General features: G+C 42.1%; 14 protein-coding genes across 37 annotated transcripts; 3 read left to right on the forward strand and 11 right to left on the reverse strand.

Annotated features, from left to right (window-relative positions):
• Positions 1-2,021: 2,021 nt before the first annotated feature.
• On the reverse strand, positions 2,022-11,073 carry ubash3ba (ubiquitin associated and SH3 domain containing Ba). Of its 4 annotated transcripts, none has more exons than XM_049742353.1 (14): positions 10,421-11,072; positions 6,529-6,582; positions 6,129-6,315; positions 5,803-6,001; positions 5,537-5,724; positions 5,235-5,443; positions 4,899-5,043; positions 4,411-4,531; positions 4,216-4,338; positions 4,027-4,119; positions 3,784-3,928; positions 3,266-3,372; positions 2,976-3,085; positions 2,022-2,881 (listed from the first exon to the last, which is right to left on the reverse strand). In XM_049742353.1, the coding sequence occupies exons 1-14, from the start codon at positions 10,549-10,551 to the stop codon at positions 2,744-2,746; spliced, it is 1,950 nt and encodes a 649-aa protein (XP_049598310.1). In that variant the 5' UTR covers positions 10,552-11,072; the 3' UTR covers positions 2,022-2,743. The 4 variants fall into 4 exon arrangements, with proteins under 4 accessions (XP_049598310.1, XP_049598311.1, XP_049598308.1 ...); XM_049742354.2 differs by having other exon boundaries at positions 5,537-5,706; positions 10,421-11,071; XM_049742351.1 differs by having other exon boundaries at positions 2,976-3,372; positions 10,421-11,073.
• A 282-nt stretch (positions 11,074-11,355) lies between these two features.
• On the reverse strand, positions 11,356-15,172 carry f11r.1 (F11 receptor, tandem duplicate 1). Its single transcript, XM_049742387.2, has 10 exons — positions 14,944-15,172; positions 13,947-14,006; positions 13,694-13,810; positions 13,326-13,469; positions 13,004-13,206; positions 12,821-12,923; positions 12,615-12,722; positions 12,471-12,483; positions 12,263-12,323; positions 11,356-12,115 (listed from the first exon to the last, which is right to left on the reverse strand). Exons 1-10 carry the CDS (start codon positions 14,987-14,989, stop codon positions 12,080-12,082), a joined length of 891 nt encoding a protein of 296 aa, XP_049598344.1. The 5' UTR covers positions 14,990-15,172; the 3' UTR covers positions 11,356-12,079.
• A 350-nt stretch (positions 15,173-15,522) lies between these two features.
• thy1 (Thy-1 cell surface antigen) lies at positions 15,523-17,304 on the reverse strand. 2 transcript variants are annotated; one of them, XM_068653188.1, is made up of 4 exons: positions 17,187-17,304; positions 16,644-16,687; positions 16,227-16,550; positions 15,523-16,157 (listed from the first exon to the last, which is right to left on the reverse strand). In XM_068653188.1, exons 2-4 carry the CDS (start codon positions 16,672-16,674, stop codon positions 16,051-16,053), a joined length of 462 nt encoding a protein of 153 aa, XP_068509289.1. In that variant the 5' UTR covers positions 16,675-16,687; positions 17,187-17,304; the 3' UTR covers positions 15,523-16,050. The 2 variants fall into 2 exon arrangements, with proteins under 2 accessions (XP_068509289.1, XP_068509290.1); XM_068653189.1 differs by having other exon boundaries at positions 16,644-16,682; positions 17,187-17,292.
• A 1,508-nt stretch (positions 17,305-18,812) lies between these two features.
• Positions 18,813-21,515, forward strand: si:ch211-215c18.3 (uncharacterized). The gene is made up of 4 exons (XM_068653231.1): positions 18,813-18,950; positions 19,292-19,419; positions 19,815-20,162; positions 20,237-21,515. The coding sequence occupies exons 2-4, from the start codon at positions 19,347-19,349 to the stop codon at positions 20,341-20,343; spliced, it is 528 nt and encodes a 175-aa protein (XP_068509332.1). The 5' UTR covers positions 18,813-18,950; positions 19,292-19,346; the 3' UTR covers positions 20,344-21,515.
• A 991-nt stretch (positions 21,516-22,506) lies between these two features.
• On the reverse strand, positions 22,507-33,777 carry LOC125982119 (forkhead box protein O1-A). The gene is made up of 3 exons (XM_049742365.1): positions 32,709-33,777; positions 25,480-25,671; positions 22,507-25,258 (listed from the first exon to the last, which is right to left on the reverse strand). The coding sequence occupies exons 1-3, from the start codon at positions 33,228-33,230 to the stop codon at positions 24,143-24,145; spliced, it is 1,830 nt and encodes a 609-aa protein (XP_049598322.1). The 5' UTR covers positions 33,231-33,777; the 3' UTR covers positions 22,507-24,142.
• Positions 33,778-33,990: 213 nt separating this feature from the next.
• On the reverse strand, positions 33,991-38,205 carry atf5a (activating transcription factor 5a). The gene is made up of 4 exons (XM_049742369.2): positions 37,946-38,205; positions 37,098-37,349; positions 35,752-36,913; positions 33,991-35,692 (listed from the first exon to the last, which is right to left on the reverse strand). The coding sequence occupies exons 2-4, from the start codon at positions 37,249-37,251 to the stop codon at positions 35,506-35,508; spliced, it is 1,503 nt and encodes a 500-aa protein (XP_049598326.1). The 5' UTR covers positions 37,252-37,349; positions 37,946-38,205; the 3' UTR covers positions 33,991-35,505.
• A 5,506-nt stretch (positions 38,206-43,711) lies between these two features.
• On the reverse strand, positions 43,712-61,066 carry phldb1a (pleckstrin homology-like domain, family B, member 1a). Of its 14 annotated transcripts, XM_049742293.2 has the most exons (26): positions 60,917-61,066; positions 60,508-60,717; positions 57,522-57,623; positions 57,245-57,368; positions 56,585-56,755; positions 55,856-55,981; positions 54,135-55,072; positions 52,027-52,227; positions 51,819-51,950; positions 51,608-51,745; positions 50,600-50,728; positions 49,890-50,045; positions 49,710-49,820; positions 49,550-49,639; positions 49,278-49,397; positions 48,844-48,951; positions 48,550-48,702; positions 48,250-48,390; positions 47,722-47,832; positions 47,575-47,641; positions 47,268-47,412; positions 47,110-47,200; positions 46,476-46,622; positions 46,065-46,284; positions 44,843-44,928; positions 43,712-44,418 (listed from the first exon to the last, which is right to left on the reverse strand). In XM_049742293.2, exons 3-26 carry the CDS (start codon positions 57,579-57,581, stop codon positions 44,278-44,280), a joined length of 3,906 nt encoding a protein of 1,301 aa, XP_049598250.1. In that variant the 5' UTR covers positions 57,582-57,623; positions 60,508-60,717; positions 60,917-61,066; the 3' UTR covers positions 43,712-44,277. The 14 variants fall into 14 exon arrangements, with proteins under 14 accessions (XP_049598250.1, XP_049598249.1, XP_049598254.1 ...); XM_049742292.2 differs by lacking the exons at positions 60,508-60,717; positions 60,917-61,066 and adding an exon at positions 59,176-59,332; XM_049742297.2 differs by lacking the exons at positions 50,600-50,728; positions 60,508-60,717; positions 60,917-61,066 and adding an exon at positions 59,176-59,332.
• Positions 61,067-62,718: 1,652 nt separating this feature from the next.
• h2ax (H2A.X variant histone) lies at positions 62,719-63,351 on the reverse strand. The gene has a single exon (XM_049742406.2). It carries the CDS (start codon positions 63,260-63,262, stop codon positions 62,837-62,839), a length of 426 nt encoding a protein of 141 aa, XP_049598363.1. The 5' UTR covers positions 63,263-63,351; the 3' UTR covers positions 62,719-62,836.
• Positions 63,352-64,156: 805 nt separating this feature from the next.
• Positions 64,157-76,210, reverse strand: c2cd2l (c2cd2 like). Of its 6 annotated transcripts, XM_049742357.2 has the most exons (16): positions 75,907-76,210; positions 75,251-75,679; positions 71,149-71,244; positions 70,891-71,010; positions 70,571-70,681; positions 70,335-70,448; positions 70,033-70,132; positions 69,808-69,940; positions 69,593-69,657; positions 68,995-69,113; positions 68,541-68,697; positions 68,374-68,475; positions 67,972-68,105; positions 66,522-66,735; positions 65,068-65,295; positions 64,157-64,988 (listed from the first exon to the last, which is right to left on the reverse strand). In XM_049742357.2, exons 2-16 carry the CDS (start codon positions 75,605-75,607, stop codon positions 64,984-64,986), a joined length of 2,055 nt encoding a protein of 684 aa, XP_049598314.1. In that variant the 5' UTR covers positions 75,608-75,679; positions 75,907-76,210; the 3' UTR covers positions 64,157-64,983. The 6 variants fall into 6 exon arrangements, with proteins under 6 accessions (XP_049598314.1, XP_068509271.1, XP_049598317.1 ...); XM_068653170.1 differs by having other exon boundaries at positions 64,157-65,295; positions 75,251-75,626; XM_049742360.2 differs by having other exon boundaries at positions 64,157-65,295; positions 67,972-68,066; positions 68,374-68,442.
• A 484-nt stretch (positions 76,211-76,694) lies between these two features.
• dpagt1 (dolichyl-phosphate (UDP-N-acetylglucosamine) N-acetylglucosaminephosphotransferase 1 (GlcNAc-1-P transferase)) lies at positions 76,695-79,771 on the forward strand. The gene is made up of 9 exons (XM_049742374.1): positions 76,695-77,151; positions 77,227-77,347; positions 77,428-77,641; positions 77,720-77,866; positions 77,950-78,034; positions 78,101-78,289; positions 78,396-78,483; positions 78,659-78,814; positions 78,890-79,771. Exons 1-9 carry the CDS (start codon positions 76,997-76,999, stop codon positions 78,953-78,955), a joined length of 1,221 nt encoding a protein of 406 aa, XP_049598331.1. The 5' UTR covers positions 76,695-76,996; the 3' UTR covers positions 78,956-79,771.
• Positions 79,772-80,081: 310 nt separating this feature from the next.
• On the forward strand, positions 80,082-82,966 carry hinfp (histone H4 transcription factor). The gene is made up of 9 exons (XM_049742370.2): positions 80,082-80,485; positions 80,772-80,998; positions 81,113-81,224; positions 81,317-81,469; positions 81,577-81,654; positions 81,789-81,909; positions 82,003-82,141; positions 82,314-82,438; positions 82,522-82,966. Exons 1-9 carry the CDS (start codon positions 80,329-80,331, stop codon positions 82,874-82,876), a joined length of 1,467 nt encoding a protein of 488 aa, XP_049598327.1. The 5' UTR covers positions 80,082-80,328; the 3' UTR covers positions 82,877-82,966.
• Positions 82,967-84,517: 1,551 nt separating this feature from the next.
• LOC125982131 (mitochondrial ornithine transporter 1) lies at positions 84,518-88,598 on the reverse strand. 2 transcript variants are annotated; one of them, XM_049742383.2, is made up of 7 exons: positions 88,116-88,598; positions 87,468-87,566; positions 86,776-87,034; positions 86,551-86,688; positions 85,784-85,959; positions 85,538-85,696; positions 84,518-85,451 (listed from the first exon to the last, which is right to left on the reverse strand). In XM_049742383.2, exons 2-7 carry the CDS (start codon positions 87,520-87,522, stop codon positions 85,330-85,332), a joined length of 909 nt encoding a protein of 302 aa, XP_049598340.1. In that variant the 5' UTR covers positions 87,523-87,566; positions 88,116-88,598; the 3' UTR covers positions 84,518-85,329. The 2 variants fall into 2 exon arrangements, with proteins under 2 accessions (XP_049598340.1, XP_049598341.1); XM_049742384.2 differs by having other exon boundaries at positions 87,346-87,566.
• Positions 88,599-91,301: 2,703 nt separating this feature from the next.
• si:ch211-284e13.4 (insulin receptor substrate 1-B) lies at positions 91,302-102,375 on the reverse strand. The gene is made up of 3 exons (XM_049742315.1): positions 101,709-102,375; positions 97,478-100,498; positions 91,302-95,109 (listed from the first exon to the last, which is right to left on the reverse strand). The coding sequence occupies exons 1-3, from the start codon at positions 102,055-102,057 to the stop codon at positions 95,102-95,104; spliced, it is 3,378 nt and encodes a 1,125-aa protein (XP_049598272.1). The 5' UTR covers positions 102,058-102,375; the 3' UTR covers positions 91,302-95,101.
• A 692-nt stretch (positions 102,376-103,067) lies between these two features.
• Positions 103,068-112,240, reverse strand: gucy2d (guanylate cyclase 2D, retinal). Its single transcript, XM_049742314.2, has 19 exons — positions 111,819-112,240; positions 110,167-111,115; positions 109,793-110,094; positions 109,329-109,701; positions 109,178-109,259; positions 108,996-109,101; positions 108,754-108,873; positions 108,598-108,678; positions 108,345-108,521; positions 108,108-108,264; positions 107,862-108,011; positions 107,409-107,557; positions 107,176-107,339; positions 106,722-106,914; positions 106,476-106,650; positions 105,657-105,755; positions 104,494-104,588; positions 104,338-104,420; positions 103,068-104,217 (listed from the first exon to the last, which is right to left on the reverse strand). Exons 2-19 carry the CDS (start codon positions 111,014-111,016, stop codon positions 104,133-104,135), a joined length of 3,441 nt encoding a protein of 1,146 aa, XP_049598271.1. The 5' UTR covers positions 111,017-111,115; positions 111,819-112,240; the 3' UTR covers positions 103,068-104,132.
• Positions 112,241-114,058: the final 1,818 nt, after the last annotated feature.

Here is a 114,058-nt window from a genome sequence, read left to right on the forward strand (position 1 = left end):
GAACCAAGTAACAGTCAAATAGCCATGCCTTGCCTTTCAGAAGCTAGTTTTAGTTTGATTTTTGTTTATTGTTTTGATGTCAATAGTGGAAAAGGTTTATTGTCTAAAATACCAGGGACATTTTTAAACTAAAAATGGAGTAAATGACAATGTTTTTAAATACTTATAATGTGCGGACATTGCATTATTTTACTCACGAATGGCAAATTCAAAAAGACCAGTCTTGTTAACAATATTTGTTAACAATAAAGCTGGTCTTTTGGGGTTTAATGTAAACTGATTCAAATGCAAATAAAATGAACAGCCTAGATTATTCACAAATTCAACATGGGCATTTTAGTTAATGAAGAATTTTGAAGGCATTGCTGTTATTGAAGTCGACAAGCTCGAGAGCCATGTGTGTGTGTGTGTTTGCCCCACACAGTTGGACTCAGATGTGCGCCTCTCGAGAGGGAATGAGTCAAACTCCGTTCACAAAGACGACTGGCCCTGATTTGTCCAGCAAAGTACAACATTTCAAAAAAAATTAGAGTGCTAAATATGACTTATTTCTTTAAGAACACACAGGGCCAAAATGGTTAAATAAAGGTCACTATGACCCGCAAGTATCATTTCAGTTTGTTTGTTTTTCAGAAAAAAAATACATAAAACCTGGAGAATTCACTCCTTTGACACTATCTCTATAGAAAGCAGACTTTTAGTTCCCCCAAATGTCCTGGCTGATGTCATTTGCTGCAAGAAGCCCAGTCCGACTTGCAAGATGGTCACTGCACAAACTATGTCTCACCTGAGATGAAAGGTTTTCAAAGACCATTCTGAGCCCTGACAACAGGACCGTAAGAACCACACGCCAATTTAAGGATGGGGTTCGACAGATGTCAAAGTGTAGAAATCATTCAAATTGGGTTGGGAAAATGTGTAGGCTTATCACATGAAGTTTCCTAAAAAGAACTTTAACATTAATAATACAATAATAAAAAAAAGAGTGTAAAGGCACATTATTATGTCGGCACAGTGTGATGCAATTTTGAAAGTAGCACATGATGAAACTTCTTTTAGCTTCAAACTAAAAATCCTACCTTGCCCATTCCTGAATACGAGATGCTGCCGCTGTCCTCTGCTGGTCAAAGCCTGAACATCAAAGCAGGTAGTATAAGGAAACATATGTCAGAAAAGCAACAAGAAAAACACCGAATATTCAGTAAAAAAAGGGCATGGAAAAGCTATGAAAAGCAATATCTGCCTCATTTTTTACATTGATAAACATTTCGGCCCATTATATCACTTAATGTTAATGTTGAGCATTACGTTGGTACTTTTTGACTTGATTTATATTTAAAGTAAAGTCTGACATTTAACATTTAAAACATAACGTGGGAAGTTTATAGAATGATAGTACTGTATTACTGACTGACTTCTTGGTCCACGTCTCGGGAAAGCCTGTCCACTTGGGAACACTAGAATTGAGCGACATCTAGTGCCCAAACTACCCACTCCTCCCTTAGCTTTATGCTTAATATTTTAATGACTTCATGATTGTTTTCGACTGCTTTACAAGAGCAATACATATATGAATGTATTATTTCATGTCGGTCTTACCTGAGCTGGTAAGCACCTTGATGATGTCCAATTTGATGTCGCATGACCATCCAGTGTGCTTACCCAAACAAGTTTGCGTCCAAAACTAAACAAAAAATACTGTCAACTGACAACTGTCAAAAAATAAATTGTGTTGCAAGTGTCGACGGTTGCAAAGTTAACATGGAATGCGTCTTGTTTGTCAACAACGCATGACGACTAAGTCTGTTTCAGCAATCCTCGGTTTCTAAATACCAACAAGCTAGTAGCATCACCTGCAGACGCTGTCAAAACAAAGACAGTTTAACGTAAAAGTACGAAAATAAAAGTTGCAAAGTTAAACTCAAAGTTTACAATTGCAATGTTGTTCAATTGGCGTGGCAAAACTGCAGGCGCGGTGACTTGACTGCTAAAACTTCGTCACTTACAGAAATAGTTGCAAATAGTTGCTCCACCCATCTTTATTCCGTTTTAAGCGCATGAATGGGATATTTGGATTTATAAAAGTCTTTCTAAATGTACGGCTAAGTAAAATGTGACTAAAGTGGATGAATGAACAACATTTTTAAAAGCATTATAATAGTATCACATTGCAGCAAGAGCTAAAGAAGAAAAAAAACATGAATTACTTCATTAGGTTCCAGTGAGGTTATCAAAACTGCATTGGGTTCATACAATAATAATAATAATAATAATAATAATAATAACAATAATTCATCAGAAAACAAGGACTAATGATATTACTGGAATAAAATCAGGTACAAAAAACCCAAAACGTTTCCACCATGAAATCAATGATAATTTCGTTCATGTTAACACTCCTTTTGTGCTTCTTCCTCAGTAGAGCTGTAGCCACAAGTCAAATAATAGTTTCTGAAATGTTTTTCTGTAGTCTCTCTCATATAATTCTTGTCACAGTGTATATACGGGTGGGAGAATACAAAGACATGAGTCCAGCTACTGTTTGCTGTTATCATCACATTCCTGAGCTGTGCATCTCAATACATTTGCTCCCCCAAAAAATGCACGTTTTTGACAAGATGCAGTTCATGGAAGCCAGACGTGGTTTTTTTTTTTTTTTTTTTTTTTTTTTTGGTAGCGGTGTGGTTAAAAAATAAATACTGATTCTGCATGTCACAACGTTGAAAGAAATGTGTGTCATTCTTCAGTCCGGCATGAGCATTTCCCTCCAGTTGAAGCTGTGATTGGGTCCATGTGTCAAAGGCAGGATGGGGGGGTCAACCAGTTGCCACACCCCCGTCTCGCCCATTTCTTCACAAGCACAAAATCCCAAGTAGGGAATCTGTCAAAATGCACAGAGCAGATGCACCGCTGTGTTATTGAGGGAAAACAATGAGACATCTTATTCCATGTGATGTAATCGGCATCTGTCCGACCTTTCGCACAACTTGCACAAAGTCCTTGGAGTTTTGTGGGCTGAGTCCTTGTATCTGGCGAGTGCAGGCCTCCAGGGAGGACGCATGGGCCACAATCAGAACCTTGTTTCCTGTATGAAAGAGGTAGAAGAAGAACCAAAGTCCACTGACACCATTGTTCAATTGCTGGTGAATGACACTCAGCAATTCATCATACATTTGCAAAATGAATGCTGACAAAGCACAGTGGCCACATTTATAGTGGCTGTCGGAAAAATTATATTTAGTGTGAGAGCAAGAGTCCACTGTACCCAGATTTTTGCACTCTGATAGGATTTCTCGAGTCACTTGGAAGCTCCGGCTGATGTAGGTGTCATAGGACTCAGAAACCACTAGCTTGTTTACGGGTACATGAGGTCTAAGGAAGAGGAACATAAAAAATATGGGAAGGGAATATGTTAATATGCTCAAGTTCCAGCATAGTCTCTGTGTCAGGGTTTTCCAGATTATCTTTATCGTATGATTATGTTGGAATGCAACCTGTGATAAATAACCTAGCTTGTCCCATCCTACACAAAGTCGTAAAACACCCCATGCTATGTTTTGACAAGAGGTCAAGGGCTTTCTCTATTCAGTCCACTCTTACCCCCACTCTGTTTTTCTTAATAAATATGCTCTTGCAGGAGGGAGAGTCAGACTTCATTCGATCATCGCTGTACTTACAGCGACGAATGGACTCTCCACCTGCAGGTGTCTAAAAGGACTTATTTGTCTCCCGTGTGGTTCTAGCAAAATAAGTTGGAGTGAGCACAACTCTAACACTCTGTACCTGTATGTTGTGTCCACACTCAAATTGGCAGCAGCCAGCTCTGTTGGAGGAATCCAGGTGGGTAAACAGGTGCCTGAAACCCACTTGGTCCATTCAAAAAGTCCAGGCTCCACACGGATTTTTGTCTTCCCCTCCTGTTGGAGACCTGAAACATAAAATCCCACAAAGAAACTTTCAGAGAAGACTTCCCAGAGAATCGAGGTCACGTTCAAATGTAGTATGTTAGTATTGGAGGAGTCCTACCCTGCAGAATGTGCTGAGCGGTCTGGACGCACCGAAGTGAAGGAGAGCAATACACAAAGTCTATTGTGGTATGGCTTTCCAACAAGGCTTCACCTGAGATAGGGCAACAATATTCTAATTATATCTGCAAGAACTCCCAATGCCTGTATGTGACTTTTTTTTTTTTTTTTTTTTCAAAACAGAACTAACCTACAAGACGGGCCTGGGATGAGCCAAACACAGTAATTGGACAATCTTTATCATAGTCTCTGTGTCCGTTGCTTCTGGTTGGCAGGCTGGATGGCATGTTGAGATTTGAGCGAACATATCTGCCTACACTCAAAAGAATCAAAGTTAGTGGCTACCATATACAAACTTCCCTCTGTTCCCTCTGCGTACATATACCTTTGGCATCAAAGCACTGAGTGACCCAGTGTTTCCCAAATACAACATCCATCCTCTCCCCGTGTCGGCACACAAACAATCTCATCTTGGACAGAGAAGACTGACCAGCTCCCCGTGTTACCTGGAAAGAAAATGGAAGGTTGAATGATTACTTCAGTAATCAAGAGGGGTATTCCAAACCCTTTGTCTATCTAGTCAGGAGGTAATATGTGTGAAATTTCTACAAGACCGACAATCTCTTCTCTGGTCTCTTCTCAAGGTTTCTCATTTCCCCTAGTAGGAGTTCTGAGTTTTTCCTTGCCATCCTGGGAGTTTAAGATCAGGGAATGTTTGAGAATAATTGTCAACTTTTGCACATGTTGTCCTGAATGTTGTTAGCTACCTAAATGTTGTACAGAGGGCGAGATGTATCGGAGTCAAATTCCTTGTTTGGCATGCTCAAACATGGCAAATAAAGATTGATTTGATTTGATAAAGGAATACCATACCTGCATGGGAGGACAGAGGCCACCGAGGCTTGGGGGATCCACCAGACTGTCAAGAAGACTATCAGTGTGCTGTTCATCAAACAGTAAGCCACCTAGGGTGCTGCCAGCATTAGACGGGGAGGTGTAATTGAGAATGGAATGAGACCTGAGGATTGGACAAAAATATCTTTCAACATTATGTCGAGAGGCGTCACGGACGAGTAGGACGTATCTAACAATTAATTGTGTTATACGTAGTCTTTATTAGAGCACAGGTTATGCTATGCATTGGCACAGGCCGTAAGGTTCTTATCATGAAAGAGAAAGCAAACACTTGTGTGAGGTGCTCATTCTTACCCATGAACAACCCAAGTGTCAGACTCATCAGCGCGGCTGACGTAATTTTCAGGCAGCAGGCCGGACAGCCCCGTGCCCAGGGACGTGCCGTAAACCCAGCCCTCACTGGCACTGCTTTGCTCCATAGGTGACATGAAGATGAAGTCTCCAGGCACCAGTTCGAGCTCGTCATCATTTTGAGGCACATAGGGATACATGACCTGCAGTGTCTACATGAGAAAATCAGTCGTAAATAATTCAGATATAGTGGACTAAATGCAGACATTTGAAAGGCCACAGTGAACCATCGGACACATTCCTACCTCATGATTGGCAAAGCGAATATCCCGGGAGAAGAGCACAGCTAGCCAGTCGCAGCCTGACGACACATCTACGTTTTTGGCCAGCTTTTCTAAAACTGGAAGATGGCTGCCTTGGAAGTGGTACGCCAAGGTGACATGCAGTTGCTTCTTATGGTGCTCAACATGCACATCTGGACAGAGAAAATGTGCTGACAGGTGACATCTATGCAATTTTCCGTTTTTACTTACAGTGCATTAAAAAATAAATCCATAAAAAAAAAATCTACCTGCTTTAGTTTCTGCTTCATTTGCAAAATCGGCTGCAAAACTCTTCAGCACCTCCGCCACCTGCTCCTCCACAAAGAGCCCAATGAAGGTGGTGGACGTGTACAACTCCAGGGGAAGGGGCATGGGTATACGACCTTTCCACTTAGCAACAGAGGTCTGGAGGGCATCTGACAGAGCCTCTACTTTCCCGTCGGCACACTGTATAGTAGAATTGACAACAACAAAAGCCGTCAAATCCGGGATGAAGAATTACAAGGGGATGAGTTAATCCAAAGTCTTGACGCTTCGATAAGCCTTCACAATTTGACATGAGATTGAGACTGACCATGAAAAACTGGCAGAGGGTGATGTGGGGGAAGATGTTGTGTGCCTTATTTTTGCCACATGAGAGGCGAGATTGCTGCCAGAAGAGCGAGAGCTGCTGCAGCAGAGGACCACTGGGTCGCAGATACAACACATATTCCCGAGGCAGAGGGTCATCCAGGAAAGGGTCATCCACATGCGAAAAGAGCCTGCACACATACAAAATGGCAACAAGAGTTAAAAATAGAAAAATGGCCCAAAAGACTATTTAAAATCAAGGACCGTACGACTATGACTATGAGAGCAGTGTCACTTCCGCAATTTGCTTACCATTGTTGAACTTTAGTCACATTCCAGTGGTGAATTAGTAATGGGTAAACCGGCAACGTGTGTGTGCGTAAGTGTGTGTGCGTGAGTCTCACCAGTCACAAGCTGCCTGGACGTTTTTCCCTCCTGTCGAAACCAAAGCTTTCAATCTGCAAAGACACAAAGATCAAGAGAAAACTCAGTCACAAAATCAATAGAGCCTCTTCCGGCCAAAGTTTATTAGAGGGAGATTGAAAAAAAAAAAAAGAAGAACACAAATCCCAAGAGAGAAGTCAAATGACAAGATGTAGTCTCAATAATTCATACCAGGAGGGCCAAAAACAATAGTGACGGTGAAAACATAGAAAACATTGATTTGGATGGAACACAGAAAATTTTAGGGCTAGGTTGCAATATTGAAAATGTTTTTCAAACACACTGCCAGCCAACATGTCGAGATAATCTTACTTATTCTTTCGTTCTCTTGGGGGGAAAACACAAGTATGCAATTAAACGTTTTTCATGGAATGTCTTCTTTTTAAAACTTGGTTTTTAATGACTGAAAATCCCCAAAATGAAATTTGTTTCTTAACTGGTGCACATGTGTCCAGTGTCGATTGTGTTTTGGCCCCCTTGTGAATCACATCTGCCATTTAATCCTTTAAATCTTTTTTTCCGAGATGAATGCTTTAGTTGTATGTGCTCCACATAGTAAAAGCAGCCATGCACCAACTGTCCTTAATAGATACACACACCAAAGTCTTTTCCCTTGCCCTTAGCAAAAATGAGCATGTTATTTATAAACTGCATTTCCTGTTCACAGCTAGACAAAGATGAGTTGAGGGGGGAAAAAATACCTCTGGATTATGTTTGACTTCCACCTAGAAGTGACCATGATTAGATCAAACAAGAGTTGAAAGTGTCATTCATTCCACCAACATGTGGTAACATTTCAGTTACACATTTAACATAAAAGACCTGTTTAAGTTCTCTGCCTATCCTTTTGTCAGCTGTCTTAGCAGAATATGACAGTGTCAACTTAGACTGTGCATTTGTTTCTGTTTTTTTTTTTTTTAGTCACAATACAGAGGGTCATAAGAACTCAGGGCATCAAAACAGCTTGATACTTCCATCGCCTACGCATGAATGTGTTAAGCAACAACTTGAGGGCCGCTCCATGACTCAGCTCTCAAGACAAATGGTCATGATTGTCAGATTTAGCTATTAGTTTAACTATCAACTTCAGGACATGCCTGTATGTAACAACCAAGGAAGATGACTTTTCTCGCTTCATTATTTCTGGAGCACACATTCAAAGTCACATGTTATAACGGAGCGCGTCTGAGACACCATAAAGGAAGTGAGTGGGACATTGTGTGGGTGAAGTGTGTTGTTTTATGTTCCCACTTTTTATTTGACAAACGTGACTTGACATTATCTTAAGCTCAACACGAATAAGAAGCATTTTGGAGGAAAGCTGCAAAATGTATCACTTCAATCTAGAAATAGAATAATCATTAAACAAATGCAAATTCATCATGTTGATGATTGTCTTTCTTATGTAATTGTTTAAACAATCTGGATCTTCAAACTGTTCAGCACCTGTGTCATTTTGTCTTGTTTGAAAGTGTGAGACATTGCAGCGTCTGCCTCAGTTGCCCTCAAACCACCGTCGCAACAGAGAAGGTCACAAGCCACTTCAGGAAATGGGCAACTTCCGCTTCGACGCCTTGAATCCAAGCTCAGAGTTTGCCTGCAGTGGAATGTACCTCATGCATGCAGAACTTTTGTATCGGGAATAGTATCGTGGTACTATTTGTACATATTTGTGCTCGTAAGTGGCCCTAAAGAAAGCTTATGGTTTCGGGGCGTCCCTCGTACATTAGAAACTAGTTTGTGTAATTTTCCATCCACTTACCAATCTTTTCAGTGATCCAACCGAATACCAGCTACATTGTTGATTTATTAATGTGAATTAAAAAATAACACCAACACTCAAGAAGCAAAACAGTGATGAAATATAAATGGGAACAGTTTTCTTCCGGACATTGGTCATGACCAGTGAACAGAGTTGCTTGCAGCTCCTATCAGATTGCACCGGTCAATTCTTGAATGACTCAGCAACGATATCACTCGATTTAACAGAAGGGTTGATTCTCGTACACGCGGGTATTTATGCGTCTGTGTGTGTATTTGCGTTTCATACTCCCACCCTCCAATACAATAAAGGCCTTGTTCCCTGAAGCTAGGCCCTGATGATAGATTTTTCTGTTATTGCCTCGCAAACTGCCATTTTGGAAATAACCTGGTCACAAAAAGGGAAATTTTACCACTTTTCACTGTAAGATTTATTTACGCAAAATGGCAGTCAGTTTCAGCTTGTGCATGACAACACAAACTCTCTTTAATTCACAAATAATAATTCATTTAACAATTTTCTCTCTTCCAAACTGGCCATGGCAACTGGCTTCTTGAAGGTCACCACACTGAGTGGCCCACTTGATTCGTTCATTCAAAAAATTTTTTTTAAACTTTTTGTAATTCTTTACACATCACTGGTAATAGTATACTGTAAGCATTCCACAAAAAATGACAAAAATCTTGGGGAAAAACATGAAAAATCCAAAATGTGAAAACAGGGGGGGAAAAAGAAAGTACAGTAATCCCTCGTTTTTGACTGGGGTTACGTTCCGAAAAGAACCCATGATAGGTGAAATCCGTGAAGAAGAAACCTTTATTTTTTTTCCACCATTATTATACAGCTATACCATTGAAACCAAGGAATAAAACTTGATTTCAGGTCCAAGCATTTGTTTAACAAAGTGAAGTAAACACTTTCTTACAAATAACTACAGTAAAATAATAATTTTAATCATCAATACGAAGTACATACTGTATAGTAGGACAAATTGTGACTCACGCCTATTTCACTGCACCTCTCTGACTGTGCCGCTACGACATGACTCCGCTCTGTAGTGTCTTTTTCTTCTATAGCCATAACACAGTGCACTGCGAAAAAAAAATCCGTGAAGCAGCGAGGCCGTGAAAGGTCAACCGTGATATAACGAGGGATTACTGTATACAGGGGTCGACTTTTTTAGTTTGTAATGTCAACAACCACCACTAGATGGCATAACATGTCTTAGTTACTTGCAAGATGAGTAGGCCTAACAGTTTTTGCAGATATGATATGCAGGAGAAATATATAAAAAATAGTATATATTATATAATTATATACTATACATGTAAAATTTTCAGAGAGTTCACCAATTTGAAAAAATGCAAGAGCAAAAGTTGGTTTGGTGTTCAGCGGTTTTGTGCCATGCTTGGAGTCATTTTTATGTAAAAGAGCCCTTATGCAATGGGGGAAAGGTGAGCTAGTCTATTCCAGGAGCGTTTGAGTCAAAGGTGGGGTACACTACACTGGACTGGTCACTAATCACAGGGCACATACATACAAACAACCATTCTTTCATTCACACACATGGACAATTTAAGTCCTCAATTAGCCAAACATGTGTGTTCTGGGGATGTTGGAGGAAGTCAAGAAAACATGCCTATGACTTCATCCGATTTCAAAAAAGATCGAGCCTTTGTTGTTTGGAGTACATACTGAGAAATCAAACCACTGTACAGATGCTCAACCTCAATTTTCAATGACCTAGAAACAAACCACAGCTGCATTCAGAGGAAAACACTTTACTCATTTATGGGATTTTTAACACCATTACATAACCTCCATATTTCATTCAAACAGGGCTTGTTTCTTGGCAACCCAACCCTCTCAAAGATGAATGGAGTGGAAAATAAATATTTGAGCAGGAGCCACTGAATCCAAGAGAGACTGGCAAGTGCAACATCTGGGTCACACAATACAGCATCATCTTTCTGCAGGAGTGCAGCCAAAGTCCTAAACGCCACATTAAAAACGTAGTACATATAGAACAGTAGTTCTGAGGATTAGTGTTTGTGTGCGTGTGTGTGTGTGTAGTGGTGCAGTGTACTCACGCCCTGGTCTTTGGGAAGCCCATGGACAGCAGCACGTCCAGAGTTGACCCATGTTTGACGGTGCCTACACGAGTCTGGCGCTGTCTCCGCGGGGTCACTTTGGCGTAGAGTTCCTCTTTAGCTGCCATCATTTACTGCTCCAACGGTATGCACGATTCTCTGACGTATTTCATTTCATTTAATTCAAAAACGGTCTATTTTACGCCCAAAAAAGATGGGAAGTCTCATGGGTCTTAAGTTAGGTGCAACCACGGAGATCGCAGCTCGGGTCAGCCATGCCGAGTCACCTGGACTGTTTGGGCCAGCGGTGGTCGCGAGCTACCGTACCCGGCCGCGGAGAGGAACATATCGGGGTCGAACTCGCCTCTCGCATCCGGTCCGCCGGATGACAAATCAAATGCAACTAAAATGCTAGCTTCGTTCCTTCCACCGCGGACTTGTCCCCGGGAGGGAGGCAGATCCTGTGCCTGGAAGACAAAAATCGGCGACCCGTCGAGTCAGATAGCCAGTGAGGCGCTGTAGGACGCCCATGAGCTCGCTCGTGGAAATGACAGCATCGTGATAAAGAACTACAACGCTATTATTCAGATGGGTTTGAGGCGGTGTGATGCAGATCCGATCTGGGGGCGGATGGTGGAAAGAGTGGTTCACACTTCCTGTCTTAGGGGGCGTCAATGCGCATGCGTAAACGAGACCACAGCAAATACAAAAACATTATCGGTTGCCATAGTAAAGAAGCAATTTTTTGGTAATTTGGTCACCCTTTTCTTGTCTCAGTAACCTGTTTATATTGTAAAGTGTTTAAAACATTACATGTTTGATTAGACAATTTATTCAAAACATCTGGCATGTACTGTATTTACCATCATACTGCGTCATGATGCTGGAAACGAATATTTAGTTGAAATTACAGATCACTACTGTTGAGACATCAGCAGACTAACACATATGAAAACATTTTATTTACTTTTACCGAAAAGTTACATAGTTAGGTAAATCCATCACTCCAAACGCAGCAAAAATGTGGAAAACTTGCAAGATTTCCCAATAAATATTCAATAAAACAGATATTGCATTAATTGATACTCTATCATCTGTCTATATCAATGCTGCAAGCGCATGATTGTTGGAGGATAAATTACCAGAAAGTACAACCAATCTTCAAGAAGAGTTCATAGCTGTGATAAGACTAAAAGTCAATATCAAGATTAAAAACAAAAAAGTAAAAATATAACAATGCGCATCTCTCAAACACTAGTACTGTGCTTTTCACAGGAAATACAATCACAGTTCGGGACAAATACAGTACATTACCCTGTTTTCATTATTTTAACGAATGTATTTCTCAAACTGGAGTCATAGACAAACAGAATTTGAGAACAAATGTAACAAGTTAATTTCTGGAAGAATTTTTACAGTATTTTCGATGGAATGTTAAACTAACAAATTACAAAATGTCAGTCACACCAAAGGCCAGTAAGAATGATTTCGGCACAAATAAAAAATAACATATTTACAGAAGGTTGCAAAAAAAAAAAAAAAAAAAACAGTTTGAGAGAGCTTTAGATCATATAATATAAAAATTGCCAGGATGACATGTAAAAACCACAAAAGGTCACACTAAAACAGTTAAAACCAGCCATGACTGTTGCTTGCAGACTATACAACAAATGATGACTTCTGCTTGAACTCACCCTATGAACACAAACAAATAATTTATATGATATACAGTATTTAAATTTTCCCGTTTGGATCTAAAACTGATTAAATAAAAGCAAAATCAACATTTGCAGGCATTTACAGAAAACAGTTTTGGAATTTGCCAGGCAGTGTCATACTTACATCATCATCCTCACCGCCATACATAGAAGGTGGCTGGTAGACCACGTTGGTTTTTGGCTTGCTGCAAGACACATTTGAGAAACAGAACCATTTCAAACCAATTGTGGTGGTGTGTGTGTGTGTGTGTGTGGGGGGGGGGGGGGGGGGGGGGGGGGGGATAAATTGATGTAATCAACTGTGCCTAATAAAAATAAGAAAATACTCTTACCTTTCAGTCATTTCTGTAATCAGAAGGAAGAATACCAAGTCATCAAGCTATACAAACTACAATGCTCTCTTCTGCTCATGATCTCACAATTATCACAAACATTGATACAGGATAACAATCCAAAGAAGGCAGCTGTGTACTCACGGGGCAGGTATCCTTTCTTGTGAGCATACCAAATTCCCACAATGAGCAGGGCGAGAAACAGGAGACCCACGATTACCCCAGCAACAATGCCCCCGGTGTTAATGTCACCTTAAAGAATAAAATTGTGGTAAAACGTCATCTGGAGGTTCTTTTACAACATTAACATTAAGCATTGTCCGGCACCAAACTGCATAAGGTGCACTTACTGACTTCCATATTCACAGCTCTACAGCGCTGTGGAGGACCAGCGTTGTTGAAAGCCTCACAGAAGTACTCTGCTGTATCTGTCTTTCTGACAGCGGGGAACTCCTGTGAAAATATAAGAAAACTGGTTTTCGAGAGAGTGCTCGAGGTTGAAATGGTGAAGACAGCAGAGCGTCGTAGCTTACCAGGTTTCCATTGGCCGAGTTCAGCACATAGGTGCTATTCTGGAAGCCGGACATCTTGCGAGGCTCAGGTGGCAGAAGAACATTGTTTCGGTACCACCTGTATTGGGGAGGGGGTGAGCCATCTCTATCGTGGCAGGAAAGAGTGGTACTCTTGCCGGTCGTTATGGAGGAGGGAATCCTACACAAGGGTGGCGAGGGAGGCACTGTGGGGAAATAATGCTGTTTTCTTTAGCATCACTCACCCAATGCATTGAAATTATATTGCAAAACAATTTTACTCCATTATCTGCAAAACAGCTAAAATGCCCATGGAAATATTTACCAAGAACTGTGAGCTTCACCCGGGCCTCCCCAAATTGGCTGTTAACACCAGACACCTCACAGTCATACACGCCGTTATCCAAACGGGTCACTTTACTGAATCTTAGATTGCTGCCATATATTGTCACCCGGTTGCCATACGATGCTGTGGGAAAAGTTGCACATTAACCGCCACGCACAATGCACGTCACTGCCAGCTTGCCATGTAGCATGCTTCTTTGTTATTGATTAACAGCGGTGGGTTCCTGATGGCATCGGGGAGTAGTGGGGAAAGTTGGAGATGAAAAATGACCGTTTGGTACTGCTAAACATGTATCAAGTATATTTGGCCAAGCAACATTGGAAATATTTAGTGTCAAAACAACTTACATGTGGTTTTGCCGTTATAATAGATATATTTCTGTGACCCTGTAAGGTCTTTGAACTTCCACTCCACCCTGGCACTTTGACCAAAGTCCGCAGAATATGAGCATGTCAGATCAACCCCTGAAATAGTAGTAACCACAATAAATAAAAACACTGAGAAGTTTCAACAAACAAACACCTAAATGTGCAACCACTTGTTGACTGATAGAGCTCATGTGGCAATATTAAAACTGCCCTCAAATATGTTAAAACTTACCTTCATTTTCTTTCACTTCCACGTTTGCATTGGATGTCGTAACTGAGAAGCTACTTACACCTGTTGACACAAATACAAAACATGGGTTCATGTTGTTATGACGTCACTGCTCTTACATGGAGGGAAGGTCAGCTGTTACTTAGAAGAATATGAAATATTGGACTGATTACAAGATCAAATCACAATCACCCGCCACTGATGAGAAAAGTTTGAAGGCCGCTTGTCAGACTATGGGCCGACAGGTGACTGACTGTGGCAACAAGCCTACAGGGCGTAGGCACGGAAAAATGTTCCACTTGCTCCAAGTTGCTGAAGCAGCATCGAAACTGTAACAATCTAAATGAAACTATGTTTTAATGGGGAATGCCAAACTAAAACTTACCAAAAAAACCTCCAATAACAGTGTGAAAAAGTATTTCTTTATTGTGTAATGTAGGAAGGGAATCAGTTTTAAAGAAATATGAACATGTTTTAATTTAATGGTTTTGGTATGGGTGTAGAAGCGGCGTAGAACTGCACTGCATCATAGGGAGAACAGTTTCTAATCATTTGGTTAACTTGTCTAGCTACATGTCAAGAAAATTACCACTTTTGTAAATTAGTAAAATACCTGATATCATTCAACACCGAGAACATTTAATTCTTCGCACAGAGGTTCCTATTGTTGTGACCAGAAAAGCGTGACGACATCATGCATATCGCATTGTTGGGATTCAGAACCGGTTTCAAGTTTGAGTTGACGAAATAATTTAGTTCCACAAAGATTGTGCGAGTCCGAGATGTAGACTCTAAAAAGTAGATATACGGGAGTGTGAATTGTTTTTGACTTCCTCAACAGAAGAGAAATATGCAGGGCCGCATTTTGAAGATCAGTTTAACGCTTTAAAATTCTTAACGTAGTCTTTAATTCGCGATTGTATGTCAGGCTAACAACCACATAAATGTTTTAAACATTAAAAGAAAAAAAGTCGCGAAAACAAATTAGTAAGTAACTTACCTGTCGTCGCAAAGAAGAGCGTCGAAACCAAGCAAGCAAAAAACATATTTGCGCTTATCTTTGCAGTTTGTTTTACTGCGTTCCTCCGTCTGGTTGAAAAGGAGATCCAAAAAACAGAACTACTTAAACTAACTCAGACAAGAATTCCTAATCGTGTGTCGTGTAGTTTCGGCTGAGATGGACGACAGAGGCCTCCTCAAATAGACTCCACCTGCTTGGTCGGGTTCAGGTGACAAGCGCGCACCTCACTTCCGGTGGGGGGGGGGAGGGGGGGAAGTCGCTCAGGTGCAAAGACGGTGCAAGTCATGCCGTACAACAGGTTTGACAACGACTCAGCACCTGTGGAATTGCTGGAAAAAGAAAACGTGTGGGTTGCAAGTTTTCATCAGCCTTAACTGATTACATGTCAAGATTCTGAATGATTATTCATTTATTATTATGGTAAACGATGGACACAAAACAAACATTGTAATATACTTTGGATGATAAAAAAAATATAATAATCCATAAACACCGCCATGACTGATACAATACTAAACTTCCTGTATAAACAACTAGCTTATTAACTGTCAGACAACCATCTGTGCTTTGCTTTATTGATGAACCATTATTTGTAATCCCAACTGTAGTTGGCATGTCTTCTCTTCACCGTACACATATTATAAATCCAAACATGGCAGGTTTCATGCAATAGCACTTTTCGTCATGTGCTCGTAACAGCAGCTATAGGATCATGTAAACATTCTTGATTTATCTACATACCTTATGCATGCATTTGAAGCCTATATAACTTTTAGACTAATTATTGTTTGGCTGAGTTGGGCGGATGTCTTGCATCACTTGGTTAGGGCAAGCTGATTATATCACTCCTGAGCTAAGATTCTCTCATGATGCAGAACAGAATCACTATACTGATTCATTTAATTCTACAGAATATATCACATTTCACATCTATATTCCTGAGATCGTGCTTGAACTCAGCTGAGGCTACAGTAAATGCAATTGTATTTTTGCACACTAAGCTTAGATATGACTTGATGCTGCATGTGCAGTCAGAGTCCAGTGACAGCCACCTAATGATCGGGCAGAGCAGCTTGGGTATGGCGTTCACAGCCAGTCAAATTCGAGCACCATCGGAAGTGTCATCAAGGTCAAGAGTAGGCCACTGCAGCTTTGTAACAGGACACTCCAGGCAGAACAGGGGAGGAGGAGCTCTGCAATAAGAATGGAGAAAATTTTTTGAATGGGATGTTAACGATATGTTAACGGCTATGGAAACTTACTTTTCTCCACCACCGAGGTTTTGGATGCAGTTGCTGAGTCGGCCAGTTTGATGTTGCAGGTGAAGTTGGACTTGCCATTTGGCAGGTTTTTAAACAGCAGCCGGCAGATGTTGCCAGGGAAGATGCGGGCTTTGGCTCTGTGCTTGTAGGGGGCATGCTGCTCCTCCTCCGGGTTGGTCGTGTCCAGGAGTCTTTCCCCTTGTGTGTACTTGCAAAATACTTCGGGTGACTCAGCGGGAAGCGAATATTTGCAATCCAGCCTGACGTGGTTCTCATTTATCGAGCAGTAGGATACTTGAATCACCTTCTGAGCTGTCGCAAAGCCTGCAATGCAAAGACATGCAATGACAAATTCAGAAAAAGATAACTATCACAGAAACACACTCAGTTTAGAAAAGATGTCATGTATGACCTTACCAAATAAAAGAATTGCGGTAAGGAAGAACATTTTTGCAACTATCCTGGAAAAAAAAACACTGAAATTAATGTACACATGCATAGCTTCAAACGTATCATTTGATAATATTTTCGTTCCAATAATGCTGAGTGAATTCCGGGAAGATGAGCTGGGCTTTATTTTCAAAACAAATGTGTGACACTATTTGGAAGAAGTAGGTGCATTGTAGCCTTACTTCTCATGCTGTGCAGTGAAGAGCTAGAAAGTTCACTGGACACATGCCAACAGTGATGCATTCCTTTTCATAACCACACCTACAAATTCTGATTATTGGCCAACTTCAAACTCATCAGCGAGCCTTACAAATGAACAATCAGTGTGTAGATAAATTCGACTGATATTTTTTTCTGAATGTAGTTTTAAATAGCATTGCAAACTCATTCAGATCATAATTTGCATTCAAAAGTCCATGCAGAATCATTTATGCCATAAAAGTCCGTTCTTTACCCAAAATAAGATTCTGCCAAACAAAAAAAAAAAAATAGCGTATGAATTATCCTCACCTTGTCTGATGCAGTTTTATTGCTCTCCTCAGCGCTCTGCAGTGATGCCAGGGGTTGTTACAGTAGAGGTCGGCTCCGAGAAGAAACACAGGCGAGAAAAAGGGAGGGGGACAGTGAGGGAGGGGGAGAAAGGGCTGCTCCACTCCAGTTAAGGGACATTTATCAACATTACATAGGCATTTATTGATTTTTTTTTCTCACACCGTCTTTTATCAGAGGACAGAAGTTGATCAGCTGACACGCTTCATTGGCTGTACTGTAGATCCTCATTTCATGCTGGGAAATGTACAGCAGGTTCTTGTGGCCATTTAATCATAATTTAATGCACACTTCATCATAATTTTCCCGCAATTCAGCTCTACCTGTTCAACATAGACACAAAATGACATGGCAAAAAAAATATTTACCCTATTGTCTCCCTACTGCCGTAAATGTGCTGTACCTCACTATACTTTTGTAGTGTGAGTTTTTTTTATGATCCACTTGTTCTGCTGTGCTGTTATTTGTCTCTTGGGCAATTCATTGCCTTTTTTTAAAGCAACTGATGTGTGACACTAATAAAAGAAAGGTGCAGCTAGAAATTATTCAGCACAGTGACATTGACTGCCATAAAAATCTCTAATGAGGGCGGTGTGCACACCCCACGCCCCGACCATCGGCAATTTTTGCAAATTGCATATTTTATGTGCAAAATTTGCATTAAAACCAGTGTGGACATTGTTTTTAAATATCAAGGACATTAACGCTAAACACATTACATCCTCTGTGGCACATTCTGTGCACACTGCTCATCCATCTCTTCAAGGACATTTGCTGAACACCTCCCTTGCCAAAGTAGTCTCAAAGGACATTGGCAGCGGTGTTGCAGACCTCTCAAAGACACAAACCCCAGCAGCTAATTAAAGCAGTTCTGCAATGTACTGTATGATGCAATTTAGATTGTGTTAATTCATGTCACTACTCACAAAAATCTTGTCCATTGAGTTAGTAAAGGGACTAATCATAAAAAAGGACTAAAAGTAATGGTGGAAAAAATCATTTACAATCACAGATCGAACTGTCAACCAATATTTGGTTTGCTAAGTTGCCTTCAATTTCCTTCTTGTTCTTGGAGCATTTTACCTTCAATTTTGCCTGGATGAGTTTGGTGTGGAATAACCTCATCAAACACCTTAGTGATAAACATTCATGCACACACATTGCATAGTTGTTATTGCAGTCAAGAGGGACGCAACTTCATATTTTTTGAATGGATATAATCATTTGTTTCCATTCTATAAGCTTCTGACAATACAACTTCTAAATAATGTTAAAATATTGTCATTGATAGAACTAAAAAATAGTCGAAATACAAAAAACATTTCACTGCCGGGTCACATAACTTTTTTTTCCAGAGCTGTAATTTTTTCCTTATTAATCTTAACTATTTGCACATTGTCTTTAGCAAAAACAGTCTTCACACTCTTTTAGACTGCATTACAATATTTATCCAGCAGAGAGCGCTCGTGTCAAACTGCGGCATTACGCCACTGAAAATGGAATGTTTAGTAATACAGTATTTCTTTTAATTTCATTTTTGTGGTGTGGGCAGATACATTTATGCAAATACCTTCAAATAAAAGCACTATAAATACAAAGTATTGCATCAATCATTGTCAGTAGGTAGAAAGAGGGTCAATAAGATAAAGACAATTGTGCGTGTGCGCGTTTGTGTGCGCGTACGGATCCATCCAACTCGGAAGCAGCGCCCGTCCCTCGAAGCAGGTAGGACACTCAAGTTGTGCAATCCTGTTTTGAGATCCTGCGAAATATCCTGGCATTGTTTTTTGGGGGAAGTGCACGCACGGGGTTGGAGGAGGGGGGGGGGAGGTTTTAAGCCTGCACTGTAGTATGTGAGTATGCAGCTGGGTACTTTGCTGCAGTGCAAAGTCACTGCATGGGCGTCGTCACATCTGCAGCCTGCGCTGAGCCGCTATTTTTGGTGCTAGCGGATTCTTCCAAGGCCAAGATGATGCTGCATGTTGTTTTTCCTGCTGCTGTCACTGTTGTATTCAGGCAATTGTAGAACTAGTCTCATGAGGTCCCATGTTGGACTCTGTCTGCAGGTCCTGTGAAGGTTATTGATGTGATCTGGAATTCAGTGCACTATACTGAACACAAATGGCGCCTTACCTGCTCACCACAACATGCCTTCTCTTCACCAGGATCATAATAACACATCAGCAAACTCACAGTAAGTCCTATAATTTAATTTTCTCTGCTACGTGGGTGTGAATTTCAATGAATTGTTAAGGCAACAAGATTTAAAGACTGAATCCCAACATGTATGCTGTGAAAGAACAGAACGTTTAATCAACTTGCATGATGTTGTCATGACTAGATGTGAGTCCAAAGATGTTGGCGTTAAGATAAATTTGTGCCATTTGTTTGATTATGTTCCTGCCAAATGCAGTCTTAGCTGATTGGATGTTTGCAAAGGAGTGAAATCAGTAGCTAATGATGATGACATCATTCCCAAGAGCCTGCTTTCCAATGAAAACATTATTTCCACCTTATTCAATCGGACAATCAATCCCAACTGCATAACTGTGACTGAACCACATTCTTCTTCCGTCTGTGTCTCTCTAGTGAGTTCCTTGTACACGTTTCTTTTCCCTCCGCGTGGGCCGCAGATGTTTCCATGCCTGACTTATTTGGAGAGGAACATCAGGGTGGACTGTGAGTTTCCCGACGCCAACGAGATCCCGGGCCCCTACTGCGAGTATCGTCAGGATAGCAGGCTGGTGGGCAGCACCTACCCCAACGCCGTTATCTACGTGTCCATTGAGGACCGCAGGAGAAGCAACGTCAGCCTGTTTGCCCCAAACCTCTGCCGCCTCACCTGGGCGCCAATGGCCGACGAGAAACCTTACACATACACGTGCAGGGTTTACCAAGGCACCGGTTGGAAGGAGAACAGCATGGCTGTGCATCACCGTGAGTCAACTTCTTGCCAATTCCCCTCTTTCAAATAGAACTAAATGTCATATCACATTTTGCTCTGCTTGCAGGGTTTCTACCAATCTGCTCAGCAATCAGCGTGATGTTTGAATCTGCGCCGTGGCTTTTGTCAATAGTGATGTCACTTCCTGTGGCAATGGGGCTTTTGAATCCTTGAACTTTTCCTGACGGCACAATCGACCTGGTTTGTGGCTCACTTTAATGTTGAATCGATTTGAGATGATCATAATGTAGAATATTTCACAACAAAATACATCGCCGGAGCCTTATAGACGCAACATGATTTTTTTTTTCGATCTTACTTTCATTCCAGAAACATCATTATTTTTTTTATTTTTTGCCCCAGTGAACATGACAATTATCCTATACGAAGGTTATCTTAAAACCACATTCATTTTGTTTGTGGTCAGGATTTGCTTTGTTTTTATAAGCATGTCACAATCATCGATTAGGATATGAACTCATTATGTTTAGTAACACAAACATTGCATGTATTATGGATTGGAATGGATTGAAATGGATTAACCTTCAGCATATACACTTACTGGCCACATTATTCGACATGCCTGTATCAAAAATCTATAGAACGTTACAAACAGTATACACTTTTGCAAACTAAAACCAACATAATTAACAAATACATAAATACATCTCAGTGAGTGCCAATAGCTTTTGATCTATCATTTTAAAATTAGATATTTTGATAAAGCACATTTGATTTTAAGGTGTACCCAATCATGTGTCCAGTGAGTGTATCTGCACACTTACAAATTTGAGTTAGGGCTTAATACAGTTTAAAGTAAGTTATGAGCTTTCCTTTCATTTTAAATGCTGTTTCAAATGTATACTGGAGACATTTTAGCTTTGTCGTATTATAGTCATATCAGTAACACAACTATGTAACAACAAAGTAGTAACAACAACTTGCATTAGGATGCAAATTTTACAATGGAATTTTTCTTCAGAACATGTCAGTTTTAATATGTTACATTTCAGTTAACAGTCAGAAATTGACTGAAAATGTTGCCGTGTAAATGTAAACAGTAGTACCCATACGCTCTTCTTCTTGCACAAAAAAAATAGATAATGGTACACAAAATTACTTGAAAGTTTGGAAGATGATTGAATATTTCTTAATTTCATCCATTTGTGACTTCTTTTTAAACGTGTTTGCTATAATTCTTCAGGTTTGATGCTATATTATTTTCACATAAGCACTTTTAATCAAGATAGTATTTTTTTTTAAACACAGCTTTAACTATGTATTACCAAATACAGTATGTACTAAATGCTATAACAAAGTTAAAGCAATAAAGGTGTAAATCCACACATAGTGTTGTTTTTCTTTTTCCATATTTTGATATGGCACTCACTGTATGAGAGCAAAATTTCTCTTTTTTTTTTTTTTTGCACTTTGCTAATCTTGTTACGTGATTGATTACATGTTACATGATCCACTTCAAATTGGAAGCAATAGCATTTCGGGAAATAATTTAAAAAAATTAAACCCAAACAGCAACTGTGAAAAATATTTGCTGTCCATTTTATTTAGACAGCAATAATTTAATCGCATCTCCTAATCGGATAGCTGGATCTGCAGTTTTGTTTTAGATTCGTGTTGTACCTCTATCATTTGCCCTGAAGAGAGCGCTGTTTGCTAATGGTTTGAATTCAGTCATGTTATTGAGGTCATATTGTAAATACTTAAAAGGCTTCAGGCCACACAAATTCATCATTTTCGTTATTGGCCTGGAGTTGATTAACCAAAGTACCACTTGTAAGTGGTACTTTAAAATAAATTTGCGCAGTCAATACAGCTTTTATAATGGTGACCATTTCAATTTCTTTCAAAATTTAGACAAATCAGCAATTGTTCTTGGCCTCAGAGGTTCCACTGAATTTCGTCATCCTACAACATGTTTTGGTTCAAAGTACAACAAACAAGCGAGAGTGCCTTGAACTCACTTGACCACCCACTTTGAGTCAACTCATAGTCTTAATTAACCAGTCAAGCAAGAGAGATGACCTGACGTCCAGTTGAAAACAACTCCCACTAAGGAAACATGCTGGGGCTCTGCCTCTTTGCAGTTACATGGCTAGTTACACATACATACATATACATACATATATATTATATATATATATATATATATATATATATATATATATATATATATATATATATATATATATATATATATATATATATATATATATATGTGTGTGTGTGTGTGTGTGTGTGTATGTGTGTGTGTTTGTATGCCTCTTTGCAGTTAGTACACATATATAAATATATATGTATAAAAAAACAGACAAGTCATTTTACAAAACAATATATTTTAGTTTATTGTTTTTATTGTGCAGGAAAATATTTACTATAGAAACTAACAGCTAAAAAACACATGCAATGCAACAGGTAGAGAGACAATATACTGGATAGGTCCTTAAGAAAATGATTTTAGATATATTTAGCTGCAAACAAAACTATATGTAAGAAAAAAAAGTCAATAACATTACAGCAATAGCTAAATAATCCCTTCAAAGTTTAAGAGGTAAAAATATTTTGAGGTATTGAATGTTTACATACTTACTGCTATAGTTTGAATTGATAAAAAAAAAAAAAAACACAAAATCATACATACATTATGTGGATATATTCCTGAAACAGATTAGAGATGAACTACTTAAGAACTGAATATGTACAACGGTTTTACAGCACCTGTGTGAAGGCACAGTGAATTGGCTTTTTTTTTTCAATACGATAAAAACAAACATTGCATAACAGCTATGTGTGTATATATATATATATATATATATATATATATATATACACATATACACACACACACACACACACACATATATATATATATATACATACACACACATACACACACACACACACACACCTACTACACAAATCCAGTGCAGTGCTAGCTCAACTCCAATGAGAAGCACCCATCTAATTTTACATAAAACATATTCCAGAAAAAAACAATGGCAGAAGAATTCCTGAAATGTATTTGTAAACCCTGCAGGTTGTTGTCTTCACATAAATACAAGGAAAACCCCACAAAGTTGTGGAGGGATTTGGTCCAGCTATGTACTGTCAGGTCATATTTACACATCATTTTAAACGACAAATGCATGGTTGTAAATGAACGCGCTGTATCCTGCCTTCACTTTAATCATTAATAAGACTGCATGGACAACATATAGCCATGGACAAAAGTTTTGGCAACCTTTAGTACTTTCAAACTTACAAAAATAATATTTAACATTAACACATGAAGACGGAACATTGCTTTCCAGTTGTGCTCTAACAGAATAATTTCATAAGAATCATTGAAAATTGAGACCACCAAAACTTTTGCCCATGTGTGTATGTACTGTATCATAAAAGCTCTTCGTCAAAATGGATTTCCTTTCAACTTATACATATATATAGACTGACTGGCCACCTTCACTATCACCTTCACTATATGATCACACATCAAAAAATACAATGATGATAATAGTCTCAATTTTGTAGAGGTATGCAGTGCTGTGTATGTAATGTTTATTATCGTGATTGTAGTTTGCAGAGGCGTAGAACTAACTGCAATGTGCTGAGAGCTGGATATAGGATTTGGACAATCTCATGTAGCTTAATTAGATAAGAGGAAGACCTCGCAAAATGATGCAGTGTAGCGCAACAATGCACAGTACAGCAGCCCACAGCTCAAATGAAGAAAAAATAAAACTGTCTGGGAGCAGAAAACATGACAAAACGTCATCAAATGTTGTCAAATAAAGCGTGTTTTACCTGTACATTGCATTGGCAGACATCAAATGGCAAGTGAAGACATGCAATTTAGCTTTTGAGGAGTATCACAAAATATTTTTGTCTCAGAGTGAGAGTAACAATTCTGGATGAGGAGAAACATTTTCAACGATTGGGAGAGCTACCCTGACTTTCAGCTGTGTGAGGTTGTCTTGACCCTCTGGGGGAAAACTTGAGACCCGGCCGCAGGGTCAAAATTAAAGTCCAGCCCCCCGCCATCCATGAGGGTGTCATGGAGGACAGACTCCATGTCACATTCAAACGTCTCAATGGACATATTGTCCAAGTCGCTGGGCAAGTGCTCCTGGTAATGAGTATTAGGGTGAAGCTCCCTGTAGCTGCTGCGGTAGGGCGCTGTGACATCATGAGTGCAGGCAGGGTGCCCGCGAGATAGTTGCATGTGTGTCTTCAGGGTTGTCATTTGAGGAGGGCGCCCTGAGAGACCGCTCAAACAGGTCAAAGGCATCAAGTTGCCGCTATTCAAGTCTCGTGAGGTTGGAGGACCCTGATTATGAATAGAATGCGTATTTACGTGACGGGCGGGATGGACCATTTTGGTGCCATTATGGGCCACCAATTGGCTCTGATTGTCATAGGTGGGCACTGGACAACGGCCCCTCCCAACGTGAGAAATTGGTGAATCCTTAAAGGGAATCATGTTTCTTCTAGTGACTGCTTCTGAAGACATCAGCTCTTTAAGGAGGTTGGCGGGGCAGATATATTGGTTCTCATAAACCAAATAGTCCTGCTTGGTCTCTTGCAGCGGATTCAGCGCGACAGGGGACATGGAATCGATCCTGGCCTGAGGGTACATGCACTTTCGGAAGTCCTGTTGCAGTCGGGGGGCGTTATAGGGACCACCCTGAAGCATGGCGACATTAGAGGAGTCAGAACCCATTTGGGGGTTCTTTGGGAACATCAGGTTCATGTTATCCGTCAAGTTCTCCATGACCATCTCTGAGCCACCCATGGGTCCAGACACTTCAGAAAGGCTGGGGAGGGGTGGGGCAATCTTACTCCCCCCTGGATACATAAGGTGACCCTCAGGTTCCCCGAGGTCGTCCTGCTCGGAGGGGAAAGGCGAACGCCGGCCACTCAGTGTGCTGGCGTCTGAGCTGGCGCGGGTTCTGAAGGAACCCCAGGACTCAAAGTCCTCGTTGTTGTGGGAGCTTGGACTTCCCAGCCAGTTGGAGTACTGGGAACCAGGACTGCTTGCTCCTGCTTCCGCCCCGCCATCCTGGAGAGCCATCTGGATTTATGGAGGGACACAAACAACTCACAAATACACATTCTATCTGGCCTTCTTAAACTTATATCAGGCAGGGCTTCTTGAATTTTTGAGGTCCAAACTGTGGCAGCGAGTTTACTTTCTGAATCGGGATTTGCCAGCTTTGTTTCATACAAAACATCTTATTGTACCTACTTAAGCGCAAAATAAAGTACGTACATGGTTCATAAACTGTGCTGTACCTTTTTCTTTGTGGCTCTTCCTCGGCTTTTGGTGAACTTGCTGTTGTTGTCCATGGAGGCAGCTCTGCGTCGAGGTGACTTGCCATTCTTCCCCCCCTCGGGGTTCAGCATCCACCAAGAGCTTTTGCCTGTGCCCTCGTTCTGAATGCGCACAAAGCGACTATGCAGTGATAGGTTGTGTCTGATGGAGTTCTGGAATGGTCAGAGGGCGAATCATTTGAGTGATAGCTCCCATGTGTGCCTATGCTGCTTACGGCGATTTGGGAACATAATTTGTCTTAACAAGCTGTAAAGACCTTCAATAATACATTTTTTTCTGGGATTTGGTTTAGCAACAATTAACAGCATTCACACACAGTCTCTGAGGGCTTTGCAGTATCTCGTTATTTATTATGGTTGCCATTCTCCTCCCTCTTCATGGGAGGTGATGATCATATGTTTCCCGTGATGTCAGTGGAGTTTTATCAGGACATCTCAATCCCACCCATCTGCTCGGGGCAGAAAGTACTCTACCAAAGTGGAAAAGCACGCAGAGAAAAAAAAAAAAAAAAAAAGTGGGAGTCATTTACTCACAGGTCAACATCAGTAAGGGAATGAGTTAAAATCGCCACAGAGAGGGCAGTCTTGCAAATAAGAGACAGACAAATTATTTTTGGTTCCCCCCAAATTGCTAATTTTTTGTATGCAGCCATTTTTAGTTACCCTTGTGTACACCTAAAGACTCATATAGTTTCTGAACTTCTCTCTAATGATACCATACAGGTCTAAAAAGGGAGCCAGCGGCGCCTCCTGTCATAATCTTCAAAATGAGTGGGGAAAAAAAAAGGAGTTAAAAAACACTACCATGCAACTCACATGTATTGTACAGTCGAGGCCTCTCGGGACATAAATACGACAATACGTGTCTGCTGAACGAAACAGACGAGTGGGGAAGTTCCCCTACGTGGCCACAATGAGACTAAAGCAGCTCATTACAGTTATGGTGGTGCCAGATGTCCTCAACCACAGAATTTATCAGGGCTGAACAAGCAAGGAAGTTATGATACGTACAATCAAAACAATAGCTGGACTCTGTATTTTATTGATTTGTTTTTTAATAACTGCATTAAAGTTGCTTAATGCTTTATTAGTCAGTTTGAAGTGGACGTCTGTGTTAAAAATGCCTGCATGCCTCCAAGTAAAAAAAAAAAAAAAAAAAAAATTTACTGTACAACTACTCGGTCTATTAATTTAGATAATTGTCGCCACTCAACACTTAGCTACAGCTACTTTCCTGCCAGGATGAGAGAACATTTTAGCGGAAAAATGAGAGCAGGGTGGAGGTTACAGGGTTTGCATGATGAGAGGGGAGGAGGGTGCGGGGGTGAGATGTTGTTGCTATGTGGCCTGGGTCAATGAGTTCACACGAGGCTCCTCGGCCCTCGCTGACGGAGACATGCAAACAGGTCGGATGGAGGTTCAGATGTTACCAACTACTTTCTGACTCAACTTCCCTTCTCGGCCTGACTTTTGTGTAAAAAGTCGTCCGGTGAAGGACATCCTGCAAATGTGGAATGGAGAGAGTGAGCTGGCATGAAAACAAGATTCAATCTGTCTGTGTTTATTTGGATTAAGACTTTTTCCTTGCTCAATATGGGTGCAAACAGGAAATAAGCCATTAAAGCTGAGTGGCGTGGCCTCACTCACAAACCTGAAACGAAAAGCAAGCAACAAGTAGAAGCACAACCAAGATAGCTGGCAATATGCAAATGGTTGCACCCTCTGATTAGTTTGAACAAAAGATCACAAATGCATGACTGGTCCTTGAGAAGAAGCATTCCCTCCTCAGTCTGGGATAATCCTCGTCTGAGACAGACCTCACCTCAACCTAAAGAGAACAAAAGGCAACCCCAGCCTCGCTAATTCAGAAGGTGCCCCTGTCACACACATTAGCCCGCTAAAAGCCCGACCTAAGGTGGCCTGGATGTTTCATTGTCACAGCTCGTCTTTTTAAAATCACTCAGCTATGGCCCACACCCTGAAGCCATGCATTTAAATACCTGAGGCTGCGTGACAACGTCATCTGAATGCGAGCCATTCATAAATTGATTAACTTGATTTGACCTCTTTATAGGCACCAAGGTAAATTCCCAGGGCCAGATTAGGGAGGCTTGAACGTGAGAAATGCTGAGTGACAACCCCTACTGAGCAATTTGAGCCGTGATCCGTATATTAGTAGTAGTCATATCATACTATTGCTGTGTAAAAAAAAAAAAAAAAACTCATTTTGTTATTACTTCCACCGAGCACAAAACAGCTGTTTTGAAATGTATTTGTTAGTGCGTTAATATATATCCAAAAAAGCTTCAGGTCCCTCCCACTGGACGTGAAAACAATCTCATTGAAGCAGCTGCTGCTCCTTGTGCAGTCAAGCATGAAGCTTGCAGTAACCGTTACAGGATGAGCAAACAAACAGGGCCTGGTCTGCGGGGTCAGGTGCAGCCAGAGTGAAATTGGACCCGCGTGCAGTCTGTACAGGTGCTGCACATAGAGACCCAATTACAGATGGTCGTAATTATAATTTTCATTCTTGCCCTTGTGACCAGTCTCGAGTGGCCCTCTTGCGTAAATTCAACTGTGATAGGTTTCAACTGACCTGCAATTTTGATATGGATAAAAAAAAAAAAAAAAGATAGATGCTGAATGATTTATTTAATCTATGTATCTATTTATTTATTCAAAGAATGCAACCTGCAGATGAAAATGAAGAACATCTCATCTGTTAAGGACCGCGTGCATACACAAAGCATTGACATAAAGCATCACGCTCCAGGGCTGCTCACTTCATCCACCACATCAAAGTAATACTAAGAAGAGAAAGAGGTGCAATAACACATGGGCCAATTGAGGCAAAGTACATTTACATGGCAACAGAGCAAAAAATTGATTATAAAAAGGAGTACTCAAGTCAAAAAGCACACCAAGTGTTTACACTTTGTTCAAAAGGTTTTGCAGAATTCATAATTTTGCGAAACAAATGCTTGGGTTCCTTCCTAACTTTTCTAAACAGCCCCTTCATTCATTTAGATTTCACTTACTCTTTACGAGCACCTCATGTGGTGGCTTCTTTTTTGCATAATGGTTTTAAGCAAAGTTCTTTATGTGAATATAAGATGCAAGGTGGGAGGGGATATTATTGTTCAGTCCAGGCTGGCGGACAATGCGGTGGCGCACATGCCAAGGATTCCACAGACGCACACATGGGTAGACAGCAGACTGTATGCAGGCCTCTGAGTCAGCTGAGTGGTTCCCTCAAGCCAGAATCATTCTTAGAAAAAAAAAAAAAAAAAGGCCCCTGCCCTGAGCCTCCCTTTCTTCATGGGGTTACTTTAAACTCTTCGGGCCTCTTAAATTCCCAGGCGGGCCTCTCCTCTTTTAACCTTGTGAGTCCCAAGACAATTGGCTGACAGTTACTCAATGTGTCACTTTATATCTCATCTCTCATCAGAACCGTGTCCCGGAAAGTCCGAGGCCAAAAATGTGTTGTATTGATAGAATCATCATTAACACAGAAAAATATTTGAACTGAGGTCAAATAAGATGGGGTTTTTTTCCCCATAAAATAATCTTTGAATGAGTTCCGAATGTGCAAATAAGATCCAGAGAAAATCATACCAAAGAGGTTGCAATTCAGTTGCACAATGTTTACGATGTATATTTTACAAGAAACTTCAAAAACTTAAACATTACAGACCCTCGTAGTCTGTTTTTATATCGTGGTATTTTTACCAGCCGAGATGTCACAACGAGCTTTGAAAATCTATTTAAAAAGTGCCAGGAGTTCCACTGTTGCCCACACATGCCACAAGAAGACGTCAGTTCGCACGACTTGCACAGAAATTAAGGGACTAAGAACTAAGCGTATGCCATGCTTTGGTTTCTGTTCGCATGATTAAAAAAAAAAAAAAAAAAAAATCAAAGTAACTCAAAATGCAACAGCTCTTCTTATTTTTGGTCATGAAAATATAAACAGGGAGACCATTTGGCCTATTGACAACAGAAACTGGTTTTGGTTAATGGGTTCACCTGTTTGAGGTCAGGTCGCTTTCTCATCATCAATGAACCTCTGCATTTGTTTGGACTACTTTGTTTTGGTTGGTTTGGTTAGTTTGATTGTAGACAACTATTTGTGTTAGTTTATGTGCCCAGGACTTGGCTGGCAACCATCACCAAACGTCGACTGAGATAGGCACCGACTCAGCCACAACTAATGAGGAGTATACAAAATGGATGGATGGATGGATGGATGGATGGATGGATGGATGGATGGATGGATGGATGGATGGATGGATGGATGGATGGATGGATGGATGGATGGATGGATGGATGGATGGATGGATGGATGGATGGATGGATGGATGGATGGATGGATGGATGGATGGATGGATGGATGGATGGATGGATAAACTATGCCAGCGAAACTCAGGGGGCTTCTCGCCCCCTTACTTGAGGAAACAATAGCCGTAGTGACACTGTGGTTAGGCCGGGTAGCGCACAGCTATTCTCTAACCCGGGGACATCCCAAGGGGGTACCACGGCCCCTCCCATTCCAAGCGAGTGGCCTTCTATGGTATACAAAAGACATCTTGAGATAGCGCTAAAGTTGGAGAAAGTAGCGCTTAAGAAGCAGCGGTATTGCGCTGGTCCTTCTCTCCACCCACCTCAGGTCGCTTATAGGCGGAGCCGCAGAAACAAACTCAACGCCCTCCACCTACCAGGAAGTGGCTGCCTGCACTCTATCTGTCATTACTCAGAGGGATGCTCAAGCATGTGGCTACTTAAATCAAAATAAATATCGGAAAGCACAACAGTAAGAAATGTTTAAATGGAATAAAATGGCTCAGAGTCAAATGAAATTCACAAAACATGTACAGTTCCTCCTCCTCTTTTTTCCAAACCGGAGCCTCGTGTTTTGCCGGGCGGGGATGTTAACACATGGCACTGTTTTCCATCCACTTGCCAGGAAATGCGTCATAGTTCATTGTAGGGGGGACTGCCGTGTTTTTTTTTTTTAACAGGAAAGTGTAAAAATAACCATTAACAGCAGTTCCAAGGCCCAGTGAGTGAGCCAACAATAGAGCGGTTAAGTGGAGAGCTTTTGACTTGAAATTAATAATGTAGCTTAAACTACTAGTTTTCTTTTATGAAGATGACATTAGTCAGGTAATTATACTAGGTTATTCCTATTTTCTTGGCCCATTATTTTGACATGCAACTACTTCCACATAATCCATCCCATTCACATTATTCCAATAACATATTCGCCCCTTGTGGATTTTATTTTTCAAAATTTTAACCAATAATTACCCATTCATTTCCATTTGGGGCATTCAAAATAACAGATTCACATTGTTTGTATTTAAAATTCAAAAACATATTAAAACCAATTTGCCCAACACACGTAATTTCAGTAGAAATTGCAAATGTCAAGTTTTTACAATAATACTAGGTGCTTTTTTTTTTTTACATGTCATATTAAACTAAAGCTTGTATTTGCGGCAGGACTTTCTGCAGTTAAGCTTCTTAAAGTCTCAGAAGAATGTCATGAATGTTTTGGCAATAATCAGAAGGTGCTATTTGATAAGACCAATAAGCTATATATGTTTTTACGTTTGTGGGTGAACTGTAAAATTTTAAAGCCGATATACATTTAAAGGTGCAGCAGGTATGGGGGGGGGGTTGTCATGCTTTAGACCCTGTGGCCTAAAGTGCTTGTTCTAAGTTGGGTAAAAAAAGAGAGGTTCAGAGAAGGAAGTGATGCAATTAAGAGTATCCCTCTCTTTCTCTCTGAGCTGTAGCATCCGCTAAGGAAACTCTAGAAGACAGACTCACAAGGATGTGAGCACATAACTCAGGAATGGAGGATGTTTGACGTTCTTCCCGGCATCCCCCTCTTCCAGCCCCTTTCCCCTCCGACACACGACTCACCAAACACTCACTGAACTTTTGGTGTCAACTCCTGTTTTGTCAACTATAAGGACATGATGTCTGTATTTTGACTTAATATTGCAATAGTATTTAGTCGCAAATGTCTGCCCAAACAAACTGTGATGATTTTTTTTCTTTAAAGGGGTTAACAATGGAAACTATATTTGATTGCGAAGGAATTTCCTGACATGGACAGGCTCCAGGAAGTGAGACTGGATTGAAATATAAAAGGTTGATGGTGGGTTTTCTCTCACTGTGGGGCATTTTCATTCGCACACTTTGCGTGTTCACCCAATCTTTGGCCCAAAAGTTTCAGGGTAGATATTATCTTAGACTGTATACTTTCAGATGTCACCATAACGTCCACGAAGAGTTGACACAATGAATTAGGGGGGTCTGCGGTATACTGCAGTAACAAATCCTCAAAGTTTTCAGTGTTCAACAATTTCATTCACTGAAAAACATGAGCATAACATCAGACAAAAATTCCAATATGTATATTTAAGATGTCCATATCATGTGGTCATCTTGATGGAAGCAGTCGGTATGGCAACATGAGGCTCCACTGAATGTCTCTGAGGAACTAATGGAACTATCTTTGTCCTGTTAAATTGATGCTTTTTGTACACTTCCATTAGCATGCTGAATTTAGTTGCCTTACAGGCAGGCTGGGGTTGAGATTTAAACCTGAAAACTGCGAGGCAGATGTGCTAACCAATTGGACAATATACTGTATGATAGATGCCTTTTTTATAGTGTGCCCTTATTGTGAGCATCTCCCATGCTAACTGTGAGTGAGGGGCAATTTAGAGCAAACGTCACCAACAAGGTCCCCCCAAGTGTCACTGGAGTAGTCAGCAGGCCTATTTTAAAAATATCTTGAGACATTGTGATATCCAAGAGATGTGATCATTAGAAAATGGAACCAGATTTATAGAAATTAAGACGTGCATACTGACAATCATTGTTGATCATTATTAATAAATCATTCACATAATCAGCGCATTTTCTTAGATTATATCATTAATTGATAATGATAAGAAACAGTACACTCATTCATTTATCTTCCAAACTGCTTTGATAATGATGGAGCCGCTGGTGCCTCTTTGTAGTTTGCTATTGACTTTAGGACATTTTTGTAAAACTATAGGGCGTGAAAATGTGAGTTTGATGCACCACCTCAAATAACGAACAAATAAAAAATGTTTAAAAAGTAAATAAATAAATAAATCATCAGTTGTTCCCTGCTTGCAGCCACTCACCTTCCACCCCGCAGAGCTGTTGCTGTCTCCTTTATCCTTGAAGTAAGGGACGCTCTTCACCATCCAGTCGTAAATCTGAGACAGGGTCAGTCTCTTCTCGGGTGAGCTCTCGATGGCCCTGGTGATGAGGTCGGCGTATGACATGTTCCCCCAAGCGTTGCGACGGGACGAGCTGCTCTTCCTCTGGCTGGAGCCACCCAAGGGCGCCGCGCCATGAGGGACCACCTGTTGCTGGGACGCGAGCAGGGGGGGCGGCTGCGGCAGGTGCTGGTGGAGGTGCACCCGTGCAGAGTGGGACACATGCAAGTCGTGCTCCAGGTCCTCCTCATAGTCCTCCTCCAACAAGCACAGGTTGCGGGGGAACTCGCCGTTTCCTGGCGGCTCGTGCTGGACAGACGGGGCCGGGGAAGATGTGGTGGAGCTGGCCGGGTCGACGAGCTCCGGCAGCGGCCAGGTGCAAGAGCGCGGCCGCGTGAGAGGCTCAAAGTCCGGGTCTACTTGGAGCGGTGGAGCCTCAGCCATGTCACGGTCAAAGCGGCTCTCAGGCACATATGCACTCAAGCATTAACGTGAATGACAGCGAATGAAGGCTTTTAAAGGATTCGGACAAGGTAGACTGGGCTAAGCTATGTTGTTTTAAAGTCTACTGTGACGTCCACAGTATTCCTCCCTTGACTGGTTTCAACTTCTCAAGCGTGGCGCTCTGTGACAAGAACAGCCCGCATGAAGGGTGCGATGATGCCTTCACGTCCTGTCACATGCTCGGTCATCTGGCATCTCTGGCGAAATGAATAGAGGACTTATGTATTGTTCTCTATAAAGTGGACTGTGAATACATTAAAAATAACATAATTCAATAAAATAACAAACAAACCAATTTCAACCATAAAGAGCGAGAAATTTAAACGGAAAACCTCTCACTGTAAAAGAATTTCAGGCTATACATTAATGAATCATGCGTCTGCATGACTTTACACTATTCCCATTGAATATTTTATTTGTCAATTTACTGCTAAGATTTAGCTTTAATTGCTGGTTAATACAGCTACCGAATGGTTGAATATCAGGTACGTTTCTTATATATATATATATATATATATATATATATATATATATATATATATATATATATATATATATATATATATATATATATATATATATATATATATATATATATGTACATAGCTTGTGACTTGAACACCTTTACCAGTGCTGCTCTCTAGTGGTACATACTAAGTAAACAAACGCACAGTAGCGCAATACCAGAAACACACGAGACTTAGAATGCCACACTTTTATTTCTAACATAAAAAGTAAACGATAGACAAATACACTGATTTTATAATGAATGGAATTCAAATAAGAACATATTTGATCTAATAAGGTATCCCATGACTTTATTGGAAAGGAGGAACACATACATGGGATACATGGGATTTTTTTTTGTGTTGCAAATTGAATAAATAATATCAGAGCTTATATTCAAGATTGTCTTCAAATAAATGCATAGGAAAAATATGCGTAGTAGCAATCTAGGAATTCTAACAGCAGTGGAAAATTGGAAATCAAAGTCAGGCGCATCGTTAACAAATCATCTAATGAGGCTTTTCTCAGTTAATTTGCTACAAAGCGACGACCATTACACGCTACCCGCTCAACATATGTACAGATTAGTGCATTTAGCCTGAGGCTCATGAACCATATTGCATTAATAAGAATCCTGATTCATCCCAAAATCTACATTTTTTTTTTCTTTCATAAGGTCATGCAACAAAAGCAAAGTTGTCATTTCTAACTAGACTAACTAGAAAAACAAATGCTAAGTGGAATATTTTTAAGGTCACATGGAAGACGCATGAATATATTTTTGCAATTTAGGAAGGGCAATATGGTTTACTTGCATGGGTAGGCAACTACGGTCCTCAAGGGCCGGTGTCCTGCAGGTTTTCTATGTCTCCCTGCTGCACAAACCTCACCTACCCATGGTTTACTCAATAACAAATTGTATATCCTGAGGTGTAATAATATACTGGATAATTTGTGTACGATGGATGGGGGGGGGGGGATAGCCAAATATATGAAAATATCTTCACAAAATCAAATTAGAATCAAGAAAATATTAAGTGTGACCAAAACGGGCAAAAAGCACCTGCTCAAAGCATTAAAGCATTATTCAGTAGTGCTGCAGCCTGCATCAAAGCCAAAGTCAATTAATGCGCTCTAAAATTTAAAAGCTATATTTACAATAAAATAAAATGGACTATGCATTAATATTGAACATTAAAAAAGTATGCTACATTTTTGTTAAGCTTATGAATGGGTAGCATTCAGGTCAATTAATTTCCGAGACACATTTTGCCTAGTTTCAAATGTTGATAAGAAGTCAAATATGATTTAAAAGAGAGCAGTAGAAATGTTTTAAGTTTGAAATGAAGTAATCAAGTTCCACATTTAATTAACATTCAGTTTTTCTACAATTTTTTTTTTTTTTAAAAACGAACAGGGAAATAAAGATTTACTGTTGACATCAATTCCAATGTAAGGCTAGTAAAATCTTAACCCGCGTAATGAGTTTTTTTTTTTTTTTTTAGTAATTTTTTAGTTGTTTTTTTTAAGATTCACACATGACACAATGATTGTCATTACAGCATTGCCTGCCTCAAGAAATGGAGTGTGAAAGCAATGTCACCATCGCTTCATGCATGATGGATTCAAAACAAAGTGACATTCAATCCTGGACAATCAAAATGACATAAAAACTTCCCTGTTCTGATTTCTTGGCGGGACTTTGGGGTTATCCTGTTGTGTCCTGCTTTAGCCTTTGGCTTCTGGCTTTGTAAACTTCGATCAGGAGGTCTTTGACGTACTGGATTTCACGCTCGACGGACTCTGCCTTGTCGCGCAGCTCACGGTTCCTCCCTTCCAAGCAGTGCAGCTGCTCTTCCAGAGAATCTAACTCTGCCCTTTTTCTTTGCCGATACCTACAAATGAAAGATTACATGAAGACTTTCATAATGCAAATTATGAACCTGTAGTTTACCTATGAGCAGCCGTTTTGTTCTGATCCCTCTTCTTCTGTTTGCGCTCTCCTCCGACTTCTGAGGGAATGACGTCAAATTCGTATTTCACAGCACAGTGGTCTTCTTTCAATCTGCAAGATTCCAAGTTCGGACTGTCCCTTGCCATCAAAAGACACTCTGAACCCGGATCCTCCAGGAAATTGCAGTGCAAGTCATGCTGCCCTATCTGCAGATTCTCCGCTTTGACCTGCTCGGTGAAGAAGCTATGATAGGTCTCAGACTGGGGTGTTGTCGAAAGATAACAACTTTCACTGCTCTGGGCTTTCCAGGAAACTGTCGCTTTTGTCACCTCCACGCCAGGCTTGATGCTGTTCAGCACCTCACTGTTAGCCGTGCTGCTGTTAGCGGTGCCGGCGCTCACCTCCCTCATGCTGTACATCAACAGATCTTCTTTCTTTGACGAGTCGTCAAGTGAGGCGCCAAAATGGAATCCACCACCGAGCTTTGCGTTGCCAAGAGCATTGTGACTGAAGCAGCAGTTTCTTTCTTCTTTTGCTAAAATGGCACATTTTCGGAGCTCGATGGCATTGCCCAGGCAGTAGCCTTTCCCCACTGACTGCTCCTCTTCCACGCAACAGTAACTGAGTGACGGGTTACCTGAGTTGATTCCTTTGGAACTTGCACTGTTGTCGTAACTTTCACTTAATCTCACACTGTCTGGGATTCTTTTTCTAACGCACGGGCTGGGGCGACCGCAGCTATATGGCGTGTGCCTGGGAATTTTGGACCGCCCTACCGGCCCCGCGCATACGCCGAGCAAGTCCAGTTCTCCGTTTGCCAGGCTTAGAAGAAACGGGCTGGTTTCCGATGAGGTGGGTGCGGAGTACGACGCATAGGGCAGCTGATTGAACGGTTGAGGGCCCGTCATCAGCGGACCCCGGTCGCATTTCCCCAGCCTGAGACCTTTCTCCGGCAGTGGCTCGGACAGGAAGTAGTCTTCCAGTTGGGCTAGTTCCTCTTGCAGCAGAGAGGTCATGACCTCTAAGTCGGAGGGCACCTGGATGTCATTGCGAAGGGGTGACGGGGGAAGGGAGGCGTTTGTGGAGGAAGGAGGGGAGGGAGGGTTCGGGAGGTACGAGGAGAAGTCCACTTCTTCCGTCATCCAGTCGGTGAGAACATCACCTGTTGACAAATCCCACAAATATATAGCAATGCAAATATTGCATAAAAATACCTCAAATTACGCTCAAAGGAAGTCTTGTTCTACTTGAGCCACGTTACTGTCTGGCAAGGAAGGATGTGCTGCAGTGCCGAGCCCACCTGAGATGTGGCATAATATAAAAAAAGCCCACCTAGTGCAACTCACCAATTAAGTGCTGACTCCCCTCTGACACCTCCCCCCTGCACCCCTGTGATTGGCTGGGGTTAGCCTGTGGGTGAGAGAGAGCGAGGGGGTCTGCCGGGCACGCACGAAGCGTCTTCCAAACAGGAGACGGCGTCGCCATCATCATTCTGTCCATCGGCACTTAGGTTCAGGCCAAGTCCGAGCATGTGCTGGGAGCAGGTGGGGTCTGACAGCTGGGCCACGGAGAGCAGGGCTGGGTGGGCATAGTGAAACCTAGAGGAGAGCAAAGGACCGAAAAAAAGTGTTGAGACTGGCGCAAGTGCAAAACGTACCATGCAAGTGGATGGGGGTGAGAAATCATAAACATTTGACAACAGCCAATAGGTCTGTCCCACAGGCTTCTTTAACCAACATGCACTTGACACATGACATCCTAGAGCCACTTGGGAACTGTGAGTCGAGGGCCTAATGGTTGCCAAGGGGGCTCCTTGCGAGTGAACGACACACACAAAGAATGAGATGATCTTTAAATTGGATTAAAGCTGCTCGTGAGTCATTTCAAATTAATCACTTAACAATTTCAGTTGTTTAAATGACATCCATGTGATACCATATTGGCTAGAACTATGAAAAATGAAAGTAATGAGAAGGAGGACATTTATACAATGATGCCATGCTTTGTTTTGTACTTTGAGTGTATTACATTGAAAACATGTACTTTATGGTCTTATCAAAACAGCCCAAGCAGGAACTTAATTTAAAACCAATGGAAACTATATAAAAAGCAACGTGAATGGACGTGTGCAAGACAGGAGCATAGCATTAAAAAGTTACAGAATAACAAAGTAGGCAAAGTGAGCGTTACTTACTCCATTCTTGCTGAGAAATAGTATAGAGAGCTTGGGGGTGCGTTGCCAAAGCAAAGCACGGCGTCTTCGTGGTTACAACTTCTTGTAAAATTCAAAAAGCCATTCTGTCAGCTTGGCGCAGACAAGGACGTAGAGTGGTTGTTGCACCGCGGCGATCTGGTTGTAAACTGAGCAACAGCATCTTAGTGTAAAACCATCAGGGTCATTTCGCCAAGCAACCAATGACGTCACCGCTACCAGGCTGCGTATCCTTCCGCCTTCGCCGCGTTTCATACACACTCAACCGTCCAATTACGTATGGCTTTGGGCAAAAAAAAAAAAAAAAAAAAAAAAAAAACACTTGAATGATAGTCATTTGCAAAGATATTCAGCCACATTTAGTACGTCAGAAAATTTTGCACGATGGAGGGAGACGTCATTTTAGTGTTGAAGTCGGGCAAATGTACATGGCAGCACTCACGTTGTCATTGGAAGGCAGGGATACTATTATTATTATTATTATTATTATTATTATTATTATTATTATTATTATTATTATTATTATTACGACTACGGATGATGTTGCTGTGCGTGTTGTCGTCAGGTTCATCTCCACTTCCGGGAAACAAACCTCGCGAGAACACAACCACTTGCTTGGTCCAAGACCACATATTAATTATCGCCGCTTGGTGTTATCGTTTAAAAGTAGCCATCATCGTTTCAAACTTCTACAACTCCTGGTTGATGGGTAAGAAGTGGGATAGCTGTTGCATCTCGCTTGCATCAGTGGTCCGTGCTCAACGCCTATTGGCCGTGCGTGGCTAAGCTACCGCACCGTGATTGGTTGGATGGGTGCTTAAGTGAATTATGATTGGTCGCTGGTAGGCAGGGAGAAGGACCGTGCTGTTTTCTTTATCTTTCTGGGTGCAGCGGGTGCACATGGCTCGCGTAAACAAATCGGCGGTTGAGATGTTTAATCCGCCGAAAGCTTTCACTTGTTGATGTTTTCCTAAAATAAAATAAATAAATCAGTGAACACTGAGTACAGGCCGACTGAGCAAAATGAATAACACTGTCACTTATTATCACAGGCCATTTGCTGCAATGGATCTACTGTTATTACTCGCATTTGTATTTCAATATCAATAATTTGAGCTAAGAATATCAGTTGACATCATACTCATAACATCAAAAGCACCTTGAAAGGCTGATGTATAATTAGACATAAAGTGAAAGTCATTCATAAGAGTTATGTGAGTACTATTTGTTTTGTTTTTTTCCCGCTCACTCAGCAGATCCCATTTCTTCTGTTGCTATAGTAATAGTGGACACTGCCCCTATTTTAGACTTGTTTTCCGGTCGCTGTTGCCATGGGATTTGCATTCCTCTCTCTTCATGGTGTTTGTCATCCACCTCACCTCTGTTTCCGCTCCTCCCCTCCCAACCATCTCATCTGCTGAGTTGCATCTCTGTGTAATTATCATTTTGCCAAAACCAATAGGCCTTTCCCTCCCATCTTTGCAGCAATTTGCATAGTGGTCACATTGACAGGATGACACATTTAGCTGGTAGTTACTCTGCCATGTCTGAGTATTGATTACTGTTAAGCAAATTGAGTTGTCTCACTTGAGTTGATTGCACAAAGTCACATGATCCACTGTGGCTTGACAGAATAAAGCATGCTTTCTGAATACAGATGGAATTGGGAGACTGAATAAAGATTCTCCTTGATGAATGTCCACACCATGTTTTAGCTATTAAATTATTCATGGAAAGTCTTCTTAAATACCATCATAGACAAAGTGTCTAAAAACTCAATCCTCAATGTCTATGTTAATCTCTAGTCAAGTCCAACTTTATTTGAGATGAGCTGCTGTTATGTCCACTATGTAGTATCAAGTGTGAGATTTCTAGAAACCTGATGCAATGGAGATAAATGCGTCGTAATGAAGACTAGATTTAGATGGGTAGTAGATCCGAATCTCCTAGGAAATCGCCCACTGCCTTGCTTGTCTGCATTAATTGGTCCACTGAGAATATCCTGTTTGCACGTTGTTGCGTTTTGTTTAACGTCTTGAGAAAAAAACTAAGGTGCCGTTCATGGCAGCACTTAAGCATCTTAAAAACAAAAAAAAAGTCTTATCATGTCATTTTGTGCTTTGTTCCAGGATGCAGAAGCAACTATTTTTTTGCTGATACATTTAATGATGATGATGATGATGATAGAACTATATTCATCCCACAGCGGGGAAATGTACTTGTCACAGCAGCGCATACGAGCGCCAAAATTTCAAAAAAGGATAAATAACAGACAAGGATAAAGACAAGTGCTGCTAGTAGAGACGAAACACAATTTTATCAGGTGCCACGCATGTTGTAGAGTCTGACAGCAGAGGGAATCAAGGACCTGCGGAATCGTTCCTTCCTACATCGTGAGTGTAATAGTTGCTCAGCAATCTTTTAAACCAGGGGTGTCAAACTCATTTTTTTTCGCGGGCCGCATTGTAGTCATAGCTTCTTTCGGAGGGCCATTATGACTGTCAACCAAATAAATGTATGAGCACCTCATATTATATACAGTAAAAGCTACAAAACAAACTGACAAATAAGATGAGTAAAAACTGGTCAAATATTAAAAAAAGATATTAAAAGTGAAGACAATTTGCAATTCTAGTAATGACAAATGAATTTGATGCACAATTTGTCTTCGCGGGCCACATAAAATGATGTGGCAGGCCGTATCTGGCCCCGCGCCTTGAGTTTGACACCTGTGTTTTAAACCATGGAGTAACTGGCCCGAGATAAGCAAGACACAGGTTTTGTTGGTTGTGTAAGATAGCAGGAGAAGTCAGAAGAGTGGATGCTTGCATGCCAAGCGCACGTATGGCAATTTAGGGAGGGTTACACCACCGTTTCATCATCAGCGCGCTCACAATTTATTGTTCTCAACTTTTGACAGTCTTTGAACACACCATGAAAACATGGTACCGTTGCAAACTGTCAATTTGTTTGTTTGATTTGCTTTTGTTTTTTATTCGGAGTGTCAATTTGTTTGATTTGTTTTTATTCAAGGTGTCTACCCAACATTTTGATTGAATTTTTAACATACGGTACAGTTAGAGACGTCAGAAATGTATTGAATCCCACGTTGCTTGCACACAATTGTAAGGCAAAGTCCCCTTATACTCAATTCAACTTTTCACTTTATTACTTTTACTGCATGACAGTTTCTCAAGCAAGAAATCTAGCGGCGGCCGAACAGTTATGCCCCATTCTAAATTTGAAAACTTGCTGCACGCCACTTGGAAAAAATAAATCCCATCGGGTCTCGGCTGTGTCTCTTGTAACACTCAATGAAACCCCAGAGACTGAACGTCTGTCACTTTTACATTTTACACAGACAATATTCACTCATCACATACGCTTCACGCACACGACACAACATGTAATAGCAGTACAATCATGGCATGAGTTCATACTATCCCCCCACCTTCTTTTTTTTTTATCAGTAAAAATCATACTGGCTCAACGACTGTATAATAGAATGGAATGATTATATTATTAGACTATAACTAATACATACGAGGGTTATACTAATAGTTGTACATTTATCATCATAGGTTGGCAACAAAAGTGAGTACAACATAAAACATACGGCAAAGTGACAAGCTGCTATACTTATACGTATATCCATCTATTTTCCATCCATCCATTTTCCATACCGCTTGTCCCCCACGGGGGTCGCGGGTGTGCTGGAGTCTATCCCAGCAGTCATCGGGCAGTAGGCGGGGGACACCCTGAACCGGTTCCCAGCCGATCGCAGGGCACACAGAGACGAACAACCATCAGCACTCACACTCACAATTCGTGCTCAGTTGGCCTACCAAGCATTTTTTGGGGATATAGGAGGAAACTGAAGAGCCCGGGGAAAACCCATGCAGGCACAAGGAGAACATGCAAACTCCACACAGGGAGGGTCAGAGGTGGATCGAACCGGCACCCTCCTAACTGTGAGGCAGACACACTAACCAGTATATTATCCATCCATCCATCCATTTTCTGAACCGCTTATTCCCCACGGGGGTTGCGGGTGTGCTGGAGCCTATCCCAGCCGTCAACGGGCACACCCTGAACCGGTTGCCAGCCAATCGCAGGGCACACAGAGACAAACAACCATTTGCACTCGCACTCACGCCTAGGGACAATTTGGAGTGCTCAATCAGCCTACCAAGCATGTTTTGGGGATGTGGGAGGAAACCGGAGTGCTCTGAGAAAACCCACACGGGCCCGGGGAGAACATGCAAACTCCACATAGGGAGGTGGAATCGAACCCGCACCCTCCTAACTGTGAGGCGGACGCGCTACCCAGTGCGCCACCGAGCCGCCCCTTATATATTATATACTTGTATATTATTAGATTATTATATATTTCTTATGTCATCAGCTGAGGTACTACTCCTCCGGCAGATTACCTCTAAATGGAGTCTAGAATGTCATCAGGACCCTCAAGTCAGGAACTTGGAGTTGAACACTGTTTAGTCTCAATGATGAAGTCAGCACAAAAACAGAAATCCTCCTGTGGTCATATAAATGCTCCTACGTATGCTGTGAGTGAAATTCAAAGAGATGGTACTGTGTGGAGCCGTCTTGTTTGGAGAGATGTTTCGGATGGCCTCATTAGGTCAGAGCTGCACAGTATGTGTTGCTTTCCCTCCGGGTATAAAAACGTTGTTGCTGCCATGAAATCCAAAAACAAGTCTTTTGTATTGTGATTTAATGATTTGTATATCCCATTTTGAATTAATGACATTTATTTAGCTTCGCCTTCAAACAGAGAGAAAGAGGCTAATGCTGTGTATGGTGAAAGATGCTTTCATCTAGTGTTATGTCTGGGGCAAGACAGGAAATATTTCTCCTTAATGACCCAAATGAGTCTAATCCCATGTTGTGCTGTGGAGCTTCATATGTTCTAAATATATAAACCGTGATACTATCTTTGAGGCCAGTGCGTGCATTTCACAAGCCATAAGCCCGGGTGTCAGTCCTACTTATAACCAGCTAATAAGCTCACACGTCCCTCTTAAAGGTCTGTTTGTTATTCTGCCGGCTGCAGCGTGAGGCTCAAAGATGTGCGAAAGCTCTCTCAAGGTCAAAGCAAAGCCAAGTGGTGTGGAAATGGTCTGCGGAGACGGAGGGTGTTCGGAAAGTCACTATGAACTTTGATTTTTCTTGACAGAATAGAGAATACATGGGGCTGAGGTGGTGGGGGCGTAATCACGGCAACCGTTTAGCTCGAAAAATTTAGCAGTTCATGTAATTTAGTACCTGTTAGATGGATTTCTGTTTGTTATGTCTCCTCAGGTATTGCCCTGCTGTAAGTTCATTACACACATAGGCCACATGCTATACAACAAGGGAATAGTTGCATGCGTATTATTTTTTCGCTATTTGCTGAAAGAAAAGGAAAAGAAATTACAAAATTACTTGCGATTGAATCATGCACATTTGGTTGATTGAAGTTTCATTTGTTTTTATGCATTCTTTAAGTATTATCCTTGAGTTAGTGGGATCCTTTAATTAGATTCACAAGGTCAATAACTTGACAACAGCAGAGGTAACGGAGCAGTTGACTAATTAAATAACCTCATTGTTCTTAAGCACCGTACGAATATTTATGTATTTTTTAAAATGGGAACACATTCAGCTCTTTTTTACTTTAGGTTATTAATATGACTGTGATCATTAGCGCATTAATTAAGAAATATGTTTTATCAAACAAACAAAAGAGACGCACCATACTTTTTTTATATATTTTTACATATGTAGATTTACAATTACATTATAAGACTTTAAAATGTAATCTGGATTATTTTTTACATATTTGTGTAGAATAAAGACAAGTATGTATATAATAATATCTTCCTCAAAGCTGCAATATAAAGATTAAACAACAAAGTAATTGGCAGCTAGTTGCAAATGAATAATCAACATAAAGAATAGCACTTTTCCTTTACATTGTAGTGTTTAAAATTATTTAAAAGTAACACAAGAGAAAATAGAAAGGTATAAAACAAGAAAGGGCTACAAGTGACCACACTGCAATCAAAAACGATCTGCGTTGTTTTTACAAAATAATGTAATTGTCACAGACGAGATGGATGGAGAGAATCGCTCCCTAACGCTGGCAGATCCCCCCCCCCTTCATGAATTCTTTTCGATCACTTGTGTCAGGACTTAAAGCCCTCGGCGGCCCAGCAGGCCTTCACATCATCGTGTCCTTGTGACATCCATTTCACCTTCGGTCTGATTCGCTTTCAGGCTCTTCGCCCTCTGTCATCCTTCCGCAAGGTCCCTCAGCTCATGAATTGCGTGTAGCCCTCGGCACCCGTTACTATGACATCCATCCAGATCCGCATGGCCTCCGGGGATGGTGCCACCATGTAGTAAAGGCGGTCGTGAGTCTTCACACAGAAGGTCAGAGACGGGTTGGGACTCTGGGGGATTTAATGGAGAGGGGCAGATTATTGTTTTTTGTCTTTAAAGAAAGCAACATGCAGTTGTTCATCTTTCCCCTCTGAGAAATGTCAGATAACAGCCACAACAAACATAAAAACATATCTTGTTGCTTACTTTGGCATACAAAATAAACACCATGCCAATCTGGGTTGGGTTGTCACGGTAACAGTATTACTTCCTCAACTCAATGAATGTATTTGATATACTGTGCACCATTTATTGATCGTTTCATAGCTAATGAAATAGATATATTTGATTGTGCAAGTGTACCGATGATGAAGTGGCTGCATAAGCACAGATTCGATTACGCCTTTGGAGTGTTATTATTGGAAATCTTTCAATCCACACACTCAAGTTGGCCATTTCTGATGAATACAGAATAAATGGAGAAGCGGCAGTTACCTTGGTAGCAATGCGTAAGTGATCATAATAAACCTCTTCAATGGCCTGGAAGTAAATGAGTCCTTTCATCTTGGTCTCGTGCTTGTCTGGGAGAGAAGAAAAGGAAAGATGACACATTTTAACACGGGATGCCAGACAGGTAAGTATGCACAGATACACAAGACAGAGGTAGACTAAAGTTTTTTTTCAAAGACATGATCCAAGCAGGGCTGACTAAATGTTAATTAGAAGTCTATTTCAAGCTTTGCCTGAAGTCTTCAACATCCCATTAATCTGACTTGTTTTTCCTTCAGTCAAATGAAGCTTCAGGATGAAGCTTCTGAGGCGGCTAGACATCTTTTTGTCAACAAAAAAGTGTTTTGATATTACACCATTGTTCAAACAAGCAACAAAAAAGTTGCATGAAAAAGGGACAAGCATCCACTAAAAATTAAAGGCAACCTTTTGAAATCGTGCCAACGTTGTTTTTTGTTCTCCACCGCTTTGCCCTTTTTTTTTTTCCGTGAGCCAAAAGTGCTTAGTAATGAGATAAATGTTTTTCAGACGCAAGTTTCATTTTATCAGTCACGAACAAGCCAGGAGCTAGCCTTCACCCAAGAAAAACACTTCTCAGGAAACCATTGCATCTTATTTCATCACCATCATCATCACCATCACCATCGTCTTCATCAGAAGCGAGGTGGGTGAAAGGGCTCGACAAGTGAGCTCACACGCACGGGAACATGGCCGCACGTGATTTCAATAGACTCACTCATTATTTTTGGCCTTGGTTGGAAGGTAATGTGTCCAAACACATTGTCGATGTATTCGGATAACTTGCTGTTCTCGTTTAAAATCCAGTCGCTCATTTTGACGTCGTCAATTTGGACTCTCGAGTAGGAGAAGAGTCCATGTAGTGCAACTTTAATTAGCCTCTGCTTCCAGATGAACATTGAGAAACATAACAAGATCCAGAACACCCTCGGTGTTGCTTTTGGCTCAAGTGCATTCATTACATTTGGACCAAAAGTTTGTAACAGAAAGTTTATAAAGAAGAACGGAATCCAACTTGATCCTTTTAATCGGGGGCCTTTTCTAAATGAATCTGTGGGCCTAATGGATTTAGTGGAAGAAAAGAAGCGCACTTCTTTTCATCCTTTTTTCTTTTAGGAATGGGAGTTTTTGTCTTGTCTCAATAAATATTGAAAACAATTCGATCCAATTTTTACAATGTCTCTCTTACCTACGTAGTAGCAGAAATTCCTCTTGAGGCGGTCAAAAACGAACCAGCGTTTCTTCCACGATTTGATTTTGCCGCCCATCTTGACCAGATGACCTTTGCACATCTTCTCGGTGAGGATGACGAAGGGGCACGTGTCGATGCTGTGGCCCGACGACTCCACGTGCGCGCGCAAGTCAAACTCCTCCTTCAGGTTGGGCAGGTAACGCGTCATGGGACGGGCCTGCAAAGTAAAAGCATTTGGTAGATGTTACGCATGGGCAGCGGGCACCAGAAAGGGGAGAAAAGTGAGAACTGATTTGAAGGGCCCGCTTAAAAAAAAAAAAGCATTCAAAATGAACAGAGGAATCTGAATATTGATGTTTACTGGATTTTTTTCAGTGCTACCATCTTTGTGCATTCCCCTCCACTGACCTGGGAAAAGTTTTTCTCCCTCATCTTGACCTCCTCCTCCACCAGCCTCCTCCTGTGAGCCGTCTCATCAAAAAGCCTCCTCTCGGCCTCCTCACGCCTCTTCCTTTCCTCCTCCAGCAGATGCCGTCGAGTCTGCGCCTCCCTCTCCTGGGAACGTCGAGGAGCCGATTGGGAGAGGAGAAGACAAAACAGAGGGCGGGAGGGAGAAAAAGGAGAATATGTTAACGGTAGGCAAATATTGCAATACAAAGTGAATCGGAGCCACAGGAGAGTTGAAATCCCAAACGCAGATTTTGTCAAATACATCCCTGAAGTCTGTGGATAGAAGAATTTGCTTTGCTGATGTAAAATAACCCTTTACTGCTTTTACAGACTTGCAGCTAAATGTACGTTGTGTCAACATGTAGAAACCATTCAAAGAGGCAAAATAAAACTTACAACAGCATTTCACCACCTTGAGACACCCTAGCTCAATGGCGAAACGTCACACTTCAAAGATTTAAGAGTTATACTTGGCAGCATGGTGGGTTGGGTGTTTTGCACGTCTGACTCATAGTTCTGCGGTTCTGGGTTCGTCCACATTCATTTGAGCAGGGATGGACAATTTAAAGGTTGACGGTTCGGCAGGGCTTACTCTGTGCTCAATGAGCCTGGCTTTCTCTTGCTGTGCCTCCTTCAACATCTTCTCCATCTCTTCCAACCTCTGGGTCTCCAACCCGGAAGCACTGGGGGGGGCATTAACTTTACAATTAACTTGTATTGACAAGAGACACTCTAAACAGAGCGTGTCACCTTTCTGGGGTGCATGCTGAGTTGCTGGTGGAGATGCTGGTCTCCAAGCTGTCTGAGCTCTCCAGGCTCAAGGTGTCGTACGCCTGGTTACCGCTAGGTGGACAGTGATGATGCAAGATGGAGTGATGTACTATAGGAGATGGATCTGTGCAAGAGAAAAATGGGCAGACGCCTGTCATAGGAGTATAGTGCCATCTAGTGACAATGTTAAGTCATTGCTACGACTATTACAAGACAAAGTACTTGTACAATTTCTCCAGTTTGTGTCAAAATCGCCTGGTTGCGGCCCTTATTGAACTCAAAGTACCTTTATTCAGCTTCCTGGAGTCCATGTCCAATGGATTTGACTCTTCTTTCAGCATTAACTGTAATCCCTGAAAGACGGCGAGAAGGATCAACAATGCCAACAACACCAGACAACCATATGATTCTATTTGATTTGCGACATGCTCACCTTGGAGGTTTTATCACGTGTAAGAGTGGAGTGAGGCACAGTGGTAAGGCAGCTTACAGGGGGACAGGATGCCGTGTGACCAACTTCACCGTCTGATTTGGACTTCAGCAACTGAAAGAGCAAAAGTTACACTGGTCATGCTATGAAGCTCATCAATGCAATACTTTAGCAAACACAATTTATACTGTAGTCAAAGTCTATGAAATATGAAAGGATGAAGTGTGTGTGTGTGTGTGTGGGGGGGGGGGGGTGAACACAACCCTGAAAATATTCATCTTTTATTTAGAGGAAATAAAGATTATTACTCAGGATGGTAATTTGTTTCTGCAGAATTAAAATAATAAATGATAATGTTATTGTGGTTGACATGGCCAATGTAGTTTTTCCCTTTCTTCTACTTTTACTACCGAACAAAAATTAGCGCTGTAGTGATGTTTGTTCTCATTGTTCTCATTTGTTCTCTTTTAGTGCAAATTCTAACTGGTTACAGCACAAGAAGCAGGACGAGAGTGCAAGTCATAAGTTTACCTGCCCATGCCTGCGTGCGGAAAAAGATTTTGCAGGCAGTGGTGGAGGGCATGATGGAGGCTCCCCAGCAGCCATGATGTCCTGGTACCAGCGCTCGAGGTTAATAGGAGCCATTGCATTCCTACTCAGCTCGGGCTGGCTCTGGAGTGATGAAAAGCAGACCGGCCAAAGGAGAAAGAGGCAGTGAAGCAGCGCGGCGTGCCAACATCAACAGGAGCGGGCCATTTAGGCAGAAATAGCAGAAGAGGAAAATCAACAGGCTAATTGATGTGGCCTTAATGGCTGGAGGAAGCGACAAACCTTTGCAGAGACAAGGGAGGAAGGGCCACTTGTGTGGCATGTGAAGGTGGAATCAGAGGAGGCAAGTTGGAATAGTGTAATAGATGAGGAAGAGGAGGGATCGAGTCTCTGCACTCCAATTATGTGGCTTAACTGGCCGACCGTGATGTAGTCCTTCAAATGGAGGCATGAGGAGAGGGGGAAAAGTGAAGAGCGGCGGAAAGTGGGGGGAAAAGGAAGAAGCTTGCATTAGAAGGACTAAACAAGAGGGAGAGAGGGCGCGGCCGTACGGCAGAGATCAGGCAGGCTTTCTACCTCACATGGCACAGCGTCAGCTACAGCGAGGGGAGCGGGGGAACAGGAATGAGGGTGCACACAAGCGTTTCCATACATCTTATAGACATCAGACATCCTGAGGTACTCCTGCATTGACAGCCAAAGATAAGCAGAGATAAACCTGGCTAGCCGCCACTTTAGGCACAGCTACATCATACTGTGAGATCCAATACAAGAGAAAAGAGTAACTCTCACAATATCAATTAAAATATTTTTTTCACTTTATATAGACAGCTCTTGTTTTGAATCTCATTACAATGTGCTGGTATACCTAATCATGTGGCCGGAGTGGTAGATAAGACATGCCCACCAATCAGAAAGCAAACACTAGGCTTCTACATTTCAAATGAACATGCTAGGATGTCACTCCATAGTCTGTTAATGCTTTCAAAAATAAATCTGTTTGCTTTTACCTCCTGTAGCCTAACAGGGTAGACTTCAGGGGAAGGGACGTGTAAGGTAGAGGAAGGACAATGGCTAAGAGAGGGCTCGTCCTCATAAACAAGCTCGGGTTCGTTGATATGGAGTAAATCCTGTTCAAAAAGGTTCTTCAGTTAAAACAATGGGCGTGTGTGTGGGCGTGTGTGGGGGCGTGTGTGTGTATGTGTGTGTGTGTGTGTGTGTGTGTGTGCGTGTTTGTGCGCATGGAACTCCTTCACTAACACTTTCTTTTGATCCAGCTCACCTCTGTCATTTTACTGTTGCTCTTTGGGAAGCTCCTACCAGAAGTCATGCTGTGGTACCTGTTCTCCAGGGCACATAATTTGTCCTGCTCCTATATGGAGAAGGATATTTTAGAGTGCATTTTGTGCCATGTAGTTCTCACTTGTAGTTGGAGTTGCAACCTTGTGTAAGAGCTGCAGGGTGGCCGCCCGTTCTTTTGCCATCCTCTCACAGTCATGAGTAGCTTGTAAGCCCAGTTGCTTCACCTGAGCGTCCAGAGTGGCCATTTTCTCCTGAGAAGAGAAGAACATTTCAAAAATATGAGAGCTGCATTTTTGGGGTTCGTGTTGCTTTTGTCTCACCTTCCTCTTGGCCACGCTGCAGTGATACTCAGTTTGCTCCTGAAGAAACTGCGAGGCCTGAGTCTCCTTTCGCTCTTCCAGACTGCTCTCCTCCTCCAGCTGGCAGAACTCCAGCTCCTCAAATCGCTTTGAGCCAGCTTCCAGAGCTTCAGCTTTCTACCCAGCCACAGACACAAGGTTGAGCACAATATTTAGCACTGAATCATCAGCAATCAAGAAGCATCATTCATCTGTTAATCCTTATGCAAAATAGTTGAAACACCAAATGTTATGAATTCTGTATACCCTGTTTCTAGACCACATGGCAAATATCGCCATATTTTTGTACCTCCACATTACATGCATCTGGTAGTTTCTGAAAATATTAAAAGATTAAAGGGGGTTGTTATAGTGACAATGCATGCCGTTTTAGCGCAAATATGTTAATAAGATTAATAATGACAGATTTGGTCTTTCATTTTGATAGAGGGAAGTAAAGCGATTTGCGTAGCAAAGGCATAGCCTGCAGCATCATACTTACAAAAGGCATTGACTAGTAAGATATTTCAAGAATGATAGGCAGGACAAAAGAAGAAATCAGAGCACAATGATTATTATTCCCATATTAGCTACTATATTAAATGATGCCTGTCTGCATGTGCCTCGCCCTTTGGTGTTCAGTACATGGTAACTCACTGTAGCCAGCCAGTGGGCTGCGTGAGAACACTGACCCTGCTGAGCTGCTCCTGTAACTGTTCCCTTAGAGACAAGGGGCACTTATCACACTGCCTCTTCAGCTCATTGTATTCATTCCTCTGCTTTTCCAGGACCTTCCGCTCAGCTGAGACATTAGCCCTCCCCTAAAAACACATGGAAACACACACACACACACACACACACACAAACACACACACACAAAGATTGGGTACACGCTAGGAATGGGCAGGTGTCTGTTTTTCAGTTGGAGCTCTCCGTATAGGCAAAGCAATTAAATTCTCAGAAGCAACCAGTAGAGGGCGCAAGCAATCGCTGATGGCGTTTTTCTTTCCCCCCTATTCTCTGGTTGTATTGTTTTGATTAATAACGAGTCACTTGGTAGTATTTATAACATGGTGACAAGCTCATAACTGTCAACAAATTAAGGCTTAAATTACTTTTCTTTTGCTCAGTCTTGCCATTTGCTATTCCTTTTAGATATTTATAATTTAAGAGAAGCTTTCAATAAATCATTGCATTTCTTTTGGGATGGAATCGTAGAAACCTATTTAGTTTCCTATGCCATGTGCCAAAAACAATGCTAAAAAATGTTTTGTATATCAAAACCAAAATCTTCCATTTTTATCACTCAAGGAATTCCATACAAGAGCCCATCCCTAGTCTACACACATTCATTTGCAAAACAAAAAAAACAAGACAACTCAAAATCATGCAACCAAGCAATGCGGGCCAAGGCAGTTTAAGTAAGCAGAACAAAGCATGTTTTCATATGGTTAGAAGCTGAAATGCTAGTTATGTTGCTCATTAGATGGAAATATACATTAAAAAACACACACAAAGGCCTGAATCAGCAGTTAATCAAATCCAGTTAAGCATGTGCGGGAAATGTCTGAGTCATATTCCAAATGCAAGAGCAGCTTTGCTTCAATATCACAATGCAATCAGTTGAAATTTGAGAAAGTGGCACTCTAGCACATCCGGTGTTTATTGGGCTTCATGGTGTTGTGACTGTGAGTGCAAACCTTGTCCTTCTCCCTCTGAGTGGCCTTGTTCAACTGGCTAAGTTTGAGCTGAAGCTGAGAAATCTGCTCCCGTTCGGCCTCCACCTGCTCCTGCTCTGCCTGCCTCTCGGCCTGCAGCAGAGCCTGCTCCATCTCCACCTGAGGGGATGCATGAGGAGGAGTCAGTCTGCTGCGCGCAGGGAGGGCAAATAAAGGTTGGATAAGCTTTGACCTCTTGTTTGGTCTCTTTTAGTTGCTGCTCCAGCTCATTGACTCTGTGCCTCAGGTCATCCACCTTGGCCAACATCTTGCTCCTCTCCTCTTCGAGGTAGATCTGCTCCTGACTGGCTGGCACCTCCTCACACTAATGTCAAATTGATCAGACCCAAAATTCATATTCAAAACACCACCGAGTATAAATTAAAAAAGGACTTGATCACCTCTTGATGCGTGCTCTCAGTGCTGCTGGACTCCTCTGCCTGTGCCTCATCATCGTTCTCCTTGCCTCTCTGCATATCGCCACTTGCACCCCTCCCTCCCCTTAGTAGTCCACTCCTCACCACCTCCGCCAGCTCTGCCGCGTTGTCCTCATGGTTATACCCTGCACACAGATTCAGGATGGTCTCCAGCCGCTGGCGCTCCTACGTACGAAAGAGGGGCGAGACATCAAGAGGCTTTCATACTTGGGACATACAGTAGATCCTGTTGCGCTTGGGAGACACTGTCCCATTTGAGCAGCTGTCGCAAAGCCGCAATGGCTAGACGAATGTAATGTGATAGCAGGAGGCCCTAAGATGGTGTATTTTGTCTAGGAGGGGGCAAGCATAGTTAAGTAAGGTTTGATTTGTCATGACTAATCATTGTTGGTTTATTATTTGACGAATGAGAACTTATTCTATGTGTATTTTTTTTTTAATCATTGGTACTGAATACAGTATACAAAGCATGTGTAGTCTAATAAATGAACAAGGTTGGCATTTTAAAATCCCAAGTGCCCTTTATATCGTTCAAGTGACAGTCGAATGACCCTCATAATTGCAAACAATTGCAAACGGCCACGTTTACCAAAATAGGAGAGCAGAATCATCATTATCATTCCCGTTGCACACAAATTAGAGTTCAGGAATTGAAAAAAAACGGACTAGCAAAACAAACAACTACTTTTGGCCAGCTGACTTTTATGTGATCTCGGTTGTAAAAATAACCACCAAACTGAGAGCAAAATTAACAATTCAACTTGCTGAGGTCTTGTTTTATTATAAAAAGCGGTCATAAAATTACATCTTAAACTGCAGTGAATCGAAATGTTAAATACATTTTGTGAGTCATTTAGTAGGTGCTGAGATAATATTAAAAAAAAGTTAGGCGACTTCCCCTTTGTGATCATTCTAAAATGACCTTTTCTATTCTGTGACTTTCTCTCTTGCGGTGACCTTTTCTTTTATCAAGAGGTGAATTGTATTGTGCCTATACAGCCCTAATGGTTTGCACACTAAGAGGAAATCCTCTTATTGTCCTCACTTCTGTATTTTTGCTATATGTTCTTCACCAGTTTTTATCGCTCAAAGCTGTTAACAAAGCATGAAATGCTTATGGTAGAGCAAATAGATGAATTAGAAATCCAATTTTGTATATTTATGGTGCACAATGGTTACAATTTCCTGTTACTCTTGTCTCATCTTCTTCATCATTCAAAAATTTGAGCCACCATGAAGAGTAACTGCATACAAGTGAGTAAATAAATGTCTTTTCCTGATTTGTTCCTGGTTGCAACATTTGGTAGTAAAAACTGTTATGCGTCCCAAAAGAACGAGAATATTTCCTGCAAATTGTTCTCCCATAATTTGCCCTTAAGGTTCCAATAAGCACAGAATGGAGAAGTTTACTGCATAAAAATAAACATCCTTTGTTTGTATTGGCATAGCCAGGATGGAAACATTTATCGGATAAATCGCGAGCATCTGGATGCTATTCTGAAGAACTGGTCACTATACATATTCATACAATTTCATAATATAACCATATATGTACGTAGTCTAGAAAACAAGCGCCACCCTCTCCCTCCTTTTCTTAGTTTTACGTTTAATGAGTGCTTCTCATTAATACATGACTCAATCAAAATGTAGCAACCACTTGTTGGTGGCTGATAAATGTGAAGAATGCATACCCATCTTTGCCTGTAAATTGTCCAATTCAATTGCATATTGCCAGTAAGTCCTATTTGTCATCAGAGACCTCGGAGTTCCTGAAATAGCTATCAGCCACACTCTGGCCCCCGTAGTCGCCTCAGCTGTCAAAAGTCAGCTGGAGCCGGGGGCTAGAGTGGGCGTGTATAGAAGGATGATGGAGAGCAAGTATGTCATCTATAGTCTATGACACTTTGGCATGGGCCCTCGGTCAAATATATGCTGCTTTGAAAGTATGAATGGTATTTCATGTTGCTAGTAAATATAGTGTTGAGTAATAAGCCAACTAAAAGATCAAAGCTCCAATTTGAATTTGATTGAGATCAAATTATTTCAAAATGAAATTTCTACAATACACTTACCAGCTTCTCCATTTCCTGCTCACGCAACCTCTCCTCTCTCTGCCGGCGGTGGTACTCCAGAAGTTCATCCTCATTGTCGCTAATGGCAGATATGCTGTTCTTGCGCTCCCTGGAATAAGCTTTCATAGTGTTGGAGAGGATGCTGGATGATTCGATGTTCTCAAAAGAGGTCTTTCTTTGGCTGCGAGGACTCGTGGCAGGAGATGAGCGCGACAGAGGACCCGGGATGAGGGTGTTGCTCTGATGTCTGCTTCCAGTCTCTGCTGCGTTCACAGGGGAGGGATTGTGGGTGTAAAAGGCCCTCATGGCCTCAGCCTTTGAGGGGGCCGCGGCTTTGCGATGAGTCTTCGGGCTCTGCTGAACGGGTTTGACGCTCTGCGATCCTGGAGTCCCTCTGCGGGACATGTAAGGACTCAGAGGTGGAAGGCTGGTGGATCCGGTCGACTCGGGCATCCGGAGCGGTTCTCGTCTAGGGCTTGGGTGTCTCCTCTGAAGGGAGGAACCTCTCAGTCCAGGGCTGGACGGAGCCGCCGGTGAAGCGTTGTGACTTAGGCCCTGTCCGGATCCCCTGCTGGGCATTGTGGGGCTTGATGTGACCTCTGACCTGACATTCCTAAGAAGCTTCGGGCTGTCTTGTGCTCGCTGCTCACTGCTTGAGGTCGTAGAGAGGGATGTCCGCGGATGAGGCACAGGCATATTGGACCGAGGAGGCACGAGTGGAGAATTTCCCACAGAGCTAGCGCTCTCGTCTCTCGTGACGCTGCTTATACCATTGAGCATATTCTGAGCGGGCTGAGGAAGTGACGCTTTCGCCGCTTTGGGGGACGATGGCACCTTCTGTGAGAGACTCCCATGGACATCTTTCACTAAGGTACTGATTTTGGAGCTGCCGTTGCTAGAAAACGTCTGGTGGGTCCCATTCAGGATGCTGCGGGGGTCTGCAGGAAGGGGGCAAGTAACACTTGTGCTTAAAGACTGCTGTTAAATAAACTAGGAGACACACTCAGAAGAACAGTTGCACAAACACAAGTAAACAAACAGAGAAGGAATGTACACTGTTGAATTTGGCAGCCCCTAAAAGGGAGAATACGCCTGCTTGAATATGTTCTTGCACACACATACAGACATTGTTTCTTTGTTGGCTAAGATACTCATAAATGTCTAGGGGCCCGTGTTATGTGGTCGGGATGTGATGCTATTCGGTTGTGTAGTAATCCTTCAGGGATCTGGAGCTGCTAAATATAAAAGGTGCAGCCATGTGCCTCACATCAAACCGGGGCTTGGTCAGAAAAGAATGGGCCCAACGCTGGGCAGGGTGTGGTGCCTTTTACGATCCTTTATGTCCAGTAAGGTCAGCGTAGAATGAAATAAATACCACTAACTACATAAAAAGTTACACCCACAATAGGTTAGACTATTTGACAATCGGGGCACACCTCAAGTGTAAAGCAGCGATTTAAATGAACCACATCTCAAAGAATCTGGGTCGCAGATAATTAGTTCTCAACAAGCTATTTTGGAATCAAATTGTGGATGACGACTAAAGGTTCTAAGACTAAATAAAACGGAGATGTGGAAGTCAAAAATCAAACCACAATATGATTGTTTGCTTTTAAGGATGGGTGCGTGTTTTTGTTACAGAGGTATTACAAGTTGGACGCAAACGCCCAGAAGGAGCTAATTAACGACACATTTGTTGCCATCTTGTATGCAATCTTTACCAGAATGTTGTGGCTTTGTTGTGCTTAGTGTTTGGCTTCCCCCAGGCAACATGTTCTTCATCCTCAGGGCCTCTTCTGGATGGTTGAAGCGGAAAAAAGTTGACTGACCAAAACACAGCATGCAGCCTGTCAAGAAAGAAAAAAATCATGTGACTAAGTCATTGTCTTCTTAAATTGGTGTTCATGCCACCTTAAAAACAAAGTTGGCATATTGTTATTATTTTTAGACTGCCTAGCCAAAGTCTTTGGTCGTCAAAAAGTTTCAACTCACGTGTAAATTAATCAGTGAGTGACTTCTTGCTCAGCTTTTCCAATGGCATGTCTAATTCTTGAGATGATGGTTTACATCCAATGGATATTCCACACGGAATAAAAAAGAATTAAAAATCCACACGGGATCCTTATTTTAAAAAAAATTCCTCTTTTCTCGAAACATTGGTCCTCCGAATATTTTTTTTTGTTGAGCAGCTGCTGCTTCTACACACATCGACTGATGGCAGGCTGCAAATGAGAAACGTGTAGCTGCTGGCTCAGATCCCAAGAAAAGATTCAACTGAGTGGGCGGGACTGTGTTGATGCCCTTTTCATTGTGAGTATGAATGTTATTGTAAACATAGATGCCAGGACTGGGACAGCCACGAAAGTAAGAGAATTTGACTTAAGAGGACAATTTACATTCAACACTTGCTTTATGTTTGCATGTGTGACTTTGGCAAGGCTGTCTTCTACCTTGTGACAGACGGTAAGGTTTGCTGACGGAGAGTCCATCGATGGCACACTGGTTCCCACACGGGTACAAGGTAATGGTGCCCGCCTGATTTTCAATGTAGCAATGCTGAGCTTTAATTCCGGGGCCCAGTAGAGCAATGTCCGTGCCTCCGCTGCCCAGTGTGGTTCTCCCTGCAACAAAAACATTTGCCCAGCGTCATTTACTGGAGGTCCACGTGCACCCGTGAATACCTCAGTGATGTATTCTTAGGCATACCAACGACGGAGTTTGCTCATAACAGAGGTCAACGCTGGGTGGGCGGGGTTACAAATGTCGTCAACACATTGCTAAGAGTGGAATGACAGGTGCTACGCTCTGGATATCTGATGTCATATGATTGACTCAGTTTGCATTGGAAAGTCGGGGTTCTTGGAAGCGAGGTTATTTTCTGGAAAGCCACGACTGTCGGTATTTCGTTGTTTTCTATTATACGATCAATCAACAGACAGACAGACTGATGTAGGTAACTAGGTATGATACTGCATACAAATAAAGAACTAAAACTATTGGAGTTGTGGCCAATATTATTGATACTGATTCCTTATCACAACAAAAAGAAGTTTGTAGCACTCATTTAAGACACATATGAAAACACATATTGAACACAAACAAATCTTTACCTTCCTGCAGTGGCAGCAAGGTGATTGCTGTGCTCAAGCGTCCACTTCCCAAACTGACCAGGTGAGGGCGCTCCGCTTGGACTTTCAAGGATTTGCCAGTCTCAATCAGGTCTAAAGGAGTACTCTGTCAAAGCAAAATTAATTGGAATGATTGACTATATATATATATATTTTTTCAATTCCAAAATGACCTTATAATTAACAAGAATCACAATATCTTATTACAATTAGCACCCAGTTGTATCTTTAATTGTCCCTGAAGTGACAAATGACTCACCTGCAGAACTTGGTGTGTCTCTCGACCACGCTCTACTTGACCCCCGTCCCGCCGTTCCATGTCCGCTGGGCTGACGTCCGAATGATCTGACACCTGATGCGCCTGAAGGCAACGCGCCGATAGATACACATGGAAAGAGAGGAGTGGAAATAAATGAGAGAGTTGGGAATCCTGCCACTACAGTTGTACTACAATGGGAACAGTGCCTTCCATAGAGAGCCTCATGCCCCACTTGTAAGCCCACGTGACGCTGCCTATTATACTGGGGGATTGTTTCTCCAGAGCTTGCTGGCTAGAGTGGTGGCACCAATTTACGTACGCCTCAATCTGAGCAAAATGATGATGAACACAGATTTGACAACAGGAGTGGCTTTTTTTGCAATCCCAGACTTGTCACATCATATTTTCTACCTTCAACAAGATGACTCACACAGATACAAACGCTGTCTCTGCAGACAGATGTTACAGATTACACCGGCTGTTTGCACATCATGGTCACATCAGAAGAGAGGAAAAGAGGGGAAACAACAGTCGACAAGATCCAGACATGACTCAAGCAGCCACATCTGGACACATAAACAGCTATGTTACTTCTCAAAATAATAGACAGCATGCATTGTATTTTCCCTTTTGGAACCAGCACTTTATCACCAAGCTGTTCAATTACTCTTGTGAATTGGATGCCTTGTAGTACTTGCTTTTTTTGTGAATAGAAATGAAAGATGGCAAGTGTGTGTGTGTGTGTGTGTGTGTGTGTGTGCAGTATGTGTGTGGCATAACACTGAACTGTCATACAAGTGTAAAAAGAAGTTAACCCCTGAGTCCTTGGATGATATACAAGACTCACCAAATGACCACACCAGCTTCATGGCACAGCATCACATGACTTATGCAGTAACCAAATGCCTGAGTGCTTTGTTGCTATATTGACATCAGTGGGTGACAAAAATGCATTAAAACGCCCCAAACCACCCGCAGCTGCCGGCCTTCTAAGTTTAGCCTGGACTGGCTGAGACAACAGGGCGTTGTGTCTGCATCTGATGTCACTCCAGATGAGAATGCCAGGCAAAACCGCTTTATGTGACAATCCCGTCCAGTGTGTTCTAAGTTTGAGTAGGCCCAGTGACACAGAGAACAGAGCGTGCTCTGACACCGGAGCCTTCGCGTCTCTCCTGCCAGCGCACGACCCCCCTCCCCACTATCTGTCATCGCTCACGGCCTCATGCCACGCAGACACACACAGTAGGAGAGTGTGACTGTGGTCGGTGCATCTTGTCTTTGTGACTCACACATGCACACACACATGCTCCCGCCGCCTCGCTCATTTCAACGAACACACCCAAAGCCAGAGAGGAGTTTTAAATGCGTGCAAATGCGAGGCCTTCTAAAGCAACCTGTCATTATTGGGCCGAGTACGTCCTTCAGAGCGGCCATGAGCTTCTGAAAATAGACAGCACCAGCCGCACAGTCTGGGCTCTGACTTTTAAAGAGAAATCACATCTGCTTAACAAGGCAAAATAAGGAAGAAATTAAGAGAAATATATGCTTTGAAAAATGAAATTATGAGGATAACGCAGTATGGTAGAAAAGCAAAGCCGACAGCTCAACATTCTGCAACAATTATACTTCTTACTGATGCACATGCAGCACATACCATCTTACTACTCCTTCACAGAGTCCCCAAAAGAGTAAGATCCATGAAATAATGTGCAAGCCAGTATTCCATACAGCGGTGTCCACATTATTGTTAATGTCTGGCCTGAAGCTGTTTTGATTCTCCCACTGAGTTCCTTGACTATTTTCCCTCCTCCCAACCCCTTCTCCTCCCCATCCTGGTGCAGAGTTACTTCCCTGACCTTACAGTAGATTTTTTTTTTATTTTACTTGTCCTCCATTTGGTGACAGAAAATCCCATGTGAGAACTTTCAAGGACCACCTTGTGTGATCAGAAAGGGTTCAAGTCAAACTCTTTCCTGTAAAATGTTTAATGGTGAAGCAGGTGTTACCAGCCCAACAGAAGAGCAAGAGATTGTGCTATAGGAATGCTGGATGGGTGGGGGGGGCGGGGTATTGAGATGGGGTATTTCAACCTAAAATGGCGATTTCATCATTCATGGTGACATAATCATGCATGATGGGCTAGTGAAATACCACAGGAAGGGAGCGAACTCATGCTCTATCTTTCCAGGCGTCCCCCAGGAAAGGATGGGCTCAAAGGCCAACAGAGAGAGTGGAAGTGAGTGGGAGAAAGAGCCCACTTTTGGACCCTCTCGTCTTTTCCCATGGTCAGGGCCAGAGAGGAGATGCAGGAAATAAAACGGAAATAAAACAGATGATGAGTCAGTATGGAAAACTACACCAAGAGAAAAAAAAAAAAAAAAAACTGTGAAGAAAGCAGACTGATTTGTAAAGAAACGTCTGTTGCGAAGCTATGTAACTTTCCAAAAACCTTCATCCTCGTATTCTCTTTAAAGTTTGAGCTGGACTACTGCATGGACCTACTCACCACAGAGGTTTCTGAGGAATGCTGCTTTAAATGAGAGATGTAGACAGTTGAACCGATGTGACCTGCTGTCATAAAAATTATTCTTCACTGAGCAGGAGACCAGATGTGTGCAGGATGTCTGCTTGAATGCGCGCACATAGGTGGGAGAAGAGACTAGACCAGATGGCAAAGGAAACGGTTGGCTTTTATGACCGCGAGCGACCGTGCACGTCATTATCAGGGCGGTGCAGACAGTTTCATACACGTGCAGCAGTTTCTACATATTTGTTAAACACTACATCGTCATCCTGCTAAGGGGATCATGTTGCTAAGCAAAGGTACATCATGTACTTATGAAATGCTAACATTAGCTGGAAACGTCCACCCTGTCACTGTCCACCCGGTTAGCAATCCCAAAAGATTAAACTGCACATCTACGAATGGGCATTCACAAAATTTTCATCTCAATACATTTTTAGTTTATAAATATACTATACTCACTCAGGCACGTGTGGACTTAATCCTGTTCAGCAAATTCTTCATCCGTCGTAACTCCTCAACAATGCATTACATGACCTCCAAAGGCAGCCTGAAGAGCATGCAAACTCCTAACAAACGCGTCCATTCATGGTGCCTCCAGCTCATGATCTCACTTGCTCTGAAATGAGGTGATTCCATCTGCTTTGAGTGCACTTTAAGTCAGCAAAGCACCTGCAAGATGTGGAAAACAATAAAACAATGTTTAAAACTCACACAGATATGACATAGTAAACAGGACATAACCGTTTCCTAATTGGATAAAAACCATGAGTACAATGTCATGCTGGTACAATAGCCCCTTTATCTTATCACTTTCCCACATGCAAACGCTGCCATAATCCTGCAAATAAATATTTTAGCTTGTCATTACCCAATCTGGCTGGGAGCATCATCCTGTTGCCTGTGAAGCCATTTAGATCAAAGATGATGCACAAACAAGACGAGACAGCTGCTCAAGTCTCCTCCTCTTCCAGAAGAGGAAAATATGCTATGTTCCACTCAGTGCATCCACGCGCATCTTGCTGCCAGGCCCATCCCTCTTTCCAGCCCTTACTTGCCTCACCTATCATTTCCTATGCTATGGTTAAATCCAACCCAAAGTTGCCTTATGGGCTCAAAAACTATTTGACCTCTAGATTTAATAACTTTTAACTCATTTACTAGAACTTTTATCCTCTTTGGACGAACATTGTTTGCAACACTTGTGAAGCAGACATTTCCAGTGTTAACAAGTCCGACTTTTGCTTTTGTCACAGTTGAAAAGTGTACAGCTGGAAATTACAGTCATCACAGCCAAAGGATATTTTGAAATTTCCTCCCCGGCTGGAATTTTTAGCTTGGCATTTTGCATTCGTGGACACGTCAAAATCTGAATAATTGGTTCAGGCTGTCCTGTGCTGTTTTAACTAAATCAGTGTGTGTCAGGCTGCTTTTTGCTGCTAGTAAAACAGACATGTCAGAAACGTCTGCAATTGCTAAACTTAGTATATTAATTATTTAAACAGTTCTTTTGGTCAGACGGGGAAGATTATTTCATTTTACCTGATTTAAAATCCCATTATGGTGCAATACTAGAAACCTAACACCAAGTCCTTTCAACAAATCCTGTAGCCTTCCTCACAAGCATCACAAGTGGGGCTCACGCCCCCTGCTGTCTGACATCTTCGCAATATAGTCCAAATACGACGACAGTATGAATCTTCACAAACGTAGTATATTAAATTTGGTTCATCCACAACGAACCAAATAGGCCCAACGACTTTTAACATTTTTTCAACTCCAGTAATAAGCCATTGGAAGAGTCAGGGTCAGGGGTGAGCAAAACGTTTGGGCTCAACGGCGCCATTTGATTTTTAAAACACTTAGGCAGCACAGCTGGGTTGTTTGTTGGTGAGTCAAGACCATTTTAAATGTGCATGCAATATTGTTTATTTTTGTAAAACTGTCGTTTTTAAATGTCATTTGAAATCAATGTGTCTAACCAGTTAAAATGAGCAAGTAGTTTGATTAGCAAATTCGAGAGGATATGCTACTAAATTAAGGAGTCAAGTATTGCAGGACCTTTGATAAAACGGATTGAAGAGCAGTCATACGCTGCCCACCTCTGCTCAAGGTGGACACATTTTACGCCGTTTAAAACTCTACAACGACATCTAGCGGTAGAATGGGCGCTGAGGTGCGTTAGTTTCTAGAGGCGCTGCCACATCAAATATGGCGGACGCACACGTTCTAAGAAAAAAAAAAAGTATAAACAAGACAGAAAAGTACTATTAGACTATGTATCGATGTCCATGCTTGAATAACGACCACAGTTATAAATCGTATCGTTTCAAGTTGCCCATGGTGTCTTATCTATGTTTTATTGACTAGCATTAGTTGTGCTAAACTGTCCGGCTAACCCAGATCACACTCATTTCACTGCTTTTAGTGTACATGGTAGAAAATGTAGTTATCTAGCTGGCTTAACGGTACGTGACCAGGGCTGGCATTCAAAAGACTTAGAATTACAAACCTCGAGTTGGGCCTCAATGTGATCATCTCATCTTTGTGCAGCGAGAGTTAAAACACAAAACGAGCTAGCGGCTAGCAACTTTACTCGCCAATACACCCAGAAATGCTAAGCTTCTGCCGGAATCAGCGCTTCGGTTAGTCGATAATAGCAGCCCCATCATATTTAGTCAACCAATTTATTAGCAAAATGTGACGAGGACACACAAAGGACATTTGATCTTTAGACGAGTTTGGGTGGCCCTTAAAAGGGCCGTTGGGATGAACGTTAGCAGCCATGCGGCTAATACTCTTGTGACTGCGAGGTAGCCTTCTTTCCCGTCTTGCCGGAGCTCGGAGCAGACTGTCCGGTCTTCTTGGGCAGCAGAACAGCCTGGATGTTGGGCAGAACACCGCCCTGGGCAATGGTGACGCCGCCGAGAAGTTTGTTCAGCTCCTCGTCGTTGCGCACAGCCAACTGGAGGTGACGAGGGATGATTCGAGTCTTCTTGTTGTCCCGGGCAGCGTTTCCGGCCAGCTCAAGGATCTCAGCGGTGAGATATTCCAGCACCGCTGCGAGGTACACTGGAGCTCCGGCACCAACACGCTCTGCGTAGTTACCTTTGCGGAGAAGACGATGGACACGACCGACTGGGAACTGGAGACCAGCCCGGTTGCTACGGGTCCTAGCCTTCGCACGGGCCTTGCCACTTTTACCTCTTCCAGACATTGTTAGATTTTGGTTTGAACACGCTCTGTTCCGTCCTCTACAATTGCAGTGGAATATTGTGAATTCGTTGCGATACCCGGATATAAAACGCCGGGCTTGTCACGCCCTTTTACGTGATTGGCTTCTATGACGATAGAATACCGTGTGGTTGGCGAGGTCGAATGAAAGAAAATAAATCTCAGCAGCGATTGGCGTATTCTATTCTCAACCAATCACAAAAAGAGAAAGGCGATTGGCTCTTCACTGCTATATGAAAATCTTAGCCAATGGTGGTTATTCCCTCCTGTTTCAAACTTTTGGCGGCGCTCAAGAAGGAAGAAACGGAGTGAAACTGAAAAAAGGACTGGCAAAGACAAGGAACATTGAGTAAAAGATTTTAAGACCCAATAAAATACAGAAAGACTAATCATATTAGAAACGGAGGATTGATAGAGATATTTAAATACTTACATGATAAACTTGGATTCATTATAAAAGCAAAGTATTGAGATATGGGAATTTGTTGACGTGTTAAAAAATGAGGATCAATGTGGAAAAGGTATCAAACTGAAATTTATTTGCAGAAAGGAAATTACTGAGGCACTTAATGAGTCCCCCCCTTCTATATATGTTGTAAGATAGATAGATAGATAGATAGATAGATAGATAGATAGATAGATAGATAGATAGATAGATAGATAGATAGATAGATAGATAGATAGATAGATAGATAGATAGATAGATAGATAGATAGATAGATACTTACTTACTTACTTACTTACTTACTTACTTACTTACTTTATGGCTACATTATGTAACTGCTCCAAAAGGAGACTGTCACCTTTAAATTTGCTGATTAAATTTCCTCTCCATGATTGTTACTGCAGGTATGCAACATTAAATGAGGTCTAAAGAGAAGTTTAAAATAATTTATTTTGAAATAAATTAAGTATATCAAAATACCAGCAGAAATCACACGTGCCACATGTTGCAGCCACCACTCCCGGTTTCACATTCCAGCCAGGCAATGTCTTTATACTTCTATCTAAACAGCAATTAAGAATTGATCCTAGTCTCTTAAAGCACATTGTACACAACATATCACCCTATGACTGGAGCTGTTCAGTCACAGTACTGTCATAGCAATTTTATCATTTCTGAGAAATACCCCCTCCCTCCGATAGACGACAAGCCTGCTTGTTTCCTCTTGAGGAAACGCAGACATGCTTAAAATCATATATATAACAATTTTCTGTATTTTTAATCCTACATCAAACAATTTCTTAACACAATGTAGAAGCAAATACAAGGAATTAACAAGGAATTCAACTTGATTTTAAATTTACTTTCGCATTGAAAAAAACCCACAGCAATGTCTCTATTTTATAGCATAATGCAACTAAAACAATCCATAGTATGGATAAAATAAATAGCACTTCACATAATCATAAATTACCAGTATCTTCATACAGATTCTATGTGTTATGTAGAGTGTAAAAAATGTAAATTCCAAAGTGCAGCAATGCCATTCTTCTGGCATCCTCAAATCATTTCAAGAGTTCCCAATATCTGTCAATCAAAAATAAACCGTTGTACCGTCTTGCAAAGACTTACACCCCAAACAATAAAGGTCATCTTATTTCTGCTTTAGTGATTTGATAAAGAACCACTCGTGTCCTGAAGCAGCAATATTTCTAGTCCCCCCAAAAGCACTCCCAGAGGTGTCCTCCATCCAAGGGACATCAGACTGAAATGAGAATAGTCTTGTGCTCAGACAGCTGATGGGGTGACAGCAAAAAAAGATCAGTTATTAGCTGAGCCCGCACCTCCATTCGTGCTTGTGGCTTTTCCTTTCCGTTTCCCTGATGAGCGGAAGGAGAAGCGCTTGATGAGACGTCGTGAGAAGCTACCGGACTTCTTTCGACCACTGTCTGCTTCCGCAGTAAAACTATTGTCCATTTTGGAGATATCTTCGTGGGACTGGCTGAGGCAGGGCTCCTTCTGGCGATGTCTTCTGCGGAACAACAGCTTCGATCCGCTTTGCAGAAATCCCACTGTGGGATGTAGAGAATACTGCATTAGTGTGGCTATTAGCATTTGCTAATACCGTATTTGCCGGTGTACAGGTCGACTCGGTGTATAAGTCGACCCCCTAAAATTCGACGGAAATTTACGATTTTATGATATATCCTTTGTATAAGTCGAGCTCAATTGTTGCATTATATTAAACTTCAAAATTCAACATGCGAAATTTATTGACGAAATGTGTTCAAATTCCGCGCACCAACGGGAGGTCGGAAATAGCTCCAAGCCGAGCGGATCGGCACTTTATAAGCACCGCGGAGGAGATCGCGGCCGGCGAGCTCGCGCACGCCACCCGGCACCAACGGGAGGCCGGAAATAGCTCCAAGCCGAGCGGATCGGCACTTTATAAGCACCGCGGAGGAGATCGCAGCCGGCGAGCTCGCACACGCCGCCCGGCACCAACGGGAGGTCGGAAATAGCTCCAAGCCGAGCGGATCGGCACTTTATAAGCACCGCGGAGGAGATCGCGGCCGGCGAGCTCGCGCACGCCGCCCGGCACCAACGGTAGGCCGGAAATAGCTCCAAGCCGAGCGGATCGGCACTTTATAAGCACCGCGGAGGAGATCGCGGCCGGCGAGCTCGCGCACGCCGCCCGGCACCAACGGGAGGTCGGAAATAGCTCCAAGCCGAGCGGATCGGCACTTTATAAGCACCGCGGAGGAGATCGCGGCCCCCGGCACCAACGGGAGGCCGGAAATAGCTCCAAGCCGAGCGGATCGGCACTTTATAAGCACCGCGCAGGAGATCGCGGCGCCTCATTGGACTTCCAGCGGGCCGCGCACTCGCGCACGCCGCCCGGTTCAAATTTTCTAAGTGCAACGCACAATGAGATGCATGAGAAACGGCCTTGGTTACCATCACATTTGAAGCGATGAATACGAAGTTAAATTTTATGACTCGGTGTATAAGTCGAGGTCGATTTTTTTCGGTCGATTTTGGATCGAAAAAGGTCGACCAATACACTGGCAAATACGGTAGTTAAAGTTCGAACCCTTAACCTTAGAGTAGTGAATGAATTGTGGTGCACTCTCATGCCTCTGCATTTTTTTGTACTGGCCAGCAGGTGGCAGCAAAATATCTTAATTGTATTAGCACATTTAAAATATGATAGCGCTACCAAGACAATAGCAGTAAAACCAGAAATCAACAACAAAACTATCAACATTGTGATTGTAACATAAGATAAGACCATCACCTTTATGATCCTTGAGGCTGCGTGTTTCCAAACCACCAGTGGAGCCAGTATCTGAGTCCACATCATCCACAGAGGGACGCTCAGATACATCGGAAGGTGTGGTTTCATCAAGCTCTTGGTGGTGTCCCGCTCCAAAATGATTGCTTTGCATGGCGGCGTCCATTGCTGCGGCGTAGCCACTTGACAGTGTGCAGTTGTCTTTTGAAAGAGGAACCTAAGAAATACAAGGGTTGGAATTGGGGGTTAGATCACCAAATGATTCCCGAGCGCGGCACAGCTGCTGCTCACTGCTCCCCTCTCCCCCAGGGGATGGATCAAAATCACATGGGGATGGGTTAAATGCAGAGGACAAATTTCACCACACCCAGATGTGTGTGTGATGATGATCATTGGGACTTTAACAAGGAATCAGAATGAGTGTTTTCTTGTGGTCTACATACAAACAGCATTATGCTATTATTTGAATGCTTGTTTGTCTGATTGGACGTACAAATATCATATTACCCTCAAATGCATTGATATTATTTGTTTTTGATTACCTAAAATGAGGCTTGATGTTTTTTAAATGCTATAAATTGTTATAGGTGCAGTAAATAGAGAGCCTTTGGCTCACTCATGTGAGCACTTCCTGGTCTGTCAAAAATACAGACACCTCATGTACCTTTTGAAATCAGTGCCACTTCAGGGAAACAAAGTTGCAGTAATTTTAGGTTAACCTTTGTTCATATTATCAAGATCTAGAAAGATTATGGACTTTGCATAGAGAGCTGTTGTTTGCTCCTTTGTCATTATTTGATAGTACTCCACTATACTCTGTATGCAACTTTAGTGCAACTATTTTAAACTTGTTTTGATGATTCTAAATACTAAACTCAGGTTGTTCAACCAAGTCTTTTTAATTCAAATTTCTTCCTAGCAAGACAATCTCTCTGTTTTTATTTGTATTAAGGCAACGAGACAGTTTTACAGTAAATAAAGACTGTGATTCTAATTTCATGTAGGATGTTACTGCTGTTGTGGTCAATACTGTACGTATTGCTTTTTCTGCTGCAGCTGACAAAATATATGTACATAAATCATGCCTTTGAAATAGTAAGGGTAAAAGCATTGCTTTTTTTTTTTTTTTGTATAAAGGCTACACTCGGTTCTATTGTCATACTATGCATGGTCTTTAAATATGCCGCCTTGAGACATCAAGTTACCACTGCAGCCTTTTGAAATGGAAACATTTCCCTTTCACCCAGAAATCAGGTCAGAAGACAGCTCTAATATGATTTGAATGTGCTCAGAGCGGGTCAAGGGTGTGGACTGCCACCTTAATCTAGGTAAACGTATTTAATTAATTCATTGAATTCATTGAGTTAATTCATTCATTCAATTTTTATTATAAGTCATTTTGATATCAATTGCATTCCATTCTATCTATAATCGCAACTCTCAATTGTCTGACCTTTGACACTCCTGAGATGATCAATGTGCTTCTCTTCGTCGGGGTCTTTCGAGCTATTTTGGAGTTGGACTCGGTCAGCTGACGAATGGCTGTTTCTGCAACAGGATCCAAGCCATTAGACAAGCGGCTGGCCTCTATGCAACAAAAGCACACATTTAAAATCAGCTGGTTTTTTTGGTAGACTCTCCATCATGTTCCTGTTACCCAGCTGCCGACTGCCTATATAAAGCACTTCTGTGCTTCTTTATGGACTTTTTGGATTGTGTTGTCAAAAAGAACTAGGACACGTAGCCATTACACATACAGGAGTATTACTAGCCCACAAGATTGTGGGGTGGCTCTTTGGCTAATTTGGCTCATCCCAATACTTTTGTGCATGTACTGTTTGGGCTGCCAACTCACTGCTCGGATCAGGGCTTGGGGGGGTCCCGCTTCCATCAGAGAGAATGGTAGGCTTCTTTTCTGTCACCTCTACTTTGGAAGGGGAACGCAAAGGAGAATCACCTACAAAATATGAACTCCAGTTGAATGTTGTTAACCAACAGTGATCCATGCATCAAAAGATGTACCTGGACTGCGCTCCAATTTCAGTCTGGACTGGACCGTTGTTACAGTGGTGACGATGGTTCCGTCCGGCATGATGGTTCGATCCACATCGACCTTTTTGGTGGGGGTGATTGAGGAACGCAGTGGCGACCTGAGATCCTCAGTTTCCACATAGAGGAGCTGAGTGTATAAGAAAAAGTATTGTGGCAAACCCACTCCACTTCAAAAGCTTTGCACATCTCATTTAGAAACTATGTGTGCACTGGGAATCTACAAGGAATCATTTCTTAAGAATGTGAGAAATGTTATGTCGCATTCAGCAAATCACAAGTAAGCTGTTGAGACGGTAAGAATGGGCCCTTTATCAGCTTCTTTACAATACTTAGTATATATATATTAAAAAAAAGAAAAAAAGAAATGCTAACTCATCCCACGTCTTTGTATGACTTGTCATGCATTCAACAGCTTCTCACTCACTTCCGCTGTTATGGTGGCGATAGGCTCCAAGGAGTGGCTTGGATTTATTGTGAGTACGACAGAGGTAGGAACTTTGGACTGGAGGTCCAAGGCCAAGGAGCCATAGCCTGGAAGAAATTCTAGCAGACCAAAGAGAAAAAAACAAAAAGTAAAACAGGTACGAAAGGCACTGACTGTCTTTAAACACTAACACAGTTTTTCCTAATCATTTTCCAAATGTGCTACCTCAAATAATACTTAGTACCTCCATTATGACAAATATTACATACATTATAATATACATTATTTCAATTGGGTAGTTGGCCCAAGTGTTCTAGCCAACATGTAGTTTGAAAATTAGCTCTGCACTAAAATACAGTATGGATAAAATTAAAATTATTTCAGTGATTCTTAGGCGAACCACTAGAGAGCCGCAATAACATGATTTGAAATTAAACAATGAAGATGTGCTTTATATGATCTACTGCTTTCCGATGCCATGTTGATGACATTGCAAATCGTGAGTGTTTGTGAGTTTCAATATTTTGATTCTCCAGAGATCTGATCATTGCGGCAAAATATTTTTTTGGACAGGAGCCCAGACTATGCTGCGCCTTACGCTCGCTGCTGCCATTCCGCTCCAGAAGTCTCACTCTCAGCTCTTTGGTTTCTGGACTCAGCTCCCTTCGACACAAAGGGCACAGCTGTGTTAGAATCATCCTGGAAGAATCCCCTCTTTGCAATGTTAAAAAAAAAAAATCACTTCTTTTTAAAGTTGCCATGTTTGAACAGCCGTGTCCCTGGCATGTTTATGTGACGTAGATGCTTTCTTACAGTGTAATTTCTTCTCTCCATTCCATTGGGGTCTTTGGGTTGGTGGGCACAGGCAGAAAGCAGGTTGTCCTTTCTGAGGAGGGTTGGTTCAGGCTGAGGACGCAGCACAGCTCAACTGAGCTCGACCAGTGGCCTGGAAACACACAGCAAGCTCTGTGAGGGCCCAGGGATCCAACGGAACGATTGACAGAAATGATCCAAAGCCACTGCGGGAATTCATCTGACCTTTACTTAAGGTCACCCTGAGCTGCCGTAGAAGTAGTCGCTGCACAAAGACACTCGGAGGTACAGGGTTGGATCCTACTGATAGGTGCTCCATGGGGCCCTGTGAGCAGAAAACGAGTGTAAAAGCATGAAAGAAAACTTTTTGGAGGGTCAAGTGAGCCAGACCCTATTGAGGTGGGTAATATTTATTTACCTTCACACATACGGATTTACAGTCTTCACTGAACCATTTTGAACTTTTAGACTTAGTAATAATATTTTTCCTACTGGAAATAGAGAGGAGAAGAAGAAAAAAAACGTACTGGAAAATTCCTTGTACAAGTCCTGAGGTTGAGGATCATGGCAGGATGAGCGCTGAATAGAGTATCCTCTACCAAGCTCCTTATCACGTCCAGGTCTACTTTGTCATCAGCGCCCTAAAAGAAACCAGCAATTCATGAGGCAATCAAATATCTACAATAACGACATTGCTGAAAAAGTATATCTCTTTCCATGAATTGATATAGAAAATCTGACTGCTAATATTGAAGCTTCTCACATGTCTTAGCAGTTTGCATGGCGACGCAGTGAGTTTCAATGACGGTTCCTTGGAGAGAGTCCAGGACACCAAGAGTCCTTCATCCTCCGCATCCTCCAGACATACGACCACCTGAAGATGGAATAAGACACAGATAATGGGTGTACATATAGTATAGCCTATAAGAGTGTTCTATTGTTTATGCAATTGTCAGTAAAGGTAGGACCGGAACGTCCCCTTCTGTTTAAGTAGATATTTGACTAGCAATGCAAATGTTCTTGTGTGCTCGCTGGTAAAAGAGACGTGCAAACTCAACGAAACCAGGTGGTGTGCCTCAGTACCTTTACCACTGTAGGTGCGATCGTAATCTGATAGGTGTCCATGGCAACGGCAGCGGGGGACTGCTGAGTAACTGTCACAGGAAATGCCATCTTGTCCACCCGACATTTACAATGTAAAACCTATCGTGGCAGAAAAGGTGTCATTAGGGATGTCATCAAGGAGTCACACAATCAATCGAGGTCACCTTTTCCTATTTTACAAATTTGTTATGCTACGCGTCACGATCAACAAAAATGTTGTAGAAGATGATTACGCACTGTTCTTTGTGCCGATTGGTCAGTGCAGGTGACACTCTCAATTGCAGGGGCAGGAATAAACTGGACACTGCTGTCAAAAGTGATTTGGATGGAGCTCTGTGAGAGACAGAGGGAGGGAATAAACAATAAGAACAATAAAGTAGTAAATAAGTGGACATCAAGAAAAGGACACTTGGCTGCGACATAAAGGATTGTGGACCGCAGCGGTACAGACTTGCATGAAGCTAGCGAGCAATTAGTCAGTCCTTAAGGAGTTTTTTTTTTTTTTTAGCCGGCTAATGAAACTGTATCACGAGGACACCAAATAATTAGGTCAATTTATGAATTTTAAACACGGTTGGTGTCAAGCATCTAAGAATTGCACTGATTTTTATTTCATGGCTGCAGTACAGTGTAACATACCAGAGGTAAAATGACTATGGACACACATATTTAGACCATCTGGTCGTGTGATGCTGTTGTCAGAAAACCAAGAGGCTATTGCAGTCACTGCTCATGACACAGAAATGACAACCGCCGCACGGCCAGCAGCGAGTTGCATTCACTCGGTCAGAATGATGATCGGGGCCCGAGGACACTGGCATGCAAATGGAAACATATGTTCGACCAAAGGCTGGTAGGGAGCATGTTCAAGTTAGTGGCAGAGCTAGTCCCCACTGAAGGCGCTGCGCTCCACTGCCTGACACTGACTCCAAATCAAGCCCTTGCTTGCTTGCATCACTGAAACGGTGGCTGATTATCAATATGTGTTTGTGTTAATGTGTGAGTGCCAAAGGATCTGTTTCAGTGGACCTCATTGTCTGGCTCAAGAGATGCAAGTGTGAAAAAACAAATCCCCCATTGTCAGAACATATGTCTCTCTAGATACATGTCCAATCTCTTCCAAATGGAACAGTGGAGGCAGGGCAGAAGTGGGAGAATGATATAACAGAGTTTGTGGTTAGTGTGTGTGTTTCTGTGCAAAAGTGGTAGGAAGCAAAGTGCAATGCTGCAGGCTGACCTGGGTCCGGACCAACATTCTGGTCACATGACTCCACACTACAAACAGTGATGTTTACTTTGCTTGGCTGAAGCCTCTGAAACTGCTCAGTCAGCTGACCATTCACCGCATCCAAATGACCGTAGCAAATACAAAGTGATTTATCTCAGATTGCGTGGCATCCAGAAACGGGTTCCGATTGTGTGCGCGCTCACATGTGTGTTGCAAAAAGTTTGCGTACCACTCAGCCAAAGAGCCCTGGCGTCGACAGTGAGGCTCATTAAGATTATCATGACATTGGGAGCAAATTCCCCTGAACGTCACTGCTAATCATCCTAAAACGAGACAAAGTGAGCCCATGAGATATTAGCAAATTAAGACAAAGGAGGGGGGCAGGATTAGTCAGAGCCTGTTAGAAAGATAGGTTAGCAGGAAGACCTTAGATTGGTCTCTTTACTCATAGAAGGCAGAATGGTCTAGGCAGAATGACCCCTAACCCAACACTCAGAGTATGTTTACATGACAACAATCGAGTACAAATGTGCACAATGCTGTCACAATTATTCTTGTTTCCATGAACTAGCAATAAAACCTGCTGGGTCATTTTTTAACGTGGTGCAATTTGGTGTCGCGCAGCTTCGCAGCACAAGCAACGACCTCATTTTGTCATCAGCAGGCAAAATCTAGCAGCACATCCACTGCTTTGTCTTTGTGACCTCTGTCCGTGCACATGTGTAATTTGTGGGATAGCCTGCGGACTACAACAATGTCACTTCAGGTTTGTCAGAAATATTCCATTCAGTACCTGAGGGCTAGGCACGATGGTCAACCAGGAATACACTCAGCCTGTGGCTTCTGTTGACCCTCTGTCGCCTTTTCTGTCATTTTATTTTCTTTTAGATTCTTTTACAACAGCAATAGGGAACCAAATTGCAATTGGAAGTAACTGAATTACTGGTTAAAAAACAAAACAAAACAACAAGCAAATAATGACGCTATAATGGCCTACATGCCGGAAAAAGAGGTGAACCAGCCTCTTACTAATCTTAACATTGTATCCAGTAGCGCCCGCGGCGATAACTCTGCAGACATTTTGTATCCAAGTGAGTCACGAAACAGACTGCATTATGGGATGCCACAGACATGCATGAGCTTTTTTTCATGCTCAAGTGGAATAAACACCATGAGTTTTGTGTTTATTTAATGCACAGCAGCTGCTACATCACAGGATTCTGTAATAGTCTTGGTGTGTTGATACAGCATAAGGAAGTCTTCCTGTTGGCCATAATTAACCAGCTGCAAAACCAGGGAACGAAAAGACCCGGATGAAGGAAGGCGCTGAAGGGTTTCTTCACCGTCATCATCAATATGCTTGGCTTTGGCACATCTGTGAAAAAAGCCAGCTAGAAAGGGTCGACAGTTGAGCACTTAGCTTCTCATTCTGTTTCAGAATTTGAATCTGTGCCAAGATTGACTAAAGTTGCGATGCAACTATTATTGATATTTCACTGTGTTCAAATATCTGATCTCACAATATCCCATGAATATTTTTGCAAATCTGCAACTGTTTGTAGTGTCTACTTTGGCTTAATAATTAGAAATTACAAGCAAAGTCAGTACTGAGCGACTTGATTGTAATGTAAACCAACTCAATGAACATTTTCTGATATGAATTATAAAGGTTACAAAAACAAGATCAGCTCAGATAAACCTCATATCTAAACTGAATTGAATCTATATGTCATAAAAATACCAAATAAAAAAATGCAGAGTAATACCACAGCAAATTCCATGACATCAATGTAAACAATGATGACATCATTGCTTATTGTCTATGATCTCACCTTTGACATTCAGATCCAATGAGTAAATATAATTGGATGAATAATTTTGCATGTGCTTCCCTCTCTAAGCATTAATACAATTATTTCAAGACTTCTGTCAGACCTTGAATAAGAGAGAAGTGCTAAGGTTAATGCGAAGAGGGATTGACGGGCTAATCCCCACATCCTCATGGCGCTGCTTCCTGGGGGCTCTTGTTTTGCTGATGCAGAGCCACAATTGCCAAAATGCAAAGCAGAGAAGAAAATGCAAGCACCATCATTGGTTGTGTTCTGCAAGTGGCCACGACAACATGCACAACATTCAACACGACGGACCAAGAATGGGGTGTGGCTTGTTTGTACCAGTCATGTCCCATAGCAGGTTTTCCAAGTTAAAGATGTGGCGAACATCCCAGACAACCGTACAAGCATACATGAGTGTGTCAAATTAGATTGTTTTGTAATCTCAGCCAGCGTCATGGCCCAGTATCATGTGCGGCCAAGTGATTAGCATATGCTGCAGACACATCTAGAATAACAGGCACAACAGACACAATGACGAAGAAACGTTTTTATACTAATGAGCGAGAAAATATGCCATGGTGGGCATCTCAGTGTCAGCTGAGAGTCACATGGACACACTGTCGAGAACAGTTTGTCTCTGCGACTACTGACATTCTGCATGGAAAATGATCTGTTTTAATTAATTTATCGCAGAGCCAATGGGACCTTTTTCTGATCTCCTATTATTGAATTTCCTAGCAGGATGATGAGCCTCTCGACTCCACAGACTGATACCATCTCCCAGATTCATAATGGTACCACCACGCTCATAGAACAGCATTGTGCAAATTACATTGACCATTTGGGGAAAAGTTTAGAGAAGTTCAAATTAAGTTCACCTGTCAAGGTTAGTATACAACAAACTTTTTTTGCAGTAACGTAGGAGCAAATTGATTATGCAGGGGGGGGGGGGGGAACAGATGAACCGTGCTTTGCGCTGGGTATAATTTGAAAGAGAAGCACCCACCACTTCATACGAGGCAGGGGAAAAGGAGGCTATTTTTACAAGATGTAGGCGTTCATACTGCGGCTATACTGGCTGGTCTTGCCTCGATACTCTTACGCTTCGGAGCTGTTACGCAAGGACGTGCCCCTCATCCTCTTAACCATCACACTCCAACATCCACTTCTAGCGCATCTAAATTCACACCTGTGCTGCTTTTCTATGCACTACCAGCATGCTCACTCAGTCCTTGTGTGCCACCTCGCGTGAAAATGAAAAAAAATTCTCACTCACCCCATTTCTGCAAGCTTGCTCGTTCAGAGCTTTGATCCAGCTCTTGCGACAGTGCTCACTGAACGACTTGAAGGAGAAGAGGGAGGTCAACAAGGCTTTAACTCCGAGCTCAGCCACGGCTTCTCCATTCCGAATCGGACGCAGCTTGAGCAGGAAGCCCCACACACCTGCAGCCAAGTCGTGGTGAGGATGCTGCCTGAGGGATAGATGCGGATGCTGCTCGGCAGCTTTCCTGCGTCTCCACTGTTGCAAGAGACTCAGTGAGAATTGGAAGAGCCAGAGCAGCACAATGAGTAAGGAGGCCAGGAAAAGCCCCACCAGGGCCAGCCAGCCCAACTCCTGGAGCTCCATCACCATCTCCTGCAGTCTCTCATGTCTACGCAGAAATGTTAGGGACTGTCTGAGAAGGGCAGACAGGCACCCTTCAACCTGTCGAGGGCACCAAACAGATAAGTTAGACTTGCAGCATTTTGGACCATTATAATGTATTAGATTAACAATCAACAATAGAAATTGTGTTGCTTTGAAGGATCCTAACAAGATTGTTGAGGTCATAATAAAATACAGTCTGAATGTGCTTCAGTGCGTAAGGTGTGTAAGGTGTATCAGAAGAAAAAAAGATCAGATTTGATAGGATGAAATTTAAACCAACCCACCGTTTAACTTGGACGGTCCGAGCTGCAGAATGCAGGGAATCGAAAGCAAGTCGCGGTAACATGAAGCTACTGCCTTCTTCATGGCGATAAACAGCGGCGCCAACAACACATGACTTTGTCCCATTGCACTCGCAGCATTCCTCGCAGGAGTGTCACTCCAATTAGAAAATATATTTTTTAATTATTCCACATATACGTTGAATGATCTTCCCGGTGTACTCCGTCCTAAATCTCCACTGATTGAACAGGGAGACAGACTACCCTCTCTACAATAAGACAACTGGACGGGGAGAATGACGTCAACCTGCAGGCGGCGCTGTAGGGCTGGAATGCGAAAGGTGAAACGGAAAAATAAAACAAGGCTTTCGAAATAAAAGCATTCTCAACGAGCTCAACGAATAGGCGAATGTTTGCGCTCAAATGCTACATTTGAGTTTTAAAACGAACATATAGGCCAGGCCATGAGTGAAATGAATAAAATACTAAAGTATGCATGTTAAAACGAATACTAAAAATAATCCCCCCCCGTTTTCAATCATTCTTTATTTGACTATTTACAATACCTCAACAAGGTGAATTAAAAACAACACAACATACAGAAATACCCCACAAATATTCACAAAAATTCCCTTAATTTTAGGAAGAAAATTACAATATAATGGCAATGAACATGTATTAAGACGTACAATTTTGAGACATGTTGAGAATTTTTTGGAGGTATTATTCAGTGGACCGTTCTGTAATGAAGGGTTATGGTTTATTTTGAAAAGTATATCCGGAAGTATATTGTTCGTCTGACACCAGGAATAGGACAGTGTAACATGACAGTTGGAGAGTTTATTTTTCAAACGTAGCTCATGTTTTAGCGTAAAATCTCCCGACGGCAACTTGTTTGACTTACTGTTGTGATTTATGGAGCTATTCATTATTATTACCAATTCTGAGTCGCTATTAATGTCTTAAAATGGCAGCATGACGTGCTTATACGTGAGTGGAAACAACCTAAGTTTGTTCATTGAGAGACTAACTGGGCAACCGCACAATCAGTGCACAGTTCGGTGACCTGTTCAGACTGATCAAGAAGCACAAAATGTCGCCGTCGCCATTCTTACCGCTGGCCATCAACGGTCTCATGTCAGCACTGGGCTGCTTGGCCACAATGAAGCTGATTCCCACTTTCAAGGACCATTTTATCGCGGCCAGATTGTACGGGATGGATCTAAACAAACTGACAAAAAATCAAGTGTGAGTACTGTTCTCTTCTCTTTTATTGTGTTCAGGGCAAATCGAAAATTGCTTGACCCTCTTTTGCTTCTTTAGTCCAGAATCACAGGGTGTCATCAGTGGGACAGTCTTCCTCATCATTCTCTTCTGCTTCATCCCAGTGCCTTTCCTCAGTTGCTTTGTGGGAGATCAGTGCAATGGCTTCCCACACAATGAGGTAGTTCCACACTAAAGCCAGTGAACGTGAGAAAGCTTTTCTGGCAAGTCAGACTTCTTCTGATGGTGCCGTTTGTTCAGTTTGTGCAGCTGATCGGTGCGCTTCTCGCTATCTGCTGCATGATTTTTCTGGGATTTGCTGACGATGTGCTCAACTTGCGATGGAGGCACAAGCTCCTGCTTCCCACTATGGCATCCCTTCCACTTCTCATGGTTTATTTTACCAACTTTGGCAACACGGTCATCTTGGTGCCTAAACCATTCCGAGCACTGCTGGGGCTGCATCTGGATCTAGGTGAGTTGTGTTGGTGGTGTGTTGGTACTACTGTGTATGATGGGGTTGATTGCTTTTTACGGCTCTTTCTTTTGACAGGTATTCTTTACTATGTCTACATGGGCATGCTGGCAGTCTTCTGTACAAATGCCATCAACATCCTGGCTGGTATTAACGGCATCGAGTCAGGTCAAGCTCTGTTCATCTCTGGCTCCATCATCATCTTTAACCTGCTGGAGCTCAACGGTGTGTTGCTGTTTATCCACTTTTACCCACTTTGATTCTGTCCTTCAGTCTGGAATTTGATCATTATTATTTCTTCATTTCAGGGGATTATCACGACGACCATGTTTTCTCTCTCTACTTCATGATGCCGTTTTTCTTCACCACCTTAGCACTTTTTTACCACAACTGGTGTGTCAACGTAAAACCACAGACCATTGTTTCAATATTAAAATTTTGTTGTTGTTGTTGTTACAGGTACCCCTCGTCTGTGTTCGTGGGAGACACTTTCTGCTACTTTGCTGGAATGACCTTTGCTGTAGTTGGCATTCTGGGACACTTCAGCAAAACAATGCTATTGTTTTTCATTCCTCAAGTGATTAACTTTCTGTATTCCTTGCCTCAACTATTCCACATCATCCCATGTCCCAGACACAGACTTCCCAGGTAGCTGTCTTCTAATGAACTGAAATGTACACATTTCATGTGATGTTCATTAACTCTATGACCCCCTCTTATTCATATTTCTCATATTATAACATGCACATGTAAGGTTGAATCCGGACACAGGCAAACTGGGGATGAGCTACTCTAAATTCAAACGCAAGGACCTTTCTAAACTAGGACATCTCATTCTGCAGGTAAGTTCATTACAAGAGCTCGTTTGAGGCTGAGAGTTATTGTCTCGGCATTATTTGTCATTAGTTGTGTCTGTAGTATTGTCGTACTGCACCGCATCATATTTTGCAGTGTTTCAAATTTTTTCTAAAGCAATATTAAGCATTAAATGACAGGCAAAACTTGCCATATCGACAGGTTGCAGAGTTACTGAAGCTCCTTGAGGTACACAGAGGCCAGGAAAATGATGATGAATTTATTGAGTGCAACAACATGACCATAATAAATCTCGTGTTGAAATTCCTTGGTCCCACGCACGAGAGAAATCTCACTGCCATCATGCTCCTGATACAGGTAGAGCCAAAAACAGCTCAAACAGCCATTTACTTTACAAAAAAGACATTAGTGTTCCACTTTTTTTGTGTGCAGGTGGTGGGAAGCGCTTTGGCTTTTGGGATCCGTTACCATCTGGTGCGCCTCTTCTACGACGTCTAGAGAATGACAGAAACAAATATTTCTGGAACAATTTTACAGGCTCATTGTTTGTGCCTTTTGAAATATTCCATTACCTCGTTACTTTTGATTCTCAGCCTCAATGCGTGGCAAAGACCCAGTGTCAGGGTGAAAACATTTGCCTACAATATGTTCGCATAATGTACGAATATAATGCAAGTCTTTCTGAAATTTGAAACGCAAATTTCTTTCCACCCCAAAAATTATATTTTTCTGTTAGGTTTAAAGTAATCTAGTGAGGTCTACTATCCCCTGACGCAACCGCTATCATGCAGACTCATGTTTGAATAAAATTCAATATGAACTTTTTTTATAGTGCAGCAGTTCATGGTTTCACTTGTACATGTGCACTGTAATAACCATATGAAGCTGTTATTTAAATAAAAGGGATATTTTTTTAAATTGCTAATCCTTTTTACCTCTGCAGTGGGGATTTTTATTATCACAACAGCGAACGGAAGAGCAAACTGTGCACAATGCTCAAGATATTAAAACCACTCACGGAGCAAGTTTAAAAGCAAATCATGTTTTCTGGTGCACAGTTAGCAATTTAGTTATGAAAATATGTGACGCAGGATACATTACAAAAATTCATTTGGGGAAGCTCAACATTAGTTTTAAGTTACTGATAAGGATAAAGTTACTTTCTCTCTTTACCCATCCATGTAATCAATTTTTTTGTATAAAAGCACTGAACTACTGTGATTTAGAATGTACCCAGTAACTTCAAATGGGATGCTGGCAATTATTTGTGAATATAGTTGGCTGAGACTGTACAATAAAGGTGGACATACACAATATGCGTCACATTTTTTTTAATAAGTGGTAAATACAATTGCTGTAAAAGGTTATTAATTGGAGTATTATTCCAGCAAAGGGCCACACATTTGTTTTAGACCCAACAATCCAAGAAATTACTTTGATATAGTACGTACAAATGTAAATCTTTAAAATATATTGTGTTCATGTTTTAACGTCAATATCAAAATCTTAAAATAAAAAGGGAAAATAAATGTTACTGATTTTACGAGTGAAATTCGTGCCTGGTTGTTTGCGCGTGTCTTCCGGAACCATTAACACCAGTAAATAAACGCTGCATTGTTTCTGTGGAACTTTTAAAAACGCTGCACCGCCCGTCAAAACTCTTGAATGATGACATCGTCTGTGCTACTCAAATAGCTAAAATCTAGACAGGAGCGTTTATTTCAATGATAATTCGAATCACTTCCTAGTCCGTTGTCGTTTCTTCGACAGGTTTCCCAAACTGCTTAATGTTTTAGAGCTAATGTGCAAACAATACTTGGTTCATCCTGGGATTCACGTTTTTTTTTAAGTGAAACTAGCCATTCAAGGAGATGCCTCCCAATAAACGACTACAGGAAAAAACGCTGAAATTAGAATGTGAGTGGGCTTCGTGTCAGGAGTCGTTCAGTCAAATGGAGAAATTCTGCAAGCATGTGGAGGTACACTTGGATGCTACGAACAAGGCGGAAGGGGATGAAGAACTAGAATGTGAGTTGAAGCCAGTATAACGTTCCTCTACTCATTTACTGACAAGATCATGTGAATTGGTTTAATTACGCGATCAGCTCTTGAAAAACATCATAAGCTTTTAGAAAGCCCGAAAACACCAACTGTCAATGTCAATACAAGCAACTGAATAATATAGTCAATGTTTTGTTTTAGATGTAATTTGTTATTCTTATGTCAATGTTTAAGGTTTAGTGGAGGTCCTTTTTTCAGACTGCTTTTGTTTTAAATAATACATTGGACTACTTTTCCTGTCTTTTCTGACCAGGGGAAAGAAACTGCCTTTGGAGAGACTGCGGGTTCTTTTCTGTGGAGGGTCCTGAAGAGTTCCGACGACATCTCTTCTTTCACTGTTACCATACCAAGTTGAAACAGTTGGGTCAGCAGGTGCTCAATGGCCAGGCAGAAATTGGCACGTGCTCCATCGGCTTCCACACCCGCAATATTGTCCCTGAAATCCCTGAAAATTTTACCTGCATGTGGGAGGAATGTGAGGTATGTTGTGCATGTTTGTAAAATGCCTACTGTAATCCAAACCGTGATCCGAATTAAATCTCACATAATATGCAAGGTTTTAAAATGCAATCACTTCTTTTTTGCGTGTTCAAGCAACCACCTTATGAGAATCCAGAGTGGTTCTACAGACATGTGGAGCTTCACAGCTTATCTGTAGACATACCAGCAGGAGACTGTGAATTCCCTTTACGCTGCCGATGGAAGGGTACGCTGTCATCACCTTATGATAATAGTTCCAAAATGGCCCTTATTCCTATTGAATACAAATGCTATCATGAGTTTCTTATTGCTGCATAGATTGTGATGCTACTGCTAAAGGCCGTTCTAAGTTACGGGAGCATCTACGCAGCCACACCCAGGAGAAGGTCGTAGCGTGTCCAGGCTGTGGAGGAATGTACGCCAATAACACAAAGTACTTTGACCACATCATTCGACAAGGTGCTTTGGAAGGTGAGAATATAGACACAGTACAAAGACATGCATAAGCAAAATAGTTCGCGGACATAACTGGGGGAATTTATATTTGCCCTATGTGCTTTAATTTATATTTGCTCTAGGCCAAAGATTCCAGTGCTCCCATTGTTCAAAACGATTTGCAACAGAGAGACTGCTCAGAGACCACATGAGGACCCACGGTTAGTAGCTAGCCAGTAATTTGCATTGCTTTCTTATATGCAGCCAAGCTCATAACAATTCTATTAGTATCATCAATTATTTTGTGTCTTGAATGTTATGATGTTAACATTGTTTATCACTTCTTTTTTTCTAGTGAGCCACTACAAGTGCCCGTTATGTGACATGACCTGTCCTTCACCTTCAGCGCTGCGCAACCATATAAAGTTCCGTCACAGCAATGAGAAGCCATATCGCTGTGAATACTGTGAATACAGGTAGCACATCCTGCAAATATGTACTTGTCTGCTCCTTTCTCTTTCCTAAAATGTCATAATTAATTGCTTGTGATTCTCTTGTATTATTTTTAGCTGTAAGAATCTGGTGGATTTGCGTAAACATCTGGACAGCCATAGCATCGAGCCGAGTTACCACTGCAATGTGTCTGGCTGCAGCTTCGCATCTCGTACTCTTAGCACGTTGAAGAATCACCACAAAAAGGAGCATGAGGTAAATGCCGCAATAGTGTTCCCCCACAGTATCACGATTCACTGACCTCAGATCGTCTACATCCCAGGTTTTCTGGGAAATAATGTATATGGTAGGACATTCTATGAAAAACTATCAATCGCTTTTAATGTTTATTGCAGATGATAGTCCTGCTCAATTTGTTTTTGTTCAGGGTAATTTTTTAGCTCGCTACAAGTGCCATGTGTGCGATCAGTGCTTCACCAGAGGAAATAACCTCACGGTTCACCTGCACAAAAAACACCAGTTCAAATGGCCTTCAGGACACCCGCGGTTCCGGTACGTTGAAGCTGAATTGAAAATGCATAGCTGGTGACGCATGCAATCTCATGTTGACAACTTCCCCCCCTCGTGGCTACCAGGTACAAGGAGCACGAAGACGGCTTCTTTCGGCTGCAGCTGATCCGTTACGAGAGCGTGGAACTGACGGAGCAGCTGATGCGAGAGAGGCAACATGGAATCGCAGAGGCGAGCCAAGAGTCCCCCGGGGCCGCTCCTTCAGAGACTCAGGTAGAGCTGAGGGGGCTGTTGCTAGAGGAGCAGAAGACCGAGGCACCTACCGTTAACTGTGAGGAGGGCGGTCAGGAAGAGAGCATCTTGTTCTCGATTCTCACTGGAGGTTTGGCACAGACGGCGGACGACATCGTCATACTACAGTATCAGGATATACCTCAAGAACAAGACGTGCAGACAGTTTGTCCCCACACACCATCCTAGTATGTGAATACACTGTTGGCTTGAGATACAAGTCACTTGACTGATGTTTTGCTCTGATTTGCAAGTACATATTCAAAGTTTTCCATCTTACACCTAAGATAAAATATAGAGAATTATGCACCAAACAACTTCGCTAATGGCAAACTTAGCTAGGTTAAAGTTTAGCAATGATAGTGATGGTTTTGGAAGCCTAAGCAATGGCGATTGAAACACAAATGATGTCTCAAGGCACTATTGTACACGTTTTGTTTCTAGCTTAACTGAATGTAACTGGTAAGATGTGATCGTAAAGTTGAATAATTTTCCCATCAAAATAACAAGCCTATATTAGGCAGTTCCCTGCTCCTATCTTGCTTGCCAACATTGTGGACAACTAGATTGCCTGTATTTTGATTGAATTATAATTTGAATTAATTCATCCAATGCGTCCTACCTCCCATATAGCATCGTCACATTGTTGTTTGTTAATTTTTCGGAACATGAAGGTTCCTTAATGATGAAGAAAATGGCATCCACACAACGATGCAATATGTTATGCCTACCACATTGTTATGTGTATGCACTATACACAAAACTTAAATTAAATTGCTGTTTTAAAAAAATGGTACTGTGAGATGCTTGTTCTTCATTATCCACCTTTTTTTTACTGCTTATCCCGTTCAGGGTTGCAGGGAAATGGAGCCCATCGAAGTCAAGTGCACCACAATCCGTGACCTATTTTTTTTTTGGTTTGTATTTTTAATTTGGAGCCACTTTTCAATTATAACAAGGGGCAGATAGCAGGGGTAGACAGTGAAAATATATTAACATACTGTAGTAAGAGAAGTTAGTAGGAGAGTCAGAAGTACAAAATCAAGGTTGATAGTGCTAAGAGAGTCAATTTATGTCTATCAAAGAAACATGTTTCTTTGTTAGACATAAATTGACACATGTGCCGCTTTCTGGTGGCCAACTTTGGAGTTACATTAAAATAGCGCCACAAAAAGGGAGAGAACCTGAACCTCAGAGGCAGTCATGCTAATATTTTCTTTTGTGCCCAGTGGTGGGGGAAAGTGCACGGAGCCCAAGAACCTTGTACAGTTCAACACTGGATTGTTTGGCATCCTGCTGGCCTGCAGCTGCGTACAAGCAGTTCTGTGCGACATCTCAGTCCATCAGGTTGCATGTGCAGAACCTGCAGTTCTGCACATGCAAAAAAGTCATCTGAATACCGACAGACTGGTTGGAATGCAACACTCTCAGTCGACATGATTTGCTTCCACCACCTGAAGCTTGGTAGTCCAAATATACGTATTGCATGTCTTTTGCTTTGCCGCTGCAGTGTGGCAAAGTCTGAGTTGCCAAGTCAAGCAGCTGCATCACATGCTTTTTAAAATGTCTTGTCACACATTGTCCTATGCAAATTTCAAGTGTCCTGCTGAATATACACATAAAAATTTGGGAGTATTTGACCTTCGGCTCAAAATTTGCGTTGAACCTATAATGTAATATATTCTTTACAGACATCCCTAACTTTTGTGAAAAATGTGTAGACTAAACTACAAATGTGACAGACAAGTCTCACATTGTCACTCTTATATTTCCCATAAGTAGAATATGAATTATGGTTCACAGTAAAATAAAATACAGGAAAACAAACTGTTTCAGTGAAAAGTTTAATATGGATATTAAACTACAATATCAAAGTAGTTAAATAGAGTAATATGTTTAGAGTTCCAATCTTGGCAATTTCTTAATAAAACATCTTTCTTAACATGGATGCGAGATTGCTCGTGGCACAACCCTGTATGTACATGGAGTGCGAATACCACATCGGTAGCAATAGAAACAAAATAATGAAAGGCAAAACATGGAGTGTTATTAAGTTTAGTTCAATTAATTTGGTTTGGCAAAACTATTATTGAAATCCAAGACACCAGTCAGTTAGTTTGGAACTTACTCAGTCAAAAAGAATAACAATGAAAAACTAGGATATAAATAACTCATTTTCTAAAAACATGTGAATCATCTATTGAATTTTCTTATACTAAAAGTTAGATCAACTCTGTGTCCTCATTAGACCCCAGAACAGATTTGGTCTGTTTGAAGCCTCGAAAACCATCATGCCTTAAAAAGGAGTGTTTGGTTTATTTTCATCTGTGTGCATATGTTGCTTAAAAAGGCTTAAAATAATACTGTATATTTTTTGTGCATTTCACAACACTGAGGTAGGCGAGGATGTGGTGTGGACAAGACCACGTAGAATAGCTGTCTCGGAAATATTGGCAGTAAAGGAAACAAACAACTGTTAGCTCTAAAAATAAATTAACATTGTGATTTCAAAAATGTAAATACAATGTTTAAGTTAAAAAGTAATGGAGATGAACTTGACCAGCAAACATGATTTCTTCATCGCAGAGTTTGATTGAGGTCTTGCCCACTGCACCTTCCTAGCTTATTTAAAAATGTGCAACTCAGCCATCAAACTGCTTCATCATGACCTTGCGGCTGACCTCATAGCCCAGGAAAAGTGCTCCGTTAGCAGGAAAGGTGCGGACCATGGTGGGAGTGAGCCCGGAGTACAGTGCTCGAATACCTACAAGCAAGAAATACAACAGAAGGAACCAAGAGGATTTCAACCCATTAGGATGATAAAGACTTGATGAAGATGAAATGTACTACCTTCGGTTCGTGCGATGGTCATAAAGGTTTTGAAAAAGCCGCCCTGCTTGCCCGTCATGGACATGACCTGGATGCGAGACTTGACACAATCCATGGGGTAGACCACTAGCCACAGACACGCCCCTCCGAAACCCCCGCTGAAAACAATCGGAGCCACGCCTACATGACAGTAAGACGCAAACACAGCATAAGAATTAGGATTTCATGATGATCTCCCAGAATGCGCTGTGGCAGCCGCTCGCTCACCAATGTCATCTTTTTCACACTTCATGTAGTCTGCAAAGGCACTGCGGCATAACTCGTAGGCACCAAAGAAGCAGAAGTAGCCAGGAACCTCTCTGGCAATGGTTGTGGTCAGGCCCTGGAAGAAGCCCTGTGGACCCTCGTTCTTCATGATGGATTTCACCACAGACCACACAGAGCTGCAAACAGGATGCAAAGCTATGGATTAGAAAACCTGATTAACACACACTTCAATGCATTTACCACCTAAGAAAGTTGGAAAGGACAATTCTGCAAAAAAGAGTTTACTCAATGCCACTCCAGTTTGAAGCGGACTGTAAATCAAATACAGAATCACCTAGTAATTCTCAAAGTGTAGGATTGGTAACTTCTGTCTTGAAATGTTGAGAAAGTAGTCAAGAATTACAAAATAATTACAAATTGTTTGCTGGTAGCCAGCTCGCATTAGGTATACATTTGTCTAACTTAAAATTCGTTCGCATGACTATTTTGGATGTTTACCTTTCCCCTGGGCAGCCTAGAACACCTCAGCAACTTCCGAGTAATCCTACAGTGGTCCCACCGGTTTCGTGGTCACAACAAATTGATGACTCACAGTTGCTTTTTGAGGTCATAACCATTCAGAATCACAAACTTATAGATACTAGTCATTTTCCTTGTGGTCAAGGAACTTCTGTCGAACATCCATCCTTTTTATATTTTGTTGTAATGCAGTGCTAGCCATATTGGAGCAATCTATTAGAACAGGAAGACTTTTTGGAACCACTTACTTCTGACTCCTTGCAATCTTGCCTGACGCCTCCATTTCGTACATAGCTTGCAGACGGCACTTGACGAGCTCCGTAGGGCAGAGGACCAGTGAAGAGAAGATGGACGCCACGGAGCCGGCACACGCTTTCTGCATGTCACTAGTGAGGATGAAAGGCAAAAACAAACAGAAATCCTCCGTGTATTCATCCAGCTACAGACCAAGGCCTTTGTTTACATTGCCCTACCTCAGCACGGCATCACTGTGCAGTCCTGCCGTGAAGCGGATAACCTGCTGGCAGAAGCCGTAGCTCATGAAGAGCACAGAGTTCTCAGCAATGTTAGCCACCAGAGCCGGCGAGGTTCCCTGGTAGAGACCGCGGATTCCAACTTGTTTGTATGTAGACATGATGCAGTGAATGAAGCCCCTGTACAGTGTGGGAAAGGTCTGCATCTTGACCTTGGCTGTGTCCAGAGGTTGTCCACTGAAGACACATGCGGCCCCACCTGGGAGAAGACAACGTGGTCCAAACAAACATGGGCCAACAAACACTAAATACGGCACTTTAGTTTCTTTATAGGAGTGAAATAATCCCAAAATAGAAAATGTCCTGACATCTTTTCCCCAAAGATTGTCTCGTAAAGTGAATAATTAAAATACATGAGATATTTATAATGTATACATTTAAGATTCAAGAGAAGGGCAATAAGTGAGCCGAAGGCACAGTAGAGACAAATGAGCCAGAAAGAGACCCAGACAGATGTCTATGGCCATTTGGGCCCACTTTAAATAGGTATCAATGTTTGCTCACATTCACCTGTAAGTGGACACAGTCTGCAGTTGAGGCACAGGGAACACAGAGTACAGTAATGGATACTGCACCGTACTGTAATTTTTTTTCATAATTTTGGGATGTTGACAAAAAGTGAGTCAGGTTACCAATTGCTCCAGCAGAGAGGTCGATGATGGCCTGAACCACAGCATGAGGTGCCATTGTGTCCAAAATTGTTAGAAGAGGTTTCTCTTTCTGTCAGGCACCTGACAACCATATAAAAGATAGTATGGAAGCATTTCAATAAATTGTAGAAAACAAATTACTTCACTAGTTCAAGAGCCCTGACACCCTGCAGAGGAAACTCATTTCGGCCGCCTATATCTGGGATCTTGAGATTAATTGGCAAAAAAAAAAAAAAAGCTCCACAATTGATTGACAATACTGATCATCAACGTGGAGAAAGAGATATTTCCAGCTTTGCTACGCAACCCTTATCGCAAGGTTATTACTGTCGTACCTTTTACTGTTCTTGGCCTGTTACATATGAAGGTTACCAGCAGTGGGGTGGGGGTTGATGGTTCGACGCTGAGCATGTTTCAACACACTTAATAGAAATGTTTACATGTACAACTTTGCACGTTATGGGATTTAATAAGGAAATGCGTGCTTTTCTCTCCCTGTTTTTTTATGTCTCTATCAGGGCTTAAGGATCTAAATCGGACTGTAGTGGATGTTTTCTGCAATAATACTGTAACAAGGTCACTGTAACAAGCGACGTTGTAATGAATAAATACCTAGTTAATTTTACTTACCTTTGCGTGCGCTTTCACACCGAGTGTGACCTCAGTGCTGATATTCCCCCGAAGGCTTGCTAAACGGAGCTAACTTAGAACATGCTGTGGTACAATCACAGAGCACGCATGATTATATCAAATGTTATCTTTTTTGCAACATCTTCCTCCCAAGGTGTGGCGTTAATGGGTGGATAGATGAATGGGCAACGATAAAGGCGCTGCGGCTCAGAATAATGATAAACGGTGTCGCAGAGCATATCTGATGACAAGGCTTCAAGAGGTCTTTCTCTGCTCCACTTCCAGGTACCAAACTCTTTCCGTCCAATTTTGGGCCATTCTCGATTATAAAATTAACGTTTATTTTACGGTCGTTCAGTTCTAACGTTACGTCGTGTTCGATTAAACAAAAATAATGAATTTGGTTTACTTAAAAAAATAAATAAATAGTAAGAGTGATCCGCAATGCGCGAAATTCATGCATGTGAAAACTTCCGGTTTAATGTCAGGGTAGGTGGTACAAGGTATTAGCGCGCCCTCTGCTGTTTATTTTGTAAAACATGAGTGACTATTGAGTTCAATGTACAATGTACAATAGACTCAATAAATGTTAGTTAAGCCCGATGCAGACTGTCTATACATTCTGTCCAATGTTTTGCTGTAGCAGTGTTTGAGAATTGACACCACCCCACAGTCTATTGTACAACAACAAAAAAAAGAGCAAAGTTCAACTCTACACATTTCTCATAAAATGTGCAAACACGGCATTCAACTGCAATAATCAAGAGTACAACGAGGGCCACAATACAAACAAACCGAGCAGTGTTCCTGCATGGGGTCAATGTGCAGATGTCATGTCACTAAAAATATTGACGTGACAGATGGATTTGTTAATGATGTGTACACAACCGTTAGATTGATTTGTTTATGATTCAATCTCCTTGAATGTTTGAAGGTGAGCTGCTTGATTTTGTAGGACTTTAACAAACCACCTGGTCACATAACACAAAATAGAAACCAGGAAATTAATAAGTAAAACAAAAACTATATTGAAATAGCTTCTTTTTTTTTTTTTTTTTTGTCTTCTTAGAGGCAGTGTGGGGCATCATTTATAGAGATAAAAAGTGTACAAGAAGAAAGTTGCAATTGAAAGTAAAACAATTTCACATATTAGGATAAATATATGGTTATCGATTTATTAACCGTCTGTATGTGTTACCACAGAGTTTGTGTATAAACATTCATTTGTTGAGGGAATATCGCTCCCTGAACACAATGCTAATTTCCTTCGATGAGATTTCCTATTCACAGTTAGCATTAGCACTGAGGATGTTTCTGAAAAAGTATATGTTGTATTCACTTGTGTAATTGTTTTTGGTGTGTTAATTTCACAGTAAACTTTGTGTAGCCCTACAGGACTGTCTCAGAAAATTAGAATATTGTGATTAAGTGCTTTATTTTCTGTATTGCAATTAAAACAACAAGAATGTCATGCATTCTGGATTCATTACAAATCAACTGAAATATGGCAAGCCTTTTATTATTTTAATATTGCTGATTATGGCTTACAGCTTAAGAAAACTCAAAAATCCTATCAAAAAGTTAGAACATTTCCTCAGACCAAGTAAAAAAAAAAAAAAACATTTATAACAGCAAAACCAAATCAAACATTTGAAAATGTCCATTTATGCACTCAGTACTTGGTTGGGAATACTTTTGCATGGATTACTGCATCAATGCAGCATGGCATGGAGGCAATCAGCCTGTGGCATTGCTGAGGTGTTATGGATGGCCAGGATGCTTCAATAGCGGCCTTTAGCTCATTTGCATTGTTGGGTCTGGTGTCTTTCAGCTTCTTCTTCACAACACCCCACAAATTCTATATGGGGTTCAGGTGAGGGGAATTGGCAGGCCAATCGAGGACAGTAATGCCATGGTCTGTACACTATTTACTGGTGGTTTTGGCACTGTGGGCAGGTGCCAGATCATGCTGGGAAATGAAATCATCATCTCCATAGAGCTTTTCAGCAGATGGAAGCATGTAGTGCTCTAAAATCTCTTGGTACACAGCTGCATTTACTCTGGACTGGAAACACAGTGGACCAACACCAGCAGCTGACATGGCTCCCCAAACCATCGCTGACTGTGGAAACTTCACACTGGATTTCAAGCAACTTGGATTTTGCTCCTCTCCAGCCTTTCTCCAGACTCTGGCACCTTGACTTCCAAATGAAATACAAAGCTTGCTTTTATCTGAAAAGAGGACTTTGGACCACTCTGCAACTGTCTAGTGCTTCTTTTCCATAGCCCAAGTCAGACGCTTCACAAGTGGCTTGACCATGGGAATACGGCTATTGTAGCCCATTTCCCGGACACGTCCGTGAACGGTGGCTTTTGATACCTGGACTCCAGCTTCAGTCCACTGTCTTTGAAGCTCCCCCAAATTCTCTTCATCACAATGCTGTTAAGGCTGTGGTCATCTCTCTTGGTTGTGCAGTGTTTTCTGCCACATTTCCCCCTTCCAACAGACTTTTTGTGGATGTGCTTTGAAACTGCACTCTGTGAACAGCTTGATCCTTGAGAAATGTCTTATTGTGTCTTACCCTCCTGATGGAAGGTGTCAATGATGGTCCTCTGGACAGCAGTCAGATCAGCAGTCTTCCCCATAATTGTGATTTAGTTTACTGAACCAAACTGACTGTTTATCAAGGCTCAGCAAACCCTTGCAGGTGTTTCGAGTTAACTAGACTATTCAAATGATTAGTTGAATACCCTACTAGTATACTTTTACATGATATTCTTATATTTTGAGTTATGATATTTGAGTTTTCTCAAGCTGTATGCCATAATCAGCAATATTAAAATAATAAAAGGCTTGCAATATTTCAGTTGATTTGTAATAAATCCAGAATGTATGACATTTTAGTTTTTTAAATTGTATTATAGAAAATAAAGAACTTTATCACAATATTCTAATTTTCCAAGACAGTCCTGTATTTGACAAACATGGAGTAAAAGGCACCTTTGCCATGCAATGATCTTGCCAAAATACCATCTGTTAGGCCAGAGGAGTCTGGGATTAAAAACATAAAGTCTGGCTAATGCCTTAAAAAGTCTGTCCAGTTTCCTCATAACACTCTGGACTCGCTAAATGTAAATGGTGCAACATTGACTTTGAACACATGGTCAATAAAAAATACTCACAAATGTCCTTTTCTCCCACTTTTCCTTTTTATATATATATAAAAACAACATTTGAGGTTGTCTACATCACAAACAATTATTGTCAATATTCTGTTTGGAAACAATTTGTCATGAATTGAATGAACCCCACTCACCCCAACTGTCCCACCCCAACACCCATCAGTGAACTCCTCTATGCACATGATATTTTACAGAGTTCATGATCAGTCTTTGTACATCAATATCAAAGTAGATAACTTTAAAATACATAGAATGCTCTTTCAATTGTAATTACAGATGCTAATCTTGATTGTACAAACAGTATCATTTCCCACACTTAGAGTCTGGTCCTTCACTCAGAAGCAGTCATCCATTGAAGAGCTTTTATCGATATTTTCCTCCTGTAGTGCTCTTAGACTGTGAGGGGTTTAACTACCAACTGTCTTGTCTGCACAGTCTCAAGATTATGAGGTACAGTCAGATAGGCTCCGTAATCCCTAATTAGGAAAGTAGCACTGAAGGAATAACAAATAGATTATAAAGGACCAACTAATTAGTTGAATTTATACTGTAAGTGTCAGGCAGTAAATTGTTGTTCTGAAGCACAAACTACTGGCAGTGGCGGGCTATTCGGATTCAGACAACAGGTAACTCAAAAGCACCTGGTCAATAATTTCATGGGATTGTTTGAAAGCCGATGACAAAGAAACATAAATTCTAAATATGTACCAAAGTGAATGTAAAAACCTGCACACCCCTGTTCAAATACCAGGTTTTGTGATCTTGAAAAAAAGACTGACAATCACTTGAGCCAGCACTTTGTATCCTTGTGATGCATTTTTACTCCTCCTCTTGAGAAGTTTCATTTTCATTTGGATTAGTTATTTTTAGTCTAATTTATTTTATGTATGTATTAGCACAGGGATGTGTAGTTTTTCATGTTCACTGGTTGGTGAATGGGTCTCTTATCTGGAAATGACATAAGAAAGTGTCAAAAGACGAAGAAGTCAAGATGGTGAATGTTTAGAAAAATATATCTCTGCAACACAACTTCTCTACATCCTTTGTCACTTTTTTGTGTGTGACTTCCAGTAGGCATATATTCATTCATTTATTCTAACTCAACATGTGGCCATGGTTTTCATAATATTCATCTTTAGAATAATGATTTTTTTTTCAGGAGCCTTGTCACGAATATGATTCTAAATGTGGGAAAAATACACGAAGAAAGCCTTCTTTCCTTGTACCCTGTATACACACAACCAGAAACAACCAGCTGAGTTTGGTCACCATTGTTACTGAAGCCTCCGGTACTGATGTTTGTTTTCAACCATACAGTATATTCCAATTTTTTTTTTTTTTTTTTTGTACATTGTGTTTGTTTGATTTGAGTTGCAACCGGACCAAACCAGACTTCAATGGCTCTGGGTATGATATTCAACCAGTCAGAAACTCACATGATCTTGATTAAAAAAAAAAAAAAAAAAACACTCTTTAAAATTGTTTCATTGAAAAATTAAAATCATGTTTTGGCCCCAAAGCACTTCAAGGAAAGAAAAATTCATTTGAAATTAGATTTGTTTACAAATGCTCTTGTCAGATTGTATTTTTGATTATTTGGCAATTTGGCAATCCGACAGCAGTATAACCAATAGACATAATACAAATAGTGGTTTAGGAGAGGACTGAACCAGGTCTTGGATAAGAGTAAAGACAGAAAGGAGCACTTGTCACACAATTTGGGGACTGAATCCACCACCAAATATAGAAAAACAACACACACGAGCGTGTTCGTCGTGTTCTAGCCCAGGTAAACACTTAGCTGCTCTGAAGAGTTCAAATGACCTCCACTCATGTTTGCTTTGAGGTTCAAAATACACCACAAGCCTAAATCAATACCTACATTTCATTTGCAGTCTAATATGAGACTGCCTTGTTAGTATTTTATATACAAGAGAATGAAAGCTGTCAGGTAAAAACAATGCAGAAAGTTATTAAAACAGGTTTCAAGAATAAAGTGTATACAATTTAGAATCCTCATATTGTCCGGTAACATTATTTAGGATGAAATAGCAGCCCCTGTTCTGGATTATTATCATAATTATTATTATTATTTTTTGCTTCACTTTGTTGGGCCCAACCTCAACTTGGCAAAGTCATACAAGAGCGAGGGAATGCTGACATAGTGGCTTAACTGTTAGGCACCCTCTGTCCCTCTAAAATAAAATAAAAAAAATATTTTCACGTTTCAGATAAACAGTAAGGCCATTTTAAAAATTATTTACTGATATCAATGTGTTTCATCTTTTTTTCTTGTATTTTCACAACCCATTTTAAGATTACCTGTGTAAAACAGCTACAATCAAAAAAGAGGCACTTTATAAAAGAGTATATATAGATATCTAGGCTAAATAGTATTCATCAAAATACTGTATGTATAGTGTATATCTTAAATAACGTGTCCTATTATATTTGTGTCAAGTAAACTGTTATGCCACTGAGGAAAAACAAGCTGTGGTGTTTTAAATGCTGTTTGCATGTATACTGTAGCATGAAGCATGAATACGATATAAAGATAGAATATTGAATGAATAAAAAGAACTGTTGCCGAAAAATAATGTCCACACTTCCTTGTTTGGGAGGGAGCTAAAGGCAACTTTTGCACCAGTGTAGAATTTCCTTTGTGTGAGGTTGTTTCTGTTATACTGACCAACAATGCTGCAGAAGAACGTTATGCAAATTTGCCAATTGTTATGCGCCGTTTGTACCAGGATGCATGCGGCACAAAAAGCCTTGGCAACTGGCAATAATGCATCTTATAGTGGAAACATGACATGCGATGGTTAATTTAATCACATCGAAGGTTGTATAAGCTTCAGGTGGAATTGTGCGTGACAGCTTTTTCCCACTGCTAAATCTTTGCTGTCCTGACAATAATATGAGTATCGATTACTTAAACAATACAAATCCATAAAACAGCGCAAAGCTCAGATATGTTGCTTGCCGAAAGTTAAGGAAAATTGTGTTCAAATTTGAAGAATCCTCTGTTGACTTTTTTGGACAACATCAATTCACAGCCAAAGTGGTACTTGAAAAAAAGTTTTTGTTGTTGTTTATACAGCTAAAGAAACGTCCTGAAGAAGCATTATGGCTTTAATGGCACCTGTATGTATCATATTGACAAATATGATGACGTGTATAATTGTGTAAAAGACATCTTTTGTTGACACGTTTTCAGGACATAAACAAAGGAAGGTGTTGCACACAGGAATAAAAAAAGCCTTTTGGGACATGAAGCTGCAATCAGACTATAAACTAAATGGATGTCACTACTGAGCCTTGAATGATCACATTTCATTACATTTGCTCAGCAACCAATCACATTGATGTCAATCTTGCAGGCAATCAAACCAAATGTGTGACATTTTTACCGACTTTATGGCTTCGCCCGATTGTCATAGTACTTTAATCGTGTCAAATGGACATAAAGCCGACCTGTGAACCCACATAATCAAACATAATCATTTATCAAGTTCACATTAGCTGATCAGAGCAAGGCATACAAACAGATTACCCCGTCTGTGTCAGTGTGTGTGTGTGTGTGTGTGTGTGTGTGTGTGTGTGTGTGTGTGCTTGTGTGTGTGTGCGCGCGCGCGCGCGCGCGCGTGTGTGTGTGAGTGTGTTTGGCACATGTTTGGTTGTCAGAACATGGCAGACAGATGAGGATTGGTTTCCCAGAGTTCCAATATTTTGGACTCGACACGTAGTCGTGTTGTGGCAACTGTTGGGCATCGCGCCGCTCCCATCGTGGACTTCGGCACACATCAACAATCTGGAGGAAAACAATCAAACACCGGCAAGAATTTAAGATGGGCCTTTTTGGAAACACTTTATTGATTCTCATTTATTATTATAGTCGATTAGGTCTGTCAGGTTATGTACTGTGCAAAAGGTCGTAGTTGTTTAGAACATTTAATCTGTGGCTGGTTGTGTAAACACCACATGATGTGTGATATCTTTCTATAATGATTTTAATGATAAGGGCCTCATGCGCAGTGGCGCACGTGTTAATATTATGCAATTGCATCAGCTCCATGCTATCAAGAAAACAAATGAGCGTAGCAATAATCAGCTTGTGGTGGCCATGAATGTGCCCCAAAGTGATCCACTGAGACTAATCGACCCTCTCTTTATTAAAGAATAGCCTCATAAAGAAACCAGTTTGTACCTCAGGGGACACTTATGGCTAAAAGTGCCCATACGTCAACTTGACTCGGGCTGACCGCTTGCTCCTTTCTTTCCTGAGAGGAAAATGATGGTGTGCAACTCAAGAAAAACAATGTTTAAGAGCACAGCTCTATTTGTTTTTTTCAACATCAACCGTTAAGACTCCCTAGTGGTTGTAGAAAAGCAACTATTTTGTGAATAAAATGTCTAAAACAAATAAATTGATCCATTTATTTTTTTTACCATTTCAGTTTTCCTGATTTTTGGGGGGCACCGCTTAAATGGCACCCAGTGACACATTTGGGCATCCGGCATACGTCACAATCTCTGCTGCAGTTAGATAAAAATGTCTGTGCAATTATTAAAAGAATACGGCAGTTTGACCTTTAATTGATTCAATTTCCATAATTTATTTTGGGAAAATTAAAAAAAATCCGCACAAATCAGATCAGCCAACTACGAGTTTCTACAAAAACAACAGCTGTGATTCAGTGACACAGGCACGCCTATTCTTACAATCTTGTGCTATATTCAAACACAGAAAAACAAGTCTGTTAAAGGTTAATATTCATTCAGGCCATGGCGTTCGTAAGCCCTGGAAAAGGTGACAGATGTTGTCTTGCATACTTATTGATCTAAGTCAATTTAATAAAAGAGAGGGTCAATGAGGTCAACACTGAACCAACATTTATATTTCTTTCAATATTCTGCAGAAGAACACTTTGCTCTTGAAGCAACTCTGATCAAGAATAGTATACTAATTGAAACATTGTTGATAAACATCTGAAATCAATGTCCATTAAACATTTCACTTGGAAGTCATTCCAATATGAGTGTTAAGCGGAATTAGCAGCATTATGTGAGCGCTTATTATTGTGCATGCCATATCCCGTACATATAACATGCGTCATATACTAGCAGGAGCAGCACATGCAATCAACAGTCACAGTGGGAAAATGTATGGGGGCTATTGACAGAATATTATAAGAGCTTTCCTCTCAATTCATGTTACGTAAATGCATAAACACGCTGTCCCCAGTCGCAGTAAGTGGGCAATTACGGTGTTATGATCACACGTTTGCATTAGAGGAATCAATTATGCAAATGTAATTGAATACATAAGACTCAGAAATTGTGTGTTCCTGATGAATATTTGATGTTCCCCGTTTTCTATAGAGTAATGTACACTCCCTCCAAAGATGCTCCTGCACATTTTACAGTAGAGCCAGTATCACCAATTCTGTATTTCCAAAAGCTAATAATGCTTCACTTTGACTCATCGAAAGAGGTTAATTTAAAATGCTTATTATTACACTTGTGCGGTGGTGGTAGAAAAGCAATGCATTTTTAAGCCACATGAGAAGGAGTGACGCAGAGCATTCCCAAAGCGATTATAAATGTAGCCACAATAAGAAACATAACAGAGCAATATTATTGTAAAATACGTATATGATGCCTCCCTTATATAGAATCTCATTGTTTTGTTCATGTAAATTTGCTTTTCCAAGATATTTCTTGACGTGAAAGAGACACTCATCTCTAATGTGCTTCAGTACAGTAGCCAATCCATCAAAACCATTAACCATTACATGACTTTGAGCCATGCATGGCATGATGGGAGACCTCGAGTTTGCCGTGTGAACCGGTGCGGTCGACAGCTCGCCCACACGCAATCGCAAATACCTGGCCCGTGTTCCCCTCTGTCTATCACCGTTTATGTGAAGGGCTCATTACCAGCAGCAGACACATCAATTGACCGCGCTCTCACTCGACAACCACTTGTCATAAGAGACCTTGCAGACAACCCGCAGCTTAGAGACGAGGCACGCTAATGTGCACAGCTGACTGAGAGCCACACGCAAGTTTTGTCTGCAGTTTGCATCACGCTGCAAGACAAATAGTCAAACTCCAAATGTTTTTTAACCTAATAGTTTGTAAACTCTAAATTAACCTGTGGCCCAATGAACCCTTACCTTGATCATCCTGTCTGCCAAGTTGGTGTGCTCTCAGTTCCTCGGACTTGTAGAAGTCAATACTGGCGTAAGTATTGAGGCTAGAGCCGGCACCACTGCCCATAGCGCCTGCGCCAATGTTGAGGGCGGCAGAGGAACGCTCAGCTCCAGCTTGAGGACTCTCCTTAATGGCCAAGTCAAGGTCAATATAGTTAAGGCCTTGTTCAGCAGAGGCTTGCGGAGGTGGCGTGTCAGACAAACTAGCTGCCTGGCTGCTTTCCCACAGCGAGCAGTCCAAAGTGTGTCGGTGGCTCACCGGCTGGCCGCTCTCCGAGAAAATGTTGGTAGTGGAGGATGGGTGTCGAGGTGCAGAGGGAGGGGAGTTAAAGGTCTCTGAGTGGTGGCCCCGCCGACTCTGAGCTTCGGCTCGGATAAGTCTGCTGCCATGCTCAGGAGACTGGAAGGTCTTAACAGGAGAAAATCCCAACCCTGTCTCATCTCCCATGGGTACAGGTGGACCTGAATGGGTGGCAGGTCTCGCTGAAAGATTGGTATCTGGACTGTTCTTGTCAATGAACGAATTAAGGGCGTCTCCTGCTACCTTTCCTTTGGATCGATAAACAGAGTTTCCCTCTGCTGCCAGAGGAGATGGTGTGCCATGTTCAAGTCGGCCCTTGGGCGCAACAGCCGGTGGGCCCTGCGGGGGGCTGATTGTTGACCTTAGCGGCGTTGATGACTTCCCTACATCCATGCTGACATACTCAGCAGACGTGGACAATGGTGCAGAGAAGCTGCGAGGAAGGTTAGCAGCATTATCAGGAACACGAAGGGGCTGGTTTGAGGGTCGCAGGGTTCCATGTAAGACGGGTTGCGCTCGATCTGACCCTGCACATCTTCCTCCATTATACTTATTGTCTTCTTTAAAAACAATACTGACGTACTCACCGTTGTTGTGAGCCGCCATTGGGGGAAGATTCTCTTTCACCCGAGGCAAAGTGTTTGCTTTCGCAATGTCTGAAGACAGACTGAGCGGGCGGCCCCTCCTTTGTTGCTTTGGGCTCTTGCAGCTCGATCCCCGTTTCTGAATATGACGACTATCTTTGGTGCATGTTCCTGCACTCTTGTACAAACTTAACCCTTTGCCCGCTGACATGGACTTGTCCTCCAGACTTTCACTGCTGGCTGAGCTTGAGGAGAAAGAAGAGGAAGACATGGAGAGTTGGAAGCCTCCAGTGTGTCCCACTCCCATTTTGTTTCTCTTGTTGTACCCAGCTCCCCCACTCATTCCAGCACTATCAATACTGTCTTTTTTGCACTCCCCTTTGTTTAGATCCTCCTCAAAGCGACTATAGAGAGTATGCTGATAAGCTCGGGGCAGAGAAAAGTAGGAATTAAACATTTTTGGTTGTAGTTGGTGCTGTTCAGGGTGGGACGGTGGTGTGCTACAGGCAGAGCGGCTACTGACGGGTGAGACGTTCATGTAGTCACTGGCAACCCGGCTCTCCATGCTCCCCCTGCTATCCCACATACCCAGTCCGTGTAACTCTGTGGAGACGCTACTATTAGGGGACATGACCATGTAGCCTTCTGAGCTGGGTTGCCGCATGTGCTGAGGTGGTGACACACTGTTGTTCGGCGTCATGGCCATGTATTCATCGTCTGCAGCTGGAGACGTAACTCCAGGCAACATTGACATGTAACCGCTATCCGAAGGAGCTCTCGCATCTGCTTCCCTCCTTTTGTCAAATCTCTTTCTGTTCTCCCCTGCCACATCACCTCGCCTACACCCCACTGCCAAGCTGCCAGAGCCTTCTCTGTTAGCACTCTGTGACATTATGGCATATTCTTCCTCGTCCTCGTCATCATCTTTTCGATGTGGGGCTAGTCGTTCGTGTGTGGCCAAAGGTAGAGAAGCTCTCTTACTTAGTAGTCTTCGTTCGACCTCAGAATCCCGACTGGATGAGCGCCGAAGAATGCGCCTGCCTTTAGAGCGATGATGGGAACCAAGTAGGCCCTCTCGCTGACCCATGACTATGTAGCTTGAGGGCCCTTCTCCGTGCCCGTGATGGGCAGCCATACTGGGCATGAGCAGTGAGTGTTCACCAGGACTGGAACCATATTCGTCAGAGGAGCCGTAGTCGCTTGGTGAACCTGAAACGGAAACTCTCTGAGACACGCGGGGATAGGAGCACACTGTCATACCTCCCACTGCCGCGCCCACTAGACCACACTCTGAGCCGTGACCAGAGCTGGAGGAGAGACTGGGAGCAGGAGAGGGAGCCGGGTTAGGCGTGTAGCGCGCAAGGCTGAGTGTAATCTTTGCAGGGGTGGGGGCCCTGGTGGGCTTGGGCCTGAGTGTTGGTGTAGTTGAGCAGGATCCATTAAGACTCGGGCTGGAGCTGGCCCATGTTGATCTGGTACTTGCTCCACTCTCTTCCGACCTGGCCCCAATGCTTGCCGTTCGGGCCCGTGGAAATCCATGGCGTGATGTCGGTGAGGTGCTGGTACTGCTACCACCTGGTGTCTCCGTGCGGGCTCGCCTGGTGAATCCCACCTGACTGGGCGGCAGATTTGGATGATGTCGACGACTCGGAACACTGATGGGGTTTGAAGCAGTTCCGCCGCCACATGACGTCCCCACAGACTGAGATTTACTGCGTTGACGGAACTCTTCGCTTAGCGCTTTCATGGCTTCCAGCAATGTCTCATGCATGTTCTGAGCCACCACAGAATCATCCACTTGCATCCAGAATTCTCCGGGTCCAGTGATGGCCGATCGACCCACCTCAATGAAGAAAAAGTTCTCTGAGTGGCCACATCTGCGAACATTCATCAGCTGCAGCACGACAGCGGCCACATCAGAGTTGAGCTTGACAAAGTTGACTGTCTTGTCAGTTAGGCACAGGCGGTAGATGCCTACTAAGTTCCGGGCATGTCCAAGACCTTTTGGCCAAACTTTAACCTGCCAAACTTCCTTGAACGTTGGAATTGGAGATGGAGAACTACACTCTCCACTACTGCCATAGTCTTCAGGAGATTTACCTGTAAATAAAGAGAAAGGGCATGAATGAACAAGGGGAACTCTTTGCCCAAAGATGAATGGAAATAAATATAGCTAGCACTATAAATAGTAGGATTTTTGGGGGGGGACTTGAATGAAATTTTGTCTATTGATCCCATTGAGGCTTCACTTAATGCTCTACAGCAGTGGTCCTCAACCACCAAGCCACACCTATCTAAACACAAATATGGGGTGGTTCACCGTACCTGACAAAACAATTAAGACTTTCTATGGACAACTGCAATGAGAAAGTCATTAAATATGTGTCGGGAAAAAAAAACACTACAAGCCACAGTTTTGGTTAATTGTAAGCAATATGCAGACACTCATAAATTCAAGCAGATGAAACAGATTAATCCCACAAAGGCTTAACGATAAAGCTCTGAGACATGACTGTATTCTGAACAAAATAGAACCCTAGCATCCAGCAGTCGTCTCACAGCATTCATGTATAGTGCATGCAGAGCTGGGAAAGCCCGTCAGTGGGTGCACAGTGAGGGGAAAAGGAGGGGTTGTGGTAGGCTACGAGTGCTGTTCTGCTCCAAGCAGTGGAACATGAACGTAAACAACACGAGGGAGACGCGCACAGAAAGACATTTTTTCCCCCCCTCCCTCAATTTTCTATTTCTCACATGCAGCCACGCAGAGAGCATGGATGCACGGTGATGCCGCCTTCTGCACAAATGTAGGTTATTAGAGGCGGGCGGGCTCTCGGGGCTGTGCAGAAAAACAACAACACGGGCTGGAGCGGGAGTGCTCCGCGATAGGCTAGCGCTATATGATGCATCCCGTCGATGGTTGCTATATGCCCTCTGCGCCATGCAAAAATAAGGCTGCACCCTATTTGGAATATTACTACGTGTTATATCTTGCTAGCTCGGAATAAAATGCTTGTTGTATATTTGAATCCCAAAATTGCCCAAACTGCAAATGCCACCCCTAAAACGCACCAGTCCACTTGGATCCAAATGATTTCGATTATTTTTTCCATTCAAATAATTACACGCGTTTAATTCATCTGTAGAAGATAGGGAGCTAAATTTGAAGAACATGGGTAATAAAATGAAATGGAGTGCATCCAATGGCCCCATGCGGGCAGATGGGGAGCAAAAACAGCCTAAGGCAGGATGGGCCCGATGCGGAGACACACAGCAGAGAGCAACATCAATTATTCGACTTTTGCCATCTTACAATTGCACTGGAGGTCCAGCATGGCTTGGTACCACTCGTTTTGGACCTCCTCGCTGTCCGCGGCGATTGCAAAGCTCTCGCTGCGGGTGTAGAGCACGATCAGGTGCTTGTTCTTAGAATCCGCCCGCTTGTTGATGTTGAAGCACGTCTCCAGGTTCAGCACCTTCTTGGGCACGGGAGATTTGCTGCGGAATTTCTTCTCGTTCTCGTAATACTCCAAGCGAGCGGGACCACGCTCCGAGGCCGTCCTCAGAACGAAGAAGCGCCGGTGCATTGATTTGTGCTTGCGGAGGTACCCGCTTCTCTGCACGTCTTCATAATTCTGCAACTCGGCGCCTTGGTTCTCCATGGCCCCTGCTTGACTAGAAAGCACTCAAGATGTCAAAAAACGAACAAGTCCATGTGGTCTTCGTTAATTAATCCATTGCAACTACATGCCTCCTCCTTCTCCTCCCCGCATCCTCGCCGAAGTGTCCAAGCATGTGCGTGGTGATTAGGATGGAGAACCGAGCCGGAGCGTGCCTCCATGCGCCATCCAGCAGCTGCAGGAGGATCCCAATTATGTCCTCCGCAGTCCGGCCCGGTCCCTCCTGATCCAAGTTCGATATGCGGTGTGTGCGCTCAGCCGAGTAGCGACGTCTCCTTTCCTCCACCTGTCTGACTGAGACCGTCCCCTGTCTGTAGACACCCCAGTCAAGTTTGGCAGTTTTAAACACATTATCCTGTCACAGCCTTCCACAATAAAAGCTATGTAGACTGATCAATTAAGTTCTGTTATCTGTTTTGTGCAATGAGCAACAAAATGTTCATAGTATTTTGCTGCTAGAGGTTTATAAACTATACATTTATATATGTATGTATATGTATTTATTCATGCATATGATGTATTCTTGTAAGAAAAAAAAAACATAATACAATCATGTAAGAGCTTTGGAATCAGTGGTCATGGTTCAAGTCACACTAGTAGTGCATTTGCAGTTCTTCATTCAGTATATATATGTTTCTTACAAAAGGCAATCATATAGTAGTACCACACGATACCTTTGGTCTTGCATAACTCTTCTTCGGGAATTAGGTGAATTTTCTTAATTTGAAAGAAAGTGTTTTATATTTCCGGACTTTTTCTGGTTTCCTTTAGCCAATTGACAAATTTATCTCAGACTGGCACATTTAAACTGGTGCCAGTCAAAATTCGGGGCGGCTTCAGGACAGTGCGCGGTGGAACACGATGTATGTCTGACATGGAGGCGAAATAAGCAGGGGTTTTTTTCCCCCTTTTTTTTGCTTTGGTACTCGACGATTATAAGAAAGATTTCACCTAAATACCTGATGCTGCTATACACAATAATCTCAATGTACTTTTTGGAGAGAGGTTTTTAATAACATTGTTTACATTTATGCATATGTATAATAAAAGATCATATATGGAAGTATTACACGTGCCCACGCTGAAATTTGCATAATGGACAAATAATTTCATGTGTAATGGAGATGAGCACTGCAAAAAATAAAATAAAATAAAGATAATATCTGGATTTAATGTTTGTACTCTGGTTCCCATTTCAGCATATTAATCAACCTATCAAGGTTTAGACAGCAAAAAAGTCAACAAACATTTTTACTGAAGCCATAATTTATTTACATAAACACAAAAAAGTTTCCCTTCAAAATAATCAGCACAGTCCACTTCATTTAGTTTGTGTCAAGTGTATTTACCGTATTTGGCAAAAAGAATTCAGACTCTATAAAAAGAAGGTCTTACTATTGCTTTCCAAGAAGATACATGATTCATAATTTTTAATCCGTCCGCATCTGGAATGTTGCGTTTCCTCCTTTTTGTTTGTGGACCAACTAATATGCACGTGTACACATTTACAGTATATACAAACCGATGATGACAAATAAGCATGAGCTTACATTCAAACGCTGTTATTCTAAGTTCCTTTTTGTATTTGTCTACTGTAAGGGTCGAACATAATATAATTTTAAAAATCAATTCAAACATCATCAAAATATATCATATATTGTCATTATTGTATTATGCTTGCATGTTTTGGCCCTAAGGTCATCTTTAACTTCACATGAGTCGTCATTTTTCTGAAATGTGCCGCAACCTGACTCAAGAATTCAATAATTGTCTGGTCAGGAAATTGTCACATTCTACCACGAGTCATGATCCACTGAGCAGATATAATATCACTTTTGGTAAATGTAATGTAACAAGTCATTCGGTCCTTTTGCGCCAAAAGCTCCTGTGGCGATGATGTAATAGATTAATGGCTGAAATGATCTAAAGTTTTAGGATCTAGTGTGAGGAACGTTTACTATATCTGAGACCAGATAGGAAAGGAGTTTGTGCAGCATTACTATAAATGAAGGTTACACACCAGCAAAGCTGTTTTACATTAGTCCATCAACACCAATCTAGCCCATCTTCTTCTGCCGATCCAGAAACTTCTGTCTTCTATCAGGAGGAATCTCATCTAAACCGATGCCGTGATTACTTCCTCTGTAAGAAGAAACACGGATAGGCACATGATAAAGATTTTATTACATGATGCGGGATGGTGACAGTGGCTTATAAATGTCTTAAGAAATTCACATTCAAAAGGATTGCAATGTGTCTTACCCTTGAAGGTCTGGTGGAATGGGCAGAGGTTTTTTGAAGTCTTCCCTTCCCACCAACCAGTATGTGTTCTCCACACCTTTTCCCTATTGAACAAAAGCGCATCAAGTTACAAGCATTCTGTGCATTTGTTGTTTTTGTGCGTTTTACCCAATTTACCTTTAATTCCGTCAGACCTCTGACTTGAATTTTGTAGCCCAGCTTCAAGCTGTTAAGGATGTCTACTGTGGTCTGGTTTACATGTATTCTGTAAGCTACACAAGACATCCACACAGCCACAGTTAATATTCACGTAGACACAAAGCTGAGATCCATTTGGCAAAAATGTGATTATGTTTGATATGCACGATTTGTGCTTTCAACCACTTGGAGGCAGCAGACTACAGATGTATTGCTTCTCTGTGTTTCTTGACGTCTCACACTTGCTCCATATGTAAACTGTCTTGAGTTAATCTGCTATGAATTTGCGCTATAAAATGAAACGGGCTTCAATTTTATGTAAGTAATCTAATGTAAGTGACGCAAATTTATAATTGAAGTTCTGTTTTCGGATAAAAACATTTTTTTCCCCTAAACTAATTCAAGTAGAGCATATTTGCTTATAAAAATTCCATCTGCTCACCCCCTAAATATACCAAAAGCTATGATTACAAAACACTTGAATTTCAAACACATCTTACAATATTACAGTCGAAAATAAATGGCTTACTTATATTTTGACATAGAAAAAAATACATACATATAAATGTAGTGATGGCTCTCCATCGCTTCCATTTACTACCCAGGCTAAACTGAGCCCCTCCCAAACATACTAAGATGTTGGTGGATTTGTCACCAACATAGTTTCTTGACACTAATTAATACTTTCAGGGCTTTGGCCCCATCCAACAAGAAAACATATTTCTAACTGTACAAATGGGAAGTCAATCAGCATCTTGGGACAGATATCTGGTGCACCTGAGAGGGTTCCAACGAAAGGTAACTCCAACCCAGCATCATGTTAAATGTCAAGGGTTGGTCTGTGCATGTGGCATTTCAGGTCATCTCCTTAAAAACGACTTTTGCACTTCATTCCTGCAACATGCACAGGGCCACTAAGACATCACGGCTTATTTATAGTAAAACTTTGAATTGACCTCTAATTCTGTTTATAGTCTTAAGAGATTACAAGGACTCGCCACTTAAAGCCCTGTTTAGCCTCAAGCAACATGCACACACCTGTCCTCAGCCACATGTTAGTCTTTAGGGAGGTGGGGAACCCACACAAACGTCCTGTTCTCCAAGAAAGTATGTGAATTCATCATGCATGTGATGATACTCACGCAACCCGGTGGACTCCATTCGAGATGCTGTGTTTACTGTGTCTCCAAAGAGGCAGTAGCGAGGCATTGTGAGGCCCACTACTCCTGCTACGACTGGGCCTGGAAGCGCATACACTGAGGTTAATATAGTTAAAAAAATAACAAAACAAAAAAACAATGACAACTAAAATAAAACAGAAGGCTAACTATAGTTATAGTGAACACTTCCTTTGTTTTCATCTTCATTAAATAATATCATACATGAGCTTTCGGAAGTCATTTTAAGTCTTTTTTTCTATTGCTGTACAGAGGAAGGAAGGTCAAGAAGAAGACAGTTCTCAAACAATTGCTTGTTTGAGAATTGTAGTTTACTGTAAATCAAAATGTGCTTCTTAAAAAATGAAAGCGTGACCATCACTGGACAAATAGCATTGACTTGTGTGTTAATTGGATGCCAGCACTCTAAGTGGATAGCGCTTCACTATTCCAATAAGACGTTCCAGACAAGGATCAAGGAGGTAAAAATACTTTTCTTTTCCTTAGCAGCTTGTGTTACCTCATGCGGACCAATCTGCAAGAAATTAACTTTGCTTTTTTTTTTCCTCCATCCATCTGCTACTTTACAGGCAACAGATGAGTTTTCCATACCTAACTATTATGCTTTGAAGCATTATGTCAAAGGTGGACAGGATTTGTGGTGCATGTTTTCTGAAAAGAATCTTTGGAGTATTGAGGAACTTAATAATATTTGGACAATATGAATAAATAATGTCCTTTTATGGCCTTTTAACAAATTGTACTCTATTATTCATGAATAGTTTTAAACCTGCAATTGCTCACCAGAGTGCAAGCCGATCCGGATCCTGACTTTTAATTCAGGCATGTGTCTCATCTTGAAGGTGCCGATGCAGTGGAGGATGTCAAGCGACATGTTGGCCATCTCGGCTGCGTGACGGTTGCCGTTCCTATTGGGGACTCCGGAGGCCACCATGTACGCATCTCCAATAGTTTCCACCTAAAGACCCCAAAATCAAAGTCAATAACCACTATTTATGTGTCCCCCAAGGATGACAACACGACACTCACCTTGTACACGTCATGCAGACCGATGATGGCGTCAAATAGTGTGTAGAGGTCGTTCAGCAGGTCCACCACCTCGATGGGCTCGCTGAGAGCCGAGATGGTGGTGAAGCCCACGATGTCGCTAAAGTACAGTGTGACCTCGCTGAAGTGCTCAGGCTTGACCGGCTTGCCTGTCTTCAGCGCCTGGGCCACAGACCTAGGAGAAAACACAGGGAACATCGCAAAGTGACTCCAACACGAGACTCTGAGCCACCTTCCTCAATTTCCAAAGACTGGCAAACAGATACAGTGCAAACCTTAGCAGCGTTTATGCTTGGCAGGTACGTTCGTTACTTCTTCTCGATTGCACATTCACCCCCCCAAAAAGGAACGTTTTAATAAAACTCAATTATGAAGAAATAATTCTACAGATGTAGCAGCTGTAGCTAATGTCGTGTATGATGTTAACATAACTTACTTGGGCAACATCTGAGCCACCAGTTGATCCGTTTTCTGTCTCTCCACCTCCAACTCTTCCGTCCTCTCACGGATCAGATCCTCCAAGTTGGAGGAGTACTGCTCCAACATGCGCAACATTGAATCGATGATATTGGTCTTCTTGCCTTTGGTGATGCTCTTAAACTGTTGAGGCAAAATGGACACCCCGTTGCAGTGCACGTGTCCACCCGATGTGTTTTTGCATATTTTTACCTGTTTGAAAATATCATGAAACGTGGGCCTCTTTTCAGGTTCTTCACTCCAGGCCTGCTTCAAGATTTGGATGACGTCCAGGGGAGCCTGATCCACTGACATGGAGGGGCGGCACAAAGGAGGGGGATCTTTGACCTTGCTGATAATCTCTGCCAAAACACACAGACAACACTGACATAAACAATAAGATCAAGACGCACATGCAGATGGAAAGTTTTGCTGTTATTTATATTACGGCGTTGTAGTGATGAATGCAAAATTTCCGCCACAGTTGTAATTTCCTTTCGCTAACTGATGCAAGACTAAAAATATACAGTAACCCATAATGGGTTAAATTTCTGAAAATTATCCAACACCATGTTTTCTTCTCGAGGTAATTATGACTGACTTTGACTTTGACTTTGAATTGCACACACATGGCAAAATATCTGACATCATGGCCATATCACTCACCTTTGGGTGGCATATCCAGCATACAAAAAGGAGCAGAGCGGGAAATCACTTCCTGTCCAATGATGGAAAAACTGTAAACGTCTCCCGGAAACGTCCCCTTTCTCCGCAGAGCAGCGTTGCGTAGCATCTCAGGAGCGGTCCAGAACAGATCTTTTGGTTGAAGCCAAAGAAGTGAAAATAAAACAAAGATGCTGAAAGTTATGAATTATTGGAAGAAAAGGAACATGAGACCTGATATAAACTCACTCTCAGGCTTTTCCTCGTCCATGCTGATGCCTTGGCTATTGAGAAGTTCATTGAAGCCATAATCAGTCACCTTCAGCACAAAGCGCCCGTCCACTACACAGTTTCGGGATTTGAGGCGTCCATGGATGATTCCTCGATTGTGCAGGTACTTCAGTCCCTGTTTAAATGTGACGAGTGAGTCAACACTGTTGACAAAGAGCACTACAAGCAAACGTGTGTCTTTTGTTTTTCCTGTACCCTGATGAGATCCATCAGCAGGGACGACTTGAACATCCAATCCAGACGTACGTCCTCATTCATGAGCAGGTCTTCCAAGCTACCTCGGGAGCAGTGTTCGGTCACCACTCCGAAAATACCAGAATCGTTGAAGAGTCCCAGGAACAGATTGAGATTCTCGTGCCTCATGTCTCTGAGCTGCAAGAGTTAGCCGCACAATGTGAACGCAAGGTAAAGCATTTCCCGTGCCGAACTTCCTTCTCAAGACACCAACCTTGATGAAGAGTGACTCAGTGCTGCTATTGACGCTTGTTACAGATCCAGGCGGGCCTTTTTTCAACCAAACCCAATCACCCTGAGATTTACAGAAAACACACTCATACGATGCCAACAAAAACGCCAACTAAAACAACTCACATGTCCAACTCACCTCAAATATAGCAACATTGGAGCTGTCCGGTGAAGACGCCAAATAGCTGCGGCCAGACACTGAGTGGTGAGACGTCTTCATGTCCAGTTGACTTTTCATGATGCTTTCATCATTCAACTTCTGTGCCCAACAACATATCACAACAATTAAGCAAATTGTATCTATTGCGTTAACAAAAGTATTGGTACATCGAAACAATGAACCAAGGAGAAAATGCTAGCGAGATAACACTGAGAACTGACCCTTTTGCTGATTTGAGTGTTAATGAAGACCAGGTCATCCAGAGTCAGGAGTACTTTGTTAAATCCACCGTCGTCTCCAAAGGTGAAGCCCACTCTGCCACTCCTCCTAAATAAAAAAGACAAAATATATCTTCGTACAGGCATTGGATGAATGAAAATTTCTTGTCTTGACTGTACTGTACTTGAAATGAATGATGATGTTTAGAGCACCAGCAACCACCATAGCCAAGAGAAGGAAAAAGAAGATAGTGGTAGAATCCATTCCTATGGGAGGACAAAGGATTCACTCCAGTGGAATGTGAGTTTTTGTGATGACCCTGAAGCTTCACTCACCTCCACTGCAGGCAAAATAAGGACTAAACCAACAACTGGAGTCGGTGTAGGGGGTACTGCCTGCAAAATGGATCGAGCGACCGAGATATTTCAACCCTCCAATCCTGCCGTTTGTGTGTGCAGCCTCCAGAACATGAGTGGAGTAGAGAGAGTTTCCCATCCCGCTGTAGTCCAGCACGACGTAGCGAGCCTGCATGCCTTCCCGGTTCCTACCCGCCCTCAAGTGCTGATTGAAGCCCTCGAATTCAAAGCCCCCCTCGCTGGCGCCGAGGAGCTCACCAGTCACCCATCTACCGGTATTCGCGCGGGCCTGCTCAGCTGCCATAGCAATGTAATACATCATGTTGTAGATAGAGCCGAAGAATGGTGAAACCTAGAACGGGAGACAGATGGTGATATTATGCCAATGTGAGCAGGTAAGGTGGTTCCTGAAAGTCTGGCATGATCTGACCAAATGTTCTCACATGCTCTGCTGTGGTGCTGCTGCGGATTTCGTAGCTGTCCTGAGCCTCTTTGAAGGCCTGATAAAAATTGCGGTCTCCAGAGTCCATGGTGATGGTGAGAACCCCATCGTAGGCTTTCCTCAGGTTGGTGTCGTTGCCGAGGGTGTAGTAGAAAGCGTCTTTATAGGGTAGTGAGTAGAGCAGCGTGTCATAGGGGATGAAAATGTAGCCACGGTCGATCATTTGCATGGCCAAAGCAGTTGTCAGAAGTTCGTGCTGGGATTGGCCACCAATCAGGACGGAAGGCATGCACATGATGATCACTGTGAAGAGAAAACGGCTTTATTAGCGACTCATCAGGGTTGAGGTTTTTAGTGTGAAGTGAGGCGGCTCACCTCGAACCCGATCAGTTTCCCGGACTTTTGTCAAGGCCTTCCTCGTTCCATCCTTGCCCGTCTCCATGGTCACTACGGGGGTGACGGGCAGGCCTAAAGCCCTCAGAGACGAAGCCAGCTCATATCCGGTGGCCTCCCAGAGATCATTCTCCTCCGAAATGATGGCCACGTGGGCCCACCGGAAAAAACGCAGCACTGTGAAAAGGACACGTGAAGACAACGGCTGTGGGCGGAGGAAAGTGGGGTACATCCCTCCGTCCCCCATGTTTGCTTTCAGGCAACTCCAGGAGAGAATTCCAACATCCCACTCTTTAGCGTACAAAGCAGCTGAAGAGCAGTATCCCGGGTTGGCTGGGCCGAGGAACGCTGCACCGTAGCCTTCCAGCTCAGCGAAGCGGGCCATGGCACGGGATGACTTGCAGTCCTCGTTTATCAGCGTATAGTCATACCAATAGCCTTTGTTAAGGTGGGAGTCCTTGTTGATTCGTGCAATAGCCAGGCGAGCCGCTGAGTCTGGCAGGGCTTTGGAATAAAAAGGGTCACAAGTCCAGGGTCCAACTAGGGCCACCTTGAATGTGGTAGCCCAGGCTTGACAAGGTAGGGATGAGATTAGGAGTAAGGGCATTAGGAGCCAACTTGCCCAACAGCTCTTAAAACGCTGCACCGGGTACCATGGCCGCTGTGGTTTTAACATCCACGAAGATTTGGACCAGGAAAGAAAGAAGAGACTACAAGCCATGCCATTGTTTGTGCACATGTGTCTTTTCCTCCTCGGTTTTAACGAGTCGTGTTGCCATCGAGGGTGGTGGGACAGGTTGTGCAGGAAGCGAGGGTCTCTGTGACTTGCCATTCTCTGGCGCAGCTTTTAAGATGTCCTCTCAGGGAGGTGATGAGGTGCTACAGTAGCTGGCGGGGAGGCCCTCCCTTGGCACTCAGCAGCCTTTCAATCCTAAAATGGAAAGATGTCGACAGTGAAAGATGTACAAGTATTAGATTCAATACTTTAATTGGGAAATTGCCACCAGAGACAGTCACTGATCACAGCATTTTATAAGAGCAATTACTCATCCCTACTCTGTATTATATATAAAATGGACGTATCCAAATGTCAAGTTGTCTGAACAAAATAATCTGTTTATATTCATTACGTAGATATGATGAATCTCATCGAAATAGCCACGTGGATTGAGTCAGAGTCTTTCAGGTACATTGGCACAACTCATCATGAACTTTGACCCTAACTTTAAGCATAATACAATTTCAAACCAACATGCACCTGTCTCATAAAGTGATGTAGCTGATGCACAATTACTTGCATGCGCTTAGCAAGCCTATTAGCGCTGCTATGGCTATACAGGTAAATCTGGCCTTAATGTCTATTTGGTCTGTCATTGCTTTTTCCATTCAAGGGGTCACTCAGACTACTGCACTTACAATCTCCCCCTTAATTTGCATTGGCTGCCCTGAAATTTTCATAAAATGTTTCCTTAGCCCGGCTGTGTGATTATTATATGGTTGCAGGGAATTGACGTGATTTAAAGCTCACTTTGCTCAAGTCAAGGTCAACTGCGATCAGCCTTTAAAATTATTTTCAGTTGTAGTAACAATGACATTCTTAACTGGACAGATCAACAGAATTGAAAACGTTTTACCTGGATTGGTTCTCGATATAGAGGATCCATGTTAACGTTTCATGTCGTCCCAATTCCAGCTTCTTTCCAGTTATTGTGATAAATGTCATTAGTCATTCAAGTGAAAAAAAATTATGATCTTCAAGTTTAAGTTCCTGTTTAAAAATGCAGTCACGATTCCATATTTCCATTTGTTAAATCTCCCGTCACTTGTTGCTTCCCAGCCTGGGACTGGGACTCTCCCCAAACCTTAGGAGAGGCATGAGAACAAGAGCCAGTTAAATAAAACAAGTACATTTAAGAAAGAAAAAAAAAGAAAGAAAACGAAGGTTGTAGACCCCTTGGATAGGATAATAGGTAAAAGAAAACGGAAAGGACCGGGGAGGACATTCAAGTTGTGACTTCTCAGCCTTCTTTAGCTTTTAATCCATACTAGTGTGGGAAGAGTGAGTGCGAGGGAGGGCTCAAGGAGATCAGGTGAAAGTTGGGATGTGCACGGGCCATCGATGGGATTCCCACAGAGTGAGACATCATTGTGCTCCTCAGAATCAACTTTGCATTTTTAACAATCATAAAAACTTAAAGCATGACATAACCCCCCGCCTAGATACAAAATGATTACTGTATTGTATTGAATTGCATAACATTCTACTGTATCATCTTAACTATGCTTCATTTTTCATGACTGGTTGTCTTCAGTGGGGTCAAGGGTGAGCTTCCACATGGCAGTGCCAACCACAGGCTCAATGCCCGTACATGATCTGAACTCTCTTTGGATGATGGCTCAAAATAACCCGAGGTAAGCTACTCCCTAGCCTGCCATGGCTCTTGTCTTCAGTCTACAGCAGCTGGAATTATCAAATGAAAAAACTCCCCATTTTGCTAAGTGTACCACGTTCACTCCGGCGCCATTGTGGAACTTAGCATCTATGGCTCTCATCCACACTGAAGTGAGATGATATGTTTGTCCTGACTCGCACACTGATAGCTGCCTCGCTGCAGTAATCAGATTAGTCAGAGGAGGCTGTGCTAAACTCATCTTGCTGCCTGCAAGCCTCTTAGCGACATGGCTAACGGCACTGACGGAGAGCCTCGCCAAGTAAAGTCGGCCACGCTCGGCAAAGAAGCAGCTAGTGCCAAAGATGAGGAAGCAACAATGGCAGCGTTCTGCACTTTTGAACTTGACGCTTTGGCAGTCAGTGTGAATATAGAAGATCATCCATCCATCCATCCATCCATTTTCTGAACCGCTTAGTCCCCACGGGGGTCGCGGGCGTGCTGGAGCCTATCCCAGCCGTCATCGGGCAGTAGGCGGGGGACACCCTGAACCGGTTGCCAGCCAATCGCAGGGCACACAGAGACAAACAACCATTCGCACAGGCACTCACACCTAGGGACAATTTGGAGTGATCAATCGGCCTACCAAGCATGTTTTTGGGATGTGGGAGGAAACCGGAGTGCCCGGAGAAAACCCACGCTCGGGGAGAGGGACAGGGAGGGCCGGAGGTGGGATCGAACCCGCACCCTCCTAACTGTGAGGCGGACGTGCTACCCAGTGCGCCACCGAGCCGCCTATAGAAGATCATCCCTCCGGGAATTCCTTATTCTCTCAGAGGAAGTTTCTGCCTATTGCCAACAGGAATTAATGAGGAGGAGCCAAAGAGTGGCTTAGACATTTGCCTCCTTGGTGACCTCACCTAATTGCTCAAGTCCATTAACATTGGCACTGCCACAGTGGCACCATGCATGTCTTTCCAGGATCACAACTTCACAATGCAATCCACTTTCACAAAATTGCTTGTTTGTGTTGTATGTGAATTATGTGTGCCTGCTGTTTTTATTGGTTGGCTTGCTGTGCCTGGTTATGTAATGCTGTTTAGCTTTTTTAATTAGATAGATTTGAAATTGGTTATAGGTATGCTTTTGTTGTCATCTCATCTTATCTATAACTTTGTTAAGTCTCGCCTATGCAAGCATGACTTTACGACAAGCTCACATTCAATAGTTTGTAAGCAGGGAAATTGAAAATTAAACTTGAGTTAGTTTTCAGGAGATAAACAGGAAGCAATAATATGTTCAGATCATACCAACATGCACTAAGTAACTCACAGCCATGACAAAATTTGTGATGGACACAAGTCAATATAAAAGTAAGAGTGTATTGTCAGCTTCTAAAAATCACAGCTATTAACTTTCAATTATATACTTACGTGAGGAAGTATTTCCTATCTTTTTATCAACAATTCAAGGTCTGCTGTGGC

Source organism: Syngnathus scovelli, chromosome 15 (assembly GCF_024217435.2).
Source record: "Syngnathus scovelli strain Florida chromosome 15, RoL_Ssco_1.2, whole genome shotgun sequence".
Lineage (NCBI taxonomy): Eukaryota > Metazoa > Chordata > Actinopteri > Syngnathiformes > Syngnathidae > Syngnathus > Syngnathus scovelli.

What these genes read in the sequence shown, in the direction of transcription:
- ubash3ba (XM_049742351.1), bottom strand. Translation starts at nt 10,551, where the DNA reads ATGATGGCAGCTAAAGAGGAACTCTACGCCAAAGTGACCCCGCGGAGA. An exon ending in GGCTTCCCAAAGACCAGGGC is followed by an intron (nt 6,583 to 10,420) that starts GTGAGTACACTG and finishes GTGTCTTTGCAG; the next exon opens with ATTGAAAGCTTTGGTTTCGA. An exon ending in AGTGTGGACACAACATACAG is followed by an intron (nt 3,373 to 3,783) that starts GTACAGAGTGTT and finishes CCTCTTCCTTAG; the next exon opens with ACCTCATGTACCCGTAAACA.
- f11r.1 (XM_049742387.2), bottom strand. Translation starts at nt 14,989, where the DNA reads ATGTTTTTTGCTTGCTTGGTTTCGACGCTCTTCTTTGCGACGACAG. An exon ending in GCTCTTCTTTGCGACGACAG is followed by an intron (nt 14,007 to 14,943) that starts GTAAGTTACTTA and finishes TTGTGTCAACAG; the next exon opens with GTGTAAGTAGCTTCTCAGTT. An exon ending in AGCTGTGAATATGGAAGTCA is followed by an intron (nt 12,723 to 12,820) that starts GTAAGTGCACCT and finishes TTATTCTTTAAG; the next exon opens with GTGACATTAACACCGGGGGC.
- thy1 (XM_068653188.1), bottom strand. Translation starts at nt 16,674, where the DNA reads ATGTTCTTCCTTACCGCAATTCTTTTATTTG. An exon ending in TACCGCAATTCTTTTATTTG is followed by an intron (nt 16,551 to 16,643) that starts GTAAGGTCATAC and finishes TTTGCATTGCAG; the next exon opens with GCTTTGCGACAGCTCAGAAG. An exon ending in AACCTCGGTGGTGGAGAAAA is followed by an intron (nt 16,158 to 16,226) that starts GTAAGTTTCCAT and finishes TTCTTATTGCAG; the next exon opens with AGCTCCTCCTCCCCTGTTCT.
- si:ch211-215c18.3 (XM_068653231.1), top strand. Translation starts at nt 19,347, where the DNA reads ATGGCGCCTTACCTGCTCACCACAACATGCCTTCTCTTCACCAGGATC. An exon ending in AACACATCAGCAAACTCACA is followed by an intron (nt 19,420 to 19,814) that starts GTAAGTCCTATA and finishes GTGTCTCTCTAG; the next exon opens with TGAGTTCCTTGTACACGTTT. An exon ending in CAGCATGGCTGTGCATCACC is followed by an intron (nt 20,163 to 20,236) that starts GTGAGTCAACTT and finishes CTCTGCTTGCAG; the next exon opens with GGTTTCTACCAATCTGCTCA.
- LOC125982119 (XM_049742365.1), bottom strand. Translation starts at nt 33,230, where the DNA reads ATGGCTGAGGCTCCACCGCTCCAAGTAGACCCGGACTTTGAGCCTCTC. An exon ending in ACAGCTCTGCGGGGTGGAAG is followed by an intron (nt 25,672 to 32,708) that starts GTGAGTGGCTGC and finishes TGACCATTCCAG; the next exon opens with AACTCCATCAGACACAACCT. An exon ending in GAAGAGCCACAAAGAAAAAG is followed by an intron (nt 25,259 to 25,479) that starts GTACAGCACAGT and finishes CCATAAATCCAG; the next exon opens with ATGGCTCTCCAGGATGGCGG.
- atf5a (XM_049742369.2), bottom strand. Translation starts at nt 37,251, where the DNA reads ATGGACAGAATGATGATGGCGACGCCGTCTCCTGTTTGGAAGACGCTT. An exon ending in GGGGAGTCAGCACTTAATTG is followed by an intron (nt 36,914 to 37,097) that starts GTGAGTTGCACT and finishes ATTTGTCAACAG; the next exon opens with GTGATGTTCTCACCGACTGG. An exon ending in AACAAAACGGCTGCTCATAG is followed by an intron (nt 35,693 to 35,751) that starts GTAAACTACAGG and finishes TTTCATTTGTAG; the next exon opens with GTATCGGCAAAGAAAAAGGG.
- phldb1a (XM_049742292.2), bottom strand. An exon ending in ACCTTACCGTCTGTCACAAG is followed by an intron (nt 55,982 to 56,584) that starts GTAGAAGACAGC and finishes CTTTCTTGACAG; the next exon opens with GCTGCATGCTGTGTTTTGGT. An exon ending in ACCCTGTTAGGCTACAGGAG is followed by an intron (nt 48,952 to 49,277) that starts GTAAAAGCAAAC and finishes CTGTCAATGCAG; the next exon opens with GAGTACCTCAGGATGTCTGA.
- h2ax (XM_049742406.2), bottom strand. Translation starts at nt 63,262, where the DNA reads ATGTCTGGAAGAGGTAAAAGTGGCAAGGCCCGTGCGAAGGCTAGGACC.
- c2cd2l (XM_068653170.1), bottom strand. Translation starts at nt 75,968, where the DNA reads ATGTTACCGCGACTTGCTTTCGATTCCCTGCATTCTGCAGCTCGGACC. An exon ending in TCGCCACCATAACAGCGGAA is followed by an intron (nt 68,698 to 68,994) that starts GTGAGTGAGAAG and finishes TTATACACTCAG; the next exon opens with CTCCTCTATGTGGAAACTGA. An exon ending in CAGCCTCAAGGATCATAAAG is followed by an intron (nt 65,296 to 66,521) that starts GTGATGGTCTTA and finishes TACATCCCACAG; the next exon opens with TGGGATTTCTGCAAAGCGGA.
- dpagt1 (XM_049742374.1), top strand. Translation starts at nt 76,997, where the DNA reads ATGTCGCCGTCGCCATTCTTACCGCTGGCCATCAACGGTCTCATGTCA. An exon ending in AAACTGACAAAAAATCAAGT is followed by an intron (nt 77,152 to 77,226) that starts GTGAGTACTGTT and finishes TTGCTTCTTTAG; the next exon opens with TCCAGAATCACAGGGTGTCA. An exon ending in ATGGCTTCCCACACAATGAG is followed by an intron (nt 77,348 to 77,427) that starts GTAGTTCCACAC and finishes CCGTTTGTTCAG; the next exon opens with TTTGTGCAGCTGATCGGTGC.
- hinfp (XM_049742370.2), top strand. Translation starts at nt 80,329, where the DNA reads ATGCCTCCCAATAAACGACTACAGGAAAAAACGCTGAAATTAGAATGT. An exon ending in AGACCACATGAGGACCCACG is followed by an intron (nt 81,655 to 81,788) that starts GTTAGTAGCTAG and finishes CTTTTTTTCTAG; the next exon opens with TGAGCCACTACAAGTGCCCG. An exon ending in TCAGGACACCCGCGGTTCCG is followed by an intron (nt 82,439 to 82,521) that starts GTACGTTGAAGC and finishes CGTGGCTACCAG; the next exon opens with GTACAAGGAGCACGAAGACG.
- LOC125982131 (XM_049742383.2), bottom strand. Translation starts at nt 87,522, where the DNA reads ATGGCACCTCATGCTGTGGTTCAGGCCATCATCGACCTCTCTGCTGGA. An exon ending in CACAGTGATGCCGTGCTGAG is followed by an intron (nt 86,689 to 86,775) that starts GTAGGGCAATGT and finishes CATCCTCACTAG; the next exon opens with TGACATGCAGAAAGCGTGTG. An exon ending in GTGTGAAAAAGATGACATTG is followed by an intron (nt 85,697 to 85,783) that starts GTGAGCGAGCGG and finishes ACTGTCATGTAG; the next exon opens with GCGTGGCTCCGATTGTTTTC.
- si:ch211-284e13.4 (XM_049742315.1), bottom strand. Translation starts at nt 102,057, where the DNA reads ATGGAGAACCAAGGCGCCGAGTTGCAGAATTATGAAGACGTGCAGAGA. An exon ending in GCTGGACCTCCAGTGCAATT is followed by an intron (nt 100,499 to 101,708) that starts GTAAGATGGCAA and finishes CTTTATTTACAG; the next exon opens with GTAAATCTCCTGAAGACTAT.
- gucy2d (XM_049742314.2), bottom strand. Translation starts at nt 111,016, where the DNA reads ATGGCAAGTCACAGAGACCCTCGCTTCCTGCACAACCTGTCCCACCAC. An exon ending in ACACTCAAATCAGCAAAAGG is followed by an intron (nt 108,874 to 108,995) that starts GTCAGTTCTCAG and finishes TGTTGGGCACAG; the next exon opens with AAGTTGAATGATGAAAGCAT. An exon ending in CCGGATCGGCTTGCACTCTG is followed by an intron (nt 105,756 to 106,475) that starts GTGAGCAATTGC and finishes ATGCGCTTCCAG; the next exon opens with GCCCAGTCGTAGCAGGAGTA.